This window comes from Lycium barbarum, chromosome 11 (assembly GCF_019175385.1).
Source record: "Lycium barbarum isolate Lr01 chromosome 11, ASM1917538v2, whole genome shotgun sequence".
NCBI lineage: Eukaryota > Viridiplantae > Streptophyta > Magnoliopsida > Solanales > Solanaceae > Lycium > Lycium barbarum.
Window position 1 is genome coordinate 28,914,298 of NC_083347.1, and position 138,841 is coordinate 29,053,138.

The window sequence follows — 138,841 nt, forward strand, 5'->3', positions numbered from 1 at the left end:
TCTTAGGAAGATGGGATTTGACGATTTCTTTATTAACATGGTTTATAGACTAATTTCTAATAACTGGTATTCTGTGATTATTAATGGCATTAGATTTGGTTTCTTCAAATCCTCTCGGGGATTAAAACAAGGAGACCCTTTGTCCCCAGCTCTTTTTATTATTGCAGCTGAAACTCTTACCAGAGCCTTGAATTATCTTCACCATAATGAAAGGTTCGCTAGTTTCTCAATGCATAAAAAAGGCCCTCAAATTAATCACCTGAGCTATGCTGATGATCTTGTTCTATTCACATCTGCTGATAGAATCTCTATTAAGCTTATTATGAAACAGTTGAAGTTGTATCAAAGAGCTTCAGGACAGGAAATTAATAAGGATAAGACTTGCTTTCTAACTCATAGTAAGACTGACAGGATCTATAACAGAAGGATAAGAAGGTGGACTGGTTACAAACAGGCTACTTTCCCCTTCACTTATTTAGGTTGTCCTATATACTGTGGAAGAAAAAGAATCTCTTATTTCTCTGATATCTCCAAAAAGATTATCAATAAGATTGCAGGTTGGCAAGGTAGATTCTTATCACCTGGAGGTAAGGCTGTGATTATTAAACATATTTTACAATCTCAAACTCTGCATATATTTGCTGCACTGATGCCACCAGTAACAGTTTTATATGAGATTGAAATGCAGTTTGTTAACTTCTTTTGGGGTGAAAAAGACAGGAAAAACAGCTATCATTGGTCCTCATGGGAGAACATGAGCTTTCCTGTTAAAGAAGGAGGCCTGGGCTTCAAAAGTTTGCTGGACATCTGTCATACTTTCACTGCTAAAAGATGGTGGAGACTAAGAACTGAGCCTTCTCTGTGGGCACAATTTTTAAAAGCCAAATATTGTCAAAGAAGCAATCTCAATTCCAAAATGATAGCTTCAAAAGACTCTGCTGCTTGGAAGGACCTGCTTCACATTAGGGATAAAATGGAGATCAATATCAACTGGAGAATTAATTCTGGTAAAATTTTATTCTGGTGGGATAACTGGACTTTTAGAGGGTCCCTTTATCAAATGATTAATCCAACTCCCAAACCTAGAAATGTAATGGTTAAACACTTTTTACATAATCAGCAATGGGAGTTGGATGAAAATGATCCTTTTATTCCAAGGAACATCCTGGAAATGATCAAAAATATCCCTATTGGCAATGAAAGGGAGGATGATAAAGCAATATGGAATTTGAATAGCAATGGAACATTTAGTTGTTCAACTGCTTATGAAATTGTTAGGAATAAAAATATGGCCCCTCCTATTTATAAGTACATTTAGACTAAAGAGATTCCTTTTAAGATTTCATTTTTCATGTGGAAACTTTTAAAGAAAAATCTTCCTCTAGATGCTTACTTATCAAGATTTAACATTAACAAGGGCCCCAGTTGTTGTTGTTGCAGGGTAGCATGCATGGAAACAGGTGACCATGTCTTCGCTGCAAGTGAACTGGCCAAAAAAACATGGCAGAATATAACGAGACCTCTGGGATTTACGGTCACTGCAAATTCAGTCCAAGCCATTCTTTGGCAGTGGTGGAGACAAAAACCAAGGAGCTTAGTCCATAAATTCTTGCTACTTATCACTCCAGTGATAGTATGTTGGGAAATTTGGAAAGCAAGGTGTAAAAAAAAATTTGAAAACAAAAAGACCACAGTCTCTAATATATGTTTCAAATCTCTTTTTCAGATCAAGGTGGGCATTGGGAAGAAATTCAAGTACATTGATTACACATGGAACTGGAACAAGGTCTGTCTTATGGCAGAGAATTTCAAGGCAGTAATCACAAGTAAAATGATCAAGTGGATTAAACCAATAGGCAACAAGTGGAAACTCAACACAGATGGAAGTTATCTGAAGAATCAGAGAAAAGCTGGAGCTGGTGGTATTGTTAGAAACAGAATTGGGAACATGATCATGGCCTTCTCATATCCATCCCAATTCTACACGAACAATTATAGCGAAGCTCAAGCAGCTCTGATAGGAATCTCTTGGTGTGTTAATCAACAGTTTGAGGCATTAGAAGTGGAACTGGACTCATTATTGGTGGTTCAAATGCTAAATGGTACACTTAAACCCCCATGGAGGATTCAAGGTATTATTGATGAAATAAGGGCAAAGATGACAGGTAGAAACATCTCAGTTCAACACTGCTACAGAGAAGGGAACGAGGTTGCGGATGCTCTAGCCAAATACGCTGCACAAGTACAGGCCCCAAGAATTTTTTTGATTGAAGGAGACCTACCTATGGAGGCTAGAGGTCCTTTAAGAATGAACAAACTTGATCTCCCATCCTTCAGGAGACAAGTGAAGAAAAACTCCGGCTGGTTCTTCGAACCTCCGTGAGCAAACCTTCTGTAAATGCATTAACTTCTTATAGTTTCAATGCATCTTTATATATATAGTTTGCTAAGACTGTGACTGATAGAAGTTTGTAGCTTGCTAAAAGGATAGTGTAACCTACTGTTCTAAAAATCAAGGAGGTCAGGTACTGAAGCCCCCCTCCAAGCCAGTGTAATTTTTTTTGCGGAAAATAATAGAAATGCAGGATATATATCCGAATTGAAGCCAAAAAAAAAAAAAAAAAAAAAACTATTCTTTAGGTCATGGATGTGTCGATTTCTGTTGTTTTGTCTTCCACTGCTAGCTTAATTAAAAGCTAATTTTTTATATCCTTCTCAATTGCTGCTAATCTTAGCTAAAAGATGACCTAATTAAATTAGAATATATATTAGTATGTTGGTACATTGAAGATGGAATACTATGTAAGTAGGAATGTAGGATTGTGTTTGATAGACACACTTAAGGACGCATTCAAGGGTTCAGTAGGAACAACACTTAATTGAGGTGCCAAAAAGGAAAAAAAGGACGAGTTTAGGGAGCCACATATGCATTAAGCCTTCATTTTATTACTACAACAAAGATTGAGGAAACAACAAGAGGTACTTCTGTAATTTATGTTACAAATTCTGAACTCATAGACGTATTCATGTAAAGCAGTTAGAACGATATTAAAGTTTCAAACAAGCATACAGTTAGCGAAATGCTTTTACCCTTTAAAAGTAGATTTCAATTCACGCTAGACAAAATAGTCACAGAATTATTTCCTAATGTTTGTATACGTGCAGCTTCAGAAAACTTTTCAAGGTGCGGCGATGGAAGAAAGTGTTGACCCTAACTTTGATATAGCCGACAATATTACTCTATGATGCAACATTACAAAACCCTCAATTTATGACCATGGCTGAGCGGCTTGGTATTGCATTAATGCATGTATCTTTTTGCTTTCATGCTGTATGAGCCACTGTTATTTCTTAACTAGACCTCTAATTACATTAAGAAAATCATGTACTTGCTCCCGTATGATTTTTTTTTTCTTTTCGAGAAAGGTAAATAGTTTGCTCCCCCTATGATGTTGATTGTTGAGGCCTTTTAAAAAAAAAAAAATCTTAAGTCATCTCCAGTCTAGGAGCCTGACTTGGATGTTATTCATTCAGCAAAAAGGGGATCAACAAGGTTACAATACCCTGTACCTACTATGATGGAACACCCTCCATCTATGTAAAGTAGGATTTCATCTAAGCTCTCAAAAAATACTAGAGTTTGAGAGTGAGGATATGACTCATATCTTCACTGTTAAAACGAGTCTGCGACTTTTGTAGGACAAAAAAAAAAAGGTTGAATCAAACTAACACAGAAAAAATAAAATAAACATAAGTAGGTTTCACGCACTAATTTAGTGCGTGAAAGGACCAAACTGCAAAAATAAATGTTTGGCCTTTCACGCACGAATTTCGTGCGTGAATGAGGCCAACAAAAAGTCATGCAATATCTGCCTCTTGTTATGGGTTGACCACAAAATATGTGCTTTCTATTTTTCCAATCCGATTACAATATCTAAAGCATTGTACATTTATACCTGCTAATATGAAATATTTCGTTTCTCTGATGCACCGTACCACAAAATCTTCAAGTAGTTGGCATTTGTTTCAAATTTCTAAAAAATGAGTTTGCAAATTATGTTTTTTTAGGCTCCGGCCGTTTGAAACCTGGTTTCAAACCATGTTTGGACATACAATTTGGATATTTTAAGTTGTATTTTCTCTTATAGACATAAAACCCCCACAAATTGTGAAAATTATCAAAACATTCTCAATTCTTATACAATCTTACCAAATGAGCAAATCATAGTTTATAACAAAATTAGTACACTACTACAAGGCTTTTCTAAAAAATGCAACATCAATTAATCAAACTTTACTTCAATAAAATCGAAAATTTAACATGAATAGTAATGTAACTAGTATTTAATATAATCTTCCCGCATAAATTAAAGGTTGGTAGACATAAATAAAGGTTGGTGAAAGTTAATGAGATTGGTAAATGATTGATGGGACTAATTGCTAAAATATTTACCAACTTATGAGTCTTTTTTTTATAAAATATTAACTTATGGGTTAAATTTTGTATTTAAAAAATTTGAAACCATGGTTTCAAACACCATGCTTTTTGGATGATTTGGGTTCAAACCATAGTTTCAAACCTGGTTTCAAACCCTAACTTGAAATTGATGACCAAACGCTGGTTTGAAACCATGATTTCAAACCATGGTTTGAAAGTTGATGGCCAAACGCCTACTTAATATGAGTGAATGTGTAATTTGTATGTAGGCAACTACATTTTTGAAAGGTACAGTGTATACATATACAACTATACAAGTATTAAAGAAGAGTCTTCATAATAATTGCTTACATAGTTTTTGTATTGTTTTGTTGCTAACTTCAGTTTGTAAGGGAAAATGGTATTGCATGACTTACAAGAGGCAGATATTGCATGACTTTATGTTGGCCTCATTCACGCACGAATTTCGTGCGTGAAAAGCCAAACTTTTATTTTTGCAGTTTGGTCCTTTCACGCACTAAATTGGTGCGTGAAACCTACTTATGTTTTTTTTTTTTTTTTTTTCTGTTTTAGTTTGGTTCAACTTTTTTTTTTTTGTCTTACAAAAGTCGCGGACATCAAATAAGTAATTCCTATACATAGATCTATTCACATAAAAGGAGTTTTTAATTTATGAAATATTGGAATTCCTAAAAAAGGGCAGCTGCAATTTGTCAATCTTGATTTGTCCTCTTGTATCTCTAGGTAATTCCATGAAATTGTTCATCCAAACAGTGTCTCCACAAGTTAGGCCCCAGTTTGCCAGATTATCCACAGGTCTATTACATTCTCTGAAGCAGTGTTGGATGATCTTATCTTGGAAAGACTCTAACATGTGCTGGATTTTCTCTATCGTATTTACCAAGTTCCATGGAAGATTAGCCTTGTTAGTAATCCAATCTATTAGTAACTTTGAGTCACTTTTAATTTCCATATTGCTAATTCCCTTATCTATGCACCTCTCAATCCCTGCTTTCATGGCTAATTCTTTAGCCACATTGTTAGTAGTAATGCCTAGACTGGAAGCATATGCAACAACTAGGTTTCCTCTGTGATCTCTGATCAAATCACCACCACCACTAGGGCCTGGATTTCCTTTTGAGCACCCTTCATAGTTCAACTTATAAGCTCCCAGTGCAGGAAAATTCCACCTTACAGCTACAGTTTTGATGTGAACTTGTGCATTTTCAATGATATCCAAGAAGCTTTTCCATTCCATAAAAGGAGATTTCTTTAACTACTTATGCACCATCGGTACAACATCTTGACAGATGTTGTTGATGATTCTGAATCTGGACATATTAACATTCTCACATCTGCTTTTACACCTTTCCTTCCATATCTGCCAAATGATGATGCAGGGTATTATTTGTAATACCATGTTATGGATGGAGTTCTTCTCCTTAGCAAGCCACCATGACAGCACCCTTTGTCTAATGCTTTCATTTCCTTCTTTTATGCCAAACATCTGATTGAAATATCTCCATACTTCATTGCCAATCCTGCTTTTGTTGAAGAGATGTTCCTGAGTTTCCTGATTGCCAGACCTGCAACAAGAGCATTTTGAAGTAAGTTGTATTTTAATTCTCTTAAGGTTATCATCCACTGCCACACAATTCCTGAACAGTCTCCACATGAAGAAGGAGACTTTGAATGGCATTTTACTATGCCACATCTTCTTATTGGTTAGGGAAGTGTGATGAGCATCTCTGATGGCTCTCCAGGCTGATTTGCAGCTAAATTTCCCATCACTAGTGGCACTCCAAATGGGAGTATCATTTAATTCTTGAGAATGAATATGCACTTCCCTAATCTTGTTGACTATGTTCATAGGAATGATTTTGAGGAGTTTATCAATATTCCATTTCTTTTGAATAATATTGATAGAAGTGTTAGAGCCACTTGGATGAGCCAACTTGCTAGATCCCATCCAATTATCCCACTAGAAATTAGAGTTGCCTCTATTTATTGTCCAATGGATCAAGTGATCTACTTTGTCTCTGATTTTCATAAGCCTCCTCCATGTATGAGAATGTGAGTAATTCCACTTTCTAGCCATTGCATGAATTCTCATTGAGTACTTAGCCCTCATGAATTTGGTCTATAGGGAGTTAGAAGTTCTGAATGTCCACCAGAGTTTGGCTGAAAAATAGTCTGCCATCTCTTGAAGTGACCTTACTCCAATGCCACCTTCATCTGTAGGAAAGCAAAAATTAGACCAAGCTAACCAATGGTATTTGTACTTTCCTTCACACTGGCCCATAAAAAGTTAGAAAAAATACTTTCAATTTGTTTAAAAATAGTTTTTGGGGGCATGCAAGTAGAAAGTAAATGAACAGGTATAGCATGTTTAATTTAAGTAGTATTCTTATATTGTCATTTGTAACGTTAGTGATACTTACTAGCTATTTTCTTAAATATTTAAAATGATATATTTGTTTTAGACCCTAGAATAATTAATCTAAGTTTAGCCGGTTAATTTTTTTAACGGATCTTAAAGGATGTTTAATCCCTTCTCCGTAGGATAACTAGATCCCTTATCTAGAATTATTTTAGTTAAATAGACCTTAAGAAAGGAGTTTAGTTTAAATATTTATTTAGTTAAAATAGGTGTCCTAACACACCTTAAAAAATAAGTAGGTGGTGACTCATATTGTGTGACACTTATTGTGCCTGCAATTATTGTGTGACAGTCTGACAGACCTTTCTTGAAGCTCCTTTTTTATTTTCGATACCCATATTTTAGCTATGGAAAACTCCGAAAAGGTCGTATTTTGGTCCTATCTATTGCTTCTGTACTTGTGAATCTGAAGAAGAAGAGAGAGAAACAAAACCGAGGCACTCAAGTACAAAATGGCAGCACTTGCTTGCATTTTGGTATCGAGTGCAATTGGGGTGTGTATTCCAGTACTAGGAAAAGCAATTCCACTACAAGAGAACATGGAATTAGCTACGGCATTTGTCGGTAATTTTTAGCTAATCCGTCGCTAAATAGCTCCTCGCTAATTAGATTTTCTTATAATCCGTCACTAATCCGTAGCTAAATGAGATTAGCATGGGATTTTGCTGTTTAGCTACGAAATTTTGTCTGTCGCTAATTTCATGTTTTCTTGTAGTGTTCCCGCATTAACCCCTGAGAAGAATTTTTTCTTCATAATTAAAGCTTTCGGGCTGGTGTGATCCTAGCAACGGGTCTTATACACGTACTTCCTGATGCATCTGAAAGTTTAACATCGCCGAACACCCATGGGGAGATTTTCCTTTTAGTGGATTTGTGGCAATGGTTTCTGCAATGGGGACTCTGATGGTGGATACTTATGCAACTTCTTATTACAACTAGAAAGGTATGAAAAGTGGAGTGGTGGCTCAGTCTGTAGATGAAGAAGGAGCTATTAATGTTCATTCGCATGCCGCACATGGTTCATTATTAGTGACAGGTGATTCTGAGTCCGAGCTCCTTCGTTACCGTGTTATCTCTCAAGTATTTAAATAAGTTATATATACAGACAGTATAAAAGATTTTTATATCATTCGAATAAATTGATTTGATATAATAAATTACTTAACACATCTAAGTTAGGTTACTAATCATTACTTATTACTCCGTATATGTTACTTTTTAAATGACTTAGAAAGTGTAAATATTCTTTATGACTATTTTAAGTCCAAAATTTTTTGCTACTCTTTAAAAAGGATTTTATGACACTTGAAAGATCAAGGAAGGAAAGGAAAGGGGAAAAGGTAATGCGAGAATCGAGCCTGCACTTATTGCGTGATAGATTCATTGAGTGTGTGTGATAGATTCACTATTCAATACGTAAAAGGAATGTATATATTTTTCCTCTTTATCTTTATATACTATTTTTTTCAATTTGATATTCTCAACTTTAAATCTTATAATGAAGGTTTTTTATTTTAATTTGTGTTCTCCATCGTGACTAATTTCAAGTTTGTCCTTTTCTTTTTCTCTCTTTTTTCCTGTATGAATTTGTATAATCTTATCATTAATTAGTATTAACCAAATTGTAAAGAAAAAGGACAAATTGCTTTAAAATATTGTTTCTTTGCAATCTTCAGCAATATCATGGACTAGACAATTTTCAAGAGTCCAATTTTCAATGGAATTGCTTTGACTTTACATCAATTTAGCATGGGACTTGGTGGATCCATTGCTCAGGTAATTACACTTTTTTTTCACTTTTTTGTTCTTTTTGAATTGTCATTATTATTGGAATAGTCTAACCTTATGTTATATGTATATCGAGGTTTATGATTAGATTTGGATAACTAAGAATCCTAATCTAACTTCTAACCATAAGTCACATTGAGTTTTGTGATTAAATTTAATTACGTAGTTGTACCTAATCTGTCCAGTTAACACGGCCAAATATGAGATGAGGGTATCACACTTTTACACGTTTATTGTCCTCTATTTAACACAAGATTTATAACTTTTTTTTTTTTTTGCGTGGATTGGCCTTATTTTGGGGTGGTCTTTAATTTTTGCCCTCAAATTACTGGTCTTTAATTTTTACCCTTCGCTTAAAAAGGTGACAGAAAATATCCTGAGGTTTTGAATTCGAAACCCCGCTTAGTAAAAAAAAAAAATCGCAAGGCAAGGTTTTTGCAAAAAGTCTGCCTTATGCGGCAGACTTTGTCTTAAGGCATAACTGAAAGTTTGCCTTACAAGGCAAAGTCTGTCGTCTCAGGCATAAGTTCTATGTAACTTCGCCTGAATAGACATAGGTTCGACTTTACTGGGTTTCGAACCTAGAACCTCGGGGTATTTTCGGCCACCTTCTTAAGCGAAGGACAAAAATTAAAGACCAGTCCGTATGAAGGGCAATCATGCAAATTACCCGATTCATAAGGATTTGTTCAATTGATGGTATGAAATAATTGACAACATAAAATCCTGCATAAGATAATATATTATTTGGATGGATGTGTAACAAAAAATTATTGGTCACATAACTAAAATATTATGGGGGATAGAATGTGGATAAGAACGCATATATTGATAATTCGGAGATTAAATTATTTAAAAACAAATATATTCTTTTAAAACAATTAATTCACGTATAATGAATGATAATCGCTGCATAACAATACTTCATTAGAGATCTTTTTAATCTCAACAAATGTGTGTGTGTTGGGTTTTTGGTGAGGGGGGTTTGTATAGTTAGGGGCAGTGGATTGATTTGGGTCCATTCCATTTATGTGTATTGAAAGCTACTCACTGCTAAGTATTCTTGTCTAGCTTTTAACAAACTCTGGAATGTGAAGTGTTATGGGATTTGTCCAAATGCAGAGTTACAAAATTTTTGCCATTCTAAGACAGAAAAAGCTTGCTAGGTCAAGTCAATGAGAAAAATATTGAGGGCAAATTACTACTTATTATGTATTGAAAAACTTTAGGTGTCTGGCACAATATGCGGTGTTCGTTACATTAACTAACCATTCAGTGGACAAAAGGAATAAGATTACTTTTCGAAATCGTCTTAGATAAATCTACAGAATTCAACAAAGTGCTAGTACTTTTAATTTTTTTATTTGTATTTCACGTGTTTATTCGATTTTAAGCTATATCCATTAAAAATGTAAAATTATTTAAAATTGAGTTATTATAACTTACTTTTCAAATGATTTGGTTGAAAAAAATTTGTTACACACGTTGACTAACAAAACAGACGCCCAACAAATGGGAATACACTGGGAATGTTTTTTTTTTTTTTTTTTGGATTAAGTAGCCATCTCCAATCCAAGGAGCATGACTTGCTTTTATTCATAACATCAATGGTCCAAAAGAAAAGGGATAGCAACCCCCTTCACCTACTTTGATGGAACAGGCTCCATCTCATCTAAGTAGGATTTCAAAAAAATGTAATCTAAGTTTGGGGAGATGACTCATCTTCTCAATCCTATCAGCAAAAAGAGATCAAGATACATCGAACAGATAATTTTTATACATTGTTCTATGCACATAAAATGAGTTTTTAACAGTAGACTTTCGGAAAGAGGGTAGTTTCATCTAGTCCACCTTGACCTCTTCTCTAGTATTTTTTTATAGCTCCTGAAAGCTGTTCATCCATAAATTGCCTCCACAGCTCAGACCCCAATTAGTCAAGCTATCAGCAGCTCTATTACATTCACTAAAACAGATCTTTTTTTTTTATATATAGTTTTCTCTTATATGGATTCAAGATTATGCTGGATATGCTCTATGATATTCACCAAGATCCGTGGAGGCTTGGACTTATTTAGTATCCAATCCACCAACAATATCACTTTCAATCTCCAAGCTGTTTACATCATTAGTCATACACCACTCAATTCCCATTTTCAGTGATAAGGCTTGTGCCATATTGTTCGTAATGTTTCCCAAATAAAAAGCATAAGTTGTGATTAAATCATCTCTTTGGTCTCTAATTAAACCACCAGCCCCACTTGGACCTGGATTTTATTTGGAGCAACTATCAGAGTTCATTTTCCATGTGCCAGGTGCAGGAAAAATCCACCTTACATCAACAGTGCTGATCAAGGGTTGTGCATGTTCACTGATCTCCAGAAACTTGCTCCATTCCATAAAAGGTGGAATGGTCTTGAATTGCTTATGTGTAATCATGATTGTCTTCTTGTAAGTGTTGTTGATGACTCTATATCTTGACATGTTTCATATCTGCTTTTGCATCTTTCTTTTCATATCTGCTAGATGAGAATACACGGTATCACTTGTAGTATCATGCTTTGAATGTGATTTTTCTCCTTTGTTAGCCACCATGAAAGAAGTATTTGTCTGATATTTTCAGTTCCTTCTTTGATGCCAAATATCTGCGTAAAGTGCTTCCATACATCCTTGCCAATCATCTTGTTGTTGAACAAGTGTTCTTATGTTTCCTGAATGCCATTCCTGCAACATGAGGATTTAGAAGTCAGTTGTACTTTTATTCTTTTAAGATTGTCATCAACTGCAACTTTTTCTCTGAACAATCTCCATATAAAAAAGGAAATTTTGAAAGGGATTTTCTTATGCCATACTTTCTTGTTGGTAAGAGAAGTATGGTGATACTCTCTGATAACTTTCCAAGCTGATTTGCAGCTGAAGTTGCTATCAGTGGTGGCACTCTAAATAGGAGAGTTATTGGTGTCCTGGCAATGGATTTTCACTTCTTGAATCCTGTTCACTACACTCATAGAAAGGATCTTCCTCAGCTTGTCAATATTCCATTCTTTATTTTGAATGTAAATGTGGATGGGACTGTTGATTAATGTGTTGGTGCCTATAGGTTGAGCCAATTCGCCAGAACTCATCCAGTTGTCCCACGATATGTTAGAATTACCCCTGCTGATTTTTCAGTGAATCAGGTGATCCACTTTGTCTCTGATTTCATGAGCCTTCTCCGAGTATGAGAATGAGTGTAGCTTCATTTCCTTGTCATTGTATGAATTCTTATGGAGTACTTGGCTCTCATGAATCTTGTCCATAGAAAATCTGATGTCCTGAAGGTCCACCAGAGTTTTGCTGAGAAGGTTCGTGCAATTTCTTGTAGTGATCTTACTCCTAAGCCCCCTTCATCTGTAGGAAAACAAAAATTAGACCAAGCAGACCAGTGATATTTATACTTCCATTCACGTTGCCCCTAGAAATAGTCAGCAAAAATGCTTTCAATTTGTTTAAAAATGATTTTGGGTGGCATACAAATGGAAAGTAGGTGTACATGAATAGCAAATAAAACATGTTTAATAAGAATCATTTTGCCACCACTTGACAAAGTTTTACACAGCAAGGAATCCAGTTTTCGAAATATCCTGGTTGCCATAAAACTGAAGTATTGAATTCTCTTTCTTCCAACAAAAATTGGACAACCAAGGTAAGTAATAGGAAATTTAGCTCTCTGAAAATTGAGAATTCCAGCTACAATGTTAATTCTCTTGGTAGATATAGAACTGTCCATCAGGAACTAATGATTTGCTCAGAGTTCTTTTGATACTCTCAAACATTCCATGATCTTTGTCAGAGTATAAGTTTTTTCCTGAGGAAAAAAATTATGATGTCATCGGCATATGAAAAATGATTGATAGCAGGGCTATTAGCCTGCAAGTTGAAACTGTCATGACCCAACCGAAGAGCCATGACAGGCACCCGGAGCTAACCTACCCAGCACCTCAAAACGTACATCTCATAATCATATCTGAGTGGGCTATAAAGCTAACTCATAAATGTCATATTCTGCAAGGGACACAAGCCCAAAACTGTATATGTATAAATGTCATCAAACTGATCTAAAAAACACAAGCCGACAAGGCTATCAAAATATGACGATACAACAAAGTATAGACTAAGATGATCATAGAACCTCTAACTATACATATCTGTCTACGAGCCTCTACTGGAGTGCATAACAAAATAAGGACGGGACAGGATCCCGTCATATCCATATATATATATATATACACAAAAGAACAATACCAACTGAACTGTAGCTCCAGAACAAATGGAGCGCTCCTGTAATACCGCTGATGAAGCAATCTAGGGGTCTGGTCCGTCTCTCTGTCTACCTGCGGGCATGAACGCAGCATCCGCAATAAAAAGGACGTCAGTACGAATAATGTACTGAGTATGTAAGGCATGAGTAACAACATAATAAAAGTATGAAGATAACATAATATAAAAGAGATTAACCTATGCCTCTAAATGCCTTTTTAAGGCGAATGCCATGCATGCTTAACTTTTAAAAAACCTTTTTCATACATACATATATATAGTATTCTGCTCGGCCATTTAGGCTCTGTGTTATATATATAGGATCCTTCTCGGCCATTGAGGCTCGGTGTTACATATATAATATCCTGCCCCGCCATTAAGGCAAGGTGTTATATATATAGTATCCTGCCCGGCCATTAAGGCTTGATGTTATCATCATATCATCATCATCCCACGTCCAGGGTAATATCATAAATTGCGCACTCCAGTGGTGTTCACATCTACGTGTTTGCCCGACCGACTATAGTGCAGCGCGGTGTGACAAAATACATACATATATATAAAGCATGCATGAGAGCCCAAATAAAAGCTATAAATCTATCGGAGTGACATAAGGTCGGTAAACCTCCGATTATCATTATGGAACTATCATTATGGAACTATCATTATGAACATATCTCACCTTGAAAGAACAAAATCATAAGATGAGATTAACATCAATGAATATAATCAATAATCATAAAACAAGCTCAATAATATCATGAGAACATAAAGAACCATAAGCTTTGGAATATCTAGAAATGAAATCATAATTATGGAAGACATTTGTCAACATTATCATAGGAATCTTAAAATCATAAGCTTTTAGCAGTTTTATGAATAGGAACATCTTGGATATCATGAGTAGGTGCACAACAAAGGAATCATGCCTTTAGAAATAAAGGGACAGCCTTAAGATTATTCGCACCAAGGTTAATTCGGTGAAATGCTTATGAGGTCAAACCAAGCTATTAAGTAAGCTAACGAAATTTGGGCAGCATTTCTCCTTACTCTTCAATCACCTCAACATATACAGTAACCCACAATAACAATAACAAGTTTACAAAAGTCCTTAAATACTTCTTTCACCGCCCATACAAAGAATATTCACCAAACAACCCAAAGTATACCAACATACAATAACAATATACACTTCCTTTCTTCCAAATTAAGGAGCATAATCTCATCAACATCAACAACATTAGATATTATTCATATACATGGAAATTGGCTCAACAACACAGCCACAACATGCTCAAAACAGTCCATGAACTCAACAACTGCAACACAACCCTTTATGACATTTTCTCCATAACTATTTTTAATTTTAAGACTTGCTAAACCTTCAAATCAACTCAACATAAGAGACAAGACGAAGAAGATACCTTATACCTGAAGAACTTCAACTCACACAACTTTCTTCAAGACCAAACTCACCACAACATCATGTAGAAGCAAGAACAGTCGCTTTTCACGAACTAGTTTAGCGCAATCTTGTTGAATTCTTGATTAATGGGGCTATAAGTGCTTAGGGGATGTGTTGAGAGGTTTCTAGAGCTTTTTTTGGGTGTAAGAATGAGTAAAAAATGAGTGGGGATTGGTATTTATAGGGTAGAAGGTCGGTTTCCACAGACTTAATAATTGCTCTTCGCGTTCGCGAGGCCTTGGCTCGCGTTCGCGAAGAAGCTTCTGACGGCCAATTTTGAAACGTCCATAACTTTCTACTCCAATGTGATAACAATAAAATATTTTTTGCATTGGAAAGAAGACTCGCTAAACTTCAGTCTACATAGGTTATGGATTCCGTAACTCCTCGTATTCTAGGAGACATACCTCTCTAAAGTTGACCTAAAATTTCTGTCCAAAATTCTGCCAAATTTTTTAAAAACTTATTTTCTTCGATTTGCTTGATCCAGAACCTTAAGACACTTGCTTAACACTTGTTAAGATTATTTCTTAACCTTATAAGGGTTTTATGATCTCTCCGAGCTTACGTTAGCTTACTCACAACTCAAACGATGCAAAAATTTTCGAAGTGTAACATAAGCTTCCTTGATAGCACCTCTGTAGCAATAATGAAAAGGGAGGGTGATAAAGGGTCATCTTGCTTGGCTCCCCTTTGTAATTTGAAGAACCATTCCTCTTCCCATTTATATTGACTGAGCACCAAGCATTTGACATCAGGTTCCATATGATGAATATCCACTGTTCACAGAACCTCATTATTCTCATAACAGCACAAATAAAGTTCCAAGATATTCAATCATAATCTTTGTTCATGTCTAGTTTAATTACAATATTACCTCCCTTGTTAGGCCCGCTGATCTCATGTACAATTTCCTGTGCAAGTAACACATTATCTCCAATTGCTCTGCCTTTCATAAACCCACTCTAATTCTGAGATATGATGTTTGGAAGGATATTTGATATTTTGTTATTCAAGATCTTGGAAACCACCTTATGAGTTACATTGCTAAGGTTGATTGGTCTGGATTCAGAGAATTCTTGGAGGTGATGCACTTTAGGAATTAGAACCAGACAAGTACTGGTGAAAAACTATGGCATAAGATAACCTTTGAGAACATCTTTGACCATGTTAACCATGTCTTGTTCAATAATATCCCAACGACACTAGAAAAACAGACTAGAGAATCTATCAAGCCCAGGAGAACTATTTCTAGCAATATCAAAAATGGCCTCTTTAACCTCCTCATTAGAAATATATTTTGTAAGCATATTATTATCCTCATTATTGACCATCTTAGGTATACATTCCAATATATTGAGATCAATATAGGTATGATTTTGAAAGAAAAGATTCTAATAAAAATCAGCTGCAACATTTGCAATGTCTTCCTCCTCTTCTATCCAATCATCTCTATTTTTAATTAAATGGATTTTTATATGGTGCCTTCTACCCCTAACCACAGAGTGAAAATATTTGGCATTTTCATCTCCCTCAAGCTGCCACTTAAGATGAACTTTTTGTCTCCGGAAGGCATCAACAATTTTGAGGTGAAGGACCAAGTCTGCTTTTGCTTTATTTAAAACCATTCTGTCAGTTTTTGGTCCCGGGTGTTTAAGTACTCTTCACCAATTTTCACCTAGTCCTCAAGCTGATTGGTTTTGATAAAAATGTCACCTATTTTGATTCTTGACCATTCACTCAAAGTTTTGCTCACTCTCTTTTGTTTTTGCTGAAGTATGCAAAAAGAGTTTCCAACCACATGTTGATTCTATTGCTCCTTCACAATGTCTTGAAAACCATCCTGATCAACCCAAAAATTCAGAAACTTAAAATATCTAATGATATTGGTGGACTGATCTTTAAGGGTGATAAGTAACGGACAATGATCTGAGCTAACCCTAGCTAAGTGTTGAACAGATATGGAAGAGAATTTGGCTCCCATTTCATAATTAGCAACCATCCTGTCTAATATTTTCCATATGATAGCCTTATCCTTCCTGTCTTTGCACCAAGCGAAAGGATTCTACTATACCCCATGTCTGACAGTCCATAATCATTTAAACAATCCATAAAGTCTATGTTTTTTCTTAATATATGGGGTGTGCCACCAAAATTCATGCCCCAAATATTTTAAGTAAGTACCTTAATCATTAAGGTTCTTATTGGAGTTTTTGTGGATACTTTTTTTGGCTCCTGGTAATAGGAGCCTTTTGATCATGCTTTCCTTTCTAGTGCTTGGTAGGTTCCATAAAATCTGGATCTTTATTGGTACCAGGATCACCTCTATCATTACTATTCCTTATATCATTTTTGTTGGTATTGATCTCCAGATCATCCTCCTCTATTTCAAAAGAACCCTCTGATGATTCATCTGAAGTGTTCTCCTCAATTGAGAATTCTTTTGCCTATTCATCAGATGGATCTTGTTTTTCATTCTTCTCTTCACCATTGGCTTAGAGTTGATAAGATTTATTAAGTGCATTGCATCTGTTTCCTGAGATAGGGTTCTGAGGTACCTCTATACTATTGCTGATATCTTTTGTTTTACTTCCCTCTCTTATCTCATTCATTTTCCTCCCCTTTCTCTGATAATTCCTTTTCCCTCTACTGTTGACTATTTGTCATTCGTTTTGTTGTAGAACCACTTGCAACTCATTAGGATTTTTGATGGTATAAGATACTATTTTAGGAACTTTAATTGGGGTTCCTATGTTTTCAGAGATCACAATTTGTTTACCACCAGGAGTAACACTATCTTCATGAGTCACCGTTTGAGTTTCGTGGTTTGTCTCATTAGCAGCAGGACTTATGATGTCAATTTCTCTGCATATCATTTGATTTAATTGTCCATCATCATCTTGCATAGTGTGATCCTTCTCTTGGTTGTTTATGTTAATATTCTATACTGCATTATTTTTCTCATCCTGTATTTGACTTTTATCATTGGCCTGATTGCTGATATATCTTGCAGGATGAGGATTATCCACTCCAAAAATGGCACCAATTGGTTTGAAAATTTATTTTGGTGGAGCACTTTGTATACGGTAAAAACCGGATGCGAGGCAAACCGGTGGAGCGAGGGGGCCGACTGATCTGCCTTCTTCGTCATTCGAACGACCAAGCCCGGTAACCCGAGCTTTCGCGGCTGTTGGTCCGAGTAGCCGTTGGTCCATGTGCCGTTGGTCCGAGTAGCCGTTGGTCCGTGTGGCCGTTGGTACGAGTAGCCGTTGGTCCGTGTGGCCGTTGGTCCGAGTAGTCGTTGGTCCGGGTGGCCGTTGCACGCGGGTCAAGCGCCAGTAACGTCCTGTCCTGATCAACTACCCACCATGCGTGTGTCAGACGGCGCCGTCAGTCTAATCCCACCAAATCCGTGCAGAGTTGTCCTTATTGCTATTATTTTATTAGCTCACATCATATGAGACCCATGGAGGTCACACTATAAATAGAGCACATCCCCCTCCTTTGTAAGGGCTGGCTCCCTGGGATCAACAACATTTTTGTACTAGAAGATATATACAAATCTCTCTCTCAATATTAGATTTTGGTCCGGAATCATTGTGTTCATCTCTATTACTTGTTCAAACAAATAATACTTATATGTTAGTAGATGTATAAATCCACAGTGGTCCTCTAAGCATCATCGTTTTCTTCACATCTTAACCATACGAATCTTGTATCCATCAAATATATCGAGATTCAAACACATATCCTATACCCCGCGTACAAATTCAATTGATTTACCAAATTCGGGGTAAACAGTTTGGCGCCCACCGTGGGGCTAGGATAATAGTGGTCTTTGATCTTGATCTCTATCTTACCCATCAAAATCGGAAACATCTGCTGTCCGTCTCGGAAGAAACGGACCAAATGGCTAACAGTGGGCAATCTGGTCACGTCAACAACAACGAGATCGTGGCCGAAAATGAAGGCAGCGGGCCGCGAGGATTGCCAAACCCCACTGACCCTTTAAATACTAACAATTCGATTACTTTGTCCGGGACACAAGTCCGGAAAGAACCGGATACCCCGAATGATAATATTGACTTGCGTTTAATTTTTGAAATGTTGCAGGAACAGAGAGCGGCGATTGCTGAACAGGGAATCGCAATAGCCCGGTTGCAAAATGGAGGAGATGAAGCGACCCCGGGGAAGACGAAGGGTGTTGTCGAAATCGGAAGAAACGAGCCACGGATGGTTGAGAGTAACGGTTCCGGAGCCGGTTCCTCCACCGAGGTTCTAAAGATGCTCGAAACTTTGGCAAAACGGGTAGACTCGACCGAAAAGAGGGTCGAGACGTATAACTCCCGGGTGGATCAAATACCGGGGGCTCCACCTTTGCTAAAAGGGCCAAACTCGAAAAGGTACATTCAAAGGCCTTTTCCTCCGAGTGCGGCCCCGAAATTGATCCCGAAGAGGTTCAAAATGCCGGATATCCAAAAATATGACGGCACAACGGACCCTTGCGAACACGTGACCTCATACACCTGTGCTATAAAAGGCAATGATATGGAAGAGGATGAAATCGAATCCGTGTTGCTGAAAAAATTCGGGGAAACTCTGGCAAAAGGAGCATTGACTTGGTACGATCATCTTCCCGAGCATTCAATCACTTCTTTCGAAACGCTCGCCGATGCCTTCATAAAAGCACACGCCGGAGCCAAAAAGGTGCAGGCTCGGAAGGCGGATATTTTTCGAATTGCCCAAAGAAACGATGAGTTACTGCGTGAATTTGTCAGCCGGTTCCAAAGGGAACGAATGGAGCTTCCCCCGATTCCGGAGGAATGGGCTGCACAAGCTTTCACAAAAGGGCTCAATGTTCGGAGCTCGACGGCTTCGTTCAAATTAAAGGAAAGCTTGGTGGAATACGAGGCTGTGACATGGGCAGATGTCCATAACCGGTACGAGTCGAAGATTCGGGTGGAGGATGACCAACTTGAGCTTCCCACGGGGCCCGTAAATATGAACAAAAGTCTGGAGAGACCAAGGAAGAATTACGAACCAGAGGCCAGATCGTCGAGGGAGAGGTACCAGCCATATTCTCATCCGGAGAAACCAAGCTTCAGGTCGGACTAAGGTATGGACTCCTCGTGTTTTTCTATTGACCTCTTTCTTTTTTTTGCAAGAAGTCAAGTACCGGATAAAGTTAGAATCTAGGTCTGAAAACACGTGTTGCACTCTTTTCCTTAGTACGATTTTGTCCCAAAATGGGTTTTCCGACTAGGTTTTTAATGAGGCAACAAGTACAACGTGTTACTCAACAAAGATAAGGGACCAGCACCCGGAAACTCGAGGTCACACCCTCCGAAGTGGGGGCTTGATAGCACTCACCCGACCTCGCAGCTCGGATAAATACTAGGGGACTTATACCCACATCGAGGTTTACCCCGGTTAGTGGAAAACGGAGGGGCTCAACAAGTCAAGACCGGACCAAACGATCATAATGAATCGTGTCCCATTCAACATTTGCTACGACAAAACAAAGGCCCGGCCACCGACCATAGCCTCCGATGTAAGGACCAAACGATCATAATGAATCGTGTCCCATTCAACATTTGCTACGGCAAAACTACGGCCCGGCCACCGGCCATAGCCTCCGATGTAAGGACCAAACGATCATAATGAATCGTGTCCCATTCAACATTTGCTACGGCAAAACTAAGGCCCGGCCACTGGCCACAGCCTCCGATGTAAGGACCAAACGATCATAATGAATCGTGTCCCATTCAACATTTGCTACGGCAAAACTAAGGCCCGGCCACAGCCTCCGATGTAAGGACCAAACGATCATAATGAATCGTGTCCCATTCAACATTTGCTACGGCAAAACTACGGCCCGGCCACCGGCCATAGCCTCCGATGTAAGGACCAAACGATCATAATGAATCGTGTCCCATTTTTCATTTACTACAACAAGGCAAAAGGAATTAAAATTCTCATATGTACAAACATTTTGCAAACACAAAGTCATCAAAGGCTGATATAACAAAATCTTGGGTGTCTTTCTGTTAAAAGGACTTCGCCCCGATGGTAACCGCCGTATTCCGGCACTGCCCCACTCACATACTCTATATCGAGGATTGTGCCCGAAATTCGACAAAGGCGACAAGGTCACAATGACCCAAGCCAAAGCTCGGCAAATTCTCCCAAAACGGGGATTGCTACATCAAAAACATTGCCAAGGTTGAAAAAATACCGACCCTGAAGAAAATGCCTATCGTAATTAGGAGACATCTGAACTTATGAAGCATCGGATAAGTCCCACGGGCACGGTGAATTAACGACTATGAGTCGACCTGTCCTAAAACGGACCAACGATCATGACCAAAATAATGGCAAACATTCAAAACGAAGAAATAAGAAGGTAACGACGAGCTGACAGGGCCACCGGTTTCGGAAGTTATCCACTCCCCGTTACTCCGATAGATCGGAGATCCGGGAAGTGTGGGGCTATCTGTATATGGTAAAAACCGGATGCGAGGCAAACCGGTGGAGCGAGGGGGCCGACTGATCTGCCTTCTTCGTCATTCGAACGACCAAGCCCGGTGACCCGAGCATTCGCGGCTGTTGGTCCGAGTAGCCGTTGGTCCATGTGTCGTTGGTCCGAGTAGCCGTTGGTCCGTGTGGCCGTTGGTCCGAGTAGCCGTTGGTCCGTGTGGCCGTTGGTCCGAGTAGCCGTTGGTCCGGGTGGCCGTTGCACGCGGGTCAAGCGCCAGTAACGTCCTGTCCTGGTCAACTACCCACCATGCGTGTGTCAGACGGCGCCGTCAGTCTAATCCCACCAAATCCGTGCAGAGTTGTCCTTATTGCTATTATTTTATTAGCTCACATCATATGAGACCCATGGAGGTCACACTATAAATAGAGCACATCCCCCTCCTTTGTAAGGGCTGGCTCCCTGGGATCAACAACATTTTTGTACTAGAAGATATATACAAATCTCTCTCTCAATATTAGATTTTGGTCCGGAATCATTGTGTTCATCTCTATTACTTGTTCAAACAAATAATACTTATATGTTAGTAGATGTATAAATCCACAGTGGTCCTCTAAGCATCATCGTTTTCTTCACATCTTAACCATACGAATCTTGTATCCATCAAATATATCGAGATTCAAACACATATCCTATACCCGCGTACAAATTCAATTGATTTACCAAATTCGGGGTAAACACACTTATCCCTCTATTCTGCTTTGGAGGAGCACTTTTCCCCCTTTGAAGTTTATCAAGGTTACTCCTTTGAGCCGTTCTACCCTTTTGATTGGTCTGGTCCTCAAGATCAATAATTTCAATCGGTTTTCCTTTAGGCTCTGCATCTTTAACACTTTTTATCCTAGTTTCTTGAGGTTCCACAAAAGTTTGGTCATTTTGCTCTCTAGGAGTATTATTATGTTGTCTATCTCTCTGTGTCTCTTTTTTCCATTCTCCTTTTTCTTCTCTAGTACACAACACTCAATCAAAGCATGCCCAAATTTCTTACAGTGTTTACAGTATTTGGGTATGTTTTCATATTCATGCTTTTGGGCAAAACCTCTAAAAGGATCATCATTATCATCTTCCACACCAATCCAAACACTGTGTACCAAAAGCTTCAATAAATCTATTTCAATTGTTACCTTTGCCATGCTTGCTCTATTTCTAGTTTTAGTAGTCATGTCAAGCTCTATAGGCATACCTGCTTCAGCAGTTATTTTTTTGATACAGGGCCATGATTGCATATGAAATGGAAGTCGTTATAAAACACCCATACCGGAACAATGGGAATGTCCTCCTCTGGGTTGAAATCTGGTGACCATTTATGAAGCCAAATTCGGTATCCATCAATGTCAATTACTCATTTGTAGAGAATCACATTGTAGTCATCTTCATTGTTGAATGTCAGAAAAATATTGCAGTTATCAAAAACCCCAGACAGTTCCTTTCAGAGCAAAAGTTTCGTAGAATTTTGACCTAATCGTATCAATTTGGGGTCTTGTTTTCAGATATCTCTCGGCTATAGTGCGGCTGTAGAGGTTGGTCATCCTTCTGTAATATTCCCGAGTTCTGAAAATCAGAGCCGACATTCCATTATGAATAGTCCTTTTTGCCATCACCGGAGTTTGGTCGCCTCTATTAGCCGGATTTTAGGGCTCCGCTAGAGTGGTAGCATATGAACTACCTGCTAGGAGCTCCTCATTAGATGGAAGATCATAATGAGTAGGGAATTGGATCTTTATTATCGACGGTGGGTCACCGGTCGGTAACCCAATCGAGATGGAAAAGAAAAGTTGCTATTGTCAAATGACTATACTTGTAACGGCTATTTAATTTTTAGAGAGAAGGCAGACGTTCTCTTTCTGAAACCTTTTTAGTATCCACTTTTTTCTTTTTTCTTTTGTTGTTGTTGACTAACAAGACATAAACTCTTGTTTGGCTCTTTTGCACCCGAACTTGAAGTCTCATGTAATTGCAATTATGGCTTTATGTTTCTCTCTGACAACTCCAATCGGAATAGTAATTAGAATTGGAATAACAAATGTTTACGACGAAAATAGTCCAACGACTCTTATCGTGGAAGGGGTATTTAATTCAGCTTCTGATGGCATCTTGATTTAGATAGCATTGATTGATTTTTTTGGCTGCTAATTTTACGCATCCAAGAATGCAAGGCAATGGAAAGCTTCAATTTAGGGGTCAATGTTTCACTTCTTCTTGGTGCTGATTCGCAGAATTGCCCTTTTTTTGGGTGGTATTTAAATTTTACCCCTCATATTTATGGTCTTTAAATTTTGTCCTTCGGCTAAAACCCATAGGTTCCGGGTTCGAACCCCCGCTCAGTCAAAAATTTTTAAAAAAAATCAAAGCAGAGTTTAAATTTCGCTATGCCCTCTCCGGCAAACTTTTAGTCATGTTCAACTAAAAGTCTGTCGGAGGGGCAGACTTTTCCTTGAAGCATATATACGTATTTTTTTTTTAACTTTTCAAGGTAAACTTTTAGTAATGCCTTAACTAAAAGTGTGCCCCATAAAACATAACTAAAAGTATGCCCCATAAGGCGTAAGTTTTCCTTAAGGCATAACTAAAAGTTTGCCTTATAAGGCAAAGTTTAAATTTTGCTATGCCCCCTCCGGCAGACTTTTAGTTGTGTTTAATTAGAAGTCTGCCAGAAGGGGCAGACTTTTAGTTGTGTTTAACTAGAAGTCTGCCGGAGGGGGTCGGCAGACTTTTAGTTGTGTTTAACTAAAAGTCTGCCCCCTCCGGCAGACTTTGCCTTGAAGCACACATATATATATATATATATATATTTTACTTTTCAAGGTAAACTTTTAGTTATGTCTTAACTAAAAAGTGTGCCCCAAAGATATAACTAAAAATATGCCCATGAGGCGGAACTTTTCCTTAAGGCATAACTTAAAATTTGCCTTATAAGGCAAAGTCTATGCCTTAAGAAAAGTTCTTGCCTTATGGGGCATAATTTTGTTATGCCTTAACTAAAATTCTGCCCCATAAGGCATAACTAAACTATGTCTTAGGAAAAATTCTGCCTTATGGGGCAGACTTTTAGTTATGCCGGATTCGGCATAACTTTAGTTTTTCCTTAAAGATTGTATGCTGGATCCGGCATACACTCCCCCAGTCCTGCCTTGTGAAATTATTTTTTTATTTTATGCCTGAGCGGGGGTTCGAACCCAGAACTTCATGTATTCACCCACCTTTCCAATCAAAGGGCAAAACTTAAAGATCACAAATATGAGGGGCAAAATTTAAAGACCACAAATTTGTAAGGCAAAATTTAAAGACCACCCCAAAAGAAGGGCAATCCGCGCAAAAAAAAAAATGGAGTTATGGCTCTCATATCCAAATGGACCTTATTGATCACCACATATTTTTTTACTTTTTCTTTGCAGTTGGTTATACAATATAGTACGTGACTGTAGATCTCTTTAAACTACATTGCCCCATACTTTTTTTTTTTTCATTTACAAGGAATATGCTACTTCTTGTGTGCTTTGGAATAGGTTGATTGAGGTCAACCTTTTGATTGTTACAAATGAAGTCAGTTTCTAAAAGAGTTATTTGTTTCTAAAAGAGTTCTCCTTATTTTATCGTATGAAATAATTTCTAGTTGGTATTTTGAAAAGTAAATCACACTTTACCCCCTTAACCTTTAAGGTTGGGAAATAATACTCCCTCCACATTTTTAATGGGAACGATAACCCCCTCAAGAAATATTTTCCAGTGAGATTTTTTCGTTTTTGCATGACTTTTTTTTTTTTTAAGAATTAAAATACAAAAGTAACTACATTATTTTATTAATACGTCCCTTCGTATCTAGAAAAATATTAGATATGGGGGTTATTGTTCCCATTCAGAAGTAACTATTATTCTACTAATATGTCTCATCGGAAAATATTGAATAAGAGGTTATTGTTTCCATTCAAAATATGAAGGGGGTATTGTTTCCTAACCTTAAAGATTAAGGGGGTATACCAACTAGAAATTATTACATGTGATAAAATATTAAGGAGAACTCTTGTAGAAACTGACTTCAAAGGGCCTAAAGTGCCCTTAAACTATGACATTTGGTACAGAAATGCCCTCCCTTTATCTTTGCGCTCTAAAATGCCCCTGTCATTAACCTATTGGTCCTAAATTGTCTTTTTTTTTTTAACTGTAGGGGTATTTTTGGCCCTATAGATGGACAGAGGGCATTATTGTACCAAATCTCATAGTTCAAGCGCATTTTAGGCCTTTTTCGGATTTTTTTTTTATTATTATTATTACGTGGCACGTTTTAATTGGTTAGTTTTAAAATTAACCTAAACTAATTATATTCCAACACAAATTCTGGATCCACCTACCCCGACCCGACCTAAAATGGTGATTGTAGCAACATTTTAGGTAATTTTAGACGTTTCATAATTCATTAAAAAAATCAGAAAAAACTCATTTTATATCAATCTGAAAAAGAAAAAAAAAACCTCTAGCACTACCGACTAATAAGGCCAAATCAACTAATCAAAATCAATTGAAATTTTTCTCGAATTTGCTTCTAAATCGAGCAAAGAAGATTTTAGAGGTAATTTTATAACTTATTTAATAAACATCAACTTAACTAAATTCATAAACTTAACACAGAATTCGGATCCACTTAAACCACCAGCCAAGAATGAAAAATCGATATAGGATGAGTGGTGGTTTTGGACATTCTTGGTTGTGGTGGCTCGATGGGCCGTTTGGATGAGCGGTGTTACGGTGGTGCTTTTAATGGATGTTTTGGGCTGTTTCAATAGAAGAAAGGACGGTGGAGATTAATGGTGGCTCACCGGCAGGGACGAATGTTGGTACAATCACCATTTTAAGTTGCGGCAGGTTAGGTGGATTCAGAATTTGTGTTGGGATATAATTAGTTTAGGTTAATTTTAAAACTAATCAATTAAAACATGTCACGTAATAAATAAAAAACTTAATTCTTTTTCAAAAAAGGGCCTAAAACGCCCCTGAACTATGGAATTTGGTACAATATTGCCCTTCGTTAATCTATTGGGCCAAAAATGCCCCTGCCTTTAAAAATAGGCAAACTTACTCAAATGACTACCTTATTGTAGCTTCCTACCATTTGTAGCTACCCTTTTAAATATTATCATTTATAGCTACATTTTGGCAAAATAGTGTATGTTTTCACGTGTATTTGTTGCCAACAAATACATGAGAACAAGGTAAAAAAAAAAAAAACATGATCCTTGATTTTAGCTTTTAATGGTGGAGCTATTAAATTAGATATTAATATATTTTTTTTGATGTATTTTAGTGATTTTTTTTTTATGTATTTCAGTGATTTTTTTTTTTGCCATAATGTATTTCCGTGTCTTTATTTTTTTATGTATTTTAGTGATTTTTTTTTATGTATTTTACTGATTTTTTTTAGATGTATTTCAGTGGCTTTTTTTGATGTATTTCAAATACATTGTGTTCATTCCAACTACTATTAAGCCAAATATATTCAAATTTTCGTGTATTTGAATGGATTTCAACATATACATTCAGATACAAGACCAAAAAATTCAAATACATGACAAATACATTCAAAAACATAACGTGTTTGGCTATTAACAAAATACACTAAAAAATGCATTAAAAAATACAAAGACAAATACATTAAAAACAATGTATTTGTGAGATGTAGATTTTTGAATGTATTTGTATTTGGCTTTTAACAAATACACATGGCCAGATCTGAGACACTACTACCACCAAAAAATCCTAATCTCTCCAACACCACCAAAATCCTAATCTGAGACACCACCACCACCAAAAACCCAAATCTGAGACACCAGCACCACCAAAAACCCAAATCTGAGACACCACCACCACCAAAAAACCCTAATCTTTCCATCACTAACAAAACCCTAATCTCTCCACCTCTACGTCATCTTTTCCCCCGCCATCTCAAAATCAGTCCATCACCGCCGCCACCAACAATGCACACGGCCAGATCTGCAGAGTGAAAAGAGAGAGAGAGGGGTGAGCACAGAGGGAGACGGAGAAGAGAGAGAAGGGCGGTGGAGAGAGAGAGGGGTGAGCACAGAGGGAGACAGAGAAGAGAGAGAGGGGCGGTGGAGAGAGAGAGGGGTGAGCACAGAGGGAGAGGGAGAAGAGAGAGAAGGGCGGTGCTGCCATGGTGGTGGTGGTTGAGAGAAGGGGAAAGAGATTTTTTAGGGTTTTGAGAAATGAAAAATCTGAAATGGGCAGTGATTGAGAAAAAAGAAAGATATATGTGTTTGGGTATGTATTTTTTGATATAGCTACCATTTGTAATTTAGAAAAATTAATTAGCTATTAAATATAATTAAATAAAAGGATAGTTAATATTAATAATTAGGTCTTAAAAGAAGCTACAATGAATAAAAATTTCTTAAAAATAAGGGCAATTTAGGCCTAATAGGTTGACGGCAGGGACATTTTAGAACCCAAAAGTAAACGGAGGACATTTTTATAGCAAATTCCATTGTTCAAGGGCATTCTAGACCCTTTTCCGTTATAACAATCAAAAGGTTGGCCTCAATCAACCTATTCCAAAGCACACTAAGCACACAAGAAACTAGAATATTACTTGTAAATGAAAAAAAAAAAAAGTATGGGGCAATGCAGTTGAAAGAGATTACAGTCATTTACTATATTGTATAACCAACTGTCAAAAAAAAGTAAAAAATATATGTTGATCAATTAGGCCCATTTGGCTATTTGAGCCATAAGTCCAGCACCAAGAAGAAGTGAAATATTGACCCCCTAATTGAAGCTTTCCATTGCCTTGCATTCTTGGATGCATAAAATCAACAGCTGAAAAATCAACCAATGCCATATAAATCAAGATGTCAACTGAAGCTGAATTAAATACTCCTTCCACAATAAGAGCCGTTGGACTATTTTCATCGTAAACATTTGTTATTCCTATTCCAATTACTATTCCGATTGGAGTTGTTAGTGAAAAAAAAAATGAAACCCTAATTGCAATTACACGAAACTTCAATTTTGCCTGCAAAAGAGCCAAACAAGAGTTTATGTTTTGTAAGTCAATAACAACAACGAAAAAAGTGGGGTACTAAAAAAATTTTAGAAAGAGAAGATAACAAATAGCCATTACAAATATAGTGGTTTGACAATAACAACTTTTCTCTTCCATTCTTGATGGGGTCGTCGACCGGTGACCCACCATCGATGACAAAGATCCCATTACCTGCTCATTCTGATCTGCCATCTAACGCGGAGCTCCTAGTAGGTAGTTCATATGCTACCACTCTAGCGGAGCCCCAAAATCCGGCTAATAGAAGCGACCAAACTCCGGTGATGGCAAGAAGGACTGTTCACAATGGAATGCCGGCTGTGATTTTCAGAACTCGGGAATATTACAGAAGGATGACCAACCCTTGCATGCGCACTATAGTCGGGAGATATCGGAAAACAAGACCCCAAATTGATACGATTAGGTCAAAATTCTACGAAACTTTTGCTCCGAAAGGAATGGTCCAAATTGGGTTTTAAAAAGAGATGAATACAAGACAAAAGGACAATGGATTAGATCTCTATGCATAAGTTTTCAATCATTAATGAAACAACGTATTAGACCTTGATACACAATAACTTTTAAGCAGTAGATACAAGAAATATCAGTGAAGAAGAAGAGATCTATGTACATCGAAATATTAAATTGAAGAAATAATAGTAATACCGCAACTAGGAAGGGTTTGAAAAATCAACTGCTACAAAAATAGCTACTCAAAAGGGATGGTTAGTTATGGAGTCATAACCTGACATATTTTTTAGTGTGTTAGATTACCTGATTTATTTTTATTTTGTAAATTATTATATTTTTCAAAGAAAATTCATCTTAAATTTATTTAATTAGGAATATTGTATAAGTGATCTGAATGCAAGTTTTGAATGTACAGATAGTTGAGATAAGATATGACTCTCCTTAATGAAATGCACAAATTCTTCTCATATCCAAATCATATTTATTTGACCCGCACTGTCGAGCCACTACAAATTCGAGATCATAAAGTTCAGTTAATCTTAAATACAGCAAATTCTGAGTGAGAATAAGTTTTCTTTCATGTTATCAGTGGAATATGAGAAGCACTTTAACTCTTTTTTCTCGTTGAAGATAGCCTATGATCATTGGCTAGATTATACTCTCTCTGTCGCAATTTATATGAAGGTGGTTGACTAGGCACGACGTTTAAAAAAGAAGAATTTTGAATCTTGTGGTCCAAAACTAAGTTAAAGAAATTTTTGTGGCTAGAAATTATTTTATTAAGGGAAAAATGATAATTTTATAATTAAATTGTTCCTAAATATAGAAATATGTCATTTGTTTTTTGGATTGATAAAAGGTAAAGAGTGTCAAATAAATTGGACGTTTTTAGATGGCAAATAAGGAAGGAAAATGTGAATGAAATATCTTTCAAATATGACAAAGGGTACAAGTGGTCATATCATTGGTTCTCTCGGTAGGGATTATTTCAACTTCAACTTAAACTTAAAACTATTATTTGCAACTTAATGTTTATTTTACAATTTGATCTATTATTTTGCTTCAACTTGAAATATAGAATACAGGCTAATAATAATATTTCAAGTGAAACAATAAATTTTTCACAAAACTTCAATTTTAAAAAAATAATATTCATGTATAAACACTGTTTCAACTTCAATTACTCTTGTTCATCTTCCATTCAAATAATATTTTTTTTTATTTTAAAAAAATATATCAATGGAATATTTTCCAAATGCCTACTAAGTGATTAGGGACTGAAATTGAAGGCAAATAATTCGAGAATAATTGATGCCTAATAATTTAAAAATAATTGACACATTCGGGAGACACGTTTGGCCCTGCAAGTCCATATATGTTGCCAAAGAACCTTTTGGAAGTTAATGAAAATTTCTTTTATCGTTCTTTAATTTTATCATATGTGGAGTAATTATTTTTCTTCTTCTTCAGAAGAGAGGTGACATAATAATTTGTTTGTACGGATAAGCCATAAAGTCTGCGCAGACTTGTTAGACCAAAAATTATGATAGAGTATCTCGTAAAAAAAAATTCTCGCTTGGTTAGAGTATGTAAAAGTCAATCCTCACGCGTATATATTCTGTGTGTGTTTTATTACTATTAGTTTTTAATATGCTTGTCTTGAAATATTTGTTTTGCTATATCATTCCAGAAGTTAAGGTTAAAAAAATTTAATCCACTATTAAAAAATTACTATTTCCCACCGAATTTCTCACTGAAAAATGTTCAATGCTATTCCCATTGAATGTTAGTGGGAAAAATCAAAATAGTAGTATTTTCACATAGATAAATTAGTAATTTTCTCAGAGTTTCGATGAGAACCTATTTCCTACCATGCATTTTCCTAATGAACTGATTCGGTGGGAATGAAGTGGGAAAATTATATTTTATAACACAAATTTCTCATTGAATGTCGATGAAAAAAAACTCTATTTCTAATAGTGATCCAGTTTCCGTGGGCGTGAGATTATTTCTTCGACTGGTACTTCACTATTGAAGGTTCTCTTCATTACTTCACGGAGAATTCTTGCATCAATTTTTGAGAGTTCTTGTATCAATTATCTAATATGCTACTCCTTTTTGCCTAATATTCATCTTTCAACCATTTAGCATCAATTGGATAGTCTAAAAATTAAAGTGCTCGTTAGAGTACTCAAACACAAACTAGGAATAGATTTATGAATGTAATAGAACATGAAGGAGATTAATTCAAATAGAAAGTGATTTTATTTATGACAATCCAAAGGTCCTTCTCAATCCAAAAGGACCAAAGCACACAAGGCACACAAAGAAATCAGAATATCCATACAAACAAAAAAATCAATGCAAGAGATGACAAAAAATATCAGACAATATCGTTTTGGAACGATTTACAATCACTTTTTGTTTAACAATCAATCAAGAGAAGATGCAAAAAAATTGAAAAGCCAAAAAATGTGAAATTGATAGTAGTAATATGTGTTGATCAATTAAGCCCATTTGGCTATGAGAGACATAAGTCCAGCACCAAGAAGAAGTGAAACATTAGCCCCTAATTGAAGCTTTCCATTGCTTTGCATTCTTGGATGCATAAAATCAGCAGCTAAAAAATCAACCAATGCCATATAAATCAAGATGCCAGCTGAAGCTGAATCAAACACTCCTTCCACAATAAGAGCTGTTGGACTGTTTTCATCATAAGCATTTGTTATTCCTAGTCCAATTATTATCCCGATTGGAGTTGTGAGAGAGAAAAATAAAACCATTATTGCCACTGCACCAGACTTGAATTTTGCCTGCGAAATTGCCAAAAAAAGTTTAAGTTTTATTTATGGCGCGTAGTAAGAAATATTTAACTAATTTAATAAATATTGATGGATAAACGAGAATAAAGAACAAATAACCTTTTATAAGAGGTTAATGCATTATACTGTTTACTTATTAAAGAATCTACACTATCAGTAAATATAACATAAATCCAACAAGTACATCAAGTACAAATAAGAGAAGTATTAGCACTACCCTGTACCGAACACTGAATCTTGTATACCTAAGGTTTTGCCGTGCATAATAAGTAGTCCTCTCGTTTCAACTTACCGTAATACTAGTTTATCTTAAAAAAAAAAAAAAAATAGGAGTATATTTTTATATTTGAAAATAATTTAATTTTAATTTTGTATTTTACCTTAGTTAAAAAAAATATATATAGCAACACAAATGATATATCATATCTAAAATCATAAATTTCAAAATATTTTACGACACAAATGTTATGATTTATCATAAGTTCTAAAAGTATTCAAATATTTTTTTCTTAAAACTCCGTGTGTATTCAAACTATGTTGCATGATTTTGTACAAAAAATAATACTCCCTCCGCCCCAAATTAACTGTCCCTTTAGCTCAAAAAAGTTATCCCAAACTAATTGTCTTCCATAGTAGGAAATAAGCATCAGCAGGGTATATGGGAGGAAACTAGTCTGAGTAATTCAAATTGTTCCTTCAGATCACTAAGTCACCTTAGGAATTCAAAACTAAAGTTGACTATTTTTTCAAACCACAGAAATTAATCCACTTTTATTAAATGAAGATAACTTAATAATCTATACCTTATAATCCCTCAGTCCCAATTTAAAGTGTCATACTTTTGTCCCAAAAAGAATGACTCTTTCTATATTTAGTAAGTTTTTCAATTCCATCATTGGACATAAAAAGTTTAAGACCACAAGATTTAAAAAATTATACTCATTTTTAATTTAAAACCACAAAATTTAAAAATATATCTTTATTTTTTAACTCTGTACCTAGTCAAACTAAGACACGTATAAAAGCGAAAATGAAGTATACACTCTAATTTTTCTCATTAACTTGATGTAGCAAGCTTTTTCTGACTTTTCGAATGGTGAAAGCTATGTAGGTAGGCTTTTGGACAAAAAACCCTTCCCCCTTCACAATCAAGAGTTTGTCAAAAGCTACACTAGATTACTAGTGGTGGGTAGTCTTTCAATTCTCATAAATTGAATGGACCCAAAACAATCCACCAATTGTGTAAAGAAAAATAGTGTAATTACCTGACCAATGGATCCACCAAGTCCCATGCCCTCGAAAAATTGATGAAAAGTCAAAGCACCTACAAGGGGCCTTATAGTTTTGGGACTTTCAGAAGCACCCAAAGCTATTCCTATAATCACAGAGTGCACTATTATCCCCAGTTCCAAAACCTGCATGCCCCAACAGAAATGTTATTCACAAGAAAATTGAATATAATCAAGAGTGATAGTGATTTTTTTTTCTTTTTTGTCTTTACGAGAATAAATTCAAGTGTGGGAGCGGTTTAATTGCTTACTGAACGTGAAAAACAAAATCAATGAAACAAGAAATTTCAGTGACACCTTTCAGATAGTAGCGAATTCTTATATATAACAAGTATTCCTTCCATTTCAATTTATGTGTCATCTTTTGAATTTCGAGAGTCAACGAATTTTTCTTTAATCGCAATATTTTCATATGCTTTTTAGTGCACTGGCTGTCCTCTTTGGGGTAGTATATAATTTAAATCATTACCTGGGAGATAACACGGTTGCGAAGGAGCTCGGAATCAGAACCAGCCATCATTGATGCATGTCCATGTGAGTGAGCATGAATAACACCTTCTTCATTTCCAGACTGAGCAACCAATACTCCAGTTTTCATACTTTTCTTCTTGTAATAAGAAGTTGCATAAGTATCCACCATCAGAGTAGCCATTGCAACAACCATTGCAATAAATCCACTAAAAGGAAAATTTCCCCATGGATTCTCCTTCAAACACGGCGATGTCAATCTTTCAAATGCATCCGGAAGCACGTGTATAAACCCCGTGGCTAGGATCACACCAGCCGCGAAAGCTTTGATAATGAAGAAAAAACTTCTCTCTGGGCTTAAGGCAGGAATTGCTTTGCCCAGTACGGGAATACACACCCCAATTGCACTTGCAACCAAAATGGCAGCGAGTGCTGCCATTTTGTACTTGAGTGCCTCGGGTTTGTTTCTCTCTTCGTCTTCAGAATCACAAGTACATTCGCCTAATACTATGGCCGGAAGAAGCAATAGAATGTACCAAAAGACCATATTTTTGAATTTCGCCATAATTATAGGTATAGAAAACCAAAAAGGAGCTTTTCAATGTACGGATATGAAGTGCTTTTCAAATGTCAAAGTCAGAAGAACTGTGAGGAGCCTTTGGATACTTTGGCTGTTTTATGGACTAGCTTGCTAAATGAAGTATTAAAAAAATAGGAAAAAAAATGCTGTCACAACTTTGCCAAATTAAAAAGAAGACAAGTGAAAGTCAAAACCTGGAAAAACAAATATTAAAATGTGCATATCCTTTCTTGATTACCGCAGATGTATTCGGAAACACGTATTGTTATTAATGATATGAAAAGGTGGAGACATAATAAAGTCACAAAGGGTCTATATAACAGGGAAGAAGGAGAAAGAATTAAGGGAAGAAAAAGCAAATAAAGAGTCTAACCACATCACTAGTCGTAAAAATGTCGACATATGTAGCTCTTATATTGCTCTAATTACTTAGCTGGCTTTTAACTTATTTTTTGGTTAGATTCCATACGAAATTATCCTTTATTATTTCCTAGTTAAATTGATTTGATTTGTTCCTCATAATTATATAATATTAACAAACAATTCCATACGTGCTAAGACGTTCTTGTCATTCTCCTTAAGTTTGGCACAAAAAATACATAAAATGAAGGTTTTGAATCTTAGCACCCTCAATTGAGACGCTGGTTATCACGTTAACGTTATCAATGTACAAAATATTAGGAACATAATTAGAGCTTTATAATCAGAGGGGTAGCTTGGTATGAAAACAAGTTACACATGGAATATTCTTGAACAAATTAATTAGTGATGTAGAAATTAGTTATACAAAAGTGTAATTATTTTTATCGGACGTTTCGTTTATTTGTATTAAAAATTGGATAAATGATGTATAATCTAAAACTTGTAGGTGTAAAAGGGGATAATCTATGTTGTCAATTATACCTTTAAACTCCTTGATAGCATTGCTCTGTCTCTTCACCAAATTAAGCATAAGTAATATAACATCGCACCACTAATGCAGGATGCTTCGTGCATCGGACAACCCTTTGAAATAATATTACTAGTAACTACACCTTACTTTTTGCCACTGGATAACGTCTAACACAATTGCAGTTACGTTCTAACATGTATGTCATTATGCCTATCATATCCTATACTACATAAAAATATTCATCTATTAGCATTCTAAGTCACTATAGAGTCCATGTTTCCATAGTTGCAATTCGCAATCGGCTCGATCTTTGGCTAGGTAAAGCTACTCAAGTGCACCTCTTTCTTCTTTTTTATTTTTAAGATAATCATCTCAATTGTGCACTGGCACACATAAATGTGGACGTTCAGATGCTCGATTGCATAATGCTTGGCGTTGGGTTTTAATTTCATTTGCTTTGCATTTTTTCTGAAGGAATGTAATACTCGACTTCATCGAAATCTATTTTGACGCATTCATTTGTATCAAACAGACGGTCGGCATTCCAAAAAATGAACGACACATCAAACAGACCATTCGCCAGAAAGCATAAGATACAGGAAAAAACATCATGAATGACAATTTGGTTCACTGTTTATGTTTATATATGTCTATTTTTGGCTAGGATGCCATGACAAAGTAGAGACACAACATACAAGTAAACATGTCAATCATGAAGTGAACTTAGAAATAGGCATAAGAACCATAAATTTGCACGAGCTGAGACAGAAGGAACTCAATTTGGCGTCTATCTTCACTGCTTATGTCTATTTTGTCGTTTTGAATGTTTTATCAGGTATAAGTAATACTGGCATTGTTATACCACATTGAATCCGGTAAAATAATACAAAGATTACTAGTTAAGTTGTATTGGTATTAACTGTTGAGAAAATGAATGTAATATCTCAAAAGGAAAAGTGTCCAAATTCATTCTTGCCAAAATAATGTTCATTCTCTTAATATTTAGTCTATCCTAATTATATCATTCAAATATGGGTCTGATTATTTATTCAATTTATGACCAGCCCCTTATTTAGTCATTACAATAAGGTTTAAAGCAAAAAAACGTTACCAATTTTATTGTTGGTCAATCTTCATATATTCATATTCCTCCCTTAATTAGTGCAATTGAATGTCTATACCATTATGATAAACGTTTCTTGCTATGAGATAAAGAGATGGCAGTACACGTTTTCTTGGGCTATTAAATTAGCTATCAATGTTGCATGAATCATAGTCTATATGAGCATTCTTAAGCAGTGTTTTAAAAGGCGTTTTTGAGGCGAGCCTCGGGGCGAGCCCCGGGGCGGGGCGTACCAAAAATGCCTCGGGGCGATGGGTCGGGGCGCAAGTCCCCAAAGGCGTACGCCCAGCAATTTGGGGCGTACGCCCAGGCGTTTGGGGCGAGTTTTTTTTTTGTTGGGGCGTAAGCCTAGGCGTTTGGGGCGAGTTTTTTTTTGTTGGGGCGTAAGTCCAGAAAACTTCTTCAAACTAAAACGAAATTTGTTAAATAAGTCCTTAGTATAATGCCCAAATTTTCAAAAGTCAACATGTAATTACTCAAATATTTTAAAAAGGAACTGAAACATTAAATTTAAAAGTCAAGACCTTTTTTTATTGCTAGAATGCCTAATATATGCTCTTTTCCAATTATTTATCTTGTTTTCTACTATCTCAAAAAAGTAACGAGCAGTTACTTATACTTGTAAGTACGTATAATAGATTGTTCTAATTAGTTTTTTTGTGGGGGTGGAGTATGTATATGTGTGTGTATATATATATATATATATATCACTTATTTATTGTTTTCTTCAATTTTTTACGTTATTTAACCAATTTAAAAGTATTTATTATAATTATATCATTTTATAAAATACTAAAAATTAAAGTCCCATGAGGCTTACGCCTCGTGCCTCGGGGCTTACGCCTCGCTGAGGCAGACATAAAACGCCTCGCCTTACGCCCCCGCCTTTTAAAACACTATTCTTAAGTTCTCTTGGTGAGATAGAAAAAGTGGGAATACATCACCATATTTTCTTCCTCCTATTTTTCTTTTGCTCGGTTTTATAATATTACTTAATTCTTTATTAAATTATGGCTCCTACTTTTGTACTAGAAAAACTTGTTGAATCCTGGGGGATGCATCTATACCGGCTGAAATATTCTTAAGGACAGTGTCTTAATTGACATGCCTCAAGCTATGAGATTGCTTGAGAATTTCCTGCAAGGCTCGTGATCAAATATTTCCGTAAGATTTCCAACAATAATGATTAATACAAATTTTTATACATCGGTTATTTTTTTTTAAAACAACAAACCAAACTGTGTACACAATGCTTTCCTATAAATGAAATTTAATCGCGCGGGTTTTTTAATAGTTCCAGATAAGGGTGTATAATATTGGTAACTGAAAAGGGATGAGTTAGGAGGGCAGGAACCATGCCTCATCAATCGTGCGGTCACAAGAAGCTACCTATCATAATTTTCTAAAAGTGAATAATCCATGCTTATTATAAAATCTAATTAATAGTTGTTAATTTTTAAACAACGTGATATGTATATATATATTTACATTGGCACCGCATTTTGCAACTATTAATAAGTGAAAGTTTGGGTAAAGACGTCAATTAGCACGTTGACAACTAGCTTCCACTTTCTCATTCCATTTTAGATCTCATGCGTAAAAGTACTAAATGGCGACTTTGAGGCTCTAGGTCTCTCGGGAAAATGAGCTAAAAGCATCTTTGAGAGTGAAACGAAGAATAGGGGATTTCTATTTCTTTTTCCTTTTTTTTTGTTATAAACATTTAATTAGAGATTAATTATGAAGAGATGGGGTTGAATTAAAATATTTGTAAACTTAAGGTAAAAAATTAAAAGATCAAAAACTTTTAACAAAACCCAAAATCCCATCCATTAAAATATTTGTAAACTTAGGGTAAAAAATTAAACGGAAAAGGGCCAAAATTATCCCTGAACTTTGAAAAATAGTTCATCTATATCCTTCGTTATACTTTAAGGTCAATTATACCCTTACCGTTATACTATGGGGTCAATTATACCCTTATGTCTAACTGCTGCCACGTGGCATCATCCCAGCCCTTCAAAATTATTTTACCCTCAAATAATTTTTTACCCACTAAAATAACTCAACCCGACCTGATTTTTTTTTCCAGCCCAAACTAATACAGAATTATTTTTATTTTTTTTTGCTAGAAAAATTATTCGTATTAGTTTTGGTGGGAAAAAAAATTCGGGTCGGGTTGAGTTATTTTAGTGGGTAAAAAATTATTTGAGTTATTTATTTAAGAATTTAGGACTCAAGTTCTAAAAATTAGGTAAAAGGGACTCTATCCCCCTAAGTTTTTTTAATTTACACAAAAAACCCTAAGTTTTTTTAATTTACACAAAAACCCAAAAATAAAAGCACTTTTTACCAAAACAAAAAAAAAAACCCTGTACGTTTTTCTCTTAAAAAATACGCAAGCAACTATTGGTTGCTTAAACAAACACTGGTTGTTTCAGAAAATATCTAACTATTTATACTAGAAATCATTTCTCGTTAAAAAAGAAATTTTAAAAATAATTGTTGCTTATAATAACAACATTATTATTCAGGCAACTCCACTTCACCGGAAAAGTTAATAAACAATTGTTTGTTGCAGTAACAAACACTTGTTGCTGATAATAAACAACAAGAAGTTGTTCAAGCAACTCCTTGTTGCTTATACAATAACCTTGTATCTCATTAAAACAAGGTGAACAACTAGTAGTTGTTTAAATAAATAAAGGTTGCTTATAATAAACAACACGAAGTTGTTTAAGCAACTCATTATTACTTATACATGAACTCAATTGGAAATTAATTGATTGATCACAAATGAAAATTAACTAATATAAAAACCTTGTTTCTTGTAAAAACTAGTCATTTGATGAGTGATTAAATCCAACTTATTAATTTTTATCATCAATTGATTGACTATACTAATAGTTTAAACAAAAATTTACTTATCCAGTGATAATGGAATCAATGTTGTTTGATTATATGAATATTAGAACATCAACTTATTGACTTGATAACGATTAAATATCAAACGAGTCGTTCAATGAGTTATTAAACCCAACTTATTAATAATATCATATTGATCGCAAAATTGATTGACTCTACTAATAGTTTAACAATAACTTACTGATCTAGTGATAATGGAATGAATGTTGTTTGATTATATGAATATTTGAACATCAACGTATTCACTTGATAACAATTAAATGTCAAACGAGTCGTCCAATGAGTGGTTAAACCCAACTTATTAATAATATCACAATTGATCGCAAAATTGATTGACTCTACTAATAGTTTAACAATAACTTATTGATCTAGTGATAATGGAATCAATGTTGTTTGATTATATGAATATTTGAACGTCAATGTATTCACCTGATAACAATTAAATATCAAACGAGTCGTCCAATGAGTGATTAAACCCAACTTATTAATAATATCACAATTGATCGCAAAATTGATTGACTCTACCAATAGTTTAACAATAACTTAATAATCTAGTGATAATGGAATCAATGTTGTTTGATTATATGAATATTTGAACATCAACGTATTCACTTGATAACAATTGAACATCCAATGACCCGTTCGATAAGTTCTAATGTAAACAACCAACAGTTTCATAAACAACTTCGTGTTGTTTAACATAAACAACGACTATTTGCTTAAGCAACAATCGATTGTTTGCTAAGTTTTCACAAGAATTGGGGTTCTGTTGTAAGCAACTAGGAGTTGTCGAAACAACTTTTTGGGTTTTGTTAAAAGTTTTTGATCTTTTAATTTTCGGAAAAGGGCCAAAATTACCCCTGAACTTTGAAAAATAGTTCATTCATACCTTTCGTTATACTTTAGGGCCAATTATACCCTTACAGTTATACTATGGGGTCAATTATACCCTTATGTCTAACTGCTGCCACGTGGCATCATCCCAGTCCTTCAAAATTATTTTACCCTCAAATAAAATTTTACCCACTAAAATAACTCAACTCGACCCGAATTGTTTTTTTCAACAAAACTAATACGGATAATTTTTCCAGCAAAAAAAATAAAAATAATTCCGTATTAGTTTGGGCTGGAAAAAAAATTGGGTCGGGTTGAGTTATTTTAGTGGGTAAAAAATTATTTGAGAGTAAAATAATTTTGAAGGGCTGGGATGATGTCACGTGGCAGCAATTAGACATAAAGGGTATAATTGACCCCATAGTATAACGGTAAGGGTATAATTGACCCTAAAGTATAACGAAGGGTATGGATGAACTATTTTTCAAAGTTCAGAGGTAATTTTGGCCCTTTTCCGTTTAATTTTTTACCCTAAGTTTATAAATATTTTAATGGATGGGATTTTGGGTTTTGTTAAAAGTTTTTGATCTTTTAATGTTTTACCCTAAGTTTACAAATATTTTAATTCAACCCCATCTCTTCATAATTAACCCCTAATTAAATATTTATGACAAAAAAATAAAAAAATAAAAATAAAAATCCCCTATTCTTCTTTCCACATTCAAATATCCCTTTTAGCTCATTTTCCCAGGTCTCTCCACCTTCGAACACACTGAAATTTGAGCCCTAATTCCACGTCTCGAACCCAAGTCCTCTATGATGGAGAGGTTAAAAACCAACCGACGGACGGTGGCGTACATCATCTGAAGCTTGATACTGCAACCCTTGCTTTGTCACTCTTTCCGTCTCTTTGAAGGTTCTTTACTTCAGAATTTATCAGCAAAAATTCTTTCTTTCCTCTTCGGCTTCCATGGCTATTCCAAGCATTGTTGATTATGTAATTTCTTCTCTGTTCTTTTTCTTTTTCTTTTGGGATTTGGGAATATATTGCATGTTTTGAATAACAGTAGGAAGAGTAGATTAGCTTTCAATTGGCTGTTATTTTTTTCATCTTCGGTAAATCTCTTTACTCTTTTTGGTTTTTGGCTGATTTGGGTGAATGAATGCTAATTTTTGTCAATTTTTTTGTCTTGCATATTTTGGGTTATATTGGATTAGTTTTCAATGGATTTTTGTACAAATCTTTTGTTTCAACTACATTATTTTTCCTTTATTATTGTTTCTTGATTCGGGCGAATACTATCTGCTAATTTCATACTACTGTTGTTTTTAATATTTTTTAATGGATCTTTTGAGTTAAGATTAGATTGGCTGAGCCCATTTTACACATGCATGTGTTGTACAGTGACTAAATTTTATCAATTTCGTTTTAGCAATTGGCCTATTCTTGTGAGCAACTGAGCATAAACCAATAAATAGCAGAACTTCCAAGCGTTCTAATGATTGAAAAACTATTTTTTTTTTTTTTTTTTTTTTTTTGCAATAACTTAACATTTAGAAATTGAATGAAAGATGTAAATGACCATTCTGTTATCCTCATGAAATAAATAACAAGAATATATAATTGCTATAGCAGGTATACTAATTCACAATGTCTGCTACTCTATGCATGATATTACATTACTCATACTTATATTGTGTTGGTTTCTTTCTTATCATTAAATCTTCAAAAGTATTGTGTTTTTTTGCCAAGGACAGACTCATGAAAAACAAATAAATGCTTGTTTCTTTCACCATGAGGAGTACATCAAATTCGAATCTCTCATCCTTGTTCCAGTAAATGAAGAAATAATACCAAATTCAAATGTTCAATTACAATCGGACGTAAGTACAATGAGTATTCACATATTTAATAATCTGGCATTTAAGTATTTATTATGATAATCATTAGTTTTATCTTCCTAAAACATGGATATACCTTCTCCATTGAAGTTAAAATTTCACTTGCAAATGAGCTCCAGTATATTTATGGTTTAATATGTAACGACAGACAAGAAATGAGAAGTCCAATTGGAAGAGTAAATTATTATGTGAAAATGCAATCAACAAAAGGCAGTGACTCCAAGGTATGTTTTAATATAATTATATAGTAATATTGATTCTAACAAGAATCTTTAGCTTCCTATCAAAAGAGTGTTTTCATCATATATTTCTACAGGTTTGATATGATCTTCAAGATGCCTCTGGCTTAATAATTGAATGATTATGGGTGAACAAGATACTACCCCTTATTGTAGGTGAGACTTATCATATAACTTCAATTAAGGTACACATTCTGGATATATTTTGCATCATAAGGGCACAAATTATGGCTATAAACATAATTTCAACTAACATCATCTATTAGTTCTGCTATCGTTATAGTTAAACAATTTATACCTGTCTACTACATGGTTAAACTTGCAAAAAAAGCCCAATATTTTTTTCGCCAAAAGAGTCCCTGCCAATGCCAGATATTCAAAGTCGGATTCCTCACAAACTGTTCAAACTCCAAGCTAAAAAATAATTTGCCGGCACATCTGAACACTTTTTATTTTCTGTAATGCAATGAAAAAGAAACATGCTTCATTCTCTCAGAGTGCCAACCTCAACTGACATTAGTCAAGGTAGCAAAAGAAAAAATCTTTTTGTTCCGATGATGAAGGAAATCCTTTTGTTGCTCCGATAAAGAAAAAGAATTACCAACTGAACAAGGTAAATTGTCAAAGATGAAGCAAAACTGGAGCGAACTACTTTATTAGAAGTGAAATGGTCATCAATAACTTGCCCTTTGTTATTCTTTCTATAAACATATATTACAACTTATTCTCAATAACTTTGTTATGCGATATTATGGATGAGGCGTGAATCTTGACATTAATATCAATATATCATAGATTATTCTAGGTTGAAATGTTTGTCATTTTTCTTCCAACATTCTGTGATGTATTGTATTGTATTTTACCTTAAGTAAAACAGTACACAAGCCATAAAAATCAAAAGTGAGTTGTAGTAAGAACTTGCTATCTGCTTGTGTCTCATTTCAAATTTAATGCATAATTGCTACCACCGTACTTTTTTGCTGGGCAGATGCTGAAGTAATAAAGAGCAATTTTGTCACATAGATAGGATTTTTAAGATTGTAAGAACTGAAGAAGTTTGAAATAACCACTGCATATCGCATGAAGTTGCACATTGTGAAAAGAACTCCTATCAGTAATGAGGCTTTTTCTTAAGGCTTAAGATTGAATGTATTACATTAGAAGCATTAGACTTGCATTGGCACCCAAAATTCTTGTCATAAAATTGCAGCCCACTATGATTTTTCTTTTTCAGTTTGTGTTGATAAAATTGTGGTAGTTATAAAACTTTCTCCCTTTGATACAAGGGCAACCTAGAAGACTCAAAGTCATGCCAACTTGCACCCATTAGGTCATTTTTATATGAAATACCAAGATTAGCTGTAATACGAGAAGAGGGAGATTTTGTTTTATATTTCATGACTTGGATATCCTCTGTCTATTATCCTCTAAAATAGTGCATTGCAGTATGACTGCAAATAAGATTTTTTGTGTAGAACTCTATGGTTAAAAGTTCTTTTGAAGTATATAATTAGTTTCATTTTAATTTATAATTTTGCAGAATGGTCTTATACTTTGGCATTTGTCCGAACCATTTAATCCATCTAGAAAAGACTAAGCAATTTGGGTGTCATGAAGTTATTTTTTCTTTCAAATAAGAAGAAGAATTTATTGGTATGACTTATTTAATAGGAGGGGGACATAAATCTTACCTCTCTAAGATACATAGGAAAACTAAAGAGTAATGTGAGTAATAAGAAATGGCTGCAATGTTGATGCATGGTTGTCAAGATTTTTTGAGGCCTTCTATATAGTTCATTACTTCTAATTAAAGAAAACCCTTGAAGAATTCTTGTTTCAATAAAGTGGTGTCAAAGAATTCCAGAGATTTGTATGATTTCTATTCTGAAGTATGTTGTGGGATAATGTTGGATTATTTTTGTTGTAAGGGCAACTGTGAAACTACTTTTTTTTTTTTTCAAAGCTTTTGTATTTATTCATGTAAAACACAAAAGCACATGGGGGGACGATACCAAGACCCCATGAATACATCACAGGCCACACATAGCCAGGCAAAAAAGGAGGAAGCTTACATCTGTAGCCTATCCTCACTAAGCTTTTAGCAACTTACATTCAGCTAAAAAGAAATTACTCTACAATCTTCTTGATGTGCATGCTGTGTGAATCTTAATTCTTCAGCATAGCAACAACAATTTTAGAGTCCATCTCTATAACACAATGCTGATAGCCCCTCCGCGTGCACAGTTTGATAGCAAGCAGTGCAGCCATGGCTTCCGCAATATTATGATCCCTGCACAGGACTGGGGATGCAAAAGCAAACACATGCTGCCGTGACCAGCCAGTAGATTTCCTTCTCCATTCTTGCATAATAGAAACTTGTCCCATGATGGCAACAATGGTCATCATCAAGGGACTAAAAGCAGTCACAAAGACAGGCCCTCTTTTCTCTATTACAAGACCTTGAACATAGTATGCAAGGCTTGATGATACAATACCAGCATAGGCAGCAGCAAAAAGATTCATGTCAAAACCAATAGCCCAAGCAGAGGATTTGTGCTCCATCACTAAGGTGACAACAATAGGTTGTAGAGTTCCCATGAAGCAAACAAGTGTAGTTAGAGACAGAGGAGCAGTGTACTTCCTCATTGTATTTGCCTGAAATATAAAGAAAGAAGCCCAGGCAAAAATGGCTCCAATGAGAAGCATTGGACCTTTGAACCAATCTTTATCTGTTGCTTCATTGGCTTGAGGGACTTTTGAAGTATTTGCGTGAATATTATTTGATCATACCAAATTAATAACATGTCCTTTGTACAAAGTCATTAACATGGCTCCAGCCACTGTCACCATTGTACCTATCACCTTTGCTGTACCTATCAGTTTTCTGAGTTTTTTTTAACTCTTCTCCTGAAGGAGGGGAAGTCAAGTTTATTCATTCGGAGCGGTCCTCTAGCCTCCGTTGGCAAGTCACCTTCATTCAAAAAAATTCTAGGGACTTGAATTTGGGCTGCATATTTTGCTAGTGCATCCGCTACCTCATTCCCTTCTCTAAAGCAATGCTTTATCGATATGTTTCTGTGAGCCATCTTTGCCTTAGTGTTTTCTATAATGTCCAATAACCTCCAAGGAGGTTTTAAGGAACCATCTATCATTTGTACCACTATCTTGGAGTCCAATTCTACCTCAAGGGATTCGAAAGGATGATTAACACACCAAGAAATTCCAACTAGAGCTGCATATGCTTCACTATAATTGTTAGTGTAAAATTGGGTTGGATATGCAAATGCCATGATCATGTTCCCAATTCTATTCCTAACAATACCACCGGCTCCCGCTTTGTTTTGATTTTTCATGTAACTTCCATCTGTGTTGAGCTTCCAAGTGTTGCCTATAGGTTTGATTCATCTGATCATCTTACTGGTTATCACAGCTTTGAAATTTTCCGCTTCGAAACAAACTTTGCTCCAGTTCCAGGTGTAGTCTATGGATTTAAATTTCTGTCTTATTGCCACCTTGATCTGAAAAACAGATTGAAAGCATATATTAGAAGCAGTAAAAATTTTTTGTTCAAATTTCTTGGTGCACCTTGCTCTCCAAATTTCCCAACATACTATCATTGGAGTGATAAGTAGAAGGAACTTGTGAATAATATTTGTTGGTTTTTGTCTCCACCATTGCCAGAGAATTGTCTGAACAGTGGAACCAGTAATGCTGATCCCCAGTGGTCTGGTCATGATTTGCCATATTTGTTTTGCAAGCTCACTTTGTGCAAAAACATGATTCCCAGTTTCTATACATGCAGTCCTGCAACAACAACAACTAGCACCTCTGTCAATATTAAATCTTGCCAGATTAGCATCTAGAGGAAGATTTTTCTTTAAAAGCTTCCACATGAAAAAGGAAACCTTGAAAGGAATTTCTTTTATCCAGATGAATTTATAAATGTGAGGGGCAACATACTTCTTCCTAAGGAATTTGAGAGCACTGGAACATGTAAATAAACCATTGCTATTCAGATTCCAGATAGGCTGATCCTTTTCATCATGTTTACCGATAGGGATACTCTTGATCAGATTCAGAGTGTCCCTTGGTAAGGAAAAAGGATTATCATCAATATGCCATTGCTGATTTAATAAGAAATGGTTAATTTCCACATTACCAGGCTTGGCCGAAGGTTTTAAAATCTGATAGAGAGATCCATGATGGGTCCAGTTATCCCACCAAAACAGACTGTTACCGGAATTAATTTTCCAACTGATGTTGGCTTCAATCTTATCTCTAATATGAAGCAAATCTTTCCAAGCAGCTGAATTTTTTGGAGCAATGGTCTTAGAGTTGAGGTTACTTCTTTGGCAATACTTTGATTTAATGAAATGTGCCCACAAAGAAGGTTCTGTTCTCAATCTCCACCATCTTTTAGCAGCAAATGTGTGACAGATATCAATAAGACTCCTGAAACCCAAGCCCCCTTCTATGGTAGGGTAACTCATGTTTTCCCAAGAGGACCAATGATAGCTATTTTTACCATCTTTCTCTCCCCAGAAGAAGTTAGCAAATTGCATTTCAATCTCATATAGAGATGTAACCGGTGGCATTAAGGCAACAAATATATGAAGAGCTTGAGATTGAAGAACATGCTTAATAATGGTAGCCTTACCACCTGGAGATAAGAATCTTCCTTGCCAACCTGCAATCTTATTAAGGATCTTTTTGGAAATGTCAGAAAAATAAGAGATTCTCTTCCTACCACAGTATATGGGACAACCTAAGTATGTAAAAGGGAAGGAAGACTGTTTGTAACCAGTCCACCTTCTTATCCTCCTATTATAAATCCTGTCCGTCTTACTATGGGTGAGAAAGAACGTCTTATCATTATTAATCTCCTGACCAGAAGCCTTTTGATACAACCTAAGCAAATTCATCATGAGCTTAATAGTAAATTTATTGGCAGAAGTGAAAAGCACAAGGTCATCAGCATAACTAAGGTGATTAATCTGGGGCCCTTTTTTATGCATAAAGAAATTAATGAACCTATCATTCTGATTAAGATGATTCAAAGCTCTTGAAAGAGTTTCTGCTGCAATAACAAAAAGAGTAGGAGATAGAGGGTCTCCCTGTTTTAAGCCTCTAGAAGATTTAAAAAACCCATATCTAACACCATTAATAATTATAGAATACCAGTTGTTAGAGATCAACCTATAAACTAGATTGATAAAAACAACATCAAAACCCATCTTTCTAAGAACAGAAATTAAGAAATTCCAATCCAATTTATCATAAGCTTTAGACATATCTAATTTAAAAACAACATTGCAACTGTTAGAGTTAGGTCTAATACCATGAATAATCTCTTGTGTTAAAAGAATATTCTCGGTGATTTGCCTACCTTTAACGAAACCAGATTGATTTTAAAAAATGATCTTAGGCAAAATATTGTTAATCCTTAAAGCAAGAATTTTAGACAGTATTTTGTTTGAAAAATTACTAAGACTGATAGGTCTAAGCTTAGAAAAACAATCAGGTGAGGTGACCTTAGGAATCAGTGTTAAACAAGAATGAGTATAGTACTTTGTAAGGTCAGACCCATGAAAGAAGGAGAGAACAAAGGAGATTACCTCTCTTTTGATGATGTCCCAGCAGTATTGAAAAAAAAACCATTAAATCCGTCAGGCCCTGCACAACTGTTAGGGTCCATAGAATCTATTGTCGTCTTAATTTCTTCTGCTGTGGGATATTTTGTTAATAAGGCGTTGTCCTCAGTGCTGATCAGATTGTCGCAACCTCTGATAAAGTTCAAATCCCTATCCCTTGGTTTTCCACTGAATAAGTCGCTGAAATGATCGATGGCAGCTTTGGAGATATTTAAATTCCCTTCGACCCATTGACCATTCTGATCTTTAATTTTATAGATTTGAGCTCTTCTTCTCCTAGCCTTGATGGTACTGTGGAAGTACTTCGTATTTGAATCCCCTTCTTCAGCCCATTTGATTCTAGCTTTTTGTCTTAAAATAGAATCTTCCATTTTCAACCACTTGATGTATTCGGCTTTAGCCTTATTAAGCAATGTTCTATCAGTATTAGAATCGGAATTTAAGTAAGCAGTTTCTGCGTCTGAAACTTCCTTCTCAAATTTCTTGACATTTTCAAAAACGTCCTCAATACTGTTTCTAGACCACTTACTAAGTTCCTTAGACAAAATTTTTAGCTTTTGTTGTAATCTCCACATAGGATTGCCATATACTTCTGTGTCCCAGACTTTTTTAACCAAAGGAAGAAACTCTTTTTGATCAGTCCAAAAATTAAGAAATTTGAAATATTTGATTACCTGTTGGTTGTCGTCGGAGCAATTGACGAGGAGTAGGTTGTGATCAGAACCTGTTTTGGATAAATGCTCCACATTGATATTTGGGAATTTAGCACTCCATTCCTCATTATGTAGCAACCTGTCTAATCTCATATGGATCCTCTCGGTCCCCCCTCTCCCATTACACCATGTATGGATATTACCTACAAAACCAGCATCAATCATACCACAATCATCCATACAGTTTATAAAATCAAAACATGTATTTAATCTAAAAGGAACACCCCCTTTCTTTTCCTCGGATTCCATTATAGAGTTAAAATCCCCTCCTATGGCCCATGGGCCATCGATGATGGAATTTAAATCTCTTAACTTCTGCCAAAGATACTTCCTTTTGTTTGCTTTAGATCTGGCGTAGACAGTTGTTATCCAGAAATTATCAGTGCTTCCCTGCATGTGTACCTGCAAAGTCACCTGTTGTCTGGTTTTGGAAACTACTGAACAAACACAGTTAGAATTCCAGAAAATCCAAATTTTACTATGAGAGTTGGAGATGGCATTATCGAAACCCATCCTTCTCCTAAACTTCTCTATTTTGTTATTGTTATGGAAAGGTTCTTGTAAAGTAATAAAATCAATTTTATGAAGTCTGACAAGCTTAGTGAGTCTGTCCAGAGTACCCTTGGATGTTATCCCTCTAATATTCCATATTATGTATTTAATCATAAAGGAATTTCAGGGGAAAAGACAACCCTCAGGGGTTGGCCTGGTGGTAATTGGCTTGAGCCTTGGGGTGCTCCCTTTTAAGGTCTCAAGTTCGAAACCCACTGGGTGCAAACAATTTCTGAGGGCCATCGGACTGGGGTAAAACCCTGAATTACCCGTGGTGCACTTGCGGGAAACTCCTTGCCGAGGGCCTGTGCACCCCCGGGATTAGTCGGGGCTCAAAGAGACCCGGACACCCGGTGCTTAATCAAAAAAAAAAAAGACAACCTTATCAGATTGTTCCGGTTTTTCTGTGAAATTATTGTTGTTTCCCTTTTTGTTCTTTCTACCTTTCTTGTTTTTATTACCTCTCGGTGACAAACCTTGTCGTAAGATAGCTTCTTTTTTTTCTTGAGTGATCGGGTCCCTGATTTCTTTTGAAATTGGAGCAAATACTTCGATTAGACTATCGAGGATTTGTGCTTCCTCCTCTTCAGAGACCTCTAGCAAACTATCAGGAACCTCCTCGTCTGAGGATATTCTTGCTATTTGCTCTTCACTGGTGTCGTAACCATATTCCTGATCGAAGTTATTACCTAAATTAGAACCATGTTTTTCAGGAGGAATGTACTCTATACTACCCAGATCAATCTCTATTCTGCCTCCTTTTAATTGTAAACACTCAGTATCGGCTGTAGTAGGGGACATATGATCTTTTTGTTTTCCTTTAGAGCTGCTGCATTGGCTATCTAATGTTTTATTCTCTTCCGGACGTTGATTGACTTCCACACTGTTCTGGGGTTGCTCTTTTGTCGACTTGTCTCCATCTAAAGCTTTATCGGGTTTTTCTGTGTGTTCTTGTTCATTACCAGCTTTTGGTTTCTGTTTTGCCCATAACATGTTCTTGAGAAATCTGGCAGCGGTAACCTTTTTGTTTTTCTTTTTTTGTTTCAGTTTTTGGCTTTTGGCACCTGCGGCTTTGACCTGTCGTTCTTTATTGTCTTTTTGAATTTGCTGCAAACCATTGATATGATTCCCTTGCTTGCCAACTCCAGGTGCTTCCAAATTAACAAGTTGCTCTTCAGCCACTGCCTTCTGTTTTTGTCGATTCTTTGCTGCTGTAGTCCATTGCCCCTCATTCTGAAAATTAGTTTCTTGTTCTCTCTGTTTTGTCCTCTGTTTCTGAATAACCATTTTCCCGGTCGCTCTTGTGTGATCTTTTTCATCCTGAATATTGTTCGTCTTTAAAATCTTCTTATTCCTCTTCCTGGTGACTTCGATAAAGCCATCATCTTCCTGCTCAGTTCTGATTCCAGCCACAGTTGACGTATTTGGTGCATTTTCACCTGTGATGTTGTCTTGTACATCATTATTCTGCTGAATCTGTTCGGTGTTCAAATTTTGTGAGTGTGTTTCTCCTTTTTCATCCTGATTCTGCCTGGTCAGAACTTCCGCAGTAACCATTTGATTCCCTTCCTTTTTCTTTCCAACTCTTCTACATTGGATTATTGAGTGACCCAACATCCTACAATGAGTACAAAATTTCGGGACCTTCTCGTATTCCAGTTTCTGATAGAACCCTTTACGAGGGCAGTTCTCATTTTCAGTACCAATAAAGATAGAATTAATTTGAGTCTTAGTGAGATTCACCTCGACTCTCACTTTCGCCATACTTGGCCTGGTTCGATTCTCAGTGGCAGCATCCATAATAAGAGGGGTTCCTATCGGGGCAACTCTTTGTTTTACATAATTCCAAGTATGTAAATGAAAAGGCAAGCCCGGTAAAAGAACCCAAACTGGAACTACCGGAGAATCCTCATCGGGTTTGAACTCCGGCATCCATTTTTCCAACCACATAATTTGTTCATCGATTTCAATAGAACGTCTATACCAAACAGTCTTAAAATCATCCTCATTGGAAAATTCAACAAAGACAGTACGATAATCATAAACACCAATTGTGACTTTACCTCTAACTGTAATTAACTCTGCAAATCTTGCTCGTAGCTTTTCTATTTGTGGTCTGGCTCGAATAAATTTCCCGACCAGAGTGAATTTACATTCTTCGGACATAACCCCATAATATTCATCGTTGTTGAATAGCACAGCCGGTACTCCATTATGGGTGGTGTATTTGGCGGTGACATCCGGGTTCCCTAATCGGATTTCTTTCAAGATAGGAATTTTAGGGATTTGAATTACTTTTGCATAAGTGGAGTTAGAGAGATTTTGGCCTGTAGGTGTAGTCGTAGTAGGCTTATTAGCAGCAATTTCATTGCCACGCGCCGATTCCGCCATCTCCGGCGACGGCGAGTGGGTTTCAATCGCCCAATTGGGGCTTTTTACCGTTGTGGGTGGGAGGAGAGAGAACGCAGGCTTTTTTACTTAAGATCTCTTGAGGTACTACTTATTTGATGCAAAATTCCATTTGCCAATTGTGTTTGCTGCTTCATCGTCCTTGTTGTTTTTGAGTATATTATGGTCTTGTTTCCATGTTCTCTCTACCTGTTGTAGTTAATGAAATGCTTCTTCAGTTCACTGTATATGTTGCATCAATTTCTTATTTCTTTAGCTTACATGTCGTTTTTCATTGGATGACCAATGACAACTTTACAAGGCTGAATTGTTTATAGTCAAATACAAACTCATGGTACTTTTCTATATATGTTGTACTATTGTTACTATGACTCACAACCTGTCCAAAAAAATTACTGCGATCTGTATCCATCCACTTAAAGCAAGTAAAAGGTCATGGTGTTCTCATAATTAAGATTGGGGAACTTGCTACTTGAGAAACTACTTTTTTTGAAGTAGAAATAGATCATACGTTATTTGCTTACATTGTTACTTGTTAGGTACTTCAAAGTTGACTGATAAACATACAGTAAACTATGAAGTTGTTTATTTAGTGGTTTACAGTGACCAATATGAGCTACTGTTTTGAACAGGTCCTGACAGTCATTTAATAACTTAACTTTAATTGGGAAATAAGCATAATATGAGCTATCCTTTCTTTCTTTTCATAGTGATTTAAGAGATGTTGCATTATTGTCCAATGTCCAGGTACGAGTGAATTATGAGCCTTCAGGTTTTCTTGAATTCTTGGCTTGGATCACCCTTCTGTCGAGGCAACAAGTCTTATATTCTGCTCACTGAATCTTCGAGCTAGGAGGCTGACCTTTGTTTTGCATGGTTAGCCAGCTATTAGTGAGTCAGGGACACACATGTTTCGTTGTTTCTACCCTAAGTTAAAGGGGCTGCTGGTTATGAAGTGCATCTATCCCTTTTAGTTGTTCTACAAATGAATGTGCATATATAGTATGATGTTTATTTTGTAAATATAAATATAGTCAACTTGGTGATATTACTTCTTTTCTTTTATTTTGTGTAGTGGATGATCAAATAAGTATGGAATTATCTTACTCAATGTTGGACCTCTTTTGTACAGCGATGATTTAGGCATAAGCCAATGCATCGCACGGGCACAGGCTATCTCGTAAACTTTAATAAGAAGTAACCTACGTTATGTGAATTGCTTCGTCCCAACATAATTAAAAACATTTATATCTATATATAATATAAAGCTAGTTATTAACTAAGTGATGTGGCACCTCTCTATGGCCTAGAATAACATTTATCTTTTTTTCTCCATTTTTTGGTTATTTCTCTTATTTTTCATGTCAAATAATCTAATATTTCCTAGCCGTTTGAAAGTAATGACTTGCATATATCAATTAATCTTATAATTGAAAAAGTTTCACCACTTAATATGGAAGTTGAAATGGTACATTTTCTTAAATATCTTTCATAACCGATAGTATATTACCCCTTAGTATTAATTTTGCATTGATGAATTTGGCGGATAAGAATGACAGGTTTCCATGGCAATCACATGCCATTGTTGTTTCATTTCATACTTCCACTTCAGAAACATTCCAATTCTTCTATCCTTATTTATCATCTAAAGTTGCTTCTCAAATTTTTTACTTTGCCATTTTTTTATGTGTAGTTGTTACATTACTTTAGCGCCATGATTTTTTTTTTTTTTTTAACTTGCGCTTGGCCGCCTAAATTTTCTCTGAAGTATCTTTACTTTGCAGTCACTGTAGAGACTGGTAACTCGTGTTGTGGCTTGATAGGGACTCAAAAAGCAGCATGAAAAAGCACATCCGGGCAAAGGAAAACTTTTCTTTTAGCAAATTAAGTATTTTCTTTTTATTATTTTGCACTGAAAAACATTGTTGATGTATCATAATTCTATTGGTGATTTCTCACAAAATCCTTCAGCATATGGAATTTTACGAGCATCATCCCTTTGGATGGAGTATAAATTGAGCATTATGTTAAATCTTCAATTGTAAAGCTATTTCCTCTACTTCTGTTTTCAGGGAAGTTCCTATGCATCGTGTACCCATATTTGCTCTATTGTTTCAAGGTAATCTTTCTATCATCACAATAATAGTTGTCTTTTCTAATGCTTATCTAAGTTCTCAGTGAACTAACATATTATCTCATGAATATGAGCTAGATGCAGTACTTTCATATGAATTCTGTATTCTGTTTAAAAATGTCATACGTAAGTGATTTTTTATTTTTATTTTTGGTTTATATATATTTTTTTTTTATGTGTTTGACTTGAATTTATAAACTTACATTTTTAGGTTACTAGGTTTCCGAAAACATATTTTTTTTAATGTATATGAAAATTGTTATTTCTTATATCCAAACAAAAATCTTCAAGAACATCATTTCGTAAATTCACTTACAATATCTTGCATGTCTGCGCGATGCGCGACGACTTCACTAGTATATAAGTAAGGTATGTAAATATTGAAGACGGTTAATTATCTTTATATTCTCCTGTTTGAGTGCTATGCCTCTTTTAAGTCAACTTATATAACATGTCAAGTTCTGGGGATGTCGAACCAAAAAAAGTTAGTAGTTTTGGGAGGGGAATATGGGCAACAGAAGGCCATCACTAATGGTTCCTTAACAGAAGGTAATTTGCTAGTAGTAGTAGCTAACGTGCCATTATAGATTAAATTCATCGATAGTATCAAGAAAAATCCTTACTCTACGTACATACAACTTAAATCTGTTCTAGTATAGATGGAGCTGCCTTCATTCTTCATCAAATATTGATATTTCCTAGCTCCTTGACGTTTCTTGCATACTTACTGTAGGGGTGTCAAGTGGGCCGGGCCGGGCCATTTAAATGTGGGCCACAAGGGGCCGGGCCGGGCCGTAGTTAAGTGGGCCGGGCTTGGAGAGGGAAAGGATGTCCGGCCCAGCCCACCTCGGATAGGGGCTACACGTCGGGCTAACCGGGCCCGTTAGTGGGTCGGGCTGGGTTTTAGTTAGTGGGCTGGGCCAAGTTTTAGTTAGTGGGTCGGGCCGGGTTTTAGTTAGTGGGCCGAGCCGGATTTTAATTATTTTAAAAAAAAATTCTAATGCTAAAATTTATTAAGTTTAATACTTTAAAATCTAGTTGTTGTCAACTTTATTTTAACCTTCAAGTTCCTTAAATTATACTTTGGCCCTATTTTCAAACTATAAATACCATTCATTCTTCTCCATATTATCTCACAATTCCCTATTCTCCTCTTTCTCTAAATTTCCTACTCATCTAAATGGGAACTAAATGGGAACAATGCATATGAGTTTTGATACTAAACCAAAGTTCTTAATTTAATTATCTCATCTGATCCTAAGTCCTAATGTCATATGCAGATTGTCACGTCTCCATCATCGGTGGAGACATTTCAATATGCTAAAAAATATTTAATTATTATTATATATAAAATATTTGAAACTAATAAGATTATATTAATATATTATTATATATATAACTAATAGTTTATATTATTATATAGTATACTGTATAACCTATTGAAATATTTTTGAACTTGTGTAAGCCAACAGCAAGATAGTAACTTAAAAGGGGTATTTGATTTATTTCACGCATCAGCAATTTCAGAGGTAAATTATTTTTCATTTAGTAGCAATTAAATATTAACGAATTCGATTCCTCTTCATTTTTATTGTCTCCATTTTTCTCAAGTTCTTACTTGAATAAGAGACACATTACATGAGTTAAAATTAATGGTTAAGTTTTAATTAACTAAAGTAAGATTCTAACTATGGTTTGAATAATTAATAAATATTTCATATATTTGCTTCCAAAATTTTAAGAATCCCACAATTATAGCTACAACTATTTTATTGGGATACAATGTTTTTAAAATACTTATTATTAGTAATAAATGTAATACTTATCTTTTTTTTTTTAATTTGAAGTGGGCCGGGCTGGTGCCCCGGTGGGCCATCACCCGGGCTTATGGTGGGCCGGGCTAGTGGGCCGGGCTGGTGGACTGTCCACCTTGTCCGGCCCAGCCCCCTAATAAAACCCACCTAGCCCAGCCCCTTACACCTATTAGTGGGCTTGGGCCGGGCCGGTGGTGGGCCGGGTTTACCGGGCCGGGTTCGGGCTGGCCCGGCCCACTTGACACCCTTAACTTATTGTCAATATTCCTTCTTACACCAAACATTGTATATTACATGCTACACATTGACGGTGTGTTTGGTATGAAGGAAAATGTTTTCCTAGAAAATGTTTTTGGAAAGAATGTGGGTTTATTGCTTATTTTTTAGTGTTCGATCAATGTTGCAAAAAATATTATCTTAAGAGCATTTTATATAATCTAGCAAGCAAAACATTATAGAGATGTGATGGGGTAGGGTGTGGGGGGTGGCGGGGCTGGAATGGTCAACAGATGGGGGTTGGGAGCGTTAGGTGGGTGGGGAGGAGATAATGAATTTGGTATCATTTGTGAAACTTGTTTTCCCTATAAATTCATTGGCATTTTACATAAATAGCAAACATTTGGGGTTTAATCAAACTGCATAGCTAATGTTTCAATATTTACGTTCTGTAGCAAATCAGCCTAGCTCCCACATGTGTATTCAATTTTTTTTTTAGCTGTATTCATGAATACAACAATTTGTTTCCACTGTATTCATGAAATAACTATCTGTATTCATAAATTGGCTTGTTGTATTCATGAATACAACGAGTAAAAACTGAATACATATACACCAATAATTACACAAATACATCATATTTTCCGGTATGTATACAACAGATACAATATAAAACATTCATACACCCAAAAATTAACAAATATGCCATATTTTTTGGTATGTATACAACAAATACAAGCGAAAAACATTGTATACACGGTAAATATACAACAAAATAAAGCGAAAATCTAGACTTTTTCCAGATTTGACCTGAAAAAATTCCGGCGAATCCAGATCTGACCGGAAAAAATTCCGGCGAATACAGCGAAAATCTGGACATTTTTTTTCCGACGTAGATCTGAGTTTTTTTCTTCTTCTCGGGCATAGATCTTAGTTTTTTTTCTTTTTTGCTTCCAACAATGCTCAAATCCGTCGGTATTCCGGCGAATCCAGATCTGACCGGAAAAAATTCCCCCGGAGAAGAAAGGGAAAAGGGGAGGGGGTTAGCAGTGACCGCGGTGAAGGGGCACGGCATTTCGCCGGAGCTCCGGCGATCGGTGGTGGTCGGCGGCGGAGCAGTGGGGAGAAGAGGGGGGAGAGAGATGGGAGGGTTGGGTTGGAAGTGAATAGTTTGATGAGTATTCTATTTTGTGTGTATATATATATATATATATAGTTACTAAATGTCATTAATACACAAATGTTTGCTATGAGAAGTAATTAAGTTAAACTATAGCTACTAAATGTCAATACTCACTGTATGTTTGTTATGTCATGTAGTTATCCCTAAATTCATTTTCCTCATTTTTAAGGACTTATTTTCCTAAAGAAAATGGTTTTCAAAAATTTTGACCAACCAAACGAGAAAAAATTGAAAAATATTTTCCTCCACACCAAACACACCCTAACGCTAGTTCTGTTACATATGATGGAGGTGGTTTATTTGGGCTAGGGAGTGTTCCTAGTTGCGTTTTTGCTTTATGCAATCTGATGGGATTTTTCCTCTTGTTGTATCTCTTAACGCACTTTAAGAAAGTATCACAAATTTGTGTTAGAGACGAAATCAAGAGGGCATATAGCAAATTCTTTAGATAACAAGGAGAGAATTCGTATTATGACTTGTACAAAGTCTAGTTTACAATACTCGGTAAAATTTCAAAACTTCCCAACAAGCTTAAAGAACCAAAAATAAAATAAAAAAAATGAAGCATAATGGAGGATAATTTTAAAACAGAAGCAAAGTTAGATGGGTAAACGGCGAAGGCATGGAAAACTCGCACAAATACAACTTCTTAAAATGGTAATTAAAAAGATTATAATTACTTTATAAAAATTACATAAATACAACTTATTCAAAAATTTAACATTTTAGTTACAAAAATACAACTTCTTACATTCCTAAAATATCAATAATACTCAATTTTAAGAGTTACTACCATTAATGCATATATTCACCTTTTACTTTCTCTTTCTTTCAAAATGTTTTAAAAATATATTTTTTTCTTTCGTTTCCTTCTCTTTATTCTTCTTTTTTTTTTCACTTTATGAAATGCAATTATTTTTTTGTGACTTAAAGAAATTTATTTAAATATATTAATATTAAGAAAAGTACATGAAAATATATGGTATATAATATATGGTATAAGAAAGTACATGAAAATATACCTGATATGGTATATGGTATAAGAAAAGTACATGAAAATATACCTGGATATGGTATATGGTATATAGAGATATGGTATATAGTATATTGATGCACTCATGCACATATATGCATAAATATAGTATGTCGTATATTATTTTTAATATATTTTATATTAACACTATCTATGTTTGAAGGCTAAGTTCAAGGGGAAAGTGAAAAAGCCTTCAAAAGACGACTTAAAGGTACATGTTTAGTATATATGGTATATGTATATTGTTTATGTCAAGTATACTTAATATTATTGCCTTCATTATATTATTAATTAATGGTAGGTAGGAAAAGAGAATTTGTAGGGACAAATAAAGGAAAAAATATAACCTGTATAAATTGGTTACCATATTTATACTAATGTGACCATATCTAAAGATTTATGTATATTATTTATGTCAATTATACTTAATATTATTGCCTTCATCATATTATTAATTCTATTATTAATGATAGGTAGGAAAGGAGAACTTGTAGGGACAAATAAAGGAAAAAATATAACTTGTATAACTAGGTTACCGTATTTACACTAAATTGACCATATCTAAATATTTATGTATATTATTTATGTCACTTATACTTAATATTATTGCCTTCATCATATTATTAATTCTATTATTAATGATAGGTAGGAAAGGAGAATTTCTAGGGACAAATTAAGGAAAAAATATAACCTGTAATAATTTGTTACCATATTTATACTAAATTGACCATATCTAAAGATTTTTTTCCTTTTATCATTTATAGGTTATATTATGTAGATTTTGTAAATTAAAAAATAGTTGTAGGTATTGTAAATAGTTGTATATTTACTAGTATTTTTGTAAGTTTCCCGAAAGGAATTCCTGATCCACCAGGTCGAGATTTTAGTGCTTTTTTTCCGCGGATTGCCCTTTATTTGGGTGGTCTTTAATTTTTGTCCTTCAAATCGGTGGTCTTTAAGTTTTGCTCTTCGCCTAATACCTCACGTTGTAGGTTCGAACTCCAGCTCAGTTATAAAAAAAAAAAAAAAAAAAAAAAAAAACATTAAGTCAGAATTTTGCAAATTCTGTCTTAAGGCAAAACTCTATCTTGTGAATCCAAACTCTACCTTGCGAATTCTTTAAAAGTTTTGACTAAACGGGATTCGAACCCAAAACCAAGAGATTTTTAGCAAATGACAAAAGTTAAAGACCAACAATTTGAGGGATAAAAATTAAAGACCACCCTCAGCAAAGGGCAATCCTGCAAATTGCCCATTTTGATGGGGTTCAAGGCTCAACTTTATGCATTCTTTTGCACGAATTGTCCTTCAAAGGCACTGGTCTTTAATTTTTGTCCCTCAAATTACTGGTCTTTAATTTTTGCCTTTCGCTTAAAAAAGTGATAAAAAATATCCCATGATTTTGGGTTCGAACCCCCACTTAGTAAAAATAAAATAAAATTCGCAAGACAATGCTTTCGCGAAACCTCTGCCTTAAGGCCTAACATTTGTCCAAAATTAGGCCTATTTAGATAAAAATTAAGCCTTAAGGCAGATGTTTGTTTTAAGGCCTAATTTTGGGCAAAAGTTTGCCTTAAGGCCTAACTTTTGATAGAAAGATCCTAATTTTGCGACGAAACTCTGCCTTGCGAGCCGGAATTCGAATCCAGAACCTCAGGGTGTTAGGCAAATGATAAAAATTAAAGACCAGCAATTTTGAGGGGCAAAAATTAGAGACCACCCCGAATAAGGACAATCGTTCCAAAAATTAGAGACCACCCCCGAATCAGGACAATCGTGCAAATTGCCCACTTTATGTTGGAGCAAGGGTCAAGATCAAATGCGAGACAATTTGTCAATGTTAAACGTATCGACGTATACTGACAAATAATTTTAAAACATTTTCATAGTAGAAGGTAAATTCAGACACTTTTCATAATAAAAAATACTGATAATTGGCCCCAATGCCGTAACTTGCACGGGATTAATATGCATGAATAGTTGTTTTCCTTTATTTAACGTTTTTTAGCTTGAACGATAACTTCCGTTTGAACTTGGAACCACTTCAAAAAGAAAGCATGCATTAATCAACTTGATAACTGGATGATTAAAAAAAACAGGAGGGGCTGTTTAACCAAGAAGTGTTATCGTTTTTATATACTTGTCCTCTTTGGACATATCAAATCAGACGTAACTACTGATGCTCGCCTTTCTGATTAAAAATTCATAATACACAGCATAATGCACAACATCTGATCCTAAATTAATATTCCAACATTGTAGACCAACTTTAGTTCTTTGTTTATTAATCATGGGGTATTCAGAATCCACAAACAGTCCAATTAATTCAAATTCGCATCGAATACGATCCATTTAGAGAAGGAAAATTCCTTACCAGAAATTTTTTCATTCTAGAAAAATACAAATTTGAGACTCTAATTAAGGATAAAAGCTAAAGAGATCCCATTCATTCCATCGCATTGTCATCAGTGACCAGCTCTAGTTCAAGGAAATTGCTTCTTACTAGACCAGCAAAGCAGTGACATCACTCTTATTACTTTACATATAATAAATCTCCAATGATTGTTAAGATCTGAGAAAGCAACAAACTTCCACTGAAACGTAGTCAAAAGTTTTCAGACATTGTAGACCTACCACTGAAACATAGTCAAAAGTTACTATTGGACTTTCGGATCAAAATCCCATAATAGACAGCATAATGCACAACAGCGGATCCTAATTTAATACTCCCTCCGTCTAAATTTAAGTATCTCAGTTTGATTAGGCATAGACTTTTGAATCTTATGGTCCTAAATTAAGCATTTTTATAATGAACTAAAATGTCCTTTTGTCACGTAAGATATTTGAGTTATCAACTTACTAAATATTGAAAGAGACACTCTTTTTTGGACAAACCAAAAAGGAAAGTAATACACTTAAATCGGAACAGAGAAGTAATATGCTAAGATTGTAGACCAACTTTCGTTCTTTTTCTTAATCATGGAGTATTAGGATCCCTCTAGCCTAAGTAATTCAAATTCGTGCCACTTAAGATCTATTCAAGGAAGAAAATTCCTTATAAAGAATTTCCCATTTTCAGGAAATTCAAACCCCGAAACTCTAATTAAAGGTTAAGGGATCCCGTCCATTCCACCACATCGGTTGTGATTGAGACCAACTTTAGTTCAAGGAAATTGCTTCTCACCAGACCAGCAAAGCTGTGACATCATTCAGGTTCAAACCAATCTTGAATCATTTTCTCCAAGAATACATTATATAAACCTCCAATGACTATCAAGATCTCAGAAAGCAAAAACAAGCTTTCACTGAAACACAGAGTCAAAAGTTCTCAGTAACCCAAGTGAAGGAAATTATGAAGAGTGCAGAGTTAGTATTCATTCCTGCTCCTGGGAGGGGTCACCTTGTATCCACTCTGGAGATGGCAAAGCAACTAGTAGACAGAGAAGATCAACTTTCCATCACAGTTCTTATCATAAAACTTCCCAGTGAGACAAAAGTTCCATCATATACTAAATCTCTGTCCTCACACTACGCTTCTTGCATAAAATTGCTTGAACTTTCTCAACCTGAGACGTCAGTTAATATGGAGAGTGATACTCATCCCATAAATTTTATATCCAATTACATCAACAGCTTCAAAGATCGTGCCAGAGATGCTGTTGCTGATATCTTTAATTTGTCAACCTCTGTGAAGCTTGTGGGATTTGTAGTAGACATGTTCTGCACTTCAATGATTGATGTGGCGAACGAGTTTGGAGTCCCAAGTTATCTCTTCTACACTTCTGGTGCAGCTATGCTTGGACTCCAATTCCATTTTCAAAGTCTAATAAGCAATGAACGCAGCGCGATAGTGTATAATTACCTCGACTCTGAGTCAGAAGTACCGATCCCAACTTACATTAACCCAGTTCCAGTCAAATGTTTGCCTGGGATTATCCTAGACAACGATGAAAGTAGCACCGTGTTCCTCAATCATGCACGAAGATTCAGGGAGACGAAAGGGATTATGGTAAACACTTTCATTGAGCTTGAGTCGTACGCTTTGAAAGCTCTCTCTGATGATGAGAAAATCCCACCAATCTATTCAGTTGGGCCTATTCTAAACCTTGGAGGTGGTAATGATGGTCATGGAAAAGAATATGATTCGATTATGAAGTGGCTTGATGACCAGCCTAATTCATCAGTGGTGTTCCTCTGCTTCGGAAGCATGGGGTGTTTTGAAGAAGATCAGGTGAAGGAAATAGCAAATGCTCTAGAAAGCAGTGGCTACCGGTTCTTGTGGTCGCTAAGGCAACCGCCACCAAAAGACAAGCTACAGTTCCCAAGCGAATTCGAGAATCTTGAGGAAGTTTTGCCGGAGGGATTCTTGCAAAGGACTAAAGGAAAGGGAAAGGTGATAGGATGGGCCCCGCAGGTGGATATTTTATCTCATCCTGCAGCAGGAGGATTCGTGTCGCATTGTGGGTGGATTTCGACTCTGGAGAGTGTTTGTAGTGGAGTGCCGATGGCAACATGGCCAGTGTATGCAGAGCAACAGAGCAATGCATTTCAACTAGTGAAGGATTTGGGGATGGCAGTGGAGATTAAGATGGATTACAGGAAAGATTTGAACAGCAGAAACCCAACAGTACTGGTGAAAGCAGAGGAGATAGAAAATGGTATTAGGCAGCTGATGGATTCAGAGAATAAAATCAGGGCCAAGGTGAGGGATATGAAGGAGAAAAGCAAAGCAGCAATCATGGAAGGTGGTTCATCACATGTAGCTCTAGGGCAATTTGTTGAGACTGTCATGAAGATCTAATTGATCATGCCTTCACCAGTACTATCATCAGTCATGCATGATTTTTCTTTACATAAAGCAGAGATGCACTTATGTATTTGCAGTCCCGGAGAGCAGCTTGTTCTAATTTTAAATGCAATACAGTTTCTATGTTCTATCCTTTAATTTTCTTGCTCTTACTAATTATATTTCCTTAGATCCCCACTAGTCGAACTTCCTCTTCCTCCAGCTATTGCTGTAACTATTTGAAAAGATGATGTAGGTTCAAGGAATAAATTTCTAGAGACAACTATCAACTTCTCTCAATTAAGAAATGATGTCTCTGCTTTTCCATTTCTTGAGGAATGTCATATGCAGATGCATAGACTGCAGCTTAATTAACATATACTACAAATATCTTTCTTAATGACAAGTATCTTACATTACTGGTGTAAGTTACAGATTCGAGTTCAATCATATAAAAATCCAATCTTGTTAAAGTATATACGCAGCTGGTTGTTTAGAATCAGTCTTTTGTTGCTGTTCTACATCCAGGACATATTGAGGATTAATATTGTTGTCATGCAAACCCCAAAGCAGATCTACCAACTGCAGCTAACAGAATGAAGAACCTATGGGTGTGTTCGGTCCAATTGTCTAATGTTCTGGTCAAAAATTTTGGAAAAGATATTCGGAAAACATATTCTCTAGGAAAATAAGTTCCTTAAAATGAGGAAAATGACTTCCCTAGTGGAAAAACAAGATCCACATGTGGCTTTCCACATTGATTGTGTCATCCCTACCCTTCAACACACCTCATTTTCACCCCCCCCCCCCCCCCCCCCCTAGCCCCCATTAGGAATGGCAATTCTTTAACACTGGCCTTACATTTAAGGCTCTAATGATGCAAGCTTCCAAAGAAATACAGAATATAAAGGGACCAAGCCGCTCAGCACAATCTGAACTAAGACCAACTCAAGAGGTGAGTAAATAGAAACCCCACCAAGTGCCTAACAGTATTGGTGTAAAATTCAAAAAAGAACCATTATGATCAATTGAAGCACAAATAAATTAATTGCTCATGAGTTCAGACATGCACTGCAAGTAACTTTGTACATCGAAAGCAATTTATACTAATGGACAAATGCATCAATAACCAAGGAAGAATTTAATTGTCTAGCACCAGGAATATTAGCAGGGCAGCTACATGGTTTTAAAAAAAAAAAAAAAAAACTACTGTACACAAGCTCTATTAATAGCACTAAATATTGCAAACAAAACATAGACCAACGGATCATTGACCTTAAAAGTTCTTCCACCTAGCTTCCTACCATAAGAACTCCATCACCCCAAAAAAAAAGGAAGAGCAAGCTAGTTAACTACCATTGCACAAATGTAATGCATATGCTAAACACCACTATGCCACGCAAACAAAGCTCTAATTATTTTGATAAAACATTGACCCTCTCTCAAAGCAGCATGAAATGATATGCTTATCCTTTCATCTGTAAAGTTACAAACCCACACATTTCTACCTCTATAACAGTTGCCCTAAAAACATGCATCTAAACCGGTAAATAGACATCTACAATTAACGTGTGGTCCGCAAGAGCAATATATTTGAACCAGGCATTTCTAAATTTACCCTATACAGTTTCTTCATACACAAGCTTAACAAAATCAAGAAAACATTCACTTCCTTTAAAAGTCAATATTTTTCCATATAGCATCCTGACAACAGCAATCGCAGCACATAAACAAGGAAGAGAACTACAAAAACAGCAGAGTTTATTCGCTCTTTGCAATGTCATTGGAAAGACTTTAAAGGCATGTAAGAAATAACTGCCTCATTTGCATTTGACGAAAGAACAAGCTAAACTTAAAAAGATAAACTTCTTTTTTTCTACTTATGACCGCACCAAATAGTGGATAATCAGCAATAAGTGAACTAACAGTAATGTTGTTATGATAGCTCAAAGAGAAAAGGTAATCTGATTAAACAAAATTCGCTTTCTGTCGCTGAAAACTAAGATTGCTCTGCACATCCACCAAAAGAATAAATGATATTGAAAAGCTTCTATTTTCCTATCCTCTTGATGTACAAATCATACAAGTCAGGCAGTTCAGCTTTGACAGGCAGCACATACTTCTCCAAAAATTTTGATTTGGGCCATGTCATAACTGTGTAAAACTCCCGCCTACTCGTTATCAGATTCTTTTCATTTACGAGTTTCCACATTTCATACCTAGGTATTAGCCTCTTCTCCAAACTGTATGCTAAAAGCGAAGGGTGAGTAGCTATGTAAATAGACTTGTATCCGAGTTCTTCCATCAAAATTGTCAATGCAGTTTGAATCCGTGCCTCTGATAGGCCTACACAATAAGGTAGCTTTTGCAACATGGTCAGAATATCCGTGTCAGACCACCCAAAACTCTTGAATATTCCGAATTTCATGTCTACAGTCGATTCACTGAAGCAAGCAAGTACACCAACGATGTGGTAAAACATTACCGCATCACGAGAAATTCCAACATCTTTTTCCACCCTATGCAGCGTTTCCTCAAGCCTCTTGGTACTAATTTTAAGAATTTTGGGACATGTAAGCACAAAATTCTTGATCTTATCATTTGAACAGCCAAACGATCGCAATAAATTCAGATTACCTTCGATAGTCATACAACTATTATAACTAATCAACCAAGAAGTTCTCTTTATAACCTTAACCACATTTTCATCACTACCCAATAAATTTCTAAGACAATTTATAACAGGTCTTATATGAGTATCTAATCCTCTGTTAAAAAATGAGCAATCTCTCATGAGGACACTGACTAAATCAGAACCTGATAACCCAAGTTCCATAAGACACTGTAATTTGGGTTTAAGGTTTTTTTCAACATCATGGAATAATAGTTCTGGGGACTTGGAAACCAAGATTTTGATGTGGGTGTCGTTAAAACCTGTCTGTTTCAAGAAATTGACAGATATATCTGGATTCTTGAAAGAATTAATGCGGGTTACCTTGGCAGATGCAGAGATTGCTTCTTGTTTGGAGAATCCTAGAGAGTTGATGAGGTAATTTACAATGAGATGGGTTGGGGTAGTTGCTGCAACTGTTGAGTATTGAAAGAGAAACCCATTGTTGCCCTCAAATTTGAATATTAAAGAAGATATAGCTCGACCTTTGACAAGCATCCTTGCCTTCTTGCCAAAATTCGGAAGGTCTATAAGGGTTTATGCTCTCATTTCTTCTCCAAGTCTCCAATTTACCACTTCCTAATTATTGTATTACTCACTCAGGCACAATTTTTTTTCCCCCACGCGATGTTCAGCATCCGCATTGGAGCCTGATTATATCCAAATTCGCACTTCGTAGAGCACCATTTAAGGTGCACTCAGTGGCAAGGATCTTTCCATACCTCCGGTTAAGGGACGAGTTTGTGTATTATTCCCTCCGATTCAAAGAGAGTGTCTAATTAACCTTTTTTTTTATGTTAGAAAAAAGAAAAAAAGAGTTCACCTCCCACATCAAAAAACAATTAACCTTAATTTTTCATATTTTCCCTTATTAAGCGTTAAGTGACCAAAATTTCATTATATACGTACTTAATTAGAGGTAGTTTAGTCAAATTACTTATTTTTACCTATGAGTTAGTATTTTCTTGAGAGGTTTGCAAATGACTAAGTGGACACTCTTTTTCAACCCTAAGGGAGTATTACTCTTTGCGTCCCAATTTTTATGGCACCAATTGACTAAGCATGAAGTTTTAAGAAAAAAAGAAAGATTTTTTAAATTTGTGGTAAAAAACACGTCTTAAATATTTGTGTGATTATAAATTATCTCATCGTCATATTATATATATAATGGAAAAGGCTCAAATATGCCATCGAACTATCGGAAATGGTTCATTTGTGTCACTCGCCAATAGTTTGGCCCATTTATACCATCGAACTATCGGAAATGGCTCATTTATGCCCATCATCAATAGTTTGGCTCATTTATGTCATCGTTTGTTACCAAAATGACTCATCCATGTCATTTTTCATTAACGCCGGTTTTATAATACCAGCTATGACACGTGATGTTACACCCCGCACTTTCGGAGCATGAGCATGCCACGTACTTCACCATAGTAATGGAGTATCAAAGACGTCCCATGAAGTTTTGGAAGGTACAAGCCATGGAAAGTACATAACAACGAAGTAAAGGACGAATTACGATCTCGTACGTCATAACCGGGAAGGGCAATCTTGAAAACACAAGAACATGACCATTATCAAGTATAATAAATGATCAATATCATGTAGGGGGAGTTTTGGAAGATTCCAGGACCAAGCAAATCAAAGAAAATAAGTTTGTCGAAAATTCGGAAAAAGTTGACAGAATTAAGAATAGAATTTTGGGTCAACTTTGGAGGGGCATATCCCCAAGTATATGAGGAGTTTTAAGGTGTTTCAAAAGCCTAAAATGAAGTTCGTCGAGTCTAGTTTTTAATGCAACAAACCGCTCGTTGATAGGACATCGGAGTAGAGAATTATAAACGTTACAAACTGAGCTGTCAACGCAAAAACAGGGCTGCTACAGTGTTGCTACAGTGCAGCCGACTTAGCCACTATAAAAAGGGGTTAAAACCCCATTTTTCATCATCAAAACTCTCCACAAAATTCCAGAAAATTCAGCCAAGAAAAGGGGCTCTTATGCCACCTAAAAGTGAGGATTTTGAGTGAAATTCAAGCTACGGAATATCAATCGAGATCCGGACAACGTAAACGCTTATGATTTCATTGTTGTGTTGGAGTAGCTTGGGAACAAGTAAATGTTGAAGATTTTGCTACCTTAAAAAAAATAAGGTATGAATCATTGAATCTTTTCTTTATCGACTTTGATTAAGGGATATTTGCAAAAATAAAGGTTATAGTTTGTTGTGATGATGTTGTTGAATTATGGATTGAGGTTTGAAGAGAATTTTGGATAAAATATATATATTTATCTTGTAGGATGTTGAGGATGTTGTTATTGATGTTGTTGGTATTAATTTCGGCTTCTTTACGGAAATAAAGTTATCAAATAGTCGTATCACAAGTTGGTTAGTTGAGAAATTTAGAAGACATTGTGTGGGATGTTTTAGGAAGTATATTGGTATGGATAATGGTGTTGATGATGTTGGTATTGTTTTTGTTGATTGGTTGTTGATATAATGATTTCGGGCTAGGCATATAAACAGGGGAGATGCTTTCGACAGAACCTAAAAAGATTTTAATTAAAGGCTTAAGACGAGCGTAAGATGATGATCCTAATAATATTATAAATGATTCTATATGTAGATTACGAGGCTACGAATGATCTTAGGTGAATTACAAGGCAGGAAGTAAGTTGGAAGTCGAGAAATTATCTTCCAGGTATGTTAAGGCTCGTCCCTTTCTTTCAAAGGCATGATCCCTAGGTTATGATTTCATAAATGTTTCCATATTTTACTTGCTATCAAAAGTTAAAAAGTTTAAGATTCCAAGGCATGGTTTCCTTCCTGATAATCCATAAATGTTTTTCAAAATATTCATATTTTCCAAACCAAAGTTTGTGATTATGTGAGCTCTTATGATAAAAACGACGGATATGTTTTTCCATGACAACGATGATGTCAAAAATGAGAATATTATTATGATGACTATGATGAGAACGATTTTATGTTTAAAGGTTCCAAGTTTACGATTTCAAAGTGAGACAAAGCGACGATGATTATTCCATAATATAATTGGAAGTTACCAACCTTACGTCACTCCGATGTACTTATAGCTTTTACTTGGCTCTCATGCATGCTTTATATATATGTATGTATGTTACTACACCGAGCCGCGCTATAGTCGGCCGGGTACGACACCTATTGTGCAACCACTGATCAGTTGGTATTACACACCGAGTCCCGAAAGGGCCGGGTACGTTACACACCGAGTCCCGAAAGGGCCGGGTACGTTACACACCGAGTCCCGAAAGGGCCGGGTACGTTACACACCGAGTCCCGAAAGGGCCGATACGTTATGATGATGATATTATACATGTATGTAAGAATTTTTTTTTTTCAAAGGCTAAGCATGCATGTCATCCACCTTATGAGGCATTCAGATGTACAGGTTATCTCTCTTATTCCTTATTACTTTTCATATCTATATTATATTGCTATTCATGCCTTACATACTCAGTACACTATTCGTACTGACGTCCCTTCTTGTGGACGCTGCGTTTCATGCCACGCAGGTATATACAGATGAGTAGAGGATATGGCTAGAAGATGTTCCAGCTGGATTGGCGAGCTCCATTTCTTTCCGGAGTGTTGCCGAGTCAGAGTATCTATGTTATGATATATTGATTTATGTTAGAGACTTTGCAGACAGAGTCACGTATATAGCATGTCAGTCTTGCAAGCGGCTCTGCAAGTTGATGTATCATTATGCATTATGTTACAAATTTTACTTGATTTGAGAAAGGCAAAAAGAATGCTTTCGAAAAGCTTTCATTATGCATTTCATTTCATGATTTAAGAGTCCAGTGGGATTATGAATATAATGAGAACCAGCGGGTTCGCTCGGCTCTAAGTAAAGGGTCGGGTGCCCATCATGCCCTATCAGGACTGGGGCGTGACACGTGACCTCCAACTAGATTATGGTTATGGGTGGATAGGGTGTATGGGTCTGATTTTTTATTAATTTGGGATTTAAAATTAAGCTGGTTTAATTAAACGACGTAAGCCTCTAATTAGAGGCCACGTGTCATATCTGATATTATAAAAACCGACGTTAATGAAAAATGACATGGATGAGTCATTTTGGTAACCAGTGATGGCATAAATGGGCCAAACTATTGATGAGTGACATAAATAAGTCATTTTCGATAGTTCGATGGCACAAATGAGACAAACTATTGATGAGTGACACAAATGAGTCATTTCCAATAGTTCGATGACATATTTGAGTCTTTTCCTTATATATAATACTAAAAGTGGGAAGCTCCAACCTTCAAAGTTAGATTGCAGTTTTGCCCTTACAATAAATCAAATTCAATAAAACATTTAATTAATATTAAATGGTAGCATTTTAATTACCTGTTAGTTGAATTACACGTTCAGCAAGTAAAGTTACCTCTCACAACCTATCACTTAATAGAAAGAGCTTTTCACCTTCTAATTATTTTAGGTTGTTCATAGTCATTAATCATTTGGCCGCATTACAGCACATGAAATTAAGTTAAGCTATTAAATTAGCATCCTATTAAATGGTAGATAATGGCTATGAGGAGCTGTTAATTGGAAAACATATAATATCACAAACAAAGCTATTTCACGCAAGCTGAATTTTCTTGGGAGCAACGATTGAACTTATTCATTCAATTAATTTGAAATGATCATATTCTGACAATTAATTAATTTGAAAACTGAAAAGACTTTTATCACATAATTATGGAATTAGAAGGGGTGGATGAAAATTGAAAAGACTTCTATTGTATTTGAAGGGTACATTACTATAAATAAACTTATATCTCCGGCGTATGAGATTCGAATGGGTACATCAACCCAACGTATACATACTCTTATATTGTTTTCAGTATAATTTTATATCTATGCATAATTCTATTTTCTGGTGCATTCTTAGTTAGTGTAGATCCTCTCTATTAAATTTGAAATGATAATATCGTGCTTTCTTTTTATAGATTATTACAAAGATATGTCAAAGAAGGAACTACTTAATCTGGCCAGAAGCAAATTCAATGAGGCAATTCTCACATTTTCACACCATCAAAGAAGAAAGGAAGCCAAAATTAAAAAAAAAAAAGGAAAAAAAAAGATAGTAAAAAACAACTCTGCGAGTTTGACTCCTCTTTGGTTGGATGGTCAGATTAAAAGAAAAAAAGGGAGGAAGATGATGGAGAAAAAATAGAGATTTCGATGCTGAATTGACAATAAGTTCTTTCACTTGTGGCGGTTGTATCAACGTCTTCATTTTTCTATTTTCTTCTCTGATTCAATTTCTTATAGAATTAATAGAAATGTTGGCATTTCGTATGAGTGTGACCATCAATATTTGGATACTCATGTTGTGACAATTGATATGAGGTACACGTGCAACACACGTGCCCAAAAACTAGTTAAGATAAATTGTTTCTAAATATAAAAATGTGACATTATTTTTTGGACAGATTAAAAAAGAAAGTGTGCCACATAAATTGACACAGAAAGATTATATTTTAAATATAATGATTGTTTTGTTTGTTATTTAATTATTATATCATATTGTTATGTAACGAAGAAAAATGTCAATTTATGAGTTGCCAAGAAGTTTGCTAATTGATTCCCTTCCCTGAATACATGCCTGCCCTTGAATTTCCTCCATTGTCATCTGAATTTCCTCGTCACATGTCAGCATCTCGGAGTTCCCATGGTGGTTTCATTGCCTTTGTATCATTTGCATTATATCAGTTTTCAAAATCAGCTGAGAAATCCTCATTGCTCTACAGTATCTCAATGCCTCCTGAATAGTTATTGATCGTGCTTCAAAATGTTTGTTGGGTCCTGGATCTTCTGAGATGGTTGTTTTGTTTGTTATTTAATTATTATATTCTACTATACTATAATGGGGATAAGCACACAACGGATCAACATGCCTGCTTTGGCCTTTTGAGGGCAGTTTAGTCATTTCACAGAACTGGAGCGATGTGCTTTGGCTTGGTTCCTAAATTTTTGTGTTGCTTTGACAATTTCACCCCTTGCATGGGGATAGTTTACGCATGTCCAGTTATAAGTTTTCTTTGTTGGCCCACTTCATCTTTTTGGGGCAGCACTCAGCAGGCCCAGTTAATGGACCCACCAACACATCATGTCTGCACGCCACGTTTTGCTAATGTTATTTATATTATTTGTTATGTTAATAGCCAATAACTTTTTTGGTATACATGTTAATAGCCAATATGATATAATAGAAAATATATTGAAAGAATAAGAAGAGCTAATTCTCTTCTTTTTTTGTCGCATATTTAAATTTGATTAGGTATATAGTTTAGTAAAAGCTAGCCTAATTAACTTATATGCTAAAATGTGAGGATAGCATATTATAAAGTTACTTCTCCATTTGTTATTCTACATATTAATTTATTTAAAGACGAATTAATGTCAGGCTGTGCACAAAAACTGGTGCCTGCTTATGTAGCATTTAGAAAATAAAAATTTAAAATTTGTTCATATTTTAAATTGCGAATTAGTTTGATTGTTCTATGTTTACAATTGAAAGTAAGAAAAATAATGAACCAGTTGTTGCCATTTTGAGTCTTAACTCATTAGTAATAATACATAAACTTTAATATTTTATAAAATTTATGTAGAGTAATTTTGCTTTTTCTAATAGCATTGTGTCTGCATTATATCTTAAAAATTGAAGAGTACCTATATATTAATGACTTTTTTCTTGCTAAAGTTATTATATTTAAATTTTAAGTACTATCTTTAAAATAGTTGGAAATATTAACAGTGTAAAAATATGTTACTCAGACGTAAAACAACACAAATATCAATCACTTTTTAGGATCAATGTTTTAAAAGGCGTGTTGGGGGGGGGGGGGGGGTGAGGCGGGCGTTTTACTTAGTACGGGACGAGGCGTAAGCCCCGACGAACGGAGCGTAAGCCCCATGGATCTTTAAATTTTTAATTTATAATGTTGTAAAATAGTATAATAACACAAAACTATATAAAAAAAATATTAATGGTTTAACAAAAATTAAAAGCATGATTAAAGAAACTCATGGAAAACAAAACTTCTAACATGATTTTTGCAATGATTTAAAAGTTATTATGAGATGCAAATCAACTCTAATATCTTAACTTTCAAACAATAAAAGAATCACAATTTCTTAAAGCATACTACTATCATACCATGCAATTTACCTCCGTAAAAGAAAATAATCAATAGACTTTATCATATTATAATTAAAACATCACTCCTTCATGAATAAAAATAAAATTACTTTCAAATAGCAAAATAATAAACTATCATAATTTTGAGACATAAGACAAAAACGTGAAGACCAATGACAAGTGAAGATGTAAAATTTGGCTATGTATTTTTAAAAGAAATGTCAAGTGATATTCACCCTCACAATAGTCCCAAATAGTAAATATGCAATACTACGGTTTATTATTTGAGTTACTCTCAATTGTCTTATTTCTATAGATGAAGAAAACTACTAAGCATAATTCATTTAATAAAGAATTATGAGGGTCAATAGTGTTAACTGAACAATTTAACACATAGTTTGTGTAAGACCTCTTAGGCGAGCCCTGAGCGTAAGGCGTGTTTAGGGCATTTAATCGGGCGCTTAAGACGTAAGCATCACAAACTAAGCCCCACACGTAAGCCCCGAGGCATTTTTCCAATGCCCTGCCCCGGGCGAGCCCCGAGGCAAATCCCAAAACTGCCTTTTAAAACACTGCTTAGGATAATCAAATCAATTCTAACTAATAGTAATGCAACCTAGCACTTTTAACTGTCAGCTAACATGTTAGCAAACAGATTTAAAAAATAAGAGAAAATACGACTCGAAATTTACACTTCGTCAATCTCATTTTAACTATCGCGCACCTTTTTTCACGCTCACTAAGAATGTAATAAGTACAATAACACATCAATGATTGTGTAATGCTATCTTATATTATTTTCATACATTACTTTTGAGAAAGACATTAAAATATGCTGAAAGATTCTAAGAATCGTAGAAATATAAAATTGCACACACATGTTGGGCCCGTGCAGAGCACGGGCTTCACTTCTCCTAGTCATATTATTATGTAACGAAGAAAAATGTCATTTTATGAGTTGCCAAGAAGTCTGCTAATTGATTCCCTTCCCTGAATACATGAACAATCTGCCCTTGAATTTCCTCCATTGTCATCTGAATTTCCTCTGTCACATCTGGCATCTCGGAGTTCCCATGGTGGTTTCATTGCCTTTGTATCATTTACATTATATCAGTTTCCAAAATCAGTTGAGAAATCCTCATTGCTCTACAGTATCTCAATGCCTCTTGAATAGTTATTCTTTCTGCTTCAAAATGTTTGTTATGTCTTGGATTGATGAGTTATAGCATTTCATAGTTTTGATAATTTGACAAACGAGCAAAGGACCAGGTTCTTCATCAGGCCCCCTGGGAGCATTGTACGGCACGTAACAGCTGTAAAGTTGCTGCACTGTTTGGCAGAACTGCAGCAGCACAGCTATATGTGTGTCCATGGTCACATGCTCTCTTTATTGGTCTCATATTTATACAACATGTTGAGCATTATTCAACCTAACACTTGAAAACCTAAAAATATTAGACTTGTAAAAGTGCAGCCGCCACAGTTCTCTTTGGCGCTTTCAAGAACAAGCTAAGATAGATTTCAAGGACCAGATCTCAACAACGGAAGATGTTTTGAGTCATAGAATTGTCTAGTCTTTATGATCTCTATGTTGTAAACCTACACTTCTTTAAGAAGAGTTTCGTAGGTATTTTGTCTTTATCAAGCTTTTGTTGTAAACACTTGGCTAGAGTTAGTCATAGTGGTGTGACGATTCAGCTAGAGTTAGCTGAATTAGTTTGGTGTTTGATTAGAGTTAGTCAAAGAAGGTACTTGCAATAGAGTTATTGTAAGGGGAGGGATTAGAGGTCTAATTCCTAGGTTGCAAAAACTTGTAATCTGAAACATTTCTCAGTTTAGTGAAGTTGAAAATCCTACTAGGGTAAGTCGTGATTTTGAATCCCTTGAGCAAGGAGTTTTCCACGTAAATATCGTGTCTTGTTTACCTTCTGTTTTATGGCTTAAGGGAACTGATAAGGTACCTGGTACCTTATCTGTTTTGGTGGACGCTTAGTTTATATCAATTGGTATCAGAGCAGGTGCTTTCTAAAAGGGTAACTCCTAGAAAGGATCTCACGCTATGTCTGATCCACCAAACCGTGAAGAAGAAGAATATACCAATAGGCTACCAAGATATTATGAACGTTGGAAGGCAAGGTTGTCCAATATTGAGATGCTTACTACTGAATACGAGTTCTTCAAACTGAAAGATGGTGAGTCAATCTTTGACATGTATGCTAGATTCTCTTCAATCATTGATGAGCTTCGCTCTCTAGGTAAAGAATATGAAGAAGAATCCCTTAACCGCAAAATACTGTGGGCATTGCCAACTTCATGGGAAGAGAAAGTATGTTTCATCGTTGAATCTGAAGATCTAGCAAAATAACTCTTGATGAACTTATATATGATCTCAAGGCGTATGAGCTAGAAAGGAAAGTTGCCAAGAATGAGGATAAGAATAACCTGGGAAATGAGGAATCCGAATTAACACTTATTACTGAGGAACTTTCAAAAATAGGATGCTGTAGTAGAAATGCTCGAGAAGGAAAGGAGAAGAACCAAGTCTCGGTCGAGGAGTTTAATTAAAAAACTATTGCTGACATCATGGTAGAATAGGCTCTGGCTGGTTGGGAAGATACCTCAGACAACGAAAATGATACTGGGGAATCTTCACAATGTGATTCCTTATTTGCACTTGTGGCAAAATCTGAAGATGAGAATGAAAATGAGGTAAATCTTCTCAATGTTCAAAGAAATCTGAAAAACTACGTCTCAAAAGAAATTAATATCTCTTGCAAGTGTATTGATTGATGCATACGATAGTCTCGCAAATGAGAAAAATACTCTAGATGAGGAAGCTGACACTTTAGAGCAAGCGAGAGATGGTATGGCAGTCATTATAATGGATCTAAGGAAACAAGTTGAGGAATTGTCTAGAGATAATGACCTGTTGAACAGCCAAATGAAAATATGGATAAACACGCCTTGGAGAAAACAAGGGAGAGAGGACAGTAAGACTCACCTTGAGATTGAAAGGAGACTTGAAGATACCAGGTTGAATCTCACCGATGAAGTAGAAAAGAATAAACTACTTCAAAAGGAGCTAAAACAAGTCAAAACTAAACTTGAAGAATCACTCTCTTTGATTTTTCCCTTGGATAAAACCTCTGTTGCCTGCAAAAGTGATGATAAAAAACAGAGCTTTAGTGCTAAAATGATCACGAATTACTGCCATATGCAAGGTGAATGCTCCTCTGCGACTCAAAACTGGTGGTTCACTCATTATGATCATGCTGCTTATTGCAAGGACTTGAGTAAAGCAAAAGTGCAGTCTGTTCAGAAAAACAGATAGGATGTTGATAACAGACCAAGAAAACAGGGACCTGGTCCTCATAAAAGAAGAGTGTGCTACCAACACGGGCGAACAGACATCTAGGTCACCTATTCTATCAGTACTTGGGACCTAAGTTGGTTTGGGTTACTAAGTCCAACAAGTTGGTTTGGGTTCCTAAGTCCAACTTGTGATCATGTGCAAAGGCTGAAGTGAGAGCCGGGCAGTTAATAGTGTGGTACATGGTGACTGCTCTGAGCCTATGGTTGAAAGAATAAACATTTTTTTTTCTCTCACTCAAAGCCTTAAAATGTAGGAGTATGTCAAGTAGTAATATGAAGAGATGACATACTCTTTGTGTGAGCGAAATTGGCAAGACACTCTCCCATAATTTTGAATGCATGTACCAAGCTGAAGATTTGAACTACAAGTGCACTAAGCAGTATCTCCTGCTAAGTGCCAAGTGGATACTTAAGTTCTCACAGTAATGTTGATGGATGATAGTATTCTCTGTATGTTATGTGCTAGACAGGTGCTTGATCCGACTTCTGCTTTAGAAGACCTTCTATGAGCTGTCAAATGGAAAAGAAGCCCAAGCTTAGTACAAACACTTCAGTCTCAATTCATGAGAAGGACTTGAAAAAGGATTGACACTAAAGGGAAACTAATCACAAAAGCAGAGAAAGACAAAATGAAAAGTCAAAACGATGATTCAAGCTGAGGATAGAAAGTGAAGAGAGTTTAGAAAAGTGCTCAGAAGATATAAAAGAACCCGCTTCCTTTAACATGTGCACCAACCTCTTTCGAAGTCTAAAGAAGATTGCATTAGAAAGGACATGTGAAGAGAAAAGAGAAGGGTAGCAAGCTCGTGGACAGTAAATATTTGAAGAAGAAATGGAAAATAAGGATCTTCCTCTAGTCTAACCAATAGTAGCATCAAAAGGTACCTTGATCAGTCAACTCAAGTGAAATCAAGAACCTGCTCAAAAGGTCAGGATAAAAGGGCGTTAAGATCACTAGTCAAGTGAATCTCTTAACAATCAGCACCCATAAATTCTTATACTAAGTGCTGAGATGGATGGAAAAACTCAACTAAATTCAAGAGGCTCTCTTTGCCAATAGATAACAAGGAACAACAGTGTTTCAAGGAAAGAAAGAACCTGGTCCCTACTCCTTTTCAGTCAAATAGCATCAGTCTGTCACATATGCTGAAATTCTTTGAACTGAATTCCTTATGAATTTGAAGAGCACACATGGAATGAGATGTCTTGAGTGAATATAAAATGACATCTTACATAATGGTCTGCATCATATATCAGTTTGATTACTTCGTCATCAAGGCCTTATGTTGGGTGCATATCAATGAAAATCATTTGGAGTCAGTGTTATTCAAGATTATCTAACAGTTCCTTATGATTGGCTATGATAAGAGATAAGGTACAATGCGTGAAGTGTTTTTTGGAGATATCTAACTCACTACTATACCATTACAGGTATGCTCACAGGGCAATCTTAGGACAACCTAATATTGAAGACATAACACTCATCAAAATTCGTACCTGAGCTGTTGTCAAAAGTGTCAAGGGACTAGGTCCCTTTGACTCAGGTTAGTAGTCTTTTCAGGCACTTACATACGCTTTAATTTTGCCTGAGTGCCATGTCACTATTAGTTCCCACCTCTTCTAAAATGAGACAAATGTTTCATCTTCTCAGAACCGACCCGTTTCTTCTCTTTAACCAATAAGAACCAGGTCTTTTCTCCCCTTTAAGCCAACAAAAAATTAATTATTACTATTTTACCTCTCCTCTTACAAGTTCAAATTCTTCAAATCCCCTTTCCGTTTCTACTCATTCTTTTCTTCCTCAGCACAATTTTAACCATGTCTGGCCTAAAATCTTCACCTCCCACCTCCACTAAAACTAACCCCTCATCATCCTCTATCGAACCACCCATTTCATCGGATCCAAAGTCAATCCCTACTTCCACAAAATCTCAAAGCTTATCCGACCAAAACCTTATCTCATCTTCCCCTATAACATCGGTCTTTCTACTACTGACCAGTGCTTAACTCATGAAGAATAATCCTCCATCGCCATGATCCCAAAACCTTCAAAAAATCCTGACTCACAAGGGAGCATGACAACCTCACATACCTTGATCTCTATAAGGAAACTGTTGAGAAGGATGATAGGATGGAGGTGACAAGCAAGGATATCACCAAAAACCACTTGATAGTGGAAGAGGATCTAGTCAAAGGGGAAGTGAGGGTTCCAAAGGAGACGTCTCAAAATTCAGATAACCCAGATTCTCTAAATAATGAGAAATTTGTAGAGAGATGTGTTAATCAAGAATCTCTAAATGCTGGGTGTGCGGAGAATTTGAGTGCTCCTATTGTTAAAGAGACAACTTTGGATGTCATAGTTGCTGAGGGTGAAAAGAGACAAAAGGGGTCTGTAGTGGGTGAGAACATAGCGAAATTAAGAGAAGTAAATGTTGAAAATGTGGAAATCAATGACAAATCTGGACCGGAATTGCCAACGGAAAGTGACAATGTAAATGTTAGTCTTGAAAATATTGGTGACTATCTTAATGACATTGTCAAAAAGGTTGTGAATGATGTTGTTGATGAAGTTTCTGGAGAGATTTCTATTGAAGAAGAATTTGAAAAGGAAGTCATGAAAACGGGAAGAGAATAGGAAAATTCCAGCGGAACAAAGCAGATAAACGAAGGACTGGTCCTGAAAGAGATTATTTGGTGTTTGTATCTCTATCCAAAGTCGCTGTCTCCTGGGAAGACCCCTCGGAAAAGGAACCTGATCTCACAAAATCATCTGCAAAGGAAAATCCTAAAATAAAATAGATAAACTTAGATAAGGATGTAGCTTTGGGAACGTTCCTCAAGCGAAGAACTGGAAGTGCAAAATCAAAAGAAAGGAGAGGTCAGGGCAAATCCACATCTGCTCTAGAAAAAGGACCTCCTATTACTAGACGAAGGGCCACTTCACAACTCTACTCTGCTTCTCAAGGTAACAAGGAGAAGAGTCCTGGTAAGAATAGCAAGTTGGCAAAAGCAGTCAACTTGAGTCGTTTGATAGATGAAGAGGAAGTTGTGACTGTGTCTGATAAAGAAGAAGAAGAAGAAGAGACAGAGGAGGAAGCTCCTCTAGAAAGAAGAAATTTTAAAGGAAAGAAGAGATCTGTAATTGATGAAGAGGAAAATGTGGGTAAGGTAGAAGCTGAGAAAGTCAATGAAAAAATAATAAAGGAAAAGGAAGTGACCCCCTCTCCTAAGAAGAGAAAGAGCCCAGTCAATAGGGAAGCGGGTCCCTCTAAGAAAAGAAAAGTAATCTCGACTGAGGGACCTGGTTCCAGCAAAAAGGGAAAATAAAAAAGGGATGAAGAAAACTTGAGACAAGAAAATCTAAGAGGTCAAAAACTGTTGCTTGGAAGAGTGTTTGATCCAGAGGCAATTGGGCACCAAGGATTTGATGATTTTGTAGAGATCTTGAGAGCTCAGAGTTGGGATCATCTTTTTGAAGGGCCTGCATTCATCTGTGAGAAGGCATTAGCAGATTTCTTTGTGAATCTACAGTATACTAATGGTCATACCCTGGTTTGTAAGGTTGGAAAAGTTGAGTTTTTTATTGGATAAAGCTCAGTTGGGAAAAATTCTGAATGTCCCAATTGAAGGAATTAAAAAATTGGGAAATGACAAAGGCATCAAAGCCTCAAACAACTTCAAAGGTATCATAGTCCGAATAGGAGAGCGGTTGACCACTGAAACTCTGTACAAGAAACAGATGAAGCCACAATATCAGCTTCTCTTCGAACTAGTCAACAAAGTGATATTGCCTAAGACTGAAAAAAGGTGTATAGCATCTAAGAAGGACTTGTTCCTCACGGAGATTCTGGATGGAGGACACTTGATCATCCTACCTTCTATTATGATCGAGCATATAATAAAAGTTGTGGACACAAAGGATGACAAGTATGGTCTTCCCTATGGCTTCCTTCTTACTAAAGTGTTTGATCACTTCAAGGTAATCACTGGAAAGGTCACCAAAGGAATTAAAAAACAAATGTTTTCCTCGAGCACCCTAGAGGAGTGTGACATTGTGCAAAAGAAAGGAAGAGCAGGATGCACCTCTACTATTTCTAGTCTCATTGAGGTAAACGAGAGAATCTTGGCTGAAATGGAGTTGCTGCCGGTTGAAAATGCTCTATTGAAAGCTGACATTGCTAAGTTAAAGGTAGAAGGACCTGGTTCGAGTGAAGTGCAGACAACAGAGATTGCTGAGTTGAGAGAAGAGAATGCTCAGCTGAAGAAGAAGGTTGAACAACTTCAAGAGCAAATCTTGGACACTCACAAAGCTGCAGATGCAAGGCTGGACATGATGCTCAAAGCTTTCAATACCATTAAACCTGTAATTCCATGATTCAATCCTCTCAGTTCATTTTCGTTGTTAATCCATGTCTGTTAACCCTTGTCCTTGTCTTTGCAAATACCTTTTTTTTTGTCTGACTAATGACATCAGCAATATGGCGAGTTTATGGTGTATGTTTATGGTATAAATTGACTGCTAAGCTCATTTGAATATTAATTCACTCGCACTCTCTCTGTTTTATGATTATGCTTCTTTTCTGTATTTCTTTGGTTGCATCTGTTCATGTTCCTCTGAGTCTGCTTCTATGGCTTGAGTTAATATCTCTGAACTTCTTTAAACCTGTGCTTAATGTCTCTTTTCAATGATGACAAAAGGGGGAAAAAGTTGTTTGTGATGCATGTAGGTTGTGCTCTATGCTTGTTATTCTTCAAGTGTTGCGAGAAGAGTTGTGTGTTGTCAACCTAGTGTCTATGATGAAATATGGAAAAATGATGCTGAGGGACATGTCCTTAGGGGGAATTCCTGGATATAAGCTGGTTGAATATTTAGGGGGAATTCCTGCATACAAGCTGGTTGAATATTGCACAATTGTGAGTCTCACAGAAACACATGAAACAATTGCATCGTCATTTCTACCTGAGCTTGCTATGAAGAAGAAACTTGGTCCTCAGGGGGGATATCCGAACAAGTTTGTCATCATCAAAAAGGGGGAAATTGATGAGTTATAGCATTTCATAGTTTTGATACTTTGACAAATGGGCAAAGGACCAGGTTCTCTATCAGGTCCTCTAGGAGCACTGCACGACACTTAACCACTGTAAAGCTGCTGCACTGTTTGGCAGAACTGCAGCAGCACAGCTGTATGTGTGTCCATGGTCACATGCTTCTCACATGCTCTCTCTATTGGTCTCATATTTATACAACATGTTGAGCATTATTCAACCTAACATTTGAAAACCTAAAAATATTAGACTTGTACAAGTGCAGCCTCCACAGTTCTCCTTGGCGCTTTCAAGAACAAACTAAGACAAATTTCAAGGACCAGATCTCAACAACGGAAGATGTTTTGAGTCTTAGAATTGTCCAGTCTTTATGATCTCTACATTGTAAACCTACACTTCTTTAAGAAGAGTTTCGTAGGTATTTTGTCTTTATCAAGCTTTTGTTGTAAACACTTGGCTAGAGTTAGTCATAGTGGTGTGACGATTCAGCTAGAGTTAGCTGAATTAGTTTGGTGTTTGATTAGAGTTAGTCAAAGAAGGTACTTGCAATAGAGTTATTGTAAAGGAGGGATTAGAGGTCTAATTCCTAGGTTGCAAAAGCTTGTAATCTGAAACATTGCTTAGTTTAGTGAAGTTGGAAATTCTACTAGGGTAGGTCGTGGTTTTTATCCCTTGAGCAAGGAGTTTTCCACGTAAATATCGTGTCTTGTTTACCTTCTGTTTTATGGCTTAAGGGAACTGATAAGGTACATGGTACCTTATCTGTTTTGGTGGACGCTTAGTTTTTATCGTGGATCTTCTGAGCTTGAGCATAAATAAGATCCCTTCGTCCTTTTAGGATGAGGTTGATGCTTTTATAAGCCTTGATCGAAGCCCTGGAGCTGCCGTAACTTGGGCTCATCATGCTATACTCGCGGGGAAGGAAATTTATCCCTTGAAGAGAAACTATAAGAACTTCTGTCAGGGTTGTATCTACTTGCACCATCTGTATTGCATTTTAGTCTCCCTGTAGGTGGTACGTTCCAGTAAACCTTAGCATAGAATAGCGTAGGTTTGTAATTGCTTAGAACTTTGATTATCTATGGCCAGTCTGTAGGAATGTTCAACATCCAGGGACATCTAACTCTTTTAAACTGATACACCAAGTATTGTACTTGATATAGAAGTTTAGAAGATGTCACATTCTTCCCATACTGTATAGTAACAATAACTTAACTCTGGATACATTTCAATTTTTTTTTATATGTGCACATGGTTCGAGTTGAAAGCAATGAGTTTAGTTGAATTCATGGAACCAGCCGTTGGACCACCTTTGAACTTAAGCAATTGCTCCTATGAGACACATACCTATTTATTTCCATGACAAAATGATGATCCTATATTCTCATCCAACACTGAATTGTCGCCAAATCTTGATTAAATTGCAATATGGAGCTATTTACTATAGCAAGATATCTAGTAAATAAAGTAAATCTAAATCAAAACCAAAACGGATTATGTCCAAGTGAATTGAGGTCCGAAATGATGGTGAAGATCCTGGTTATCAATTGAACGGGCAAAAGGAAATCAATGTCTAGTAGCATACACAGTACTGGTTCATGTAGTGTTCATTCAGAAGTATAGTCTCAGTAATAGGGTTCTCATTAGAGCAATTTGAACTCACATGTTGCTTCCATTTGTATCACGACTGGAACATTCGTAAGAGGGGTTAATGGAACATTACACAAATGTAGTAGTTATAGATATTAACAGTGTAAAAATCTTTTATACTTCCAGTGAATTTGAACATTAGATAACATGTTAGTTATCATATTACCAATTAATGTTTATTAAGAGATTTACATATAATTACCTTAAAAGTGACCTGATAGTTTAAACAATCTTTACATTGAATGAAAACAAAGAATGCGCCAAAGGGTAGATCAAAGATGATGGAATGGACCCCTTTCCAAAAATACTATTCTATCAAGAAAAGCAGGCAGAAACTGGTGTCTGAAAGAGTCAAATTTTGCTTTAAATACAAAAAAATAAAAATAAAAAATCTTAATTTATTATATAACTCATAAGTTGCCAGCCAAGGCATGACATCATTACCATTCTTGCTCACCAAGTCTATTGGTCTTCCCTTCTTCCATGTGCCCACTAGTCTTTGGATCTTCATCTCATAAAATGAGTACAAAATCAAGTCCCAGTGATGAGCCATAGCAAATTTCAATATCCTCTTCAAGCAAAAAACATGGAAGAGACCAAGAAAACACAATTGGTTTTCGTTCCTATTCCTGGAATGGGCCACCTAATACCCACACTGGAGATGGCAAAGCTTTTAATATCTAGAGAAGAACATCTCTTGATTACGGTCCTCATAATCAAGCTGCCTTACGACACCAAGCTCAGTTCCTACATCGAATCAGTCTTGACAAACCAAAACTACAACTCTCAAATGAAGTTCGTTGAACTCCCTCAGGACGAGTCCATGTTACAGCTACTCACAAACGTTAACAGTTTCATCACATTTATTTCAAGTCATAAGCCTCAAGTAAAAAACTCCGTGACTGAAATCCTGAATTCAGGATCGACTCGTCTTGGGGGCCTTGTTATTGACATGATGTGCACTGCAATGATAGACGTAGCCAATGAATTTGGACTCCCGACTTATGTTTTCTACACGTCTAGTGCTGCTATGCTTGGTCTTCAACTCCATTTGCAGTGTCTTAGGGCTGATTTTGACCAAGATGTGACAGATTACAAGGATGACCCTGAAGCAGAACTTTCTGTGGCAACGTATATCAATCCATTTCCGGCTAAATGTTTGCCATCTATAGCATTGGACAAGGAAGATGGTTCCACAATGTACCTTGATCTTTCTAAAAGGCTTCGAGAAGCTAAAGCTATTATCATAAACACTTTCTTGGAACTTGAATCTCATGCTGTCAAATCTCTCTCTCTCGACGAGAATATCTCACTTGTATACACGCCCGGACCCTTGCTAAACCTTTGTGTTAACAATCAAGATTCGTCTCAACAGGAAATTTTGGACTGGTTGGATGATCAACCTGCTTCATCAGTAGTGTTCCTCTGCTTTGGAAGCTTAGGAAGTTTCAATGAGGAGCAAATAAAGGAAATTGCATATGCTTTGGAGAACAGTGGATGTCGGTTCTTGTGGTCGCTAAAAAAGCCTTTGGCTAAAGATGGAGTTTTTCCAGTTGACTATGAAAACTCGGAAGATGTTTTGCCTGACGGGTTCTTAAAAAGAACGAAAGAAACCGGAAAGGTGATAGGATGGGCACCCCAGGTGGCAATATTGTCTCATGGTGCTGTAGGCGGCTTTGTGTCACACTGTGGATGGAATTCTACTTTAGAGAGTATTTGGTTCGGAGTGCCACTGGCAACGTGGCCAATATATTCGGAGCAGCAAGCAAATGCATTTCAATTGGTAAAGGATTTAGGGGTGGCAATGGAGATTAAGATGGATTATAGGAAGGATCTCAGAGGGAACAACTCGAATGTTATAGTAAAAACAGAGATGATAGAGAAAGCAATAAGGCAGCTAATGGAGCCTGAAAATGAAATAAGGGTGAAAGTGAAAGACATGAAGGAGAAGAGCAGATTGGCGCTAAAGGAAGGTGGCTCTTCATATACCTCCATTGGACGTTTTATCGAGCAGGTGATGGACAAAACGGAGTAATAATCAGCATCACAAATAGAGTCTCTCGCAAATTGCCACATGACTATTGGATAGAGGATTTTGTGCTTATAATAGCAATTTTCTTGAGTAAATATCTCATCACTCAACTATGAAAAATTATGTAGCGAAGTAGCGAAGTCATTGAACTTTGTTTTATATCAATAAAGTCACTCAATTTAGAGTTTTTCTCTTATAAAATCACTCAACTAAATTTCTTATTAAAAAAACTCTACTTTGTCCCCTTTACATTTTGGGTTTGAGAAATAATATTCCCTTCACATTTTGAATGAGATAATAAACTCCTTTAATCTTAAATCAATGGCTAGAAATGAGTTGAATTATTGCTTCCTTTGAACCAAATTTTCAGGAATAGCACTGCACTTCTTAAGAACAAAACCCTTTAGAAGTAATAAAAGAACTGCATGCAAATACACACATAATAATAATTTACATATTCAAATTCTTATTAAAAATCACGATTATTTTAAACTCTCTTTTCATAATTAGTAGAACCTATTTTTTTAAGTTGCTGGTAGATATAACAAATTAGGTATAATTCCATAAGTTCTGGTAGGCAATAGTAGTTTCATCGTCAGGTAAATAGAGCCTTGGTGGACTAAGTAACATCCCTTCAGCCATATTTAAAAGAACATTAGGCATATCATTTTCCCCATCTTAGTAGTAGACTTTGGTTATTATCATAGCTAGCTACGAATAATCCCTTGTAACACGCCATACTTCAAAGTTAACAGATTTTCCCAAAGTAAGTACTAGCAGTTACTTGTGTTTTAAAAATATATACAATAATCCAATTCATTTCTAGTCATTGATTTAAGATTAAGGGAGTTTATTACACCCTTCATAATGTGAAGAGGGTCTTATTTCCCAAACCCAAAATGTTAAGGGAGCAAAGTGGAGTTTTTTCATGACAAATTTGGTTGAGTGATTTTATAACATAAAAGGCCCAAGTTGAGTGACTCTATTGATACAAAACAAAGTTTAATGACTTTGCTACATAATTTCTCATAATTGAATGACATTTTGAGATATTTACTCCAATTTTCTTCCACAGTTTGATTGGTAATTGGATGAAAATAGATTGGGTCTTCAGGACAACTGCATTCTCATTTTAGAAATGTAATTCTTGTGTGAAAATTTTACAGTTTATTTTGATGTTGTGCTTAAAAAGATTCCTTTAACTTTTTTTCATGTTATGCAGATGAATTACGTGAACAGAAAAAGAAAAAAAAAAAAGACATTAAGTGAAAAGAAATAGGTACCCTACTTTGTTAATTCTTCAGTGAGCCTATTAAACTGCAAGCAATGCCATGTTTTTCCTTTAATCATCACTTCAACACAAAAAGGGTCCAAATTTGTCCCTCAACTTTGCGAAATGATCTCAAATTTGCATAGTGCACTTTCAGAACAGTGCAATAAATCTTCCAAATATCATTGATAAAACACTAGCTGGCATCCAGGAGGATGAAGTAGGCTATAAATATCTCTCTATAGATTATTGATTCATGATGGATATATATATATACACACATATATGCATTTGCTAGACATTCTTACTTTACCTCCACATAGGGTGTACAAAGCAAACCGACAAATCGCACCAAACCGATAATCCGAACCAAATCGAAAAAAAAAACTCGATTAGTAGTTTGGTTTGACTTGATTTGATTTTAAAAAGAAAAACCCGAACACTATTGGTTGGGTTTGGTTTTAACTAAAAAAAGTCAAACTGAATCAAACCAACCCGACATTACACTTATAAAATTCCAAACATATTTTATACATAAAAATATTTATTTATAATGTAATTTATAAATGTTTCTTTAACTTTTTCAATGTTTTTTTATCTTTTAACATATTATTTCAAGCTTGGAATTAGAATTTTGAATGGTGCAATAAATTTTATAGCCCAATAATATTAGTAACTTAAATAAAACTCAACAAAAATCAAATCAATACTAATGTTAACAAAAGAAATTCATATCTAACATTAGAATGACAATAATTTTGAGATCTATGCTTTAGTTTTATATTAGTTTAGAAAGTGAAAATACATAATTTTATTTTTTTCTTTAATATCTAGTCATGTAATTAATACTTATTAGCCGTACTTATTTTAGCATAACTTAGTACTTTCAGATTATGATCATTTTCTACATGCCTTATATATTAGCCGTATTTATTGTAACACGACTTAGTACTTTTAGATTATGATCATTTTATTTTATGCAATTTCATTAATTTTTTTCGTTGAATATGTTAGTGCAATGTCATCTCTCATTTCGCGTTTTGTGTTATTTTCTTAATAAATATCTTAATTAGATAGTCGTATCTTAGTAGGACTAAAGAAATATTTGAGTACAAGTTATATGTTTTGTATGAAGACTTTACCCGAAAAAAATCCGAAAAAGCCGAGCAACCCCAAAAAACCGAGAAAATTTGAGGTTGAAAACCCCGACTTTTGTTGGTTTGGTTTGATTTATAAATTTAAAAACCAGATGCAATTGGTTTGGTTTGATCTTTAAAAAACCCGAACCAACCCGGTCCATGTACACCCCTACCTTGGTGTAGTTCCCTCTGGTTAGTTTTAAGATGAAACCAACAGTGATGAGATTTGATTCCTGTTATCTTTTAATGCTAATGTAACCAACAACTAATTAAACCAGAATCACAAAAGATTTTGGGGTCAAATTATATGCACATTATCATCCCATCCTCTAAAAGACAAACTATTTCATAAATCTGAAGTTCAAACTAGTCATTCCTAATACATTCAATAGGCACTTAAATCAGTCGAAAAAAACAGGGTAATTTAAGGGTTAGTCATATTACAGCAGTTATCTTTTCTGTTGCTCTACGGAGAAAAACTGTTCTCGCCTTACCTTCTTTTGTTTTTCTTCCCACAAAATGTTGTCTTGAAAGCTTCTTCCTAGCATCTCACCAAAAGTTCTGAACAGAGCTCTATCAACGCGTTCATTGTATCTTTGGCTATTCAAAAGCAGCCAGATTACAATGCCGAAAGTCAGACAAGATCCCAAGGCAAAACTTATATATTCCCCGTCAATTTCATGTTTCGGATGGCTGGTAGGTTGCAACAATTCATCTTCTTTGGTAACCGTGCATGTTGTCTTTAAAGAGAAACCGCACTGCCCTGTGTTCCCTCGATAGGAATCTTCTGAGAAGGTGTCCAATTGTTTGCCTCTTGGGATCCTTCCTGATAGTTGATTAACAGACAGGTTCATGACACAAAGGAATGTGAGATTCACAAGCTCATTGGGAATCCTTCCACTTAACTGGTTCGTCGAAAGATCTAAAGATTCAAGCTGAGTCAAGCTTCCGAGGGCTGTTGGTATTTTTCCTGTCAAAGAATTATGTGATATTTTAAGAAGGTAAAATGACCTAAAATCTCCCAATATATCAGGTATGTCACCATGAAAGTTGTTGCCAGATAAATCAATGGATTTATAAACAGCCGAAATCTTCACAATCACCACCGGTCGCCCTTTTAGAGTTAAAGTCACAGTGTCTTGGTAGTATGCCTTATTGAACCATACCACTTCAAAATGCAAGTTATCGTAGTTGCTGCTGCCCACCATGCCTTCCCAATTTGAGATGTATTGTGGTAACAGATCACCACTGAAATTGTTGGAAGCGAGATCTACTATTTGAATTCTCGGCCAGGTGCTATTAGCTATTGAACACTGGAGATTCCCATAAAACATGTTTTACCGCAAGACTAGGACATGCAAACCGTGTAATTTCTTCAACATGCATGGAAATTTGTCTTTAATCTTGTTGTTTCCGTTGTTCAAGACCTCTAGCAACACACAATTTTTCAGGGATCTTGGAACTTTTCCTTGTAAAGTATTGTTACTGAGGTCCAAAGTTTTCAGCCAGCAATTCTTTGGAAACGTATCATGAATCCCGCCGCTTATTTTGTCTCCCCCTAAATTCAGCACCCGAGATAGTCACTCTTTCGCAATAGACGTGAAGGTATTTCACTGTTTAAGGAATTGTCTGACAAATCAATAACTTGAAAGTCAATAGGGTTGCATGGGTAATGGGGTATCGATCTGTTAATTTTATTCTTGGCTAGCGGAATTTTTTACCAAAGTAAGCCATTATTTCAACCAATTCACCAAAATAATATATTCTTCTGAAAATTTACAGAAGTAGAATAAACGTATTCCGCAGTAACGTATTATGCATTATTTTATTCAAAAAATTTAACGGGCAAAAAAGTTAAAGGTTAACGGTGTTAAAGGGTAATTCGTTACTGTGAGTAACGTTTTATGGTTAATTAATGGTTTCAATGTTCCACTGATTTGAGTTCTTTATTTTATCCTAGCTGATTTGAGTGCTTTATTTTATGGAGTATATATGATTCACTAAGGTCTCTTAGTCTACAACTTGATGGAAACCATTCTTCGCTGCCGTTTTGCTTTATACAAATTTAGTTCCAGCGAAGTGAATTGAGAGACCAAATTTAGCTGTTGTTTTGTTTCTAGAAGATGGAGTATTTTTCGTTAAGCAGTAGATATGAAAGATGGTTGCTTCTTAATTTTCATATATGAAAAGACTGTGATATATAAGCATTAATTACTAGTAGTTATTGTTGTAAACTTAAGACATTATATCTTTAATTTCTTTTGGGTCTTAACCATCTTGCACTTTAAAATGTATAAGAAAATGTTGAAAGGGAGAATTAACCAACTTCTGCTCATATAATTTCTCACTGCTGGTGTTGTTTTGAAATTGAAAAACTGCTACTTTATTTAGCTAATCAATACTTTTTTTTATAAGGCTAATCAATATTTTTTTAAGGCTAATCAGTATCTTTTTGTAAGGCTAATCGATACCTTTTTTTTAAGGGTAATCAATATTGTCGGTAAAGTTTTATAATTACATCAATCAGAAGGGTTCGTAATTTGAAGAATTCTTTGCAGGATTTAACTGCTCGTGCCTGGATTCTGTAGAAACGTTACTGTCAGTTACGTTTTAGCCTGAAGTTGTAACTCTGAGTTACGACTTTAAGATCAATCAATGTTAGATTTTGTATTCTTTAGAGTCGTTACTCACAGTAACGTATTAACCATAAAACGTTACTCACAGTAACGAATTACCCTTTAACACCGTTAACCTTTAACTTTTTTGCCCGTTGAATTTTTTGAATAAAATAATGTCTAATACGTTACTGTGAAATACGTTTATTCTAGTTCTGTAAATTTTCAAAAAAATATATTATTTTAATGAATTGGCTAAAATAATAGCTTATTTTGATCAAAGAGTCTGGCGAGCGACACGAAGACAAGACTAGAAGGAGTAGCGCCAATTTCAGGTGGGATTGGATCGTAGAAATTATTGATTGAGAAGTCCACATACATAGCTAAATCTGGGGAGATTGGTAGGTTGCTCTTAATCCTGTTGGAATGCAAGTCAATGATCTGAATTTTGGTAGGTATGTAGTAAGGCTTTTCCAGAGACTCCAGGAGATTGTAAGAAAGATTGAGATGAAAGAGATCTTCCTTTTTCTAACTCTCCAAATCCAGCTTGGTATCTCCCCTTTAATCTTGTTGTGCGAAAGGTCTAAGTAGCTTAGCTGTGATTGGTTTCTAAGATCAGGATAATTTTGCAACCCGCATGAAACCAATATCAGCATCCTCATCTGGGGAAGAGGAATTGAGGTATAGTTACTGATATTGGTATTAATTTTCAAGCTGTTGTAAGAAAGATCGAGTCTGGTTAGACTAGGAAGCCCTTTGATCATATCGAGGTTAAAGGTCCCATTTAACAAGTTGGAAGAAAGTAAGAGCACAGTAAGCTTTTCGAATCTAAAGAAAGACAGGGGGATTGATCCATTTAGAAAGTCAGTACTCAGATCAATTGTATCCAGAAGAGAGGAGGATGCATACGGGAATTGATGGACTTCTCCACTGAAGTGATTGTCATTAAGAAAAAGATAACTTCAATGAAGGGAGAAGAAGGATAAACGAGGGAAAGGTTCCACCAAGAGGATTTTTCCCAAGTATAGATAAACAAGGTTTGAAAGGCCTCGAAAATGAGCAGAAGTAAGTTGACCTGATAGATCATTTCGATAAAGGTTAATGTAATGGAGCTTTATAACCTTGTGAAACAACGGAACTGCACCAATATAGTTGTTGAATGACAAATCTAAATGAAGTAGCCTGTGAGATCTTCTATTGTTGATGGAATAGTTCCACTGAAATTGCAAGCAGACAAGTCAAGCCTGGTCAAAGTGCTTAGGTTAACGATTGAATCTGGAAGCGAACCAACAAAACTTGTGTAGCTAAGGAATACTTGCCTTAACGAAACATTTTGCGGGAATTCATCAGGTAAATTACCAGTGAGGTGTTGATTGCTTGAAAAATCAAGATATTCAAGTGTTGGTACCTGAAAGATATTATTAGGAAATTCACCTTGCAAGTTGCAATAGGAGAGACTCAAGGATGTCAATTTTGTAAAATTTGCTAGGAATTCTGGAACTGTAGTGGATAAATTGTTCCCTTTGAGATTAATGACTGAATGGAAATGAAGATTTAGGAGGAGGGGACCAAGCGCAGCTGAAATATTACAATTTCTCAAGCTTAATACTCTCAAATGAGGTGTCGATGAAGATAATGCTAAGCACCAATCGCTTGATGAAATTATCACGCCATCAAGGTGAAGTTCCATGAGCATTGCTAAGTTCCCAATCAATGTTTCTAGATTTGGGCTATAATTTTATGCACTATTTGAATAATACATAAATAGGACCTTAAACTTGGCCTTAGCTGGCAAGTATGCCCTCCATTTTTGGGTGTGCACAAGTAGGCATCTCAACTTGCATAAAGTTGAATATGTGAACACAAATGCTGACTTGGTAATGACATGGCCCTCCAAAATTTATGTGCCATATCAGTACCGCGTCAGCATTTGTGTTTACATGTTCAACTTTAGACAAGTTGAGGTGCCTACTTGTGCACACCCAAAGTTAGAGGGCATACTTGCCAGCTGAGGCCAAGTTTGAGAGTCTGTTTATGTATTATGCCTTTAAATAATATTAACTTACTGTCTAATGGGGGAACGTTTTACCTTCTGCAAATTATTGTCAGTTATTAATCATTTTGCCAGACATGGCCCTACAAAACAGAGGACCAGGTAGCAGTCACTTTCACCAAGGCACTGAGCAGGGAACACTTTGAAAGAAATCGCTTGAGTTGGGCTTGATCAAGCTCAACTAGTTACCCACTCACCAGTTACCTCTATGATTGGCTATGATAAGAGGGAAGGTACAATGCTAAATAGTATTTTTGGTGGCATCTAACTCACTCTTATATTGTTACAGGTATACACACATGACAGCTTCAGGACAATACAAGTATGGATGTCATTGCATTACTCAGAGCTCTTGCCCTCACTTTCAAAATTGTCAAGGAACCTGGTTTCTGTGACTCAGGTTAGTAGTCTCTTCAGCACTTATATATTTTTGAATTGCTTAGAGTGCCATATCATTAATTTCTTTCCCGCCTTAACCTCCAAAATAAAATCTCAAACGTTACAATTCCTCCGAACCAACCCAAATATCTAACACCTTTTCATCGTACCCAATCAAAATTGGTTCCTTGTCCTTTTATTTAAAACAACTGCTCTTGTCTCTCTTCTCACTTAAAACTCTCAAAGCACCCTCTTTCATTCTTTTCTCTCACTACGAAACGTCTAAACCTCTCTATATTCCCTTCTCTTTGTCTTCTTGCTTCCAAATTAACCATGTCCCAACATGATCTTTCGTCTCCCATTGTATCAGAAATGAACCCCACTCTCTCACCATCCAAAAATCCAACTCCATCGGAACCAAAATAGCAAGAATCAGCCCCAAAAGCCCCAATCTCCACAGACCAAAACCCCACTGTCACACCAATAAAGTTAATGAATTTTGGTCCCTCTAAGATTCGCAAAAGTCAAACTCCTAAGAAATGCATGTCCTCATCCTTAACCTCTGATCCTATTGAGTAAACTGACTCCGTTGAAAGTGGACAAACTGTCTCAGTGTCGAAATATCTTGAAAACACAGAAGAAATGGATGAAAAGGACGACGAGGTCAAATTGTCTAGTTAAAAGGTTATGGCTATGGGTGTGAGTATAAATATTCAGGACTTTGTTGCTGAGAAATTGAATTTTGGGAACATGCATGAAATTATCAGTGCTGATGTTGCAGAAGAAAGGGAAAATGTTGGTGACAAAGAAAATATTGAAGAAATCCCAGCAAAATTAGGTAACTCCGTTCTCATTGATAATGCTAAAGAGGTAGATAAGTATTTAGGAGATGTTAGGGGAAATGTCACTAAAAGTGAGGTTGAAACTATTGTTGGGTTTATAAGCCTTGAAGGAAGTGGTAAAGGGGGAATTGAAAAAGGGGAACTGAATGAGGGACCTGATCCCTCTCAGGAACAAGTGATGAGTGTGGTAGAAATGGGGAAACAAAAAGAGGGGCCTGGTTCCTCAACCTAAGGAGAATCTGAGTCCTCTTCACTCAAGACTGCTTCTACTTGGGACGAGACACCAGGCTCCTCAAAGGTCAATCAGGATGTCAATATTATTCCCCAAACTAATTCCATTGTTGTATTTGTGAGATCTCTCTCTCCTAAGAAGGAACCTTGTCCCACAAACTCCCCTCAGGCCATTGATTCTGATGATGATCTTATTTTAAAGTTTGTAGTCAAACGACCCTCTAAAGGAGTAAAGAAGGCTGGTGAAAGCAAAATAAAGCATATTTCTGTTAGAGTCCCTATGACTAGAGTGAAGAAAAAGACACAAATTGTATCTACTATGAAAGATAAATCCTTCTCAAAGAGAAGAATGGGATCAGTGAAAAACCGATTAGTTGATGAGGAAGAAGAGTTACCTACTGATGTGGTGACTGTAAATGATGAGGAAGGTGAATTGGAGGAGACCCTTCTTGTGAGAAAAAAATGAAGAGTGAAAGTGCTATTGGGAAGAATATTTGACCTAAATATTGCTAAAAAGAATGGGACGAGGGAACTTCTTGACATTATTGAGTTCCAAAAATAGACTCATCTCTTTGTCTCTCTGGCCCTCAGTGTGTTTGAAGAAGCGGTGGCTAAGTTCTATGTGAAACTGTTCTATTACTGATGATGATACCCTGGTCTTGGATGTGAATGAGACTGAATTTGAGTTGACTGAAGAGAAGTTAGGTAAAATTCTTGATGTTCTAACTAATGGGTTAAAGACAGTGGATGGTGAAGCCTCTGAAGGGTCCATAAAATTGGTTGTGAAGAAAGGAGTGACTGCTACTGGAGCAAGGCTCTTCAAGAAGCAGCTTAAGCTTGAGTTTTAGCTCATATTTGAGCTAGTAAGCAAAGTGTTGCTTCCTAGAGTTGAGCGAAGGTCCATTGCTTCCATCTTTGACCTGGTGCTTCTTGAGGCATTAGTGAGCTACAACTCAATCAGTCTGCCTGATCTTATGATAGACATATGGTAAAGGTTGTTAATGCGGGAGAAGGCAAGCATGGTCTTCCGTATGGATTCTTTCTAAACAGGGTCTTTGAGCATTTTAAGGTCAAAACAGGAAAGGCCATTGTGGGATCCAAGAAGCAAATATTCACTATAGGAACTTTGGAGGAGTGCGTGCCAAAAGGGGGGGGGGGGGGAGGGGAGCGGTGGTGGTGTTATCAGCAATTCCACTATCTTGAGTCTGATTGATGCCCACGAGGAGCTTATAGATGAGATATAAAGACTCAAGGCAGAGAATGCCATCCTGAAGGCTAAACTTGTGGAGAAAACACTGGAACCTAGTACTAGTAGTGCTGCAGAGCAAGCTAACGATGATTTAAGGGTGAGAATGGGAAATTGAAAGAAAATCTTGAGGTGCTTCGTGAGAAAATGTCCCAACATCAGAGGTCTGCTAATGAACACATAGACAGGCTCCTCAAAGCCTTCTCCCTTTAGCCTCTTCCTACCTTGTCCCTCCTCAAGTCCCTATGATCTTAAACTCTTTTTTATTCCTTTGAAGTTACGTTTTTATTCCTCCTTAATGACATTGGTACTTGTGGCTGTTTAATTATTATGTTTTGTGCTGTTGGAACTACTATGTTTTTGCTATGACTAATCAAATCTGGGAAATTGCTCTGTTCTATATGCAATGATATTAGCTTGTGTTATGTTTTTTCTAATGTTGTGTTGCCTAAGTGGCCATGAGTTAATGCTTCTGAACTTCTTTTTGCTTCTGTCACTCTTACTATTCTTTTCAATGATGCCAAAAGGGGGAAGTTCAAAGGAAATGGATAGGGGTAAATTGACATGATGTGTGATAGGGGTAAAATTGATATGTTGTTATGTTCACATGTTGTTATGCTTGAAAGATAGGTCTGATTCGCTGGGGGAACAAGTGGGAATCTAGTTCTCAAGAGGAATATCAATTATAGGGTTGTCATCATCAAAAAGGGAGAAATTGATAAGTTATGATTATTCTAAATTTTGATGATTTGACAAATGTGCTCGAGGAACCAGATGGGATCTGTTCCCTTGGAGATAGACTAGATAGGATTAGTTCCCTTGGATATCGTACAAGTCAACTCTATAGCTATAAAGGCTGTTGCACTGTACTGACAGTAGCAGTGCAGCAGCACAGCTGCAGCGTGCTTGCCAGAAGCCAAACCAAAAGATGAAATGTCCCTATCACATGATTATCACATGCTTTCCAATACATATACAACATGTTGCAATGCTTAACCTAACACTAGCAAATCTGAAAAATACATTATTCTCAATTGTTATCCGCCGATGCCCTCAAGGTTCTCACAAGAACAATGCTGCTATAAACTCAAGGACCAGATCCGGACACTGAAGATGTCTTAATTCCTTAGGTTTGTTGTGTCTTTGTCATTATGTTCCTTATTTGTAATCCTACACTACTTTCAAGAAGTGTCATTGTAGGGCAGGTTACAACCTTTGTTGTTTTGGTTTCTTGGCTAGAGTTAGTCAAGGTTTGTAGCTTTGCAATAGAGTTATTGTAAAGTGCTTACAATAAAGTTATTGTAAGGGGTGAGGGATTAAAAGGTTAATTCCTAGGTTGCCATAGGTTGTAATCTGAAGTTGCTCAGTTTAGTGAAGTTGGAAATCCTACTGGGGTAGGTCGTGATTTTTAATCCCTTGAATAAGGAGTTTTCCACGTAAATATCTTGTGTTATTTACTTTCAGTCGTTTACTTGAGGTAACAGATAGAGAACCTGGTTCTCTATACTGTTTGGTGGACTCTTAGTTTCTATCAAATAGAGTTGGTGAGCAAGAATTATAATGATGTCATGCCTTGGCTGGCAACTTGTGAGTATATGATAAATTAAGATTCTTCTGTTTTTTACTTCAAAGCAAAATTTGACTCTTTCAGACACCAATTTATGGCGGTATTTCTCTACAGAATAGCATATAGGGAAAGGGATCCATCATCTTTGATCTACCCTTTGGTGCATTCTTTGTGTTCATTCAATGTAAAGAGCTTCTAAATTATCATGTCTAGTACAAGGTAATTATAGGTAAATCTCTTAATAATTATTAATTGGTAACATGATAAATATGATAACTAGCGTATTATCAGATGTTCAAATTCACTGATAATATAAAAGATGTTTACACTGTTAGTATCTAATACTACTACATTTTGTAATGTTCCATCAACCCCTCTTACGAATGTTGCAGTGGTGATCCCAAAGGAAGCAACATGTGAGTTGAAATTGCTCTAACAAGAACCCTTTGCTGAAGCAGTACTTCTGAATGAACACTACATGAACCAGTACTGGGAATGCTACTAGACATTGATTTCCTTTTTCCCATTCAACTGATAACCGAGATCTTCACCATTATTTCCGACCTCAATTCACTTGGGCATAATCCATTTTGGTTTGTATTTAATTTGTTTATTCTTCTTTCTGTTATCATATAGGACATATTCATCCTCAATATGTCCTACATGATAACATGTAGAACAATATCAAGAGAGTGATTCTTAAACATCCCTCTACTGATATCCTTTAACAAGATCGGATTTTTAGATGATTGAACTGGGCTTCATATCTTAAAATACATATTTGTCATTAAGAAAGATTTTTGCAGTATACGTTCTTTAAGCTGCAGTCTTGCATCTGTAAATGGTATTGCTCAAGAAAAGGAAAAGCAGACACATCATTTCTTAACTGAAAAAATTAATTATTGCAGTCTAGAAATTTATACGAATTGTTCCAGCAATAGCTGGAGGAAGAGGAAGCCGGACTATGATTCGTAAGGGCAAGAAAAGGAGGGAAGATTGCAATTGTATAGCATTTGAACTTAGAACAAGCTGCTCTCCGAGACTGCAAATATATAAGTTGCATCTCTACTTTATTTAAAGAACTGATGCAAAACTGATGATAGTACTGGTTTAGGCAAGATCAGTTCCAGCTTCTTGTTGCTAAAATTAGCTCTTCATGACAGTCTCAACAAAATTACCTAAAGCTACATATGATGAACCACCTTCCATGATAGCTGCTTCGCTTTTCTCCTTCATCTTCCTCACCTTGGCCCTGATTTTATTCTCTAAATCCATCAGCTGCCTAATTCCATTTCCTATCTCTTCTGCTTTCACCAGCACTGGTTGGTTTATTGTCATAAAATCTTTCCTGTAATCCATCTTAATCTCCACTGCCATCTCCAAATCCTTCACCAATTGAAATGCATTGCTCTGTTGTTCTGCATACATTGGCCATGTTGCCATCGGCACTCCACTACGAACACTCTCCAGAGTCGAATTCCAACCACAATGAGATACGAATCCTCCTACTGAAGGATGAGACAAAATAGCCACCTGGGGTGCCCATCCTATCATCTTTCCCCTTCCTTTAGTCCTTTGCAAGAATCCCTCCGGCAAGACTTCCTCAAGATTCTCGAATTCGCTTGGGAATTGTAGCTTGTCTTTTGGTGGAGGTTGCCTTAGCGACCACAAGAACTGGTAGCCACTGCTCTCTAGAGCATTTGCTATTTCCTTCACCTGATCTTCTTCGAAACTCCCCATGCTTCCAAAGCAGAGGAAAACCACTGATGAATTAGGCTGCCCGTCAAGCCACTTCATAATCGAATCATATTCTTTTCCGTGACCATCATTACCACCTCCAAGGTTTAGTATAGGCCCAACAGGGTAGATTGGTGGGATTTTCTCATCATCAGAGAGAGCTTTCAAAGCGTGCGATTCAACCTCAACAAAAGTGTTCACCATAATTCCTTTCGTCTCCTTGAATCTTCTTGCAAGATCGAGGAACATGATGCTATATTCATCATTGTCTAGGATTAACCCAGGCAAACATTTGACTGGAACCGGATTAATGTAAGTGGGGATCAGTACTTCTGACTCAGAATCGAGGTAGCTAAGCACATTCTGGCTAATTAGACTTTGAAAATGGAATTGGAGTCCTAGCATAGCTGCACCAGAAGTGTAGAAGAGATAACTTGGGACTCCAAAATCGTTCGCTACATCAATCATTGCAGTGCAGAACATGTCTATTACAAATCCCGCAAGCTTCACAGAGCTTAACGAACTAAACATATCAGCAACGGCGTCTTTGACGCGACCCTTGTAGCTGGTGATGAACTCTGACATAAACTTCATGGGATGAGTAGCACTGCCCATATTAACTGAGGTCTCAGGTTGGGTAAGTTCAAGCAACCTTATGCGAGAAGTGTAGTTTGAGGACAGTGATTTAGTATATGATGGGATCTTTGTCTCCATGGGTAGTGTCATGATGAGAACTGTGATGGAAAGTTGATCTTCTCTATCTACTAGTTGCTTTGCCATCTCCACAGTGGATACAAGGTGACCCATCCCAGGACCAGGAATGAATACTAACTCTACTCTCTTCATTTCCTTCACTTGTTTACTGGATTTCAGAGGTGTCCGAAAATGTTTTTGAGTATGTTTCCGTGGAAGTATGCTTACTTGCTTTGACTATGTTTCAGTGGAAGTTTGTGGTCTTACTGAGATCATGGTATGTCATTGGAGGTTTATAAAGTGTAAAGTAACTTGGAGAATAATAATTCAACATTGGTTCGAAGAACCTGAATGATGTCACTGCTTTGCTGGTCTGATGAGAAGCAATTTCCTTGAACTTGAGTTTATCACGATTGACGATGCACCAGAAGTGGCTCAAAACTCTTGCTAGCTTAAAGCCAAAAGTTAGTGAGAGGCCTTAATTTTTTGTCTCAAAAATAAATAAATCATATATATGTTTTTTATTTGAAATCTACTTTTTATTGTTTTTTTAGATGCAAAGTTACGAATAATTGTTTTATAATCAGTTTCTTCTAATAGTCATTTTCAAAAAAATATTTTTTTGTTGAGGCAACTGTTACAAGAACTGTACATTATTCTATAAGCGATATAAGATTTGAAAAAGACCAAATCCTTTTATTTGATTGAATATATTGATTAGAATATTATCATCTACTTGTATTATTTCTTTACCACTTTCAATTCAAAAAATTTGTCTTAACATCAATATCAAAGTGACTATGTTTTAAAAGGTTAAGACACAGTCAAAAAATATGTTCTTTCAAATCTTTGTATATTCTTTTTTTTTTTAAATGAGACCGATTTATGGCAACATCAATAAAATAATTTGCTTGGTTTGTCCTTCAAATGGGGTGATCGTTGATTTTTGTCCTAACGGGACATAAATTCTTTAAAGGCATGGGAAATAACTTGCATTTTTTGCGCGGATTGCCCTTCTTCTGGAGTGGTCTTTAAATTTTGCTCCTCAAATTGGTGGTCTTTAATTTTTTTCCGTTCACTTAATACTCCGAGGTTCTGGGTTCGAACCCTAGTTCAGTAAAACAAAGAAGGAATTTCGCAAGGCAGAATTTTGCCTGAAGGGAAAACTTTGTCTTAAGGGAGAGTTTGAAATTCTGCCCAAATCATGCAAAATTTTGCCTTAACGCAGATTTTGCATGCAAAACTCTACCTTGCGATTTTTGTTTAAATTTTTTTACTGAGCAAGGGTTCGAACCCGAAACCAAGGAGTTCTAACGAAGGACAAAAATTAAAGACCACCAATTTAATGGGAAAATAATTAAAGTCCACCCTAAAATAAAGGCATTCATGCGAATTGTCCAATAACTTGCTGATATTATGATGTGAAAATATAAACATATACCTCGCCATAAAGTTGTTTGTCTTGAATGACAAAATTTAAAGACCAGCACAGAATAGGGACAAAGGCGCAAATGACCCCATTAATATGCCTATCTTTTGATAGTAAAATCCTTTATTTAACTAAAATTAAGTGCAAACAATATATTGCACGCACTAATTTTGGGCCTCTGTTTTCGGTCACCGATTATCTAACAAAATTACTTCCCTTTTAATGTAAAAATAATTCTTTACTTGACAGTATAATATATACGTACTTTTAAAAAAAAAATACTAACCTTATTGGTAAAAAAAACCCCAAAAGATAGGAGCCTCTAGCCTAAGCTTCATTGACTTTACCCAAAAGCATCTTCTTACGCTTAACCAGTCTGGGTTTGAATTCCCTTAATATGGAAAACTTTCTGTTGAGAGCTTTCCTCCTTTTAATAGACCATACTCGTTGCGAATGTGAATTAGTTGGGACTTGAGCTAGTGAATTCTGAATACCTAGCTCACTTTACAGGACTACAGATTTCAGAATTTGTCACAAGTAATACAAAGAAGAAGGAGGAGCTTCACTTTACTTTCTTTCTTGTTTTATATTATAATTTTATTAGCATCCTCATTGGTAATATCATCACAAAGTTTAACATTGTTACGATCATAAAGTATTTGATTATTTCAAGTTCTTATTTCTCACATGCTTGCTAGTAATAGAAGAGGTGTTTGACTTCATTAAGATTTGTAAGATGAGACCCAGCCCCCTTACTTGTACTTATTCTTTTTGAGATTCTTTTATTATTAATAAAAAAGGTCACTCAGGGTACATACCTGAATGGTCCAATATTCGCTTAAACATATTGTGCATTATGCTGTGTAATATGAAATTTCTATCCGAAAGACGAGCGATGTTTCTCCATGACGTCAGTGATTACGTATGTTATTGATATATCAAAAGAGGACAAGTACATAAAAAGTTAAAAGCGATTACATTTCTTGGTGAAGCAGCAACTCCTCGTTCCAGGTATCAAGTGGATTATTTATATTAATGAATGCTTTGTTTTCCAAGTGATTCCAAGTTCAAAGAAAAGTTTTCATTCAAGCAAAACATGTTAAATAAAAAGAAATGAGCTATTCTTGCCTATTAATCCCATGCAAGTTACGGCATGGAGGCAATTATAAGTATTCTTTTATTAGAAAAAAAGGTCTAAATTTACCGCTCTACGAATAAAAATGTTTTAAAATTTTCTTTCATTATAGTTTGAGGTTGTTGATATATTTAATACTGACAAATTATCTCGCATTTGTTTTAGACCCTTACAGAATTCAGACATAAAGTTGGGAGCCTTGAACTCAATCAAAATCTCGACTGGTGGATCGTGATTTCTTTTTTTCTTTTTTTTTTTCAAATTTACCGATATAACTTTGTTTCTGTTTCAAAATTACCTTCCGTTATACCTTATTAATATTTGTTTTTATTTTTTAAGTTTTTTGGGAAGGTTTGAAATTTTACTGACTATTGCAAACTAGGTAGCCTTTCGCACAAGTTGCAATATAAATTCCGTCTCGTTATGTAAAGAATTTGCTATATGCTCTGTTCCAGTCCTCTCTAGCACAGATTTGTGATACTTTAGTATAAGAAATACAATAAAAGATGGAAAATCCCATCAGACTGCACAAAGCAAAGAACACAACAAGGAGCACAATCCCTTTAGCCAAAATAAACCTTCTTCATCACAACTGGACTAGTTCTCAATGTGTAGCATATGATAAAATATTTTGACACCACAAAAAACACACAATAAGATCTTATATCCAATATATCCGGTTTTAGTAAGAAGTCTAATTCTGTTGGACAGATTTTTCATATGCAGATGTTATCCTGTGTTCAAAACAGTAAATCAGACTACATGAGATAATCTGAAAACAATTATATCAGAAAATCAGAAACGCTAATTAAATATCTGCGGCCACATAATTTACTGTGTGTGCTTAAGGAATTTAATCCTCTCACTGTACCCGAGGTCTTGGGTTACTTCCTCCTAGGATAGAACGGATGTTGACACCTAATTTTTGCCCTCCAATAATTTTATTCACTTATTCGAAGTTCTTGAGACACAAACGGAGTAAAATATACATTTTACAAGTCAAGGATGGTTCTACAAAAATTATTTCGGTGGACATTTTGTCATTTCATTTGACAAAATATCAAGTATACTATTGTATATCATCTAGTATATCTTGTATATTTTAAGGATTTTAAAACATATTTATCAAGATTTTAATTCAAAAATAGTTAAAATAATTATTTAATTAATTGTTTGAACTATTAATATCCAATTGATAAATGTTTTACTCTGTTAAATCAAGAAGTTTGATTAATTGAATAAATGTCAAGACCATATACCACAGTCGTGATGGCACCCACACTAACCACCCCTGGTGGGCGTACGATCCCCTTATTCCAATTTCTAAATCAAATACGAATCAACATAAATAACAAGAACAATCATTAATAAGTCTAAGTCGTAACATAAATACGGAAACTGCAAAAAAGACTCAGTCATAATACATCCCCCAAGAACTGAAGTCACGATACAAGAACAACTATCCAAATATGTCTAGGAATAATACATAGTTTGAAACGTAAGGGAACAATGTCTAATGAAATGAGTAATAGATAGTATCAAGGTAGTCTCCAGGGCTGCAGGCAGGCAGGTAGCTCACCCTCAGAATCTCCGCAGAAATAACCTCAAGGCTAGAAGCGGGGTCTCGAAAAGGATCCTGGCTCAAACTCTGCACTCAGAAAAAGTTCAGCAAGAGTAGTATCAGTAGACATACATACTGGTAAGCATCATAAACCGACTAAGATTAGTTCATGCATACGAAAACACAGAATCAACAAGTCAACAGATAGCCAAACAATAACCAACAGAGTCACGATATCACAAGTCAAGTCAAACCTAAGGTTAAGCTCCTACCACACAAGTCTTCCAAGTTCTCAATAATTCCTCAAGTAACCACAACACAAACGTAGCCAAGAATCTAGTAAATCGATATATGATATGATAATGAGACATGCAATGCAGATGTGATGGATGTCGTGCAATGCAATGGCCAATAACTCAAACCTGTACACACATGCTACGAATGGAATCTCGACGTCTCAATAGTCATGACTCATGGGGGATCCGTGAAGTCCATGTACTATCACTGTACCGCCTGACTTTACCGCTAGACTGTGACCTTACCCTTATTCGTCCGCGTATACTCGGATCGATAACAATATCAATAAACTTTCATCCCTCTCTTTCTTTATTTTCACACGTTTCATAAAACTCTTTCCATCAAATTAATCCACAATTCCTTCATCAACTATTTTTCCACAATATTTCCATCATGTATGAATAAATGTATAGAAGAATGCGAATGCAATCAATGCCAATGAATATACTATGGAGATCGCAAAACACCATAAACCGATCAATTCTGGCATAAATCATCAATTGTCATGAAAACGTATCAATATCGAGTCTCAGTTACTACACATGAGTATAACACATCCCACAACTCCAAATCACGTAATCAAATACACTACTTATCAATCAATGCATAAATAACGATGACCAGCCGACATAATCAGAAGTCATACCAACCTAATTGAATATTCATCCCAAAATCATGTCTGAAGACCTATCATGCTTTCCCCATCAATACGACACAATCATAAACAAATCGCTAATCAAAGTCTAACTAGAGTAAGTCATAACCTACCTCGATGGCGAGCATGAGCCTCAAACCGTCAAACTTGGGCCTTCCCCTTCCAGAGTGCTTGAAGTCTAAAAATTTAAACTTTTACATTAGACTAGGAATCCAACGATATAAATATCACTATACTTTAAAAAACCCCCAAAATAATCCTAAAAGCTAACTACGTCTTACAAGGGTAAAATGGGAAATTATAGGCTAGAAAAGGTCAATCCGAAGTTTAATAGGTCTAATTACTCATAATCAATACCAATTTGTTCCCATTTAGCCCTAATTTATTAATAGAAGAAAACCCCCAATTCAGGCAGGAACCCTAATTTCCATAATTTGATTCTTGAAATAAAGGATGATTCAAGCCTATAAGTTATTTCTCCAATGATTAGATGGTAGAAATCAGTAATTAAATAAATAAAATCCAAATAGATTAACAGAGGTTTATAATCAAAACCTAGGGTTCATAAACCCATTTTCCCCAATAGTTCATTCATGAAACTAGTCATTGAATTTAGACTTGAACCATAATAAAAACACAAGATAGATCAAGGGAACTTACCCCAAAGGTGAGCTCTTCAGAATCTCCCACAATACCCTCTAGGTTATGAATTTAGTGAATGGTATGAAATGATTCAAAGTTGGGCATAAAAGAGAAGTTCTAATTCAGCGATTCCCGCATCTGCGTACACCCTGTCCGCAGATGCAGACTCGCTTCCATGATGAGGGCTCCATCTCTGCAAAACTACTTAAACACGCAATTGCCCACGTATGCGGGCCAAGTCTCGCGAGGGTGGACCGGCAGAAGAGAACCCAATCCCATCGGGGTGGGACATTAAAAAACAAGAAAACTCTGGTTTTCACCAAGTTTAACCCAAAATCCCGACATCTGTCCGAGACCCCCCGGATATAAACCAAACATGCAGACACAAGAAAAAATATGCTACGAACTCAACCGTGGCCTCGGAATTCCTAAAGGAGGTCAGCTTGACTCGGTCAAACCCCAAAGACAAGTTTCCAACCAAGAACCCAAAATGCTCCCGAGTGCCTCGAGAACCGAACCAATCACTCCATCAAGTCATAATCGACCCTCCGGACCTCACGGAATTGATGAAATTTCAAAAAAGGTCCCTTTACTCAAAAGTCAACTATTAGTCAAACGCCTTCACTTAAAGGTTCTAATTTTCTCAAATTTTACTAAAACTCGCCTGATAACCTCGGAAACGAGGTCGAAGGGATAAAATGATCAAAACGAGCATAACGACCACCGAACGGGACTTTACAATAAATAATCAATTACGTCATAATTTTACAAATTGTTAAATTTCAATTGCATTTACCTTCAAAATGGCTAAAATTGAAATTATCAATTGACTTAGTTTCTACACTTTTAAATTGGCTATTGTAGAAATGACCAATTGTTTTCAAATGGCTTTAATTGAAATGTTAAGTTAAATTAGAATTTTTCAATTATAACCAGATTTGAACAAAATAACCTTTCTTACCATTTAATTCATTAAGAAATGAATTTGGGCCATTACCCCATTTCTATTAAATGAATCGGCCAAGCCCAACCCACAATAAGGTCAGACCCAATCCAACAACTCTTATTTCTATGAACATACAGACCAAATAACCCTTATACTCTTCGGGTGAAGAGAAAAGGGTTTCAACAAAGGAAACCCCAGCGCCACCGCCTCTCTCTCTCTCTCTCTCTCTCTCTCTCTCTCGCGAGCGCACCATCGTTGCTGAAAATGACATCCAGTCAGGTGTACGTTGCTTTTCTCAGACCTAGTACGTTCCTTTGCTTTTCTACAAAATTACATTCAAACTAGTACAAATCCTTTAATGGGGTTTGTGTCGTTTCTATTTCATATTGAACGATTTTTATTGGTTATTGTTGATTTACAGGGATTCAAGAGAATTCTTTTTTAAATCCATAAGTCCCACATCGGTTGAAAAACCAAAAGTTTGGGGTTTTGGGGGTTCTATATAAAGAACCCCACCCTTCTCATTTTAAAGGGTCGAAAAAATTACACACAAGGAACAAGTCTCAAAATTTGAAATTACGCAAGTCTTTTATCGAATAGAGTAATAGTACCTAGTTTAGCTAGGGTTTTAGCTTTCAACTGAAACCTTTAATTAATTGGAGATTTAGTCTAAAAGTTTGTTTTCTTTTGTGGCTGAGCATCGAGTGGTGGAGAAATTAGGACTTCCAAATCCACTATTGACCATGGCTACAGAAAGAAGAGGTAAATACTTCTCCTTTTATTTATTTTTGCATTTTGTGTGTTTATGTGTTAGTTAATCTGTGTTTATTTTAATTAGTTTGGTTTAATTAGTTTAGTTTAGCATTGATTGTTTAGATAGTTTAGCTTAGTAGCTATGTGTGTTAATTCAGTTGGCATGCTTATGTCACGACCCGAACCTGGGCCTGGACGTAACACGACACGCGGTACCTAACTACATGTGACCGAGCGAACCAACTGGTTGACTGAATCAACATGTGGTATCATAACATACTGAATGCGGAAAATAAACTAACATATGCTGATATACTGAAAGTATGAATGATACATAACCAAAGTGCTGAAACACTAATATATGTCTGAAGCATAACTGTAGTCAATATAGCTTAACATGAAAAGCCTGCGACTCTATCTAACTGTTACTCTAGTCTATGAAGCCTCTAATGAAGTATTGAAAACACTGACTGTTTGTAAATACTGAAAAACTGTAAAGTAATAATAATGCCCCGAAGGAACTGGGGCTCACCACATAGCAGGTACGAGGATCCTAGTGCTCTGAATCGTCAACTTGTAAAACCGTTACCTGCATCATGAGATGCAGGCCCCGGGTGAAAGGGACGTCAATACATTTGAATTGCACTAGTATGTAAAGCAACTGAATGAAAGAACTGTAAGTGGGGTGCTCGGCGAAAGGGCAACCCAAATCAATAAACATGTAATAAGTGCTGAAACTGAAACTGAACATAAGTACTCCCTATTCTGAATGAGAAACTACCTGTTTATCTGAGTAAATAAGCTACGGCCTCAGGCCCAATATATAAGTTCACAAGATACGGCCTCGGGCCTAAGTATACGTATACATAACTACGGCCTCAGGCCCAAAGATGCGTAAAGTATAAACTACGGCCTCAGGCCCAAATACAGGTGTTCAACATTTAGGAATTTAAATCAGGAATTGAGAATCATACTGTAATACATGATGCTGAACTACTAGTCAGCGCTGAACTGAGATATGTATTTCTGAACTGATTGTGGAGTGTAAACATACTGAGTTTTCATAGCTGAGACTCAGGGAATATCAAGGATCTGAAAGTCACACTGTAATGCATAATACTGAACTACTGAGTCATGCCGAACTACATAATACTGAATAGAATTAGACTGAGACATGTATTCATGAACTGATTATGGAGTTTAAAGCATTAACTGTTCATAAGCAATCTGAGCATTACTATCCTGAGACATGAAATCATACTAACATGCCTTTGAGAGTCATACTGAAATACTGATATGAGATACTGAACATGAATTCATACTGAGACATGAAAGCATACTGAGTTGCTGTATGCATTATTGACTACTTCTATACTAGCTGAGACGTGAATTTATGAACTAATTATGAGAACTAAAACTTTAACTAGTTTATAAACATGCTGAGTTTCCAGACTGAGACTCGTGGGTATAAAACATAATTCTAACTAGATTACGTTCTGGGTTCACAACATTCGGAATAAAAGTCATGAACAAAGTACGAAACTAGGGAATATAAGTTCTACAACTATTCAAGGAGACTAAGCTGAACTATATTTCTGAGGTAATTCGTAGCGTTGTAGAAGAAACGTAGCATAGGTAGAATAATTAACATTCCCAAACGTAGAGAGTTAGCCTCACATACCTGTAATCGCTCCAATCCAACGAACTAAATTGCTTCTCTGACGAAGAAGACCAAAGCCCTAGCTTTGAATCACTTGAGAAGCATTTACCTTGGAAATCCTATATTTTGGTTGAATAATCATGTTACTAATCATAAATTAATGTTATAATTACTTAGGAATCATTAGAGCGATCTTACCTTGACGTGGGAGGATGAGGAAAGGAGAAAAACGGTAGCTTAGGACTTTAGAACGAAGTTGGAATGTTTGATAAATAAAATTTCGAGTTAAGTGTTTGAATAGCACAGGCATTTTCGACCCCTAGGATCACCGAGCATGGTCTAAGGCAATACTTTGCCTCGCCTTAGGGCGAGCTCAGCGAGCTCCCCTGACATTTTGGACTTGGATGATTTTTCTCATTTTTTTCATTTTTAAACCCCTACCTCGCTAAGCCCGGCCTATGGCCAGCCCTTGCCTCATTTGGGGCGAGCTCAGTGAGCTCCCCTGTCCATTTTACACTTAGTCAAAATTTCACGTTTTTCTGCTCGTCGATAGTGTTCAATAATATGGGTATAACTCCTATCAAAGAGCTTTGTTTGGGCTCCACAATGTATCGTTGGAAAGGTATTTCAAATAGCTACAACTTTCATGTTTAAAGTTTTCTCAAATTCTCAACGTATTTTCACAAATTATGGATGGAAGGCAGACCTGCCATAAACTTAGCTGATTCTATTGAATCTTAAGCACCTCTCTATTAGTCATTTTACGACAATCATATCTCCTTTCCCCAAACTCCGATTGGCCTGATCCTCACATGTCTGGAAAAGTATTTCTACGTACTACAAATTTCATTGGAGACCTTTTCCAAATTCCCAACTAACCAAGAGGTTACAGTTGCCCGAAGTAGGCCCCTCTGCCACTTTCACAAAACGTTCGAACCTTCAAATTTTTTCTAAAACTCTAACATACGAGTTTAACCTTAGTTCTAAAATATGAGGTGTAACAGACTAAAGGACCTTCTTAGTTTAATTAGTGTCTAATCATGTGTTTTTGTTTAATATTTATTGGTTGATTAGCATGTTTTTTCAGTATAAACCTTGTTTAGTTGTAGGTTTGTTAGATTAATTTAACTTAGTTGACATGTCTCATGCTTTGCTTACACTAGTTTGGTTGTTGTTCATGTTAAGCATAGGCTACCTTAGTTCCACCATTAGCATGTTTGTGTTTTAACTTAATCACTGACCAACATATAACAAGTCTAGTCATTAGTCTATAGTAAAACTTTGATGTAGTTTAGTTTAGCTAATGATGTACTTGTTAAGGTGATTACAAGCATGGCTTGAGTTATGTTCAATTTCTATTCACTACCTACCTGTTAGGACAGTTCCAAGCCATTAGTAGGTTCAAAATGCCTTCTTTATGTTTTGTTTGGTCTAGCTGTTATCTGTTAGGGTACTAATATAATTCTTCTATACTTGCTTAAGTGTAGTTACTGCTCACATCATGTATGTTGGATTAGTCTTATGTTCATTGATCTAGATAAATGCTTATTTGTTTGGTTTAGTACAACTTAGCTAATTCAGGATTGGTCTAAATGCTTCCTTGATTTAACTTTTAGCATGGGAATCAAATCTAATCCATGGTTTAAGAATGATGTGATAATATGAGTTCATAACATATACTAGCATATTGATAATCATCTTGAAAGTGTCTGAATGTGAGATCTAGGTTTATATATGTAACGACCCGTTTCGTCATTACTGCAAATTCTAAAATATTCATGACGATGACACTGAGAAACATACAATAACCCTATTGCATGTTGGGGAAAACATTAACTTGATCGGGAAATCGCACGAGTTACGCGTAAGGAATTGGATCCGGGCCATCTAGACCAAGTTTTACCGCTACAGCGCCTTCTAAGCCGCCCTAGCGGTGGCGCAACAACAGTTGATCAACCGCAAAAGCGGGTATAGGGAGATTTCTCAGGGACCGCCCCAGTGGTACCTTGAGCGCAGAAGCGGTACCTCGACCGCCTCAGCGGTGACGAGCAGTTAATTTCCCGATATAAGTAACATTTCAGGAATTAACCTCATTTTTCAAAACCCTAAAGAGTCCAGCCGCCCATAGATTATCTTTGGAGCAAAACTTGATGTTCTCTTGGAATAAGTAATGCTTCTAACCTCCCCCATTCTTCCTTCCCATTAGTGATTCCTACCAAGAAACCCCTTGCGTAGAAATCACAAAATATTGGGAACCTGAATCCCTCAAGTTCCAAAAAGATGAATCCTTTGTTCCCGTTGATATAAATCCTTGGGTTGTTTCCCTTGTTCATTATTCTAACATGGTTCTTCATCTAATCCTTCCTTCCATCCATTGAAGCACAAATGGGTCTCTACAATGGATCTTGAAAATGGGTTTCTTGAAGATAAGCCTAAAATGGCAACTTGACCTAGCTAGTGACTTAGAATATTGTCATGATGTCATAAATGAAGGTTTATTGATCAACTAGCATTGTGAAAGTGAATCTAAAGGTGGAATAAATTCCAGATCTACCTTATCAATTTCGAAGTCCTTGATAAATACCCTAATGGTAAATTCTACTCTTGGGTCTCATGGGTGTCTCTAAGCTTTTCGTGTGGGTTACGATATGGTGACCAAATTGAAGGATCAACAGATGTTCGTGGCACCCGCTCGTCCATGAGGTAGGTTATGGCTTCCCTTCGATAGACTCCGGTTAGTTTCCCATATCGTTGTGTTAGAAGAAACAGAGAATCCATGTGTAGGAAATCGGAGATTTGGGATGGAATTCTAGGATGGTATTATTGTGTGACTTGTTTATTCGGGATTGTGGCCTGTAGATTCCTTAGGTGTTGATGTGGTTTTTCTTGATTATCGGTGGATTTATGTGACTTGGGAGTAGCAGATGAAACCTATTTTGTGTCTAACGATCAAAGCTTCATGTAATACGTGATTACTTGTGTTATGTTATTAATGGTGAATCTAGCTGCTAAACGAGAGAATAAAATTTACCCACGGTTGTGATTGAGTTCTAATTAAGTTGTGACGAATGACTTCGAGTGTAGGGTGAGATTCTTGTCCTAAGCTAATAGGCTGATTTAAGAAAATGGTAATAATGTATATCAACTGATTGATCTGTTATGTGTAGGGACTAGCCACCCCGTTGTGTTATGCTGACCGCTCTATTGTGTGGGCTTGAAGCCATGAGTTGTCGATAGATATTAGATCCTATTATTCACCTTGATTTGGATATATTATTGGCATACCCACCGAGGTAATCATGGTTCAGATGCATTGTTAGCATACCCACTATTGGTATTGTGATATTGATATAGTTTTGGCATACTCACTGTTGGTATTGCGATATGATACATTGTTGGTATACCCCATTGTTGGTATTTGTGATACTGAACTTGATTGTTAATGTTGATACACGCATTGCATACATTATCACTCATTCATGATGCATGGCCGATACCCGGAGATGATCCAGTATCGTTGATTGAGTGAAACTGATATTTGATAAACTCTTTTAATTGAGTGACTGTGAGAAGGCCGATGTCCGAATATCAATTCTGGAATCGTTGATTATATGAAAATGATACTTGATAAACTCTTTTACTTGAGTAATTGTGAGATGGCCGATGTTCGATGATCCATTCTGGCATCATTGTTGCATGGCGGATTCCGATGATATTTTCAGAATCGTTGTTAGTGCATGGACTCCGCGAGTCCCCCAGAGTGGTGCTGGTGAGAACCCCCCGTGGGAAAAGATCCGGAACGGGTGGCACTTAGACTTCGTGAGTCATGCTGGGTTGTTCTATCGAGACGTCAATATTTTCGTCCGGAGTATATGTGTACACCTCATTTGCATGGCATTGCATTGAGTTCATACACTATTGCATTGCATTGCATTATGGATTGTTTCTGAAATGTTTTAGTGTTGTACTTGTGATGTTGGATTCGGGCGTTATTTATACATACTTGGCACCTTCAGGGATTAGATGCTTTACTTAGGCAATGATGGGTGTTTGGGTCCGGATTTGTTGTTTGAACTTGTCGAAGTAGCCATAGATCGTCAGGAATATTAGTTATATGTTCAGTCTCTATGTGTTGTAGGATAATGGGTGTCCTAAGATGAGTTGACCGCTGGACTAATACGAATGACTAAATGACATGCGAATTATGAGTCTGACTGGTCATTATTGGAGTGAAGTTAATCATTAAAGGGTATTGTTGTACTTTGTATGGTAGATAGACGTATGAATTGATTGAGTTGTTATCATGCTTGTCTGTGAATTCTTTATGTGTTACTAACCATTGTCAGCCTATGATACTTACTCAGTACGCGTGGTTTGTACTGATATTACACTTGCTACACCCTTTTTGGGTGTAGATTGTTTCAGGTGATTGATCGAAACATATATGGAAAGATGTGGTGCCTACCTGGAAAGCCTCCTCCCACTTCATTCCGGGATGGAGGTTGAGTCTTAGAGTGTAGCAAAAATCTGGAATTACTTAGTCGCTCTTGTACTAGTCTAGACCAGATCATGAGAAATTGTATCGAGTCTGTAATCACGTATTGGTGTAATCATATAAACACATGAGTTTATTGAATATATTATGGAGTTCCGTTGTATTTCTAATTATCTAATGCTTAAAATGATTTGTTGCTTAATTGATATATCAATGAATGAGAGGGTTCTCCTACCGAGGTAGAAAAGGTAGGTGCCCGCACTGTCCCGAAATAGGTCGTGACAATATAACTAGCTCTAAGCATGTTAAACACTAATCTGATATGAAAGGGTTTGAGTTGGGCTATGGAGAGAGTTTGTGCCTTATCTATCCTAATTGAACAACAAGTAACTTATTTCAACATGTCCATTATTTTTCAAATATGTTTAGTTGGTTTAAGGTTTGTTCTGTTTGGAATACTGGTTACATTAATATGTCTTTTGAATGGACTAATTGACTTTAATCCATCATCGTAGTTAAGTTCCTTGTATATGCTCATCATGTCTGAGTCAAACAGTGCCTAATCCATGTATATTGTGTGTATAAATATGCTTAAGTGTTTAAATTGATTTTATCTTGACCACCATGTGGAATAAATGACATGTTTCTCTCATAAGTGGTTTAAATATGAAGTAATGGGGTCAGCTTGTTAGTATTTGTCCAAAAACTTTGGTGGTTTTTTTTTTCTTATACTATGGGAAATATGCATAGAGTATGTGTTTTGCCTTTCTCTTTTTCTGAAGTTGTTTGAGAGTAACAAAGTGTGATTGAAACTGTAGCTAAGTAGTTAAGTTCAAAAAGAACAAATCTTGTCTCAAATGGCTGTCTTTGATAATTAAATGAATGCATTGTTTGCCTAGATACTATGATGTTTGCTTGTTGGTCAAATATAGATATGCTGATTGCTTATGAGTAATGATGAAGAGTTTGGGTTAGAAATGGTCCGTGATTGATATTGACATGTTTGTCTAAGTGGAAGTTGCTAATTCAACTGTATGCACCAGGGAATACTGATATTGAATTGATGTGAAACCCTCTTGCTTGTCTTCTTTATCTTGAGTTTGTGCCATTGATGTATGATATACTAGGATATACGAGATATACACAGTCCATGTATACCTTAGTGTATATGAGCCTGTCTTGTATACTGATGGTATACCACCAAGACTGTTTAACTTGAGTGTTTATATTGAATGAAAACTTTGGTCGCCCCTTTATCTGTTTTCTTCTTGAGAACCAATTTGGGCATGGTCCAACTTTATTTGCACATGATATCCTATTGGGCCTACCTTTTTATTTCTTTGAGATGTTTTGGGCCATTTTTGTACAACCTTGACTGAGGCGTTGTAGTAAAAATGACATATTATGCTTATGATCGATATATGCCTATATATATATATATGTGTGTGTGTGTGTGTGTGTGTGTGAGAGAGAGAGAGAGAGAGAAAGAGAGAGAGAGATTGTGTTTTTAGTGTTCAAATTCATGTTAAAATAATGGCTAAGTATAGATGTCCTCCAACCGTATTCTTTCTTTTCCCCTTCTTCTAGCATGAAATCTGTACGATATGGTCCATTTGGGCCAAGAACACATACCCACAGCGTGATGGGCCAGAGGGCCAACATCTCTTCTTCCTTCATCGAGTCCGAACCAAAACTTTAAGGCCCAACCATGAGTGAAAATGGTTAACTGGTGGGCCTACCAAGGCCCACCAACCTTCCCTTTCTTTTATTTTTTTGCGTGTATTGTAATGAATGCTTGTAAATATTGGAACCCATTTGGTTAGAACTTAGACGAAATAGGCAAAACGATGCGTATATCGTTAAGAATGGATAGGAACCTAAATTATTTTCAACTTGGACCCAACAAAAATAATGATAATACACCTTCAAAAAAGCTTGACAAAAAATAGTTTTATCTTTCCTTTTACAAAAAACTGGAACAGTGGAGTATGCTACTCTTTGGAAAAGGTTAACTTTCCTTAAAAGTTGAGATTTCTAAAAAAATGAAAACAATGTGCATTTTGAGTAAAGAGTTCAATCTTTTCACCTTTCAACTTTAGAACTTGCAAAGGGATAAATAATTTGATTTCAACATAAGTGGACCCAAATAGTTTCAAGTTAATAGATTTTTTCAAACCTTTTTGGGACAAGCCCATTTTAAATTGAAATAAAACAAAGGGAATTCTACTTGGATCCAAGTTTAGAGGAAGAGGTTTAAAACTGAATATGGTTGACCTCCATTAAAACAAAATTGGAAAATATTTTGCCATACTTTATAAACTTTTATAAATTACATGGAATTTTTTTTATAAATGACGTACACTTGGAACACTTTTCATGAAAACCTATAAGGGTAAAAGGACATAACATTTGGACCAAATTAAGTAGAACTCTACTCAAGAGAAATTTTGGGTGTGTTTTGGTCCGGAAATGAAATGACCATTTCGAAAACCTTATATGCATTTTCCAAAAGGAACTTAACTTCTTTTTTTTTTTTCAAATAAATGGATTTTTTCCAAAACATTTCAAATGATATGCCATGAAAAGATATACAAGATTTTAAAACTATTTTAAGCAAATAATTACAAATTACACATTGAAACTTGAAGGTCAGTATTCTACGGATTCTTAATATCGGGGGAGTAGCGGTACCTCAAACGACAATAACTTCATCGAACTTGACAAATGGAGCAAGTCACACGACTCTATAATATTTTTATTTTGAAAACAAATGCAGTGAATAATTTTTGAGGGGAGAAAGAATTCAAATTTAAGTGCCTAAAATCTAAGGCAAGACCTCTGAATTTATAGACAATAAAAGGGTGAGATGGAGAGTTGCAATCCAAAAGGTGCCTTTCGGGTGCACTTCAAAGGCACCTTTTCTCATTTCCCATTCACACCTTAAAATCTCAACAATCCCCAACATGAATGGGAAATGACTATATGATGGAAACATGCATTAAAAACTGTGTGATTTCCAAGTAAAGATTAATCGCATCTGGATAAGTATGTTTCCCTTTGAACATTTCGTGTGAACAAATATCGGGTATACTCGGCCAATCAGTACATTTGATATCTTTGAACCGTCGAGTTTTGGTGTATACCTAGACAATCATATGTCACTCAATTAACCTTTAACCATATTTGGTTCTCATTGTTTGTTTGTTTCATCCATGAACACTGTCTGGTTCGTAAGAGCGTAGAGAATTGACCATAGTAAATTCTCCTTGAAGCGGCTTGCACTTCACACTTACGTAGTTGATATCTAAACGGGTCATCCCATAGATACAGAATTTCATATACCCCGTATTATACTTAGAAACCATTAAAAATCCTTAATGTTTTGTCCTTAGTACTGAACATTATCTCATCACGAGTATAGACCAAAAAGTTATTTTGACAATGTTGAACCGTCATGACTTTGTTTGGTCTCCTTGAACCTAGATCTTGGGATCTCAAGTCTTCTAGGTGGAGTTACTGCCACGCTGACTTGTCCTCAGCCATAGTCTCATTCCCTTCGATGATCTCTCAACCGCCTCTTTAGTTAGGCCTTTTGTTAGTGGATCTGACATATTATCCTTTGACTTTGCATAGTCAATTGTGATAATTCCACTAAAGAGTAGTTGTCCAAGTGTCATGACCCAATTCGTGAATCATGATGGCACCTACACTGTTCCCTCAGGTAGGCGAACCATTCCCAACTCATTTTAATCATCTATAAAAATTATGCGGAAGTAAACAATGATTTAGTTAACAAAATTCAAATCATATTTATAATAAGTGCGGAAATAACAACAACCCCAAAATTTGTTCTGGACTAGTACAAGAGCTACTACCAAGAAGATACAGAGTCTGATAAGAAAATAGAAATCTCGAAATATCAATACTATCTCAGAAATACAAAGTAGACATCCAAATGCAATGGAAGAGTCTCCGGGTTGCGGATCTAGCCATAGCTCACCCTGGAATCTCTGTCAAGTAGGCTCGGATCACTCTTGATGATAGGAATTGGAACAAGCAACAGAGTCTGGACTAAAAAAAAGAGTATAACAAGAGTGGCATTAGTACAAACTAAGACTAGTTCACGCATATAAAAATAAAATCAATCAAAATAAGCAGATAGGCACATAATTCCCAAATCAAGGTCACAACATATCCCATAACTGAATCACAACCTAAGGTGAAGCTTCTAAGCCACAAGTCTGACAAGTCTCAATAATCTCAACTCTATAGTCACAAATCTAAATCTCGAAACTAGATAGAGTCACAACTCCACAAATACGGTCCAATCCATAATCCGATCCATACCACAACAAAGGTCCACCAAACATACCAAATCAGAAAAATATGCCATGTGATGATGCAGAATAAAATGTAATGATGTGCAATGCAATGCACTGGCCAAATACTCACAACCTATACATATATGCTATATGGTAATGTTTGCTCAAATAGTCATGACCTACTAGGGATCCATAGTGTCCATGTACCACTCGTTCCGGAACGAACCTCGGGCCACGAGTACATACCAAGGCCACATCGCCAACCCCTGTAAATGTGCCTTACGTAGATGTATATGTTCCATCTTTAATTATTATCAGTATTATCCATTACAATGTATGTCTCGGCATAATCCAGGTCATTAGTATGTATGGACTATGAACAATTGGAAATATCAATGTCAAACACAAGGCATCATGCCACAAGTCTTTCATGAATTGTTTCCGAATCATTTCCATCATGTATGTGTGAATGAATGCAAAATGATTAAATCAATGTAATCAATGCTAATGAATATACTATGGAAGTCACAACACTATAAGCTATATCAAGACTTATATAAATCAACTCAACAGTAAGCATGATCAATAAGTGAAATCAAATGCAATGAAAGTGCAAGTCACAATGCTATAAGCGATACCAGGACTTTAGATAAGTCATCTCAATCATGGAATGAATCATACAAACCATCTCAGTCAACACAAAGAGTCTATGTTCCCCTTTACTTCCACATATACCATGTACACCTCACAGCAAAGTCTTGTTTCACCAAGGTGTTCCATTTTGTCGTATATCATCACCACCACCAAGTGATAACTCAATATCAATATACGTATGCAATAAGAATGTATGCCATGCACAATATCATCATCAACAGTAAGTCATACGTCAAGTTTCCATCTGAGTACTACCATAAGTATATATCATGATTCAGATCTAAACTCATTATCCTTCCTTTCTCCGCTGATATTTGTCACAATAAGAGAGAATGGAGTACAACACATATCACAACACAACAATTCAGGTAACAAGTCTAATCACAATAATGGGGCAGCAAGCCACCATCAACAACAACCATCCTAATAGAACTTTATTCCGAATTAGCATGAATATAACTACACCTTCACAATGCGTAAATAACGACGACAAGCCCACATAATCAGAAGTCATACCAATCTAGATAATATCCAACCATACATCTTGTCCGAAGACCTAGTCATGCTTTCTCCTGTCAATTCTGCACAATATATACGTTTCGTTAATCAACTAAAGTAAGCCGTAACCTACGTCGAATGCAGAACAAGAGCCATAAACTACTCCACACGATCCTTCTGTTTCTGAAACGCCTCAGAACGATAGTAGTCTAGTATATAACAACAGACCATAATGCCAAGTAAGCATCATACCATCTAATTAACAAAAGCAACAATTGGGGAAGATGACCAATTTCTTCGACCCTTTTCAAATAGCTAAAACCGCCATTAAGTTGTAATTCTATCATAATCTCACTCCCAACAATCATTATCCTCCCATTTATAGGTTTCTAATCAATTTAACCCTTTCAAAATAGATGTTGGGCCAAAGTTCTCATTTTTATTAGAACCCTAAGTTTCAATACATAGTTCTCATCATTAATAATCTAATTCTCATCCTAGAAAGTGATAATCTATACTCCTAGATGATTAGACAACAATAAAATCAACAACCCATCGATTATATAAGGGTTTACTAATTCTAGGGTTCTAGCATTTTCACCCACCATTGATGGACCATAAACTAATCATGGAACTTGAAGATGAAAGGTAAAGGAACAAATAAAGGTAGGGACTTACCCTTCGAGATGCTTTCACCAATGAATGGAATAAAATTCGCCTCTTTCTCTCTTGAAAATTGTATTTGGGGTGTTGTGGGTAGCGACTTCGAAATTTCAATATAAAAATAGGTTTCTGCCCCCCGAGCTTCGCTGCAGTGGTCTCGGGCTTTACTGCAGCGGACCTGCTGGTACAGCCCGCACGAAAATGACCATAACTTTCTCATACGGAGGCAAAATGCGACGATTCTTTTTGCTATACTTCGTAATTACGATACAGATCTAATGGTTCAATCGAAACGCAAAACAAAGGTCGTTTGGTCAATCTGGGGCCCTTTATCCCCAAGGAACTACGACGAAAACATCAAATACGGCACGACACAACCCGAATCAATCTGAAACTCTTCAGAACCTCACTATAACTTGTGAACAAGTCAAATATCATCATACTAATTTTTTGGAACTTTCAAAACATTGACACAGGGTCATCTTAACCTGATGTTGACTGTGGTCAACTCTATCTCTTTAACTTAATTAGTCCCCCCACCAAAGACTCAAATCACACTCAAACCGTTTAGGAATTAAATTAACGAGTTTACTAAGTCATAAGTCATACTAATGGGACTCCGGGAAGGGTTAAGAAGGGTAAATGGTTCAAAACACTATAACGACCAAACGGATCGTTACATCAGATACCAATTTACCAATCGTTCGTCCTCGAATGAAGAAGGGGAGTGCGAAGCTGACGATAATAGAGGAATCTTATTTTAACTCACACGGGAGTCTCTACATGCAAGAATTTAGGTGATAGCACTGTTCGTCGTCTTTATCAACCAAAATGTACTTTATCTTAGCTCAAAACCCAAATTCCCATATTTTCCATACTCGAAATTTCTTACACAACTGATTCCCGAATATAAGAACTGCCTTTGCTTGAATTCTATAATTTATATGACTACACTTTTGTACGTGATTGATAGGTCCCACAACATTTCTCAAAACAGTACAAACCTCTAGATATAGACTCAATCATAGCCCACTCGAACTGAATCCGAACTTTTCAAAGCTAATCGCAGTCTTGTCACCCATCTGGGGCGACTAATTCTAGTCCTTTAAGATTCTGAAAATGCTCACACAAGCTATCCGATTAGTAATACCCACAACATAACATACTACCACGAGAACGGTGTCATCTTGAAAATACAACTCTAACCTTCACCATATAGGGATTTCCAAATTTTCTCTCCTTTAGACCACACTAACCCATCTACTGCAGGATGTTACGAACTTATCCAACTGTAAATCACACAAGCCACTTCTATTTATCGATTCTTGATTAACTATACCTTTTCCCAGGCTCTTCAATCCCAAAATTCCAATCAAATCACAATCATCATCACCGTCTAACCATTTCTCGAATCCACTCAATAGAATACTGCATTTTCATAAGTCTTGCAAACTAGCCGAGTCATTCCTGGAGATATCAGCATGTCCTTATCTCACTCAACTCTGAAACTGAATAATTTCTACATCCAGCGTATCACATATTAGTCCTACTAATGTCCTTACGTACTCTGCCAAGGTGCCTTCGCTCAAATTCTCTTAACTTAAACTCTGAAATTTTCTCCACAAGTCGAATTTATTCAAACCTCATAATTGATTTACCACTTCGAATGTCCCAGTGGTAGACCCAGAACACCTCTAACCATTTGCGCGATTATCTTCTTTTTTATTCAATCAACTCAATCGAGTAGCAACACCAGTAATAGTAGGAATTAGTCAAAACTAACACAACAGGTACAAGGCTCTTAAAATATTCTTATAGAAAGATGAAGGAAAATGACAAGGGTTTAAGGGTTTTAACTTAGGAACTATGAAGAAAAAATTACCGTCGTCCGCTGCTACGGTCAGAACTCCGCTACCACGAGTCCGCTACCGCAGTTCTGGTTCTGTTGCGGCGGGCACCAGGCACCAGACACCAGAATATTTTTTGATCTTGACATATCTCAACCCGAAATCCGATTATCACCCGAGATTTCCTTGAGTACTAAAAACTGTATACTTGACCATCACTAAATCATTAATTAATCAATCACTGGCTCACGGCATAACCAAACACAATAACTCAACATTGAACCCTTATGTCTATTCTACCATGTATGACCGCAACATAATCCTAAAATCAACTAGCTCTCGATCCCAAGATATCCTTATCATTCCTCTAAACACAAAGAAACGGTGAACATACCCTTTACTGAGGGACTAGTACCACAGCTGCCTAACATCTTAAGCCTCCACTCATCACAAGTAGCATTGCTTTCCGATCTAAAACCATAACCACTTTCCTGAAAGAACCCACAAACCACTACCATATAGTCATATCGAAGCTTAACTTAGCTTTTTTCACACTGAATATTCAATCCACTCCCTTACAACTTGCAACCTTAATCTGACGAGCATGTCAGATACCAATTGTTCCCTTCCTAATAGTGGAGATTAATCTATCCAATTTCTCTTCTTTACAAGATTATGGAAAAAAAATAACCGGGTCTAAATTACAACTCACAAACTAAACTTCAAATCAAAACTGAAAACTAAACTTGGATCATGCTTCCGAATCAGGAAGACGCAACTAGTACCATATCAGGCCATGTCACATCACAAACTGCTCGCATAAGAGTTTAGGAAATGAGTTTCCACTATTCATGGGAGAATAAGAAAAGAAAATTCAAATACCAATTGAAATCGACTAGATACCAATTTGAACGAAGTAGCACGAAAGAATGAAAGAATTGAAAGTTTCCTAAATGTCATATAGCCTCTCATAGATAGGTACGGAGCTCTTCGTACCGATCCGCAAGACTCTACTAGACATGCTCTTGTACTTGTAAGACTGGTAACCTAAGCTCTTGACGAGACCAATCTGCATAGGTATTTTCTGCTCGTACTTTGTCAAATTACAGTAAAGTTTAAGATATTGTCCCACAGAGATTAGAACCACCTAGGCTACAAATTTGTATTATTTTGGTTACTATTTGAGAGGATCAAATTGATGAAAAGAGAGTTGTTCAAAAGTCTTGAAAATTATGATAACAAAATAAGAAATATTTTTGGATTTTTGGTTGGGATATTTTGAATCGACAAGACAAAATTATTATAATAAAATCAAAAGTTTATTATTTATTTCTCTGTTTAAAGAATGGTTGCTTATTTCTAATACAATCACTCCACATAACGACAATATGTTAATAGCACCACTCTCACTTATACTATTAATTTATTGACAAGTACTTAGTGACATTAAAAAATAATTAATTAATAACACCTCTTTCGATTAGTGTATTTAACCAATTAAAGTAATGACTTCAAACAAGAATTATCTTAGTTGAATGCACCAAGTGAACAAAAGCCTCTTTCGATTAGCTTTTGCTAAATCAATAAACTTATTTTAGTCAATCCCTCAGTGAGAATTAAGACAGAAAGAAATAAGACAAAAATCCCTTAAATCAATAAACTTATTTGAGTCAATCCCTCTGTCAGGATTAGGACTGAAAGAAATAAGACAAAGACCCCTTAAATGAATAAACTTATTTGAGTCAATCTCTCCGTGAGAATTAGGACTGAAAGAAATAAGATAAAGATCATTTAAATCAATAAACTTATTTGAGTTAATCCCTCCGCGAGAATTAGGACTAAAATAAATAAGATAAAGATCATTTAAATCAATAAACTTGTTTAAATCGTTCTCTTCTCCCGAATAAGAAATAAAATAACAAGATAAAGATTTTTGTAAAGAGATATAATTATATACAGTAACGGTATTTAATTATGAAAGTTTGCTGGGTAGCTGACCCTCTTAGTCCGTTCTTGCAAGATTGGGAACCATATAAAATACCTGGTGTATAAAGATGATAAAGAGATAATCCCAACATAAGAAGATAATAAAATAAAGATGTTTACTATAGTAGCTTCATCAAGCTTCATCTAGTATCCCAACCAAGGAAACTTACTCCATTGTGGAGTAGAAAAACTAAATAGAAATAAAGACTAAGAAAATATATTTACTACAAGAAAGAGCCAAGAGAGACACCAAGACTAGTTCTTGTGTCCTCTTCACTATTGGGTGCAAATACGATGAAAGATGGGTTCCCTTTCTTCTACAAACATGTGCCTATTTATAGGAGAATTCCTACAAAGCTTTGGTGAGCAATTGCAAAAGAATATCAATATAATATTATATCCTTGATGAGAATTTGACATGGCAATTTGTCATGCAATCTTGGTGAGAAATTGACATGATAATTTGTCATGAAATCTTGGTGACAATTTGCCATAACTTTGTATCTCTTGACTTTGGGTAGTCTTTGGTGAAGTTGTCATGGATACATCTTCCTTCCTGGACTTTTATTTCTTGCTTCTTCTCTTTTTTCATGTATTCTTTTTCCTGCAAGATTTGTTAGAAAAGTGCGAGACTATGATATAAATTATTCATATTTTTATTTTAAAATATTATACTTTTATACTGAAATTACATGAATAAATTATATCCATCAGCTCTGATACCAACTTGGCACGACCCAATTCGTGAATCGTGATGGCACCTACACTATCTCCCCAGGTAGACGAACCATTCCCAACTCTTTTTAATCATCTATAAAAATTATGCGAAAGTAAACAATGATTTAGTTAACAAAACTCAAATCATATTTATAATAAGTGCGGAAATAACAACAACCCCAAAATCTGGTCTGGACTAGTATAAGAGCTACTACTAAGAAGATACAACGTCTGATAAGAAAATAGAAATCTCGAAATATCAATACTATCTCAGACTACGAAGTAGACAGTCAAATGCAAGGGAAGAGTCTCCGGGTTGCAGATCTAGCCATAGCTCACCCTGGAATCTCTGTCAAGTAGGCTCGGATCACTCTCGATGATAGGAACTAGAACAAGCAACATAGTCTGCACTCAAAAAAAGAGTACAACAAGAGTAGCATCAGTACAAACAACGCGTACTGAGTAAGCATCATAGGCCCGCTAAGATTAGTTCACGCATATAAGCATAAAATCAATCAAGATAAGCAGATAGGCACATAATCCCCAAATCAAGGTCACAACATATCTCATAACCGAATCACAACCTAAGGTGAAGCTTCTAAACCACAAGTCTGACAAGTCTCAATAATCTCGACTATATAATCACAAATCTAAATCCCGAAACTAGACAGAGTCACAACTCCACAAATCTGGTCCAATCCATAATCCGATCCATGCCACAACAAAGGTCCAACAAACATACCAAATCAAATAAATAATATGTCACGTGATGATGTAGAATAAAATGTAATGATATGCAATGCAATGTAATGCACTGCCCAAATACTCCAAACCAGTACACACATGCTAAATGGTAATATTTTCCCGAATAGTCACGACCTGCAGGGGAGCCATGGTGTCCATGTACCGTTCGTTCTGGAATGAACCTCGGACCACGAGTTCTCACCAAGGCCACATCCTCACCCTCTGTCAAATGTGACTTACGTAGATGTATATGTTCCATCTTTAATTATTATCAGTATTATCCATTACAATGTATGTCTCGGCGTAATCTAGTTCATTAGTATGTATGGACTATGAACAGTTAGCAATATCAATGTCAAACACTAGGCATCATGCCACAAGTCTTTTATGAATCGTTTCCGAATCATTTCCATTATGTATGAGTGAATGAATACAAAATGCTTAAATCAATGTAATCAATGCCAATGAATATACTATGGAAGTCATAACTCTATAAGCCATATCAAGACTTATATAAATCAACTCAACAGTAAGCAGGATCAATCAGTGAAATCAAATGCAATGACAGTGCAAGTCACAATGCTATAAGCCATACCAGGACTTTAGATAAGTCAGTTCAATCATGGAATGAATCATACAAACCATCCCAGTCAACACAAAGAGTCTATGTCCCCTTTTACTTCCACATATAACGAGTACACCTCATAGCTAAGTCTTGTTTCACCAAGGTGCTCCATTTTGTCGTATATCATCACCATCACCAAGTCATAACTCAATAACAATATATGTATGCAATAAGAATGTATGCCATGCACAATATCATCAACAACAGTAAGTCATACGTCAAGTTTCCATCTGAATACTACCAGAAGTATATATCATAATTCAGATCTAAACTCATTATCCTTCCTTTCTTCGATGATATTTGTCACAATAAGAGAGAATGAAGTACAACACATATCACAACACAACAATTCAGGTAACAAGTCTAATCACAATAATAGGGCAACAAGCCACCATCAACAACAACCATCCTAATAGAACTCCATCCCGAATTAGCATGAATACAACTACACCTTCACAATGCGTAAATGACGGCGACAAGCCCACATAATCAGAAGTCATACCAATCTAGATAATATCCAACCATACATCTTAATTGAAGACCTAGTTATGCTTTCTCCCGTCAATTCTACACAATATATAAGTTTCACTAATCAACTAAAGTAAGCCGTAACTTATCTCGAATGCAGAACAGGAGCCACAAACTACTCCACAAGAGCCTTCTATTTCTGAAACACCTCAGAATGATGGTAGTCTAGTATATAATGATAGACCATAATGCTAAGTAAGCAACATACCATCTAATAAAAAAAATAACAATTGGGGAAGATGACCCAATTTCTTCTACCCTTTTCAAATGGATAAAACCATCATTAAATGGTAATTATATCATAATCTCACTCCCAACAATCATTATCCTCCAATTTATAGGTTTCTAATCAATTTAACTCTTTCAAAATAGCTTTTAGGCCAAAGTTCTCATTTTTATAAGAACCCTAAGTTTCAATACACAGTTCTCATCATTAATAATCAAATTCTCATCCTAAGAAGTGATAATCTATACTCCTAGATTATTAGACAATAATAAAATCAATAACCCGTCAATTATTTAAGGGTTTACTAATTCTAGGGTTCTAGGATTTTCACCTATCATTGATGAACCTTAAACTAATCATGGAACTTGAAGAAGAAAGGTAAAGGAACAAATAAATGTGGGAACTTACCCTCCAAGATGCTTTCACCAATGAATGGAATAAAATTCGCCGCTTTCTCTCTTGAAAACTGCGTTTGGAGTTTTGTGGGTAATGACTTCGAAATTTCAATATAAAAAAAGGTTTTTGCCCCCAGGCTTCGCTGCAGTGGTCCCGGGCTTCGCTGCAGCGGTCCCAAGCTTCGCTGCAGCTGTCCTGCTGGTACAGCTTGCACGGAAATGACCATAACTTCCTCATAATGAGGCGAAATACGATGATTCTTTTTGCTATAGCTTCGTAATTACGATACAGATCAAATAGTTCAACTAAAATACAAACAAAGGTCGTTTGATCAATATAGAGCCCTTTATACCCAAGGAACTACGACAAAAATATCAAATACGAGCGCGACACAACCCGAATCCATATGAAACTCTTCGAAACCTCACCATAACTTGTGAACAAGTCCAACATCATCATACTAATTTGTTGGAACTTTCAAAACATTGACACGGGGTCATCTTAGCCCGATGTTGACCGTGGTCAACTATATCTCTTTAACTTAACTAGTTCCCCCATCAATGACTCAAATCACACTCAAACCTTTTGGGAATCAAATCAATGTTTTTACTAAGTCATAAGTCCTACTAATGGGACTCGAGGATGGGTCAACAAGGGTAAATGGGTCAAAATACTATAATGATCAAACGGGTCATTACACTAATGGTATTATGTTTTCATTGTATGTGACAAGATTCGCCGTTATACAAAACGCTCCCAGCTCTTCAATTATCGTTTGACTATCACAATATATGTATAGGTGCCAATGGTTTGGGACAAAATGGAATGTCTTTCAAGAAATTCCAAAGCCATTCAACTTCTTCACCGATCATGTCTAAAGCTATGAACTTAGACTCTATTGTGGAGCAGACAATACAAGTTTATTTGGATGATTTTCGAGACACTGCTCCTCCACCAATGGTAAATCATATCCATTTGTGGATTTAGTTTTGTTTCTTCGGTGATGCAGTTTGCGTCTCTATACTCCCTCAATAATGCGGGATACTTATTGTAGTGCAGAGATTAGTTAAAGTGACAAAGTGTTACCAATACCCGTGAATGTTTGACTTCAGTTGTGGTCATAAACTTTTAACAATAATATATATGTATTTTTCAACCATTTCACTTTTGTAAGTCTACTTCTTTTAACACCCAACTAATAGCATATTCATCGATTTGAAAATTCCAATTGGAAATTTTTATCATTATCATTAGTTGGTTTTTTGCTTTATTAATCAATGAACTTATACGTTCAATGAACCGTCTTGTCTTTACAAAGAGTTGTCTTTCAACAAGCACATGTTATCATGAAAAGTCACAACCTTTTAATGAAATGACATGTGATCAACCATCAATTGAGTAGTTCAATCAACTAGTCCTTACCCAGACAGAACGAGTTATATGAAAATTTCACTAACTACCATTTCAATATCCACCAAGGACATATATCGAGAGTTGACATAATTGAATAATGTCAATAATCAACAATGTCTGATTCTACCAAAAACCAATATCCCTTACTATTAGTGTCAGATCTTATGAAAATACAATAAAAACTTTCAGTATATTTTTACCCTTTAGGGTTTAGGAAGTTGCACTTTAGTCAAACACCCCCACACTTTGAAGTAATTCAAATTGAGCTTTCTTCCTTTCTATTTTCATATAGAGTAAATTGTGTTTTCCTAATTAATATGCAGCGTGTTACTACGCTAAAGGATGTAACGAACCGTTAGGTTGTTATGTGCGTTTTGACCATTTTACCCCTGTTGATCCGTTTCTGAGATGCTTGATTGTATTTCGTGCACTTGTTTGAAAACTTTTTTAATTCCTTTTAGAGGTTGACATAATAAATTAGACCTCCGTTGAGAATTCTGAGGCCACGGATGAGTTCGTAGTGCATTTTTACCTCTGTGTGCATATTTGGTTTGTGTATGTGGGGCCTCAGATTGATATCGGGATTTTGGGAAAATTTGGTGAAAATTAGAAATTTCTGGTTCTGGTGTGACCACGGTAACTGGTGTGGTGCCTCTACAGCGGGACCGCCAGCGGAGTGTTGATCGCCACTGTGATGAGTTGGGTTTAGGGGAATCCACCATAGCGGGTAGTGGGCTGCCATAGCGGGACCGCTACGGCGCGATCTGGACCTCTATGGCAAGTCGTGTCTTTTAATAAGGTCCGTCACAGCGGGGTCTGACCGCTATAGTGGGACCGTTGGGGCTGAAATATCGACCGCTGTAGCGATCGTCGGGAAACAGTAACCCATTTTTATATTACTAAGTACGAGGGATTAGCCATAAACTCCCCTAAATAGTTCCCAGAGCAATAGAGGAGATTTATTTCATTACTTTGGTGGAAGCATCCTTGAGGGTAAGTCCTAACCATTTGTAATGACTCGTTAGATCGTTTTGGTTGCTTTCGTATTTTTGCCTATTTTACCCTTGCGAAACTGCCTTTTTGCTTCTTTTCGGTATTTGCTAAGTTGGGTAACCTTTAATTGTTCGGTTGACTTTAGGCATCTTCAGGGGTAATTTTGTCTTTTGAGATTTTCGCTGGTTCCACTTGCTTCGGAACATCAAATATAGGCTGTTTGAGTATTTGGTTCAGTTTCTGAGGGTCTTGGAGGCATTTTAATCTTTTGGTTGGAAAGTTAGTTTTCGCCCGTTCGGGGTTAACTTGGTCAACGATCCCTCATTTGGGAATTCTAAGTGGGCTGATGAGTTCATCGTGCGTTTTTACATGCGTCTGCATATTTGGTTTGTGTCGGGGAGGTTCCGGGAATGTCTTAGGATTTCGGGGAATGAGAGTCAAAAATCATATTTTTTGGGTTATGGTGTCTTCACAGGTACGAGAGGGTCCCGCCCCTGCATACATGCTCCAATGAGTGGAGGCTCGCACGAGCGAGACTCAGTAAATATGGGCTCGGACCTCCCCTGCGAAGAATTTCCCACAAGAGCGCGTGCCCCCCTAGCAAACCTTATTTCGTCGGTGCGAGCCAGTATATTTTGTGAAGACTTTGCCGAGGCAAGGAATTGTCCGTCGATGCGTGTGCGCTGAGGCGTATTTAAATTAGTAGGAGCGTGAATTGTTGTACATAATTTAGTCTTTAGTGTGTTCTTTCTTTAGAATCCCATTCGAAAACCCATAAGTTTGAGAGCACTATTGGAGGAGAATTGAAGGCAATTCAAGGAGGAATCATTGGGTAAGTGTAATAACTTTATTTTATGATTATTTCAATGATTTAGATCCTTAATTCATGCTTAGAATGTTGAAATTTAGAGATTTATAGAATGGTTTTGGGAACCCAAATTGAGTATTGGGAATTGATCAATTGAGCATGAATTCGTAATTGTTTATGGATGGTTTTTGGTATATAAGTTATATGAAGCATAAGGATCATGATCTTAGGCTCAATTTACTATTTTACCCTAGGATCATGATCTTAGGCTAATTTTAGGGCTTATTTTAGGGATTGTCGATTATGTAGCAATATGGATATTGTTGGACTCGGGTTCTAACGTATATTTCATATTTGATTAGACCTTGTTCGTTTGGAGACTTCTCGGAGTGGCAAGGGGCGACGTGGCTCGAGATTCGGCTTACCAATCATGTTAAGACCTAAAACTCTTTCTTGAATGTGTGTGCTCGCTAAAATGAACCTAATAAGAGGGATTTGGGGCGAATTAAGGGGATTCCGATCCTGGTGAGGTGACGAGCACTAGTATCGGATACCGATCTTTGTGTTTGGATATTTTTGCTATTTCAATTGTATAGTTGGTCTGGATGCCATGTCTGGGCACTAGCTGATAGAATAGTACGATCCTTTGAGATTCATGATTAGGGTCCTATGCTCGTACTTTATGTCTCTTATCATTGTTATTATCTGTCTTGTTTGTTCGTGTGCATATCACTCATACATATATCCTCGTTGAAATGAAAAGAAGTAAAAAGGTGAAGCATTTATGGTATTATGAACATGAGAATGGATTCCATGCTTTTATACTTGTTCTTGACTTGATACATGTCATATTAATACTTTGCATGTATTCGTGCATATGATTTGAGGATATGATTGTGAGTCTGATGGGATCTTGTTCCGAACGAGTGATGAGGTTGGCACATTATATTGGCACTTGAGCCCCGTTCGCTATGAGATAGGTTATTGAGATATGATATGATTGAGACCGTGATTTGAGAAAACTACCAGAGCGGCGATATATGGGCCTCATAAGCCCCCCATAGGTCACTATTCGTTAATATTCGAGCGTGTGTATATCGGGAAGTGGAAACAAAGGTCTTGCATTGCATTTGCATATCATTCATCCATTTTCTACATTGTTGTTGTGATTATTGGTATTTGTTGGCCTTATCTTGAAATCTATCTGTTATGTGGGTTTAGCTGTTATTATGCTTTTCTTATATTCAGACTAATGGCGGATAAGTATGGTAATAGCATCTTAGACCAACCCTCGTCTCTGTTCCGAAAAGGGTCGGTCAACGATGCATGCTGAGTACCCGTTGTTTATTGTACTCACGCTACACTTGTTGCACCTTTCTTTGTGTCCAGACTCGATCCCTAGCACTAGTGGAGGTCACGACTACCAGGTTCCCCGTTAGAGCTGTTCGTTGAGATTCGGGGTGCGATCTATGGCTTCTAGATGGCTCTGGATTTCTTCTTATCTTTATTTCACTGCCTTTCTTATTTTCAGACAACTTTTGATGCATTAGACTCTTATTACTCTTAGTTGGTCCTTGTATTATGGTGACATCTGATTTTGGGGGTTTTATTGTAATAACTACTTAGTATTTTATTCGAGACTATAAAGACTTATGAAATGACTTGTAAGTTCTATTTCCGCACTTAGATTTTACTTTATTTATGGCTGTGTTGGCTTACTAGTACAGTGGGACTAGTGCCATCACGACTTGGAATTTTGGATCTGTTGACACCCAATTTTGACCCTCTACATGTTTAATTGATTAGTCAAGCTTCTTAGATTTTCAATAAAGTAAAATATATTTTTCTTGCAAAGCCAGAAATATTTTCAGCATTATTTTGCCATTTTATTTGGCAAAGTTATCCCTCGTATATATTATGTATGTTTTACATATAATTTTTAGTATCAATTATGTTAATCAATTTATATAAAAATCAAGTGTTCAAATTGAGCATGTAGTTTTAATTATCAAATTCAAGCCATTCACGATTTAACCACTATAATTAGTCTCTTTTGCGAATAAATATTTTACTTTGCTAAAGTTAAAGATGCTTAATTCATCTCCCAAAAATCTGAATATAACTATTGCTTTTGTTAGCTATTTTCTCAGTTTTGCTTTCCCATCTCTATTCACTCTCGTGCCTTGCTTTTATTCAAATACTAAAACTTGGGTGTGCGGTGAAAGTAAGGATTCGTCATCGACTTAGCCTCAGTCGCTGCACCACAACAAGGTAACCTTCGTTAAATATTTGATGTCTCTTGTTCTGTTAAATTCACATTTGTTTGATTAATTTGTGTGTGAAAAGTGTGATTAAAGATTACTTCCAGTTTTCAGTCTCTCGGCTCCATTTTTGTGTTCTCCAGTTGTATGGAATAATAGGAAATTTATATAAGTCATTAGTTAGTAATGTTTCCTTTTCATCTTAGTATTTTCGTTGTTCTCTTTTAGTTCTGTGCATCTCTGTTTTTTGTGTAGATTAAGTTTAAGCCCAAATCTTGTTTGAAGTTGATAATTTCTTTCTCTCTTTTACATAAAAGTATCAGGTTTGCTAATGATATAATTCAAGTTCTTTAAAGTCTATTATGTATTAATAACAAGTATAGCTTGAATGAGACTATATTTTAAGGGTTAATCACTATTTATCTCTAATCTGAAATGAGATTGAGCATGGTCGACATATCACTTTCCAGTTTTAATATCCGATTAAAATCTGAGTCGTTGCATTCAAATTTTGTTCATAATGATAGTTGTTTGTTTAACGGTCGAGGTTCGACCAGAATGGGGATTTAAAGTATTGAAAGGCTGCTACAAATAGGTGTTTATCTTTTTCCCAAAATTCACCTCTTTTTAAACTAAGGATCTCTCCTGAATCACATATATAGCTTAAGTTTGTTTTAGTTCTGAATTAACCTAAAAATGATTTTGACGTATTTCCGAACTCAAATTTATTTCTTTTCTTGAAATTAAGCCTCTACTACGTACAAATCTCAGTAGCCTAAATATAAAGTGGTAGTTTGGTCACTGCTCAGTTCCTGTTTAACAAACTAAGGTGTATATTTAAAAAAAAAATAAAAAAAAATTCTACTATTAGATTGTATCTGCCCTGGTCTGAGACTTATTAGAACCGCAGTTTTGAGACCCTTTTCTTTTCTTCAAAACTGTTGGAGGTCACATAGTAATTTTGAGCACTTGATAAGAAATAAGTGCAATTGTGTCTCAAATCTTCACTTCTTTGTAGGAGAGATTATTATGTAATATTGAATGTTTTCTTTCCCGTTCTTAAAACAGAGTTCAAATGTTTCTTCTTTCTTTTTTCAAATAGTAGACTCCAGGTTCTGAAGGTGTTGCTTAGGCTTGGTGAATGAATGCTTCGTTTAGATTAAGGTTGTGGATTATTGGAAGTTCAGATATGGGTTTAAGTCTGGGGGATTAGTAGCAATTTTTCCTTCACCGTCTCTTTTGATTAAGGCTAAAGTCTGTTGACCTTTTATCCTAGTTAACTCCATTGATTCTCGTCTTGATTTAGGATAGTACTTGTTAAATCTTATTTCAAAATTGCCCTTCAGTTTTGGTTTCCTTTAAGGACCGGTTTTGTATGTTAATATTCTTGCCTCATTATGGGTATTTTAGAAGTAGCTAATGACTTGAAGTATGTTCTCATGCTTTGTTCTTACTAAATAAGAACTGGTTTGGTGTTATTTGCTTGCTTTAATTTTGAATGTGTGTTTAATTATGAAGTATCGCTTAGAGTTCTTGAGTAAAATCAAGGAAGTGGAATTTTAGGGGTGTCCATCTTTGGTTATTAACTTGAGTGATTTAGATTCAAATTTTTTGATGAAAAGCCAGCTTGTTAAGTGTATGTCAAAACGGCAAAGGCCTGTAAATAAGGAAGTTTGGTTGTCAAAATTGGTCCAGGGTGGTAAAAACTAGTTGTTTGTGCTTTCTCTAGATATTTCGAACCATGTTCCCTGGGAATTTCTTTTTAGTTTGAAGAACTTCAGCACATTTTGCTTCTTCTTAAAAAGAAAGGAAAGATTTGCCTTATGTTGAACCAGTAACTAGAATTAAGTAGTAACCTCTTTGATATATCTAGTTTTGATATAGACGAAATGGTACACTAATTCTTGGATGATTACATAAACAAAAAAGAAAAATCTTTTTCATCAGAAAAGCATGGTTCCCTCTCTTTTGGTTAGAGTGATGTGTGAATGCATATGTTCTAATATCAGGTTTTCAAAGTAGTGTGTTCTTTATTTTACCTTGCCACGACAAAAGCATGAACAGAGATTTACTTGTACCAGATGGGCATCATATAGGAGAGTTTGGGTGGAATATTGCGTGAATGTGTATCAACATTTCTGTGCGCATTTTTGACAACCAATTATATGTTCAAAAAATGTGTTTCTGCATTTTTTTTTTTTTTAAAAAACCATACTTTTTTTTTAGGATTCTCAATCATAAAGATTAGTAAATCTGTCATAGCTTAAAATCCATTAGATCACCTCTTTCTTGAAATCTTTTTCCCTTTTTCAGAACTATTAGAGAATAGCTTATACATTCTGAAATCTTTTATAACAGAGCTAGTTTAGTTATGCCTTAAGTTTTAAATTGTTTCATGCAAGAGATAATTAGTTATCATCATGTAACGTTGAATATTTCCTTTCTAGTTCTGAAACTGGAATTCTGCTAAATATTGTCCCAAATAAGTAAACTCTCTAACATAGGTCTTAAGTTCATTGTGTTAATTTACACTTATGTTCCAGTTTAGTTTTCCTCTTGCCATGAGCCATGGAATATGTGTATTTGGGCATGAAGTGCCATTCAAAATGAGATAAGGATATATCCAGAAAAATGGTTGCATTTTGTTCAAATATGAGGAAAGCAGGTGTCGTTGCTGTCTTTTCTATTCCCTTTGGTTCAAAAAGAGGAGTTCTGGGAATAATGCTTCCATATGAGAAATGGATTATAGTAGTCTTTTCAAGGTTATTACAGATTCTTTGTTGATGAGACCTTTCCTTATAATTCTTGAGGTTCTTTTCAAAAGGCTAGCTTAGTCAAGTTTCAAGTAAATTTGTTTCCCTGTGAACTGACTGTTCTAACGATTTTTTGGAGATATAAGTTTATCGTTTGCTTTTAGCCTATGTGCAAAGCTCCTGGTGATCTTTGACATACAAAATATTCATACATCTGTTTGTTTGCTCTTCTTGTTCAAAGTAGTTCTACATGGCTGTACTTTCATGCTTAAGTGCTTAATCTCAGTCAGTTATTTGCTTGTCTTTACTGAAAATTACTTAACCCATTTATGTTTAAGTGCTTTGGATGTTCAACTTACCGTCATCTCTCCTCTTACGTCTACTAATCTGTTATTATCTTTTTGTGCATGTAAATCCCGAATGAGTCCCATGGACTCCCCGTTATTTGCATTATCTCTCGAGTCAGCCTATTTCGATACACGTTGAAGCACCAGAATGGAAAAGCAGTAGCGGTAGCAAATCAAGAAAAGAGAAATCTCAGGCTAAAGTCTGAGAGAACCTAGGACAGGGCATTTTTAGACTCTCTTGGACCAAGCTCGAGTAGCATAGCAGTGGTTGGGCCTAAGGCTCAATCCATTCTCCCTGACTCTTTTATTTTATGCTTCGTATATGTTTTTTGCACTAACAATTTTAAAAGCTTGAATGATTATCCCCACAGAGATTATGAATATTGAGTTATTACGTTGTGCCTTTTTTCCAAAATGCCAAATGAGTTACGTTTTTTTTAATAGATCTAAAAATATGTTGATGACCCTTTTTAAAAAAAAATACTAAATGCTCGACAGATTTCAGTTGCAAGTGCAAAATGACAGTTTCGTTTTCGTTAAGTAAGACTTAGTTTTAATAACAATCCGAAGAAGAAAGAGTAGTAATTTTCAAATTTTAGTTTAAAGACTTTCCTATGCTTTTTAAGCCATTAAAACAAAAGGTTTTAAATAAATTGTATTTGCCTCATCCTGTAGTTGAATTCAATTTAAAATCGTAATGTAAAAAAAAAAAATGTTTAAACATTGTAACTTTACTTAAAATATTTGAATAGCTGAATTATTTCACAAAGTGAAAATAGTACAAATAGTTAAGTATTAAGTAAAGTTTATGATTCGATTTTACTAGTTCTAAATATTTTTTTTTAAAGTGGAATAATTAGGTAATTTTTTTTCTTAATTCTCCTATTTTTCTGACAAATTGTACTCTCTTTAGGCAAAAAATGTTTAAATCCGCCGGTAACCGCATTTGCAGATTTCCCGAGATGCTTAATACCTTTCTTGAGAAATCATTAGAACCCTTACCCTTTCTTTGATAATAAAATAAAGGTTTTCGTAAAATACTTTGTGACACAATTACTCTGTTCACTTTCATTCGTCCATTAAGTTCTTATGTCAGTTCTAGGTTCTCTAATGGTGTAAGAAAATCCTAGGACCCTAGAATCAGTAAACCCTTGTTTAAATTGTGGATTATTTATTATACTACTGTTCATATTATCTAGAAGGGTAGGTTGTCACCTTTTAGGATAGAATTTCTTAATTATTTGGGATTATATGTTGAGACTTGAGGTTTCATCCAAATTGGGGGTTTTTGCCTAAATTCTGATTTGAAGAGTTTAAAATGATTAGAAACCTATAAATTGGAGGATTATGATTGTTTGGATTGAGGGTAGGATAAATTCACCCTTAAATTCTAGTTTCGCCCTTTTGGATGGTTAAGGGCTTTGTGGGTATATCTCCCAAATGTTGTTTCTTATTTGATTAGATGGTATGTTGCTTACTTAGCATTATATTGCTAGACTTTGAGTGTTCCAAGGTGTTACGCAAGGGGAAAGCTCACGAGGAGTAGCTTGCGTTCATTCCAGCTCTGCATTGAGGCAGGTTATAGTTTACTTGAGTTAGACTTTGATTAGTAGCTTATATATGTAGTAGCATTGACAGGAGAAAGCATGATTAGGCTTTCAGGTATGGAGTCTGGTTGGATACTACTTAGGTTGGTATAACTTCTGATTATGTGGGCTTGTCGTCATTACTTTATGTGTTGAACATGAGGTGTATTTTTTGTGAATTGGAAGGAAGGGGTTAATATATACGCTTCTTGATATTTGAGATAGCTTGAATGTTCATGCTATTGTTGAAGTTGATTTATCTGATCTTGATATGACTTGTGGCATGAGGACTTGTATTTATTGGCACTGATATTATCGATTGATCATGCTTCATTTTGAGTTCTGGACTTGAACCACGTTGAGATCAAATGTCCCTTATATATATATATATATATATATATATATAAGGGACATTTGACAGCGAGTGAGAATGTTGCCTAGTTATGGGCTCGTGATCCGAGGTCAGTTCCTGAGTGAGTGGTACATGGACACTATGGTCCCTGCAGGTCATGACTATTGTGCGAACAATGCGCTTAGCATGTGTGTACGGTTGAGATGCTATCATTGATTGCATTGCATTGGACTTAACTCATTCTTGTGGTGCATTGTGGACCAGTTGATGATTGACTCTTGATATTGTTGTGTCTATCTGCCAATTTTGTTGGTTTTACAAATGTATGCATGACACTAATCTTAGTCGGTCTATGATATCTACCGGTACATAGTGTTTGTACTGATACTACCTTGTTGCACCCTTTTTTTAATGGAGATTGCGTGCCGGAGACTTCTTCGAGACCTGGCATTTAGCCTGAGCCATTTCCCGTTCAGATCAGAGGGTGAGCTCCTATCCATGCTATGCCGCCTGAACATCTTTCCTTATTGATATCTATCATAAAGTACACAACACATATCAAGCCATTTTCATTATTCTTCCTTTTTCCAATGATAAGTGAGATATCAAGAAACATATGAATGTAAACACAAATAGTAGCCTCGCGAGTGATCCCAAGCCAACTTACCAGAGATCCTAGGGTGAGCCACTGCCAGATCCTGCAGCCTGGATTTCTTCTTCCTGCTTTTGTTATTTGAGTCTACAGACAACTTTTATTTGTATTTAAGACTAGTATTCAGTTCCGGATATTGGTGTATGATTACTGCTCATGTACGAGTCTAGACCAGGTCTACGGGTATTTGCTATGTATTATTGCTTCCGCACATTACTTAATATTTATATATATCTAGACCACTTATCTAACCGTGTTTAATTCCGTATGATTATATAGAATGATGTGTAGTAAGGGAAGTGTTCACCCACCGGGAGTGTGTGTGTGTGTGTGGGGGGGGGGGGGGGGGGAAGGTGTGAGTGCCCGCTCGACCCACGAGTTGGGTCTTGACAGCTGAATATATGATATATTAGAAGAACAGATATTGTTTGAACATTATGTTGTTGTGTTGAGTTTTATCTTTAGCTCAATACTAAAAAATATATATACAACAATATATAATGGACAACAGGCTAAAATTTAGCCAAATGAGAAAATGTCTTACTAATTAATTGATTGTGTACAACTACAAACTATAACAGTAATCACAAAAGAAAATAAGATTTCTAAAAGAATATTTTCTTATCCAAATTTAAATTTTGGTTGTTCATCTTCGTAGGTTAAGATTACATTTGTTAGACTATGTAAATATTTAGTCAAATATATTTTGTAATCTTCTATTTTAGGATAGCGTATGTTAGAATTATATTAATCAAATTAGTTCCTAATTTATAGCTTACAATTATGTTGTAAATGTTGTATATTAACCAATTCAAGGAATGAGAATGATCACGGCAAATATTCTCTTACATGGTATCAGACTAGGTCTCTCCTAAAACCTTAGCATCCTAACCCTAGCCGCCGACCACCTCTTTCGTTTTTCCTCCTCTTCGGCCCTTCCTCCTCCTCTTCTCCATGGTTGTCGCGTCCATGTTGCACCCTGCGACTACAGTCACCAATATCAAATCATGCATTCCTATTGTTCTTGATTATGAAGGAAGCCAATACAATAACTGGGCTACCCTCTTCAAGCTCCATTGCCGAGCAAACATGGTGATAGACCACATACTACCTCCTGCCTCCCCCACCGTGCCACCCCCGGCACCTACAGCCGAGAAACTTGCTACGAAGGCTCTATGGGAACGGCTAGATGACATCGTTCGGCAATGGATATATGGTACAATATCGAATGATCTTCTCAACACGATCATTCATCAAGAGGACACCGCAGCCAAGGCTTGGAATCGCCTTGTTCATCTCTTTCAGGACAACAAATCAGCTAGGGCTCTTGCTCTTGATGCAAAATTCACCAACACCAAATTGGTGGATTTTCCGAATGTGAAAGCATACTGCACCAGGCTAAAAGTTCTTGCAAACAATCTCGCCAACGTCGGCCACAAAGTTTCCGACGAACGACTTGTGCTTCTTCTTCTGCGAGGATTATCGGAAGAATATAAAACCTTTCGAACGACGGTGCAGCACCGTACTCCTCTCCCATCTTTTGACGTTGTCCGGTCGATGCTCGAACTTGAGGAAGACAGCCATGGCGAGGACGCCATTCACGACTCCGGGTCGAATGCTGCTCTCATTTCCCACAATATTAATCCTCATAATTTCTTTGGTAATGGGCAGCCCAACAATTCTGAAAATACTTTCAACAATCGAAGAAATTCTAACAATCGTGGAAAGAAGAACAACCGCGGTCACAGTGGCGGCAACCGCAACAACAACCGCGGTAGCGCCGACAATGGGCAAAGCAGCGGCGGGGGCAGCCGGCATAACGCCCAGGCCAACCAGCCCGCTGCATCGCAGCACCAGGGGTCCACTGCCCCGTCGTGGTTCTTTCCACCGTGGGCTGCCTGGAGGCCACAGTCGTGGGCCACCCCACCGTGCCCGTACCCCACTGCTGGGTGGCAGCAACCACACCCAGCCTCGTCACAGCAAGGAGTTCTCGGTGCTCGTCCTCCACAGTCTTTCTACTCGGCAGCCCCGTCATCACATGGTGGGTATGCACCCACAGATATTGATCATGCTATGCACACAATGTCTTTGAATCCGCCCAATGACAGCAATTGGTACATGGACACCGGAGCCACATCCCACATGACCAACTCCCAAGGTACTCTCTCGTCTTACTATCAATTGAGCAAAAATAATGGCATTGTTGTTGGTAATGGTAACATGATTCCGATTCGTGGTTATGGTCATACATCTCTTCAAGTAAATCCCTCCTTAAACCTGAAAAATGTTTTACATGCACCTAAACTCATCAAAAACCTTATTTCTGTTCGTAAATTTACTATCGATAATATGGTTTTTGTTGAATTTGATCCTTTTGGCTTTTCTGTGAAGGATTTACGGACGGGGAGCAAACTCATGAGATGTGAGAGTTCGGGTGATCTTTATCCATTCTTCAAAACTTATCGATCCATCTCGCCTTCCGCACCATCTGCTTTTACCGTCATCTCTCCTCATATTTGGCACTCCCGTTTAGGTCATCTCGGGGATGTAATTCTTAGTTATTTGCGTAGTAGTAATTTGATTGAATGTAATAAGGCTCGAAATAATGTTTGTCATTCATGTCCTTTGGGGAAATTAATTAAAATGCCTTTTTATGACTCTCTTTCAACTACTACTATGCCATTTGACATTGTTCACAGTGATTTATGGACTTCACCTGTACTTAGCTCTTCTGGTCACAGATATTATGTTTTGTTTCTTGACAATTACACTAATTTTGTTTGGACTTTTCCCATCAAAACAAAGTCCCAAGTTTATGATTGTTTCTTGTCTTTCCGGACTTTCATTCGCACTTAGTTTGAAAAAGAAATCAAAACCTTTCAATGTGACAACGGGCGTGAATTTGATAATGGTCCTTTTCATAAATTTTGTGACCAAAACGGGATGCTTTTAAGATTTTATTGCCCGCACACCTCACCCCAAAATGGTAAGGCGGAACGGAAAATTTTAAATCCATAAATAATATTGTTCGTACACTCCTTGCCCATGCATCTATGTCCCCCTCCTATTAGCATCACGCCTTGGCCATGGCAACGTACCTACACAA

General features: G+C 36.2%; 9 protein-coding genes and 3 long non-coding RNA genes across 12 annotated transcripts; 4 read left to right on the forward strand and 8 right to left on the reverse strand.

Annotated features, from left to right (window-relative positions):
* Positions 1-8,664: 8,664 nt before the first annotated feature.
* LOC132619005 (uncharacterized) lies at positions 8,665-18,033 on the forward strand. The gene is made up of 2 exons (XR_009574459.1): positions 8,665-11,114; positions 17,441-18,033. It is a non-coding gene; the product is annotated as an uncharacterized LOC132619005 (long non-coding RNA).
* Positions 10,762-13,674, reverse strand: LOC132619006 (uncharacterized). Its single transcript, XR_009574460.1, has 3 exons — positions 12,948-13,674; positions 11,516-12,053; positions 10,762-11,387 (listed from the first exon to the last, which is right to left on the reverse strand). It is a non-coding gene; the product is annotated as an uncharacterized LOC132619006 (long non-coding RNA).
* Positions 18,034-26,534: 8,501 nt separating the features above from the next.
* Positions 26,535-28,929, reverse strand: LOC132620295 (uncharacterized). Its single transcript, XR_009574758.1, has 2 exons — positions 28,188-28,929; positions 26,535-26,947 (listed from the first exon to the last, which is right to left on the reverse strand). It is a non-coding gene; the product is annotated as an uncharacterized LOC132620295 (long non-coding RNA).
* A 1,938-nt stretch (positions 28,930-30,867) lies between these two features.
* On the reverse strand, positions 30,868-33,827 carry LOC132617600 (zinc transporter 5-like). Its single transcript, XM_060332640.1, has 3 exons — positions 33,065-33,827; positions 32,572-32,721; positions 30,868-31,297 (listed from the first exon to the last, which is right to left on the reverse strand). The coding sequence occupies exons 1-3, from the start codon at positions 33,626-33,628 to the stop codon at positions 30,992-30,994; spliced, it is 1,020 nt and encodes a 339-aa protein (XP_060188623.1). The 5' UTR covers positions 33,629-33,827; the 3' UTR covers positions 30,868-30,991.
* Positions 33,828-43,237: 9,410 nt separating this feature from the next.
* Positions 43,238-44,848, reverse strand: LOC132619648 (uncharacterized). The gene is made up of 2 exons (XM_060334487.1): positions 44,530-44,848; positions 43,238-44,311 (listed from the first exon to the last, which is right to left on the reverse strand). The coding sequence occupies exons 1-2, from the start codon at positions 44,846-44,848 to the stop codon at positions 43,725-43,727; spliced, it is 906 nt and encodes a 301-aa protein (XP_060190470.1). The 3' UTR covers positions 43,238-43,724.
* Positions 44,849-60,309: 15,461 nt separating this feature from the next.
* On the forward strand, positions 60,310-62,208 carry LOC132617010 (anthocyanidin 3-O-glucosyltransferase 2-like). The gene has a single exon (XM_060331852.1). The coding sequence runs from the start codon at positions 60,616-60,618 to the stop codon at positions 62,062-62,064; it is 1,449 nt and encodes a 482-aa protein (XP_060187835.1). The 5' UTR covers positions 60,310-60,615; the 3' UTR covers positions 62,065-62,208.
* A 1,787-nt stretch (positions 62,209-63,995) lies between these two features.
* LOC132618710 (transcription termination factor MTERF9, chloroplastic-like) lies at positions 63,996-65,424 on the reverse strand. Its single transcript, XM_060333715.1, has one exon. The coding sequence runs from the start codon at positions 65,216-65,218 to the stop codon at positions 64,100-64,102; it is 1,119 nt and encodes a 372-aa protein (XP_060189698.1). The 5' UTR covers positions 65,219-65,424; the 3' UTR covers positions 63,996-64,099.
* An 11,999-nt stretch (positions 65,425-77,423) lies between these two features.
* LOC132619649 (uncharacterized) lies at positions 77,424-78,619 on the forward strand. The gene is made up of 2 exons (XM_060334488.1): positions 77,424-77,903; positions 78,092-78,619. Exons 1-2 carry the CDS (start codon positions 77,424-77,426, stop codon positions 78,617-78,619), a joined length of 1,008 nt encoding a protein of 335 aa, XP_060190471.1.
* A 3,646-nt stretch (positions 78,620-82,265) lies between these two features.
* LOC132617009 (UDP-glucose flavonoid 3-O-glucosyltransferase 6-like) lies at positions 82,266-84,221 on the forward strand. Its single transcript, XM_060331851.1, has one exon. It carries the CDS (start codon positions 82,533-82,535, stop codon positions 84,021-84,023), a length of 1,491 nt encoding a protein of 496 aa, XP_060187834.1. The 5' UTR covers positions 82,266-82,532; the 3' UTR covers positions 84,024-84,221.
* A 2,657-nt stretch (positions 84,222-86,878) lies between these two features.
* Positions 86,879-87,763, reverse strand: LOC132619651 (putative receptor like protein 25). Its single transcript, XM_060334489.1, has one exon. It carries the CDS (start codon positions 87,761-87,763, stop codon positions 86,879-86,881), a length of 885 nt encoding a protein of 294 aa, XP_060190472.1.
* Positions 87,764-90,212: 2,449 nt separating this feature from the next.
* Positions 90,213-90,740, reverse strand: LOC132619652 (receptor-like protein 7). Its single transcript, XM_060334490.1, has one exon. It carries the CDS (start codon positions 90,738-90,740, stop codon positions 90,213-90,215), a length of 528 nt encoding a protein of 175 aa, XP_060190473.1.
* A 5,593-nt stretch (positions 90,741-96,333) lies between these two features.
* On the reverse strand, positions 96,334-98,190 carry LOC132618878 (anthocyanidin 3-O-glucosyltransferase 2-like). The gene has a single exon (XM_060333878.1). The coding sequence runs from the start codon at positions 97,942-97,944 to the stop codon at positions 96,508-96,510; it is 1,437 nt and encodes a 478-aa protein (XP_060189861.1). The 5' UTR covers positions 97,945-98,190; the 3' UTR covers positions 96,334-96,507.
* Positions 98,191-138,841: the final 40,651 nt, after the last annotated feature.

Excerpts from the sequence above, each read along its gene's own strand:
- LOC132617600 (XM_060332640.1), bottom strand. The coding sequence starts at position 33,628 with ATGGCGAAATTCAAAAATATGGTCTTTTGGTACATTCTATTGCTTCTT. Across the intron at positions 32,722-33,064 it reads GCAACCGTGTTATCTCCCAG|GTTTTGGAACTGGGGATAAT; the intron begins GTAATGATTTAA and ends TGGGGCATGCAG. Across the intron at positions 31,298-32,571 it reads TTGGTGGATCCATTGGTCAG|GCAAAATTCAAGTCTGGTGC; the intron begins GTAATTACACTA and ends GCAATTTCGCAG.
- LOC132619648 (XM_060334487.1), bottom strand. The coding sequence starts at position 44,848 with ATGGCATTTGCATATCCAACCCAATTTTACACTAACAATTATAGTGAA. Across the intron at positions 44,312-44,529 it reads TAGAATTTTTTTGAATGAAG|TCCCTCAAGCCAATGAAGCA; the intron begins GTGACTTGCCAA and ends ATACTTCAAAAG.
- LOC132617010 (XM_060331852.1), top strand. The coding sequence starts at position 60,616 with ATGAAGAGTGCAGAGTTAGTATTCATTCCTGCTCCTGGGAGGGGTCAC.
- LOC132618710 (XM_060333715.1), bottom strand. The coding sequence starts at position 65,218 with ATGCTTGTCAAAGGTCGAGCTATATCTTCTTTAATATTCAAATTTGAG.
- LOC132619649 (XM_060334488.1), top strand. The coding sequence starts at position 77,424 with ATGGAGGTGACAAGCAAGGATATCACCAAAAACCACTTGATAGTGGAA. Across the intron at positions 77,904-78,091 it reads AAGAAGAATTTGAAAAGGAA|ATAAACTTAGATAAGGATGT; the intron begins GTCATGAAAACG and ends AAAATAAAATAG.
- LOC132617009 (XM_060331851.1), top strand. The coding sequence starts at position 82,533 with ATGAGCCATAGCAAATTTCAATATCCTCTTCAAGCAAAAAACATGGAA.
- LOC132619651 (XM_060334489.1), bottom strand. The coding sequence starts at position 87,763 with ATGTTTTATGGGAATCTCCAGTGTTCAATAGCTAATAGCACCTGGCCG.
- LOC132619652 (XM_060334490.1), bottom strand. The coding sequence starts at position 90,740 with ATGCTCATGGAACTTCACCTTGATGGCGTGATAATTTCATCAAGCGAT.
- LOC132618878 (XM_060333878.1), bottom strand. The coding sequence starts at position 97,944 with ATGAAGAGAGTAGAGTTAGTATTCATTCCTGGTCCTGGGATGGGTCAC.